Source organism: Labeo rohita, chromosome 24 (assembly GCF_022985175.1).
Source record: "Labeo rohita strain BAU-BD-2019 chromosome 24, IGBB_LRoh.1.0, whole genome shotgun sequence".
Taxonomy (NCBI): domain Eukaryota; kingdom Metazoa; phylum Chordata; class Actinopteri; order Cypriniformes; family Cyprinidae; genus Labeo; species Labeo rohita.
Window position 1 is genome coordinate 21125317 of NC_066892.1, and position 144179 is coordinate 21269495.

Consider the following 144179-nt stretch of genomic DNA (forward strand, 5'->3'; position numbering starts at 1 on the left):
TCCAGGAATGTCGTTGGGAACCACTGATGTATATGAATGAAACAGCTTCACAGTTTTTTCAGCCACACAGTGTCATTATTTCTTTTACAAACATTCAAATAATCACAAAGTACTGGGATAAAAGTTTATAGTTTGGATATAAACTCAAAATAGAGTAGCTAAAATCACCTTTTGAAAGTAATTTGACACTTCAAATAAAGATTTACTGATTACATTGTTAGGCCAGTAAGTGGCGAAAAGGGGCTGTTAAAATATCTTGAATCATTCAAGAGATTTATTCACAAATGCTGATTCATCTAGTAATGAAACAAGTAAATTTTGAGTGAGTCACTGAATCGTTCTGTAACGAGGACGCTGAGGCGGCGTTAGAATCCATATGCGGAAGTTTATTGCAAAGCACAGAAAACATACACGTGTAACCAGGCAGTGGGTCGGTAACCAGAAAGCAGTCCGATCTTTCGACAGTCCAGGGGTAATCCGATAAACGTAGTGAGAAACCAGGCAATAATGTCAAACCGTAATATCAGTCCACACAGGCAAACAATCCAATAGGGGAAATCCAAGAAAACGGTAGTCAGAAAACAAAGCAGAATCATACACGTGTAAACAAATCAGGATAATCAGAAAACGCTCGGTAAGGCAGGTAAACTGGCAATACTTCGCGAAGGTGTGAGCACATGGTGAGTCCTTAAGTACTGCCAAACAGGAAGTGGCAGTAGAAGCAGCAGAGGGAGCGTGCAGTCAGTATTCGGGTGATGGCTCCCTCTGCTGGCTTGGCATTACAGTACCCCTCCCTCTAGGAGCGACTCCTGGAGCTCGGCGAGGTCGTCCCCGTGGTCGTGGTGCTGGACGATCGGGTCTGGCTCGGTGGAACTCCTCCGTGAGGGACGGATCCAGAATGTCATTGGCGGCTACCCATGACCTCTCCTCAGGTCCATAGCCCTCCCAGTCCACCAAATATTGGAGCTGACCCCCTCTGCGCCGAGAGTCCAGCAACTCCCTCACCTGATAGGCGGGTAAGCCGTCCACTTCCAGGGGTGGCGGCGGTTCTGGGGCCATCTGGCCGGGGTCAGCCTCCAGGTGGACCGGTTTGAGAAGAGACACATGGAAAGAGGGAGAGATACGGTAGTTAGGAGGAAGCTCAAGCTGGTAGGTTACTTCATTAATTCTTTTCAGAATCTTAAATGGACCTACGTACCTTGGGCTGAGCTTCCTGCTGGGCAGCCGCAGCTTGATGTCCCTTGTAGAGAGCCAGACCCGCTGTCCAGGTTGGTAGGGAGGGTGTGGAAGGCGGCGTCTGTTGGCCTGGATCTCCTGATTCCTTACAGCCCGCTGGAGACGCACATGAGCACTGTCCCACACCCTCTCACTACGCTTAATCCAATCATCAACAGCCGGTACCGAAGAAGGTTCACCAGACCACGGGAACATAGGGGGCTGAAACCCCAGGACACACTGAAAGGGGGTGAGGCCTGTAGAAGAATGGGTGAGTGAGTTCTGGGCATATTCGGCCCAGGGAAGGAACTCTGACCATCTGTGCTGTTCTCTGCTGCAGTATGTACGCAGGTATCGTCCGATCTCCTGATTTAATCTTTCAACCTGCCCATTACTCTGTGGATGGTAACCTGAGGTGAGGCTGACGTTGATGTCGAGCTGTTTGCAGAAAGCCTTCCAGACCTGTGAAGTGAACTGTGTTCCTCTGTCACTTACAATATCCTCAGGTAGACCATACACACGGAAGACATGGTTGAAAAGGGCTAGGGCTGTTTCCATGGATGTGGGTAAACCTTTTAATGGAATGAGACGGCAGGATTTGGAGAAACGATCTATGATTACCAGAATGGTTGTGAATTCTTGGGAAGGTGGCAGATCCGTGACAAAATCTATGGAAAGGTGGGACCAGGGTCGTTGTGGAATGGGTAATGGTTGCAGTAGTCCAGAAGGTAGTTCCTTGGGGGTCTTAGACTGTGCACAGATCTGACATGACTTGACGAATGTAGTAGTGTCAGCGGTCATTGAAGGCCACCAGAATGAGTTTCTCACCAGATGTAGAGTGCGTGATATCCCTGGATGTCCTGCGCTGAGGGATGTGTGGACCCATCGGAGAACTTGTTGACGCATATCTTGAGGTACATAGTGCTTATTGGGTGGACATTGTGGCGGTGGAGGGTCCTGCTCGTACCCTCGCTGAATCTCTTCCATGATATCCCATGAGATGGGAGCCAGAATGACAGTGGGTGGAAGAATGGGTTCTGGTGTGAGAAGATCCATGTGAGGATCATGTTGTCGGGAGAGAGCGTCTGCCTTACTATTCTTGCTTCCAGGTCGATAAGTGACTGTGAAGTTAAATCGAGTGAAGAAGAGGGCCCAACGAGCCTGGCGAGGATTCAGCCTCTTAGCACCCTTGATATACTCAAGATTCTTGTGGTCGGTGATAACCTGGAACGGGTGTTTGGCGCCCTCAAGCCAGTGCCGCCACTCCTCAATAGCGGCCTTCATGGATAGCAACTCCTTGTTACCCACATCATAGTTCCGCTCCGCGCTGGTGAGTTTTCTAGAGTAGAAGGCGCAGGGATGAAGTTTGCCTGGCTGGCCGTGACGTTGGGACAGGATGGCTCCGATACCGCAGTCCGAAGCATCCACCTCCACGACAAACGGCAATTCGGGATCAGGGTGTTTCAAGATAGGGGCGGAAATGAAGCTTGCTTTGAGCGTGGAGAATGCCCGATCTGCGCCTTCGGTCCAGCAGAGCTTCTTGGGTTTGTTCTTTAGCAGGGATGTGAGTGGAGCAGCAATGGTACTATAGTTACGGATGAATCGGCGGTAAAAGTTAGCGAAGCCCAGGAATCTTTGGAGCTCCTTGATGGTGGATGGTTGAGGCCATTCCGTAACTGCCTGGATTTTGCTGGAATCCATCTTGACCCCCTGGTGGCTGACCTGGTATCCTAGGAAGTATGTCTGGTGGACGTGAAACTCACACTTCTCAGCCTTGACGTACAATTGGTTGTCCAGTAGGCGAGATAGTACAGCACGCACATGGTATACGTGTTCTGCTTCTGTCTTGGAATAAATCAGAATGTCGTCAATATAGGCGATTACAAACTTGTTCATGAAGTCCTTGAAAATCTCGTTTATGAAGGATTGGAAGACAGCTGGGGCGTTGGCCAACCCATACGGCATTACCTGGTACTCATAGTGCCCCCTAGTGGTGAGAAATGCAGTCTTCCACTCATCACCCTCCTTGATCCTGATGAGATTGTATGCGCTTCGCAAGTCAAGTTTGGTGTAAATGGTGGCCTCCCGCAATTGTTCTAAAGCTGGGGGAACTAGAGGCAAAGGGTAACGGAATTTTACCGTGACGTTGTTAAGTCCTCTGTAGTCAATGCAAGGCCGTAGTCCACCATCCTTCTTGTTTACGAAGAAGAAGCCAGCTGCTGCAGGGGATGTAGATACCCGGATGAAACCTGAATCAAGTGCCTCCTCGATGTAGTCCTCCATAGCCTGGTCCTCCATTCGTGATAATGGGTAAACTTTACTTCTGGGTGGCATGGCATTGGGTAGTAAATCAACAGCACAGTCCCAGGGACGATGTGGAGGAAGTTGTGTAGCTTTAACCTTACTGAAAACTTCTGACAAATCTTGATAGTGACTGGGAATGGTAATCTTTACCTTGGTGTCAGGGCTCTCAATGCTTGTGGTGAGACATGGCTGTGGTTGAACGAGGAGACAGTTCTTCTTGCAGAATGGGGACTAGTGAGTCAATTCCCCTTGGAACCAGGAGATGTCAGGATCATGGATAGAGAGCCAGGGGAATCCAAGGATGACCTCGTACTTGGGTGAATCGACCACATACAAGGTAACACTTTCCTGGTGAAGCAGACCAATCCGTAGAGTTATGGTTTTGGTTTGATGGTGGATGCCGTGGTCGATGAGGGTGTCGTTAATGGCCTTGATCTGAATGGGTGGTATGCATGGTTGAGTGGGGATGTTATATTTCTTGACGATATCCTTGTTAATGAGATTCAGTGCAGCCCCAGAGTCAATCATCGCTGTGAGATCGAGAGAGAGAGTATCAGTTCTTATGGTAACCGGTAATGTCAGAGATTTGTACTGTAGTATGGAAAGGTTTTGGATATTTACCCCTGAGGAAGTCTTGGATTTGAGTGGGCATCCGCTGATACGGTGGCCTGGTCCACCGCAGTAGAAGCACAAACGGTTAACACGACGTCTAACCCGTTCCTCTTCTGTCAATCTTGAGGCGTTGAGTTGCATGGGTTCGGACGGTGTTTTTTCCGTTGTGGAATCAGAGCCTGTGGGAACGTGACGGTTGCCCTTGTTTGTGCGTTGCTTGGGTGACTGTTTCATGAGATTGTCGATCTTGATTGCGAGGTTGATGAGTTCCGAAAATGATGCATTCTCTCGCCGGCAGGCAAGCTCGGTTTGAAGATCGATGTTCAAGCTGTTGTAGAATATAGCTTTAAGAGAAACATCATTCCATCCACTCTGGGCTGCCAGAGTACGAAACTCAATCGCATAATCTGCTGCTGTACGGTTACCTTGTTTTGCATGAATGATTTGTGTCGAAATATCCCTGCCCCCAGCGGGATATTCGAACACTTCACGAATTTGTAACAGGAAATTTTCAACAGATTTTTTGAGTTGGGGATCGGCGTCCCACACCGCCGAAGCCCAATCGAGAGCTTTTCCAGTGAGCAGAGTCATGAGAAACGCACATCTCTTCTCCTCGGACTCAAATCGGTCTTGTTGGTAATCAAAATACAGCTTTACCTGACGAACAAATCCTTTACATTGCTCAGCCGTACCATCAAACTTGTTAGGAAGGGCAAAGCTTACCGTTGACGGCATGGGAGGAGGAAGAGATCGAACGTAGTGCGTCAGGTGTTCGTTGACCACTTGAAGTTTCGTGAGCTGTTCCTGATAACTCTTTAACAGTTCGCTTTGGTAAGCGAACGCCGCTTGCAAGTTGGAAACCTCCGCTGGATTCAAGGGCGGCGAAGTATTCTGTAACGAGGACGCTGAGGCGGCGTTAGAATCCATATGCGGAAGTTTATTGCAAAGCACAGAAAACATACACGTGTAACCAGGCAGTGGGTCGGTAACCAGAAAGCAGTCCGATCTTTCGACAGTCCAGGGGTAATCCGATAAACGTAGTGAGAAACCAGGCAATAATGTCAAACCGTAATATCAGTCCACACAGGCAAACAATCCAATAGGGGAAATCCAAGAAAACGGTAGTCAGAAAACAAAGCAGAATCATACACGTGTAAACAAATCAGGATAATCAGAAAACGCTCGGTAAGGCAGGTAAACTGGCAATACTTCGCGAAGGTGTGAGCACATGGTGAGTCCTTAAGTACTGCCAAACAGGAAGTGGCAGTAGAAGCAGCAGAGGGAGCGTGCAGTCAGTATTCGGGTGATGGCTCCCTCTGCTGGCTTGGCATTACACGTTCATTTATAAATTAAATGTGATTTTGTTTAGTTGTCTAATTTTTTTCTTCTGAATCTTGAGAGAACCAGAGTCTCCATTAAAAAAACAAACAAACTCTTGCAGAATCATGAAGCTCTTAAACGAATCCAGTTTTTATGTGTCCTGCCGATTTTTGTTTATGGTATTCAGCTGCAACTAAATGTTTTGCAATAATGAGACACAGAATAAATAGTTTGATATTTGTTTGATATTATTTTTTAATCACACTGGAACTGAAACTGGGAATTGAAAATAATTGGAATTGAGAATCAGAATCAGAATTGATAAAATTCAAACGATACCCAACCCTAAATAGAATTCATTTGCAGAGTGTTTAGAGTTGTAAAAATTACAGATTATTGAACCATAGTTATTGTGGCTAAGCTCTTCTGATTTACATGTCAGAGAAGAGTAGTTTATCACATGCTTGGGGTGGGGGGATCGTTGTCATTTGTTGCTGTGGCAGTTTCCAGACTCCCCAAACACATTTCTTGCAGAACATCCTCGTTTCTCAACCCTGGTTCTGGGTGCCCCCCAGCACTGCACATTTTGTGTCTCCCTAATCAAACACACCTGATTTCACTCATGAGCTCATTAGAGGAAACTCCAGGACCTGAAATGGGTGTGTCAGATAAAGCTGGGCTCACACTACAGGATTTTTAAAATCCTAACCGATTATGAAATCTGGTTGCAGCGCACACATTAAAAGAATCTTTGAAGATTATCTTCCCTGAAATCTTAAACATGCACACACTACAAAATTTGAAAATCGTGGTGCATCACACACTACAAGATATTATTAAGATTATCATGCTGGTGGGATCACCTCACATGATCTTACGCAAAAAATCATCATTTCAGCAATGTTTACATATGTTAGCTAGTGTGCTAGCAGCTTTCTGCACTCACCCGGTTCAAAACTGAGACGATTTCACCCCAGAGCTCCTCTTACTCCTTACTGTTGTGGTGTGTTTTCGACACTATAGAGACAATGTTACTACAAAAACTCAAAAAGCAGTTTCCTCCATCTCCACTACCCAACGGACCCATACAGCAGCTGTTTTGCGGTCGGGCATTGGCTGTTGTGAAAGTAGTGATGTAATCATATAGCCGTCATTATCCCGATTTAAAATCCTAAATATCAAACATGTTTGATATTAATTGGGGTGGCCCCCGATTTGTGTGCGAGCAGATTGAGAGGTGCAAGATTCTATCTGTGAACGCCTCACATTACCAGATAATCTGCGCCGAGACCGATCAAAGTGCCTAAAAAGTGCTAAAAATCCTGTAGTGTGAGCCCGGCTTAAGAGAGATATACAAAAAGTGCAGTGTTGGGGGGCGCCCAGGACCAGGGTTGAGAAACACTGCCTTAGAACAACTTAGCTTAGCGGCTTAGCTCTTGGCTTGCCACATTGTTCTTAGCACAGGGAAACCTAGCACAAGGTCAACCACACCACTTAGCACACAAAACTTGGCACGACATAGACCACCCTACTTAGTACAATTCTTTGTCTTGAAGAGAACCTTTTAATCTTTCCCTGAGTAGGAGGGATCTGCAAGTTGGCACCTTTCAGATCACGCATTTTGATTGGCCAATGCTGTTAGAGGTGGCCATGATATGGCTTCTCTGATATGAGGTCTATTTGCATAGCTAAAAGTCTATGTTAAAGGAGAAGTCCACTTCCAAATCAAAGATTCACATATAATGTACTCACCCCCTTGTCATCCAAGATGTTCATGTCTTTCTTTCTTCAGTCGTAAAGAAAATATGTTTTTTGAGGAAAACATTTCTGCATTTTTCTCCATATAATGGACTGATATGGTACCCCGATTCTGAACTTCCAAAAGACAGTTTAAATGCGGCTTCAAATGATCCCAAATGTGGTTGTAAATGATCCCAGCCGAGGAAGAAGGGTCTTATCTAGTGAAATGATTAAAAAATTACAATTTAAATACTTTTTAATCTCAAACACTTCTTGCCTTTCTATCCCTGAACTCTGTGTATTCTGACTTAAGGCTATTAGGGTATGTTGAAAAACTCCAATCGTATTTTCTCCCTCAACTTAAAAAATAATTTAAAAATCATCCTACATTGCTGCAGAAATTCTGACCCAGTCTTTGCAGTGAACATGCAAAGAAGATCACACACCCTTAACAAAAAAGCAATATAGGACAATTTCGAAGTTGAGGGAGAAGATGAGATTTTCGACATACCATAACTGTCATGAACCGGAACAAAAACAGTCCAGGCAGAGTAAGACAAGATGAGCGTTTGGCATTAAAAAGTATATAAATTGTATTATTTTTATTAAAACAACTGATCGTTATGCTAGATAAGACCCTTCTTTCTCGGTTGGGATCATTTACAACTGCATTTGGGATCGTTTGAACTCAACTCTAGTCTCACTCGAGCCCAGAGAATTTTACTCCTCTGTCTGTACTAGCAGGTTATTTTGAGTATGGGCTAACTCTGTTTGCAGAGTAGCCATGTCTGTGTCCTGGTTCTCCAATAGCACAGTCATGCTTAAATGCTCCTTCTTGAGCTGTTTAAGTTCTTTTGCTATACATAGACTTTAATTTTTCATAATTTTTAACTCTCTTCCTTGGCTGCGAATAGCATATATCTTTAGTTTTTGCTGACTATCTTACAGTGTCTGCCCTTAACTGCTCATTGTCCTTACACAGATCAGCCAGTTCATTTTTGAGTTCATGAAACCTCATATCCACAACTTTCTCTAATCTTGGGGCAGGGAAATTTTGATGTCCTGGTTTGGTTGGACAGGCAAATTTAGTACTAGGCTGGAAAGAAGCTTGATAAGTGGAGTGCCCTTTAAGGCCTGGCTCACTGCTTCCACTGTCGCATCAGCCATCTTTATTTATTGTATATATTTGTCTTGTGTATATAATAAACAACACCCAAATTAGCTAAACTCAAATTTACCACGCAAGTGTAAGCAGCTCTAAGCCACAAAGACAATGGATGTCACACACTGGCAGGGGATGAGAATTTAAGCACTTGGCTTGATCATCAGAGGATGTTGCCCTTACCTGACTGGTTTCACACAGAAACTCTAAAGAATTGTTATAAACTTACAAGGTGAACCAAACCTTTGCTTACTTTTGGTAGCATTAAAGTTATAATTAATAATTACATGTCCTAAACTACACTTCTCTGACATGTAAAACAGAAGATCTTAGTCACAATAACTATGGTTCAATATTTGGTAATTTTCACAATTTTAAACACTTTGCAAACAAATCCTATTCATAAACAGTATCATTGAGCCGGGCAGGGAAAATATTAGTCAGGCCTAGAGGGAACCACTCTTGCTATGCAATTGGTTACTGACTCAGTGCAAGACTTAGTTTCCTGCTAAAATGACTCCTCTTGCCATCTTTCAGTGCACTGACTTGTGTTGATAAAACAGAAGGCCCATTTGAGTCTAAGTTGTAGTTCTAGGAATTCAGTTCTAGGAACTAGCCAGCAGGATGGTTTTTAGAGAACCAATATCATCCTTGGGCCATTTTTCTGGTTGCATTCGCACAGGCAGCAGGAAAAACTGCAAACCTGACAAAATCACAGACATAAATTGTGTAACCATAGCAACAAAAGGGTTTACATTACCTGACAAAACTGTAATACTACTTTCATTCACTTTATCTGAAACTTAAATATACATATTAGATAATAAAAAGATGTAAGCAATTTGGATTATGACAAACCTCACACCCCATTACCTTTTGTGTTGCAGTACATCTGTGACATTTTATCTGCTTGGGGACCACTTACATTTGACTTTCGGTTGTCACAATGCACTAAACAGGCCTATAAAATGTTTAAAAACAGAAATGTCTTCTTTGCAGATAAAACATCAGGAAATCTGTGCTGAAAGGCAGGAATTATATTTAATATTAAAACCACGAATAAAGAACGCAGTCAAGTTTAATTTCTCTCCCACTAATCCTAATTTAAAACAAAGACTGGAAAACACTTTCTTAGGATAATGTCCAAAGCAGTCTGAGTGAGTGAAAAGCACTGGGGTTTGCATGCCAGTCCACTTTAAGTATTACTCTGTCAGCGTGTCTGAGTTTGTGTTATTCTGCGGTACATATATCTGAACAACAAGAATGTTACAATGTATAGAATGTTAAATTCACTGAGTTTGACAGAACATCACTTCAGTTACAACCAAACATTTGCGTCAATGAATGTTTTTCAAATTTCTCATGGGAGAAATCTTCGTGGGAAATGTGGATAAGAAGTTCACCAAATGATCATTTCATCAAGGCTTATGCATATATTCTCTAAAGACACTCAAAAGGATAAATCATGATTTATTGGTGCAAATTTTAAGTGGACAAATCAAATGGGATGCATTCATCATCATACAAGTAATGATGAAACTATTTTTACCAGCTACTGAATTTAACCAAATCAGGGCTCATTTCCCAGGCCAATTTAAAAGTAATGCCTTTGATGCTTTTAATGCACTGGTAGTCATGTTTTTTTTTATTTAAAATTACTTGTCACTCTTGCAAATCAATCAATCAATCAATCAATCAATCAATCCTAATTAAGGAATGGGGGGGGGCTTCTTTGCAGCTTCTTTGTTCAAAAGCAGAAGCTTAAAAAAATCATGAATTTAAATGGAACTGAGCTACTTCCTTTCATTCTCTGCAGTCAGCAGATCTATCAGGCTAATGGCTATGCAAAAACAAAACAGATTTTTCTCAATGTTTAACAAAAAAACACCCTAGCAAGTAAATCTTAAACTCCGGAAGCTGACAAACCAGTGTTCCTGGCAGTCTCCTCTGCTCTGGAACCAGAAGTTAGTCATGCCATGTCCTCTATGTCCTCTGAAGTTTAACTCAGTGTGTATGTGTAAGAATGCATATGTCCATGTGTGTTGTTTAATTAACAGCTTTGAATTTCTTCCTATCAAACTGTGTGGAATATTAGGATTCTCTTCTTATTTCTCTTGCTGTATAAGAACATGATAACTTCAGAGCATCCTCACTATGTTCCTCAGAGGCTGGAATGTGATTATGTGACCACAGAAAAAAGATTTTTCTTAACCTCACAAATTCCTGTGTCATCTCTTTTAGGAAAAGTTTGGAGCAAGAGTTAGAAAGTTTCTCTGCATTTTGGTCTAGAAACATTGTAACCATTAATTGACAAAGTATCCGTTTTCTAAATAGAATGTACAGTTGTGCATATGTGTTTTTTTTTTTTTGTGGTTGCAAGCTTTTGGGTTTCTGTTCTTCTAACTGTATAAGTATGTCCGAGGTTTCTCTGCTATGTAGACAAATGAGGATATGTGTGTGTGTGTATGTGTGTGTCTGTGGTTGGCATGGTCTTTTCTTTCTCATCTGGTCTCCATTAGGACTGGGAGTATAAAACTACTGCACTGAGAGAGAGCGCTCCACAAAGCCAACAGTCTCTTAACTACTAACCCCACATGCTAACACACTCTTGCAGCTATGGCCATGGTGCTGTGGGTCTATCTGCTCTGTCTGCAGGGATGTCTGCTCACACAAGCTCTGGACTGCACAGGCAGAAGTGTGGACTGTGCCGACACACAGGTTACAGAGGTTAAGGTAAGTGCTATAGCTTTTGGTTTCAGATCTTTCATGATTGAAAAATGTTATAGTCCATTTGAAATTGTGACTTACTTTAAGTGTTTTAACCTTAGCTACAACCTTTTAGTGGTACTTGTACAGTTGTTTAGGCTTTGTGCACTTTTTGTGTAATTACACTTTTATAAAAAAATGTATTACTTAGTAACAGAACAATTATACGCTAAATCAAAATACAATTGTGCATAAGATTTTTTGAGAAATCACTGAACTCACTATAAGAAACAACACTGAATTTGTAGTTTGTGGTTTTACAAAGGACTATAGTAAAAGTCCTGGAATGCTAGACCACAAGTTTCCATTCCAGCTTGGTTTTGCGTCACAATGGCAAAGCAAAAGAATAGGGCAATTATACTGGCCATAAGGCATTATGTATGTGTATTTTTAGACATTAAAGGGGCAGTAAAGACACTGACCAGATGTGTTTGAGGAGTCAGAACCGCAGAGACAGATGTGACTCCACTCTTTGCTACTGTGGAGTCTGAAGAGCTCTGACTCAATGGTCTGTCAACTTAAAATACCCTGAAAGGAATAAACGTCTCCAACTTTCCATGGAATTTCAATGTGCCAGGGAGCTATTTGAATTTCCAGTTACTAAGTTTTCCATATTCTCTGTCTCATGTCCAGAGTTAACATAAAGAGGTGAATACACATACCTGTGTCTGAACTATTAAACAAATTAACATGTTTATTTTTTAGATTGTAATTTAGCTTTGGTGTGGTAGTTTCTGACCTAGTTCTGGCATAGTTCAGTGGGAAATGGAAAACAACACTTTTTTTGGCTTTCAGAAATGATCATTTCTGCTGAAATATCTGCTGAACTCTGCTAGATGTGGTTGGTTAATAAAGGAGACAAACACCATAAACACTGCACGTCTTTGATGTCTAATTTGTTTTAAATGAATATGGTATTTAAGAAATTAGGTGGAAAGGGAGGGATCAAATAGAGGAAAGAGTATGTGTGCTGAAAGAATAATTTTATTAATCTTGTTATTACTACTTTTAGTTGCTTTAAAAAGTATTCTGAAATTACAAACAAAGAAATCAAATAATAAAACTAAATGGTTGTCTCTGTCAAGAAGACATCATAATTACAAAGCATATATAATGGTATAAGTGGTCTGAAAGGCAATATGTTTTTTTACTTGGGAATTATCACAGCTTTAATCTATATTAATTTGTTAATATACAGACTCCAGATTACTCAGAAGGTAATGAAATAAAACAACTGTCTGGCTCTAAATGTCATTGTGGCTTATTTTCTGAACAAATAATCTCCAAGGTCTATTTTTTTATTTTACTTAATTTACTTTTTTTATTTTCAAAACCAACTGTGGAGGCAAAAGGCTGTTAAAATAATACTTAATAATACCCAATAATAATCCTCTTTCATGTCCTTCATAGGTTAAAGATGAGCCCTTATCTTCTCTGGTGAGTCAATTTTGATCAATTCAAATTGCTGAATTAAAATGTGAATTTCCTTTAAAAACAGTACAAAAAAGTGTGCAGATTACACCTGTGTCTGATCTGCAAATCTGCCAACATCTATTTCTCTAACTGATCTTAGGTGAGGTCTCGAAGACAAGCTCAACTCACTCCACAGCCTGGATCTTATTCAGTCAAAGGATCTCCTAATACACTCATCCAAGTGAGTATGTAACACCGTATCAGTTTCCTAAGCTTGACAAAAAATGAGAAAAAAAAGAATATAAAAGCTCACATCCTGTTCTGTGCTTTAGACTGACAGGTCAAGGCGACATCTGAACGCCAGTAAAAAAAAGCCCCACAGATCTCGCATCGGCTCTTACTCACTTCTTTCCCATAACCATGCAACCAACCCACTACAGGTGCGTGTCCTTGACAATCACAGTTATCATCAACACAAATAAAGTGATAATATACATAAGTTTCCAAAGGGGGGCTTTTGCAGTTATTTCCATTAAAGAACTATAGAACAGTTCATTTAAAAAAAAGGGTGTGGGGGTGGGGGGGGGTATTATTATCTACTACCACTGTACCGTAGTGCTGGTACAGTACAGTATGTTTTCAAAAGGGCTGAAAAAATAACTTTACAGATCTCCATGACAGGTCGTAAGTGTTGACAGACACTCTGAGGGTGCATCCCATCCCATCCCACCATTAAAGGTGAGTTCTCTTAAACGTAAATATTTCTAACAATTTTGTGTGAAATGGTGGAACTATAGCTCTATGTGTATTTTAGCCTGTCAAGAAGAGATCCAGAAGAAGTGCACCCAAGAGAAAGAAGAACTCAAGGAATAGCACATGCTCATGAGAGGTTCTTTGAGGCATGCACTTCCTGTTAACATTCTAGCTCATTTACATCTGAGGCGATGTACTTAAAGAGCACTGTGAGATCACACAGATTCTGTGCAGATAATGTGATCACAATTAATGACCAGAGTTGGACAGTCCCACATTTAAATATCTCAAAAGAAATAAATATGATTTCAATATAAACATATATAATATAATCATATATTCAGCATAGTAAGCTTTGAAACCCTGCTTAATACTCATTTAGAAGAAAGTTTATAGTTTCATCTTTTGCTAATATGATTCTGAACAATGTTGTACTAAGTTATATAAGTCTCTAACAGATATATCTAAAAATCTTTTGTAGATTTCTGATTAAATAAACTTTAATTTGAATGGTCTGAACTACTTACCATATACATAAAAAAGATTTAATAAAGACAAAGAAAAAAACATGAAATGGCATTTAATCATTAAACATTTCATAATATTTAATATCTACAAAAGTCTGTTCACTGGAAACAAATCTGTGGTATACAGATATGTGGTGTATTAAGATGTTGGTCAAACAATGGTTTCCTATCTAAGTTGGTAAATTTTGGCCAAATGCACTGCAAAGTGGAGCAGACTTGTCTGGCTATGTAACACCAGCCAGTATGCATGCTGACTGCCAGAGCACTGGCTCAGAGATTGGTGATGCCTAATTAGAGAGGAAACACTCAGACTTCCTCTTTAGCTACAGGAGGCCCATTGTTGTCTGTGTGTGCATGTGTCTAAGTAACCAAAATACCAGCCCACCTGTGCATAGAGTCGTTCCAGTTTCGAAGGAGGGACTGACAAAATGCACTGGCCCAATGCCTGAGTAATCCAACCGACATCACACACACACACACACACACGCACAGACACAAATACTTTTATAAACACACCAGATTTTAGGAAGTCTACACAAGATGTGATGATGCTGGATGGAAATTCTGGGTGGTAGCCATGACATTGAGACATGGAGAGCTGCAACATTTCAACACACCCATTTTTCAGTCTGCTTAAGTCTAATGAATAGTGAAATCTTCCATGTGTGAGAGAGGAAGAGAGAAGTTAGTTAACAAAAACAGTAATATCACTATGAACTGTGCTTTATAATGTATTGTATTCTCATTTAAAAACAAGTATTTTTGATTACAGATTACAATTAAAAAGAAAACATTATACATTAATTTACATAGATTAACATTTGATCTACATTACATTTGATCCCTAATGCAGACTGGTGTTAAAGTACAGTAAGTCAATTATGGATATGCCTTACATTTTTAATACATTTTCTTTCTATTGTTTACATACTTAATGGTCTTAAATCACAAAAGGCATTTCTCATTATATAGCTGGAATTCTTTGAGTATGATTCATTGCTTATTTCTGTTTCTTTGATTAGGTCATCTGAGATCATCTGATCTTTTTCTAAGACAGAGAGCCATTAGACATGTTCAGGAAATAATTGGGAAGCTATGTGTCTGGCTGATTTGAGGTGAATCAGAGTTTAGCTTGGGTTCGTCTCCGTTGGTCTCTGAGCTCTAGGAGAGCAATGGAGGACAAATGAACCTCATCAGGTCCGTCAGCTATGCGTAGTGTCCGTGCATAAGCATACCTAAATAAACATATAACCATACAAGAATGTTTTTAATATGTCATCCCACCACTAAAAGTCTTAAGTAGATGTCAAACATCAAACAGATGCAAAATGTTTGTTTATGGCATAAAATAGTAATAATAATAGTAATAACAATGTTATTTACAATTATATATTTTAATATTATATTATACTAATAGTATTTAATATTATAAACATAACATTACTAATTGTTATATAGTTAGATTATTTACAATTATTATACATCACATCAATAAGAAGTAGATGATGAAATGAACAACATTTATTATTATTTTTATTATTAATAATAATTATATTACTACACTAACACAAGTTATTAATACTACTCTTAATTATTATTATTAATGTTACTATATATATATATATATATATATATATATATATATTTATACACACACACTGTAACACACTAAATAACATCTCCATATATTTCAAATCCTTGTCGGAGTACACAATTACAGATATCACGGTATTATTTGACTAATATATTCATACACCATGGAATTTAAATGGTACGGTATATATACCTTGTTTTTTTTATTCGACAAGCATTGTTTTTTTTTTCTTTTTTTTTTGTATTTTATGGTATCATGGTACTTGTCACCATAAAGAGATCATTTAAAAACTCAAACGAATTCAACTCAAATATTGTACACAATGTACACAAGCTAGAAAAAAATAGAATAATAATAGTTTTCTCACATTTCTGCTAGTGGGAAGTCATCAGATACTCCTGCACCCCCATAAACCTGAATGGCACAGTCCACCACCTTACTCGCCATCCTGCCTGCTGCCACCTTTATCATAGCAATCTAATAAAGAAAAAAAATATTTAGACAAGGTCAAGATGTTCAGTAAATATTGGTGGCAGATCTATGTGTGTGTGTGTGTGTCTGTGCCTGTGTGTATGTGTGTGTTTGTTTTGGTTACATTCTTCATTTGAGAGAGGTCTAATGAAAAAGCGCCACACTGGGATCTTACAGGCATCAGCATCCCCACAGGCACATGCAGTAAAAGCTAATAACATTCCATTTCACTAATGTAATCTTCGGATGTTTCATACAATTATAGATTTGTGTGGATCTGGTATGCATCCAACAAGACATTTAATTTTAAATACACAGACATGAGAAGATAAATATGAGATCTGCAATCAAGTTTTACCATCTGCTGGAGGACCGGGCCTTATTATAAACGAATCTCCTGTACATGTGCACAGTGTGTGTACTATATGATTCAGAAACAGGCCGAAAATGGTCTGTATGTATACACTTTTAAAACCTCCTCAGCAGGAGATGTGCTTAAGGTGTGTGGCTTTTCTCCAAACCCACAATATGAATCAAACACGAGGTGTTGGTTCAGCAATGAAGAAACAGCAGGGAGGCTAACGTTAACAGAATTGCTGCAAGAATCTGATTCCTCCATTTTTTAGTGGAAGCCTGATGCTGTGTTACCATGACTACAGACAGCAGGATATGGAGCCTTGCTATTTCGGCTGACCCTAGGGAACTGCATTGTGGGTAAAAGGCCCCTACCATGACTGAAATGGAACACGAGGTGATAAGCATGTGTAACTTGAGAGAGGTCAGGGCTGGAAGAAGAATTTGGAAAAAGGCATGTGTGTGTTCATTAATGAGTGATTATTACCATCACTTTTTCATTATTACAGTAAATAAAGATGTTTACAGACCCAAATGGATTTTTTTGGCAAACTCAGGGTTGACATATTTTTAATGAAACAGGAATGGAAATGTTTTATTTTTACATTTACACTGGTGTTTTTAAACTTTTTATGTCAAAGTGCATAGCCCCTAAAGGGACATGCTTATGAGAATAAATGAAAAATGAGTTTTAAGTGCTTTTGAGTTTCATACACGTAGGGGAGCACGAGGCACAATCTAACAGTTTTTGACTTTCTCAGGTGGCGTAAATCCACATGCGGTTCAGAGGATAATTTTTTAAAGGGGTCATTGGATGCCCATTTTCCAGTTGATATTATTCTTTAGGGTCTTAATGAAAAGTCTCTAATATACTTTGATTAAAAATTTTTAATGGTTTTGTAAAACAACACCCTTTTTACCTTGTCAAAATGAGCTCTGCAAAAATCATCTCATTCTAAGGGGTTGTTCCTTTAAATGCAAATGAGCTCTGCTCACCCCGCCCCCTCTTCTCTCTGTGGAATGACAATCTTGTTTACATTAGCCACGTTTAGCTGCTAAACTTCCTAACTACCACGTTATAAGAAAAGGCAATCGCAAAAATTCATAAAAAAAACGCTTACACACACTTCTGCTGTAAGTGAAGCTGGATCACGAATGATTCGCGCGAACAGACAAATTTACAGTCAGGTCCATAAATATTGGGACATTGACACAATTCTAACATTTTTGGCTCTATACACCACCACAATGGATTTGAAATTAAACGAACAAGATGTGCTTTAACTGCAGACTGTCAGCTTTAATTTGAGGGTATTTACATCCAAATCAGGTGAACAGTATAGGAATTACAACAGTTTGCATATGTGCCTCCCACTTGTTAAGGGACCAAAAGTAATGGGACAATTGGCTTCTCAGCTGTTCCATGGCCAGGTGTGTGTTATTCCCTCATTATCCCAATTACAATGAGCAGATAAAAGGTCCAGAGTTCATTTCAAGTGTGCTATTTGCATTTGGAATCTGTTGCTGTCAACTCTCAAGATGAGATCCAAAGAGCTGTCACTATCAGTGAAGCAAGCCATCATTAGGCTGAAAAAACAAAACAAACCCATCAGAGAGATAGCAAAAACATTAGGTGTGGCCAAAACAACTGTTTGGAACATTCTCAAAAAGAAGGAACGCACCGGTGAGCTCAGCAACACCAAAAGACCCGGAAGACCACGGAAAACAACTGTGGTGGATGACCGAAGAATTCTTTCCCTGGTGAAGAAAACACCCTTCACAATAGTTGGCCAGATCAAGAACACTCTCCAGGAGGTAGGTGTATGTGTGTCAAAGTCAACAATCAAAAGAAGACTTCACCAGAGTGAATACAGAGGGTTCACCACAAGATGTAAACCACTGGTGAGCCTCAAAAACAGGAAGGCCAGATTAGAGTTTGCCAAACGACATCTAAAAAAGCCTTCACAGTTCTGGAACAACATCCTATGGCAGATGAGACCAAGATCAACTTGTACCAGAGTGATGGGAAGAGAAGAGTATGGAGAAGGAAAGGAACTGCTCATGATCCTAAGCATACCACCTCATCAGTGAAGCATAGTGGTGGTAGTGTCATGGCGTGGGCATGTACGGCTGCCAATGGAACTGGTTCTCTTGTATTTATTGATGATGTGACTGCTGACAAAAGCAGCAGGATGAATTCTGAAGTGTTTCGGGCAATATTATCTGCTCATATTCAGCCAAATGCTTCAGAACTCATTGGATGGCGCTTCACAGTGCAGATGGACAATGACCTAAAGCATACTGCAAAAGCAACCAAAGAGTTTTTTAAGGGAAAGAAGTGGAATGTTATGCAATGGCCAAGTCAATCACCTGACCTGAATCCGATTGAGCATGCATTTCACTTGCTGAAGACAAAACTGAAGGGAAAACGCCCCAAGAACAAGCAAGAACTGAAGACATTTGCAGTAGAGGCCTGGCAGAGCATCACCAGGGATGAAACCCAGCGTCTGGTGATGTCTATGCGTTCCAGACTTCAGGCTGTAATTGACTGCAAAGGATTTGCAACCAAGTATTAAAAAAGTGAAAGTTTGATTTATGATTATTTTTCTGTCCCATTACTTTTGGTCCCTTAACAAGTGGGAGGCACATATGCAAACTGTTGTAATTCCTACACCGTTCACCTGATTTGGATGTAAATACCCTCAAATTAAAGCTGACAGTCTGCAGTTAAAGCACATCTTGTTCGTTTCATTTCAAATCCATTGTGGTGGTGTATAGAGCCAAAAATGTTAGAATTGTGTTGATGTCCCAATATTTATGGACCTGACTGTATGTAGATCGGGAGGCGCATTCCCTTCACAAACAAATGTAATCCACTGCATCTTCAGTGGTTCAGATGTCGGGAGTAAATGACAACCACTACGTTCATTATTACATCCAGCAACACAACACCTCAATCACTCAATCGGAGATATTCTTGTCTAACTTACATCCCTGCTTCGGTATCGAAACAAGGAAAGTTACTGGACTGTTACAGCTGATCTGTGGGAGCGACCTCTGTCTGTGTGATGGAACACCGACAGGCATCTGAGAACGGCTCGATTTGAAAAAAGGGGATATTATTTTTACAGATTAATTAAAAACCAGTGCATGGATTTTTATCATTATAGGGTAGATTTGTACATACACCGCCAACACACATTAATGTTCAAACAACATGAAAAAGTGAAGTTTGCATCCGATGGCCCCTTTAACCACAATATTACACTTGCCTATTACAAATATGTTGCTTTGTTTCATAATTACAGTGTATACGTGTTTTGTTATTTACCTTAGCTTAAAATGTTATCTGATCTAATTAAAAAAATATACAAGACAAACTACAATATTTTGTTAATAAAATAAAATTATTAACTTTTTCAAACAAAATTATGGCATTTTTTAAGAATTATAAGTAATTTAAGGTAATACTTTCTATGAACCCCGTATTTATAATACGCTATAAGGGTATTCTTAAGGCATTATAATGAATGCATAATACATTATAAAAAACCTTACAGTATGTTGTATATCTCGTGAGTATTCATAAGAACAGTTTTAATGTATTATAATTTTTTACTTATTTATGGTTATAGCTTTTAAGATTACCTCCTCATAGTTATAACGTATCCCTGCTCCGGCATCAAAACATGGAGGTTGGGCTGTTACAGCTGATCTTAGGTAAGACGCTAATGTCAATCCACTATCGTGGGAGCAGCCTCTGTGGGTCTAATGCAACAACGACAGGTATCTGAGAATGGCTCGATTTGAAAAAGGGAATATTATTTTTACAGATTAATTAAAAACCACTGCATGGATTTTTATCATTATAGGGTAGATTTGTACATACACTGCCAACACACATTAATGTTCAAACAGCATGTAAAAGTGAACTTAGCATCCGACGACCCCTTTAAACCATACAAAGACCACTTATAAGTAATAACAATAAAAAAAAATATATATATATATAATAATAATATTTCTCAAAGAGCCATAAGATCAGGTATCAGATCAGATGAATGTGTAATATTATACATTTGTATTATCAGTTTGATTATTTTGATGGTACTGCATATCAGCTAGCAGTAATTATAATTAGTAGTATGCTAAATATATGCTAACACTGTATTTTGATGGTTTCCCAAAAGACAAACTGATTATAAGTAACTTTGCAAGTACATGAACCTGCTACCTAGCCTAACCTTAACCTAAGTCTACTAATACAAGGCAGTGGTTCCTGGAGGCCCCCCCCAGCACTTGCACATTTTGCATCTCCATTTCAGGTCTTGAAGTCTCTACTAATGAGCCGATTATCTGAATCAGGTGTGTTTGATTAAAGAGACATGTAAAACATGCAGTGTTGGGGGGGCTTCAGGAACGTGGTTAGGGACCACTGCTCTAAGGAGTGTTAGTTGACATGAAGTTGGAAAATTGCCTATTGTCAATAGACTAGAGGGACCATCAGAATAAAACTTATATAATATAATATATGTAATATAATGTAAAAAAAAATGTAATATGATATAGTCCATTATAAATTAGTAGATTGTATATGCTGTCCATTGTGTGTTATAATAATCAAAATCTTAAAAGTCATAACCTCAAATACTCAAGTATTTTAATGTATTATAATTGTTGTTATGATTATTCATGAGATGATATAACATATTATAAGGTTTTTTATAATGCATTATGCATTCATTATAATGCCTTAGAAACACCATTATAATGTATTATAAATAGGGGCTTCACAGAAAGTGTTACCTAATTTAATTTTGGAGTTTGACAATGAACGCATTGCAACCATGCATGGGACGGCCCTGATTGCAACACACAGCTACATAGTATAGTTCAAAACATGTGCGTAAATGAAGAAACACATTCAGACATTCAGAAAAACACTTCCCTCCCTCCACACACAACTAGACGCATAAACGAACCAAAATGCTTTACATTTCTTTAAATAGTAATTTCTGAATATTAAACATCAATTGTCAGTTATTATTCATCTGTTTCTTGTGGTTTCTCTTTAAAATTCATAAAAGTAAATAGTGTAAATTGCATTGCTAATGTCATATAATAGTACATTTTAATTACAGCGGTGCACATTGTAACTTAGTGTTACAACGTTCCCCATCTGCACAACTTAATTTAAATTGGGTAGTGTCTGCTAGTTAGACAAGCGTTAAAAACTGATAAATAACAGATTGGAGATTAAAATAATAATAGACTTGTCTAATTAAAAAATATATATATATTAAAAACTGAGATGAAAAATTTACTTCAGCCAGAAATTTACTTTTACTATGGTAAAATAAATATTCACTGATATCTTCAAAAGAATTTTTAATTTTGGCGTACTTTTTCCTCTATATAGTGTTGATATGGCATCTAGTAAATATCGTTAATTTGCTTATGCTAGCATGTGTGATAATACGCAACCCACGTGTGTTACCGCTAAACCCATGTAAGTTTGTGCCTGGCGCTCCCCTAACCCTTTGCAAGTAAATGCAAAACTGGTGACAGAAATAAAATAAGGTTGGGAAAACATGTTAGACTGCACCCCATAAACACAATCAAGCCTAAAAAACAGTCAACCACTACTTTAAAATAGTTACATCACAACTGTGGAAATTATTTTTTAATTGCTTGGTACATATTTTATGTATTTTATATTTTTATAATAAAAAATTATTATATTAAAAGCAATTTAGTTAAAGTAAAATAAATTAAAATAATAAAATATTTTTACTATTGCAATTTTTAATATATCACTTGTAATATCTTATGGACATACGTGAAATTGAAAAGCTCTAAAATACTATCTCAGTCTGTTCTCAGATGCCTTTGCATCTCCTTCAGACCCCTGGACCCGAGTTTTTAAGATTTCATTAACATAAGTCTTTCCAAATTAAAACGTTTTCAGTGATATTGCCAGGTTTTCTATAAGTGTATGAACCTATGCTTTAATGTTATCACACTCCAATTGGGCTCATCTATCCATGTGTCAAAATTCAGAGAGTTCCTACTGCTATCTGGGGTTGGAATATATCACTCCCACAGACACATCTGTTGATGCAAAGTGACAGAAAGAGGAGGAATGAGTTCTGAGATGATCTACAGAAGTGTCTGTTTTGGGTGTTTGTGAGGTCAGTTTGTCAGAGGTGATTTCTGAACATCTTCCATCATCTATTGGATTGTCAGTTCATGCATTAGGTAGGAATGACTGAGATCTTTAACAGACAGAAGAGGGTGAGATAGACAGAACTTTGAAGTGTCAAGAAAGATTATTACTTCCAGTTCAAAAAATGTTAATCATATAATTTAATAAAATAATTAAAATTCAATTAAAATAATATCTTACCTGTTTCCTTGCAGCCTTGTTGCCCTGTGTGTCCAACATGTGAGCAGCATGTAGTGTTAACAAACGTGTCTGTGAAATGGCGATTCGACACTCAGCTATCCAGTGAGCTACCGCCTCCTACAGACATAAACAAAATTTTTACACGTGAACAACGACAAGCTGACTATATTATATCCTTTAAATTAAACCGAAACTACAGGATTGATGCATGAGGTAGAAATACACTGGTTGCAATGAAATGCTCTTCCACTGGGTGTCAGTATTGTGCTGCCAGATATCAGTGTGGGTTTCAGAAGATTATTGGCCTGATTCAGATTTTTCTAATGATAACATTGGGTTATCATTAAAACAAAAATCTAATCTTCCTTATAATATAAAAGAGGTTTATTGTGTGTTGCATTGGATATAAAAAAGATCCAAGGTAGCACACAACAAACAGCAGGTAAATCGCATACATTTACATACGTGTTGGTAAAGTCTCTTTCCAAAGGCTTGTCTATGGGCTGCACGTTGACATAACAACTCCAGAGCCCACTCTCCAAGCCCCACAGCCCTCATGCAGTGATGAAGTCTACCTGGCCCCAGCCGTCCCTGAGCAATCTCAAAGCCCCGTCCTTCACCTACAACCAACCAGTCAGAGAGCAAACAATTAATATAACTAATGAATCAGTGAATCAAATGTCACCAAACACTAAACAGACTGCAATAATATAATTATATAACAAGCATAAATCTCTGTATGGCAAATTTTTGTTATTTTATAACCAAAAACAAACAAACAAAGAAGCCAACCAACCTTGTGTAAATACCCACAAGGTAAGTTGGTTAGTAAATAAATAAATAAATAAATAAATGTAAGTGCCTGGGGCACTGAAATTATTAAAGTTTACACATACACATACACATACACATACACATACACATACACATACACATATACATGCAGTAGGTGAGGACATGCACAAACACACACACACACACACACACGTCTGGTTTATTATCCTTGTGGGGACTCTCCATAGGTGCAATGGTTTTTATACTCTCCACAGTGTATTTTCTATCCTCTTACCCTAACCCTACCCCTAAACCTAACCCTTACAGAAAACTTTCTGCATTTTTACTTTCTCAAAAAAACTCATTCTGTATGATTTATAAGCTTTTGTACCCATGGGGACCTCAAGCCAGTCCCCACAATGTCAAAAATTTCAGGTTTTACTATCCTTGTGGGGACATTTGGTCCCCACAATGTAGCAAAAACAAGTACACACACACACACACGCACACACGCACACACACACACACACACAGACTCTGATAAATGAATCTCACCAAGAAGAATGTTGGAAGCAGGAACCCTCACATTGTCAAAGTGGATCTCAAAATGGCCACCATGGATTGCATCTACAGAGATAAACAACATCTAACTCTGTAGTAAAAGCAAGGGAGCCCTCAAGGGCCCACAATACACACAATCTTCAATCTGTTCTACAGCATACTGAAAATGATACGGTGGTTGAAAGACAAAAGTGGAAACACAGACAAAATCAAACAGAGGATGATGAGAGAGTGAGTGTTCTGATATGGGTGTGGAGCGATAGTGAGACAGGAGCTTTAAAGCACAAACATAAAAGGGATCCGCAAAAAGTGAACCTGAGGTGAGGATCTGATAAGCTACATGTGGCTAGGTAGATTGTGTTACGCAGAACTCACCATCCTGACCAAAAACAGTGAGTGGTCTTATCTTCTTCACTCCTGGTGTGTTCAGAGGGACCAGGATCATGCTGTGCAGCCCATGCCTGAAAATATTTTCACATGTATATGATGATTCTGAACGAAGAAGCATTAAAGGAGAACACTTCCAGAACAAAAATTTACAAATAATTTACTCACCCCCTTGTCATCCAAGATGTTCATGTCTTTCTGTCTTCAGTCGTAAAGAAATTATGTTTTTTGAGGAAAGCATTTCAGGATTTTTCTTCATATAATAGTTTTGAACTTCCAAAATGTAGTTTAAATGCAGCTTCAAAGGGCTCTAAACGATCTCAGCCGAGGAAGAAGGGTTTTGTCTAGTGAAACGATCTGTCATTTTTTTCGGAAAATAACAATTTGTATACTTTTTAAGCACAAAAGCTTGTGTAGCACAGGCTCTGGGATGCGCGTTCACGACGCCTATTGAATCACATTGAAAGGACACACGGAACGTAGGCGGAACCACAGACCCAGTGTTTACAAAGTAAACACGCAAAGACTAAGAAAGTGCAAGTAAGTCAAACGCTTTTGTTTTACAAACAAAAAGGTACAACGATGTCAGACGATTCTAAAGTTGCAGGAGAAAATAAGATGGAGTTTTTCGCCATACTCTACCTTTTTTAGCCAGAGTACACAGATGATTAACTTAGACGTGATTTGTAGTAGTGATTGGAAGTTTGGATCATTTTACTGACTCAGACCTTTGAGTCTCGTTCAGCAAAATGAATGAATCTTTTTTGAGTCATTTCGCTCATTTTGTTCATTTTAGCAAAATATAATTAAAAAGTTAAGGGTTACTTCCCTAACACATCTACTGCTTACACAAATGTTGATTACATTACAAACAAGACAAAACTATAATGCTATAAGAAACAGAAAAAATTAATTCATTGTTTACCTGGGTCTTTAGTCTATGATTAGCTCACCTCACCTCGTATCTGACAAGTTTTCGGGTTTGAATCCTTCGTTCATCACATGACAGCCCCATAAGCTCAACCAATGCAGTGTGAGCCAGAAAAGAATTGATTAGTTCATTTCTCGAGTCTTCAGGTTCGAGTCGTTCGTTCATCACGTGACAGCCCCATAAGATGAACGAACAACTCGAAAAACCCGAAGACTCGAAATAGGTGAACTAATTCCAGTACAGAACCTAATAGGATGTTGCGCATGCGCGACTGAACGAATCACTCCACGAGACGAATCATTCTTCCCGAGTCACGTTTATTCAAAGATTTGGTTGCAAATTCAAAATGAATGAATCGTTCAAGAACGACCCATTACTAATTCGTAGCATCGTGGACGCGCATCCCAGAGCCTGTGCTACACAAGCTTTTGTGCTTAAAAAGTATATAAATGTTTATTTTTCGAAAAATATGACCGACCGTTTTGCTAGATAAGACCCTTCTTCCTCGGCTAGGATCATTAAGAGTCCTTTGAAGCTGCATTTAAACTACATTTTGGAAGTTCAAAATCAGGGCACCAATCGAGTCCATTCTATGACAAAAAATCCTGAAAAGCTTTCCTCAAAAAACCATAATTTCTTTACGAATGAAGACAGAAAGACATGAACATCTTGGATGACAAAGGGGGTGAGTAAATTATTTGTAAATTGTTGTTCTGGAAGTGGAAGTGGGGCAACTTTTTTTGTGTGTTGGTATTTATTGTGTCAGCACACACACACACACCTCTCTCTCTCTCTCTCTCTCTCTCTCTCTATAGATATATATATATATATACAAATAATGTGGAAAGATGAGAGAAAAATTATATACAGTACATGTATGCATGGGTGATTTTGGTTGCATGGTTTTGAGGCAGGGGGTCAGCTTCCATCTTCTGTCAGCTCACTTTCTGATTGGATATTGTTTTTTTTTTTTAACGTGATAATCTCTAGATCGTACGTGCGTTAGTCCTCAGGGTTCCCCCGACACATCAGGATTTTTGATTGTAAATATTTAACGGGGTGCCTCTGACATTCTTCTGAGCAGATTCTATCACTCTTAACACACCTCACACCACTGGAAAATCTGATAAGATAATCTTTAGAACCACCAAGATAATAAGGATATTACCTAGAATTGTCGGAATGGGAGAAATCGGCCAAAAATCAGCCCAATTTTCTTGTGATGTGTACCCAGCATTAGGTGTCTCCCAACCTGCAGCTCTGCATATGTCTTATAGAGAGGTGCTGTGCACCAATGCCCACGATAAGGCAACACTTCTCCTGGCAACACGTGGAATGAGCCCTCACTCCCAGGGGACATGGCTCACCTTGGGTCTAGTACGCCAAGGTGATGCCGTCCACCAACCAATCAGTCAACCTCTGCTGGGAGACAGCTATCCCCTTCTGCTGTCCTCCAAAGCAGACAGCTGCTCGGAGCTTCTCAGGCTCCACATAAGTGCGCAAAGCATGGATGGGCAGTGCTTTCAAGTTCACCACCTGATCTCGAAAAGAAGTATTAGGAACCTTGGGCACATAACCAGGCCAGGGTCTCAAGGTAATGTGTGAATCAGCCGGACCAAACTCTAGGCACAATTGGTTGCCCGAGAATGCATCCAGGTCTATCACCCTATTGGTGGAAGTGAGCACGATCAGGAGCAAAGTCTTGAGAGACAGATATTTCAGCTCAACTGAATGATCTGATGATTATGGAACCTGATGATTAGGTGATGCTTCCCCAGGGACTATCCGTCCACTGCATCATGGTGGGCCGCGATGGCAGTGACGTACATCTATGAAGTGAAGGGGGCAGCCACCGCTCCAACTTTTCTTGCATGAAGGAAAGTACCACACCGATTGAGCATCTCTGAGGTTCCTCTTGGCAAGAGGAACAGCCTTCAACAAATAGACCTCCCTCCAGAGCGTAGATGAAAGGCCAGAGAAGTCTACCACAGCCCGTCCAGCAGCCAGATGTGCAGGTTCCAAGATCAGGTCGCAGGTGCCAGATCGTGCCTATCCCCTGAGAAAGAAAGTTCTTCCTCAGGGGAATCCTCCAGGGAGGGGCTGTTGCGAGAAGCATGAGGTCGATAAACCAGGTTTGGGTTGGCCGATACGGCGCAACCAACAGAACCTGTTCCTCGTCCAGTTGACAACAACGTACCTCGACACCTGTTCTAATGTCACTCCTGCCTGTAGAAACGCTGTGCTGTGCTCAAGTTTTTACAGGAAGGTGGCAACGCTAACTCGAAGTGTTCCTGAAGCGAGCAACCCAGAGAAGATAGGCCAACTGACCTACCTGGGTCCATTCTTGAAGGGGGGATGAGAGGTGGATCTCGCCCCATTCTGACCATCTGTCCTCCGGCAGACAGCCACCATATGGTCAGTAAAGAGCAATTTTCTCGTTCGCTTGGTTATCTTACAGTGCTGTAGAACTCCATGAGATGTCCAGACGCTGAGACTGCAGACCAGGATGTGTTGAGCACTCATCTGGTGCCTCCACATGTTGGTAAGGCACTCTGTGATCCTTGGGGCATAGTTGGTCGCTGAACCCAGTTCCTGCAAAAACTCTGGGTCAGGACCACCCTCATGCAGATCTCGTAATCACCTTGGCCTGGTACACCTGCAGGATGGCCATGGCATACAGGGTGGACACAGCTTGTCCAGAAGCTGTGTAAGCCCTTGCCTGAAGAGAACTTACAGGCTCTGGATGGGAGCCTGGGGCGATCCCGTCAAGCGGCGGCATTTTGCGGGCAAAGTGCACCACAATTGCCCTCTTCGCTTGGGGAACCTCCATATGCCCCCTCTCTAGACCCCCAGCAAGGGTGGTGAAGGAGGAGTTGGTATATTGCATTCTGGCCACAAACAGAGCCTTCTGCAATTTCGTCAACTTCTCGTGCACTTCCGGGAAAACACTTTTCAAAAGTTTCTTTATTTTAATGTCTAAAGTAGACTTTGAATAACAGATTGACAATGTGGCCCTACTGAATACCAATGTATTTGTATGACAAAGCAGACTGTGCATTCAAATCGCTCAGTTTAATGACTGTTCTATAGTCATTCGTTATTAATGTAACTGGAAGCCAATGTAAACCCCCTGAGGACTGCTGTGATATGTTCAGATTTTCTAATTCTAGACCGAAGAACTGTTGCATATAAATAAATATTGATTTCATAAGACAGTTCTACAGTACACAAAAATGTGTTTATTTTTACTACAATAGGCATAGATTTGATGGACGTTTTCCTGGTATTTAATGCTTTTCATCTGATGTCTGAGTTCTGACTCTGACAGCTGAGAATGAAGTTTGCTTCTCAAGTCTTACCTCCATCACCCATCTATATCACCCAGTATAATACTGCAAATTCCCTTTGCATTAAATAACTGTAATAACCACTGCATCATGGGAATTTTCTGTGACATCAGACCCCACATACAGAGACTTACTGTATTTTTTAAAATAGCTGTATACTACTGTATTTGCTCTAACAGCCTCATTGGCGGCGTTCTATTGAGGTCGTTTTATTTTCCTCATTTATTATATTTGGATTGATACGATTTGCCCTGGATGTATTGCATCACTTGTAATGATTGGAAAATCAGAAAAATATACTGGCGCATCACTTTACTGTCCGCATCCACAATAGATAGTATATATAATGGGTTCTATATTGTTAACATTGGGTTAACTAATGTGAAATTTTGTTCAGGTGTTGTTAGTAGTTAATGTTGGCCCGCAGCCTACTGAGAAAATAAAATCATATTTTAGCCAGGTTAAACAAATTATATGGCTAACTGTTAGCTGCTTTTCTAGTTTAAAAAGTAGTTTGTTATCATTTTTTTAATGGAATTTAAGATTTGCTGCAATTTTTGTGTTTGTGTTTTAAAGGCAACTCAAATCAAGAAAGACATGAGCATGCCAACCACACTTAGACTGATAGTTAATGGTAAGAGAACAACTATTGTTTTGAGAAGTTTGTGTATTCTGTGTGGGGTGTTCCTTTTAAAAGTGTGCCATTTCTACTTCATGTTTTTCAGAGAAGACATTCCTGTCAGTAACAAAGTGGATGGTGAGCAAAGGTGGTGGCCACGTTTTGGAGCAGCATCTGAGTTTTACACATGGCTATGTATTCTTTGGCTGCATGTCTTTTTCCCCATTATGTTTCTGTTGCCTATAGATTTTTTGTTTCAGAGGATACAACATAATGCACTGCAAAAACAGGAGAAATGGTGAAGATGCACTGTTCCAGCAGTGAAGACTGTATTTTGAAGTGTTATACATGCATTGTTTTAAATAAAGAATTTGATATTTTGTAATTACTGTGTCAGTTTTAATTGAATGCCAGTAGTACCTAAGTAGAGTAAAAAAAAAATAAATTTAAATTAATTCAATATAAAAAATTATAAAATCTACTGAAATCTATATTAAAATGAATGAATTACAGTAGCATACTGATGAATTTGACTTTTTAATAGTATTTTACTGTAAAACAGTACAGTTTGCAACTGTAAATTAAATACAGTTTGCTACTATATATCTTAATTACAGTAACTTACTGGCAACAAATTTCTTTATTTTGGGATTATCAATCTTCTGAAAATATATCATATACTGTGCAAAAAAGGCTTCGCCAATCAGAACTGGATTATAAATATACTTAATTATTATGAAAAAATCTGAGATGGCTTGAAGAACACAGATAAACTATATATTCTCACAGGTGAGTATTTATTGTCTTCATGTTTAATCAGTTCAAGAGTTTCTATCTTATTTTTTAATTTCTATCTTGTTTCACTCTGACATGCCAAGCCATCAGAACCAAACTGAACTGAAAACCATGGTCAAAAAAACTGAGGTATGATTGAACTGTACTGTTGCACCCATAGTATCTACAAAATAATTAAATACATGTCAATTTGAAAAGATGGTTCATTTATTTTTTACCATAACATTGACTGTATAAGTCATTTAATTATATTTTTAAATTAATACATTGGTTCATTTTTGACAAATTGATAATTACTTTATTTAAGTGGAACTCCTAATCCTCCATAACGACAAACTTCTAACTCCATAGATTAGGGCATATAATTCAGCCTGCACCATTAGTGCCATGAACATGAATAAGACACCAGCTCTGTAAGGGTTTATGGCCTAGACCAGGGGTGCCCAACCCTGTTCCTGGAGATCGACTTTCCTGCAAAGTTTAGTTCCAACCCTAATCAAACACACCTGTCTGTAATTATGAAGTGCTCCTTGAGATCCTAATTAGCTGGTTCAGGTGTGCTTGGTCAGAATTGGAGCTGAACTCTGCAGGAAAGTCGATCTCCAGGACCAGGGTTGAGCACCCCTGGCTTAGACATACATATTGTTCAATGTTGCAACATAAAAATCCCCAAAATTAATATGTAAGAGTAGTAAAGTTCTAATGAGCTCTGCAGTAAAATGTGATGAAAGTCTATATGAGTACAGTGGCATGTCAAAGCACAGCTGTACTGTGTTGTTTAAAGTCAGCTTTGTGAAAGAATGCAGGCAATGTAGATCTCAGTGCTGACCACAGGATCTAATGCCAGAATGTGTGCATGTGTGTGTGTGTGTGTGTGAGAGAGAGAGAGATTGCAAAAGATCTGCCAATGCCTGTGTGACAGGATGCTAATTCAACATGGTTATGTTGATAGACGTTTTTGTTTGTTTGTTTGTTGTTGTTTTTTTTTTTTTTGGAGTGCATGTCAGAGATCCAGTACCTGTCACTACTTGAGTCCAGTGACTTGCTCCTGCACATGACTATGGCAATCTTACACTTTGCGTTACCAGCACCTGGAGGAAAAAAAAAAAATTTACCTTGATGGCATATTTTTTAAAGAAAGGCTACATGAGCATTTACCACTAAGTAATGTGTACAAACAGTCATTTTGGTTTTATTGTGTGCAAGATTTATTGTGTATGTACCTTGTATTCCATACATTGTGACGGCCAAATGCCCCCACAAGGATAGTAATACCGGTCGTTTATACCAGTCATAGTAATACCCAACCCCTCCCCCCTTGAGGAAAACAGTTTGTAAATTATATAGAATGTTTCTAATATCAAAAAATGCAAGTTGTGTGATATTTATTTATCTACTTATTTATTTTCTGAAGCAGTGCTGACACTTTTACAGGCTGTCGTAAGTGGTAATCAGGACATTGTTATGGACATACTGTCAAGTGTTTTGTTATGTCAGTGGTAAGGGCTGTTGTTTTATTTAAATGTATTGACATATCAGTGTCACAGGCTATTGCACAGCCTGTTTAACATACCAATAATATAATACATACAAACATTAAAAACATTAAAATGTGCTTGTGACAAAAATTGTAAAAGTTTTTCAGGGTCAATCTTACAAAATATGTCTTTAAAAGTCTGTCCTGATAAAAAACCCTTATCTTATTATATACTGTACATACATACATACATACATAAAATGGGCAGACAAAAATGTAGGTTTTCTAAACAATTTAGTGCTACAATATTGACATTTTGGTGGCTTCTTGCCTTTTAATAAAAGACCACGTGTTACTCCAATTTGGCCTATATGACACATTGTATACACAACTTAATAATGTCTGGATTTAAAAAGGATAGATACATATTTTTTGCACAAGACACATTTTAAACAATTTGTTATCTTTGCTATTTAGATACTATGTACTGGTTAATTAAAGGCATGAGGTCAGAATGTGTGATTTACTGATCCTTTCTGGCAGGATTTTGAGTCGGTAAACACTATGAATTTCAATATGTTCAAAATGTTAAGTGATGAGGGGTTTCCTCTAGAGGGAGCTCTTTCTCACACTAGCATGGACTTTGCACATGCATTGATGAGTGTAGCACAAGTTTTGGGCATGCACTACAGTTGTTAGCATGTGCATGCACTTGCACTTACACACTCACACACACACACACACACACAATGCTCAAAGCTCTTATAACGAAAATCATTCACAGAAAGCCATAATGTACATAATGAATCAAAGCTGAAATAATATACAGCAAGAGAAACATGCAGAGGCCTGGGGCCAATCTGTGATTCAAGGGACAGATGGGTGTGTCCCACAATCATTCTTTCCTTGTTTATTGTCCAGTATTCTCCAAAGGACATAAGAACATAATATTGGCCAGATCAAAGGAGTAAAGGCTCAGTTTAGTTTGAATGCATAAGTGCTGGATATGATACAATGCATTGTCTTGTTTTTAGATACAAATATATAAACATCCTTAAAAATCTAAATGTACATATTTTATTTATTTTGTTTTACTGGGATAAAACCTGCATCAGACAGCATAAATCCTAAATCCTAAAATGTAACACACAATCTAAGACCGAATCATCTGCATGACATAAATACCAAAACCAACTTACCCAAAAAAAAAAAAAAAACAGTCATACTTTATATTAGGTGGCCTTAACTACTATGTACTTACATAAAAAAGTATAATGTACTTAATGTGTTCATGTTGTATTGCAAAACACTTTTGCCGCTATTGAGGTGGGATACGGGTAAGATTAGGGACAGGTTTGGTAGTATGGGTAGGTTTAAGGATGGGTAAAGGTGGCTAACAGTGTAATTATAAATGTAATTACAGAAATTAATTACTGATGTAATTACAAGCAGGTATTTTTTAAAGTATAAGTACAATGCAAAAACATGTATGTGCACAATAAGTGCTTTGTATCAAATAATTAATTTAAATGTAAGTAAATGTAAGTTAAGGGCAGTTAATTTAAAGTGGGACAAAAAAAAACTTCTTCAAAACAAAACAAAACAAAACAAAAAAACAAAAAATGTTTGCTTACTAGACATTGTTGAATCAATTATGTGATGTCACTGCTCAGAGAATCAAAACGGCATGTCTAATGAGACTGATTTAGTTTAATGGTGATTAAAAAAATGAGTGGGTGAATTTTTATCATTGTAGGGTGGTTGTGTTCACACACTGCCAACACACATTTATTATTTTGCATAATAGGTGCCTTTTTAACAATCTTATTATACAGTCTAATTCAAAATAAAAACAACTGCTCATGCAACGTGTGTAGCATCTTTGAATGGGTTGTGATTAAAATGCAGCAGTTGTCTTTAAAGGGACAGTTCACCCAGCTCACTTCTTTCAGAGGAATACAATCACAGTTATATTAAAAAATGTCTTGGCTCATTCACAAGAGAGTGGTGTTCCAGGTGACGATGTAGGCATACCCAATAATTTCAAATGGCTATAGATACTTTTGTATAGAGGCAGTTTGTTTTTTATAGAGCAAATAAACAATAAATGTGTTTAATAAATATTATTTAAATAAATACATAAATAACCAAGCAACCAGTATCGTAATTAGCAAATTGTCTGTTTAAAAAAAAAAAAAAGTAAAAAAAAAAAGAAAGAAAGAAAGAAAAAAAGAAAGAAAGAAAGAATTTGAATCAGTCATGTAAAATCATGTTAAAATTAAAATACTAAATAAAAGGCCTCAAATTGGAAGTACAACCTGGGCTGTCTTTTTCTGTCAGTTCTTCAATAGGTAGAGCTTGTCTTTCATAAAGTGTTTGGATAATTTTAGTGTTACCCAGCACCAGAGTCAGACATAACCCAGTGGTTGAGTTAATTATTGTGGGGTGTTTGTGCCCACTTCAGGAAAGAGCAGTTCTTAGCACCATCGAATTGATGCATGTCTTTGGTAAAATAGCTAATTAGGGTGTGTTTACAAGACACCAGTCAGCTGCCCACAATTTCAAGATTATTTGCGATTTATAAATGTCACATCCGGAAGAGAGGCGTACGCATGTGTTTTTGGGTGCACATTTGTTTTCTCTGTATCACACTTGTACACTTTTGAGAAATAATCTTAGAACAATTTTCTGACAGTTGCAACTGCAACTTTTTATAAATGAGGCCCCGTGTGATCGTCATTACCAGGAGCAAAAAGTGTTTGACTCCATTTTCAACTCCACCCCTTACTGCTCTCGTATAATCTTGTTGACCGCTGTCTGTAGTTGAACACACCTAACGTCTGTAGTCGAACACACCTAACGTCTGAGAAAGCAGCTTTTATACTAGACAAAAAGAACGCATGACAAAACCAACCAATAAGAACAAGATACATGCAACCTAGGAACCAATTAGAACATAACACACAGACAGGGGTAGCACATGACATGATCACATGAGGGGCAAGGGACACATGGGATATAGAGTCCAGAAAACAAGGGCAAGAGTTCAGGGTGGCGTGCCCTCTAATGGAGCTCATGTGCACTCCAGCCGGCGATCGTGACAGAAATTATCATGCAAACCAGTGGCTGTGTGGAGAATTTTACTAAAGTTTAGAAGTTAATCTGTAAACATTAATTTATGTATAAACTAGTATAGTACAAATTAATCAACATTATGCTGGGTTAACTCAACCCATTATGCTAGGTTAAATAAACAACCCAATTTGTTGGGTAAAATTGAGTTCTGTTCTATATTTACCCAGCCCTTGGATTGTTTTCAGAGTGTTAATAAAATTAAATAAAAATAAAAAACGAAATAAAATAACTCACAAACAAATAAGTTGGGATGTAACCATGGGAAATTAAAACACAAGTACCCACAAACTCCCACAAGGCAACATTTGCTGACACTGTGACTCATGCTTTATGAGAGCACTTGGACCAAACGTTGAATCCACAATTCCACACAGAACTAAGACACACCTTAGATCCAGATAGATACACACACCCTTGAAACAAACACTTAAGGTTCACAATTTCTGGAAAGACTAGTGTTTTTCCTAAGGAACAGTTAGTCACAAGCCTGCATGCATGTTTGTGTGTGGGTGTGTATGTATATGTGCTGGCAACAGTCCTTACGTTAGTAATTCTTCTGATAAAAACACAGGTTGTGTTTCTCAGGGTGTGATATAACAGACTTGTCCTTTCATGTCTGCAGGTTGTCCCCAAACACGCCACCAAACACACGACCGCAAGCTGCATGGTGCATTCCATAACGGCCAGACTCTAATCAAACAAACAAATCACACAGGGCCTCTGGAATGCCATGCACTCTAAAATAACAAGATTAGTACAGATGAGCTACTGCAAGGAATTAGACCAATCAGACGAGACCCTCCATCAGACAGTTTATTTCACCCTTCACAGCTATTATCACCAATGAACATGCCATTCCTTAGAAAAATAATCATTGCAGCTACTTTTCTACGCAAACAAACCAAATGACTGCATTTAGGAAAGAGCTGTTAAAAGACTGTAAAGTTAAATATGCACAGTGATTTCTTGCATCAGTGCCTGTAACTAGTTTAGGAAATATGCCAGTTGGGAAAAATACCTCTAATTTATTCCTCCAGTTCTAAGGCCTTAACCCCATTAGGGCAGCACAAAGATTTAGTTTTTTTTCCTTTCCAAAACTGTATGCATTCTGGTGTGTATAAAAAAATTAAAAAAAAGCTTTTTTGGACATGGACATTTGACTTAATCTGTGTGCTGCGACTACATGAATAATCTTTGTTGCATTAATCAAAATTGTTTTTTTGAGTATACAGTAGGATGATCAGGAGAGTAAATACTGAAATCAAGTGTCATTTTATGTGTTTTTCTTTTCTTTCTTTTTTTTCGTAAAGGGAAAGATTCTTCTGTTTAATGTTCAGCTATGTTTAATATTTAACAGAGTTTCTTTCTTTTTTTCTTTTTTTTAACCACTGTGTTAAAGAGTAGATTAAGTTGTGTTAATGTCAGTGTAGTGACAAGTAAATTCCTACTTGTTTGTTGCAAACAAGTTATTTATTATGATGCCTTGATCTGGAAATGATCTGAGTTAAATGTTCTAGGAGGAGTTTGGTTTTCAAAGAAAATCAAACTGGCAGACAGGAAGTATTAAAGATTATGGCACAAATTTTTATCAAATTGTCATGCATGATTTAAGGAATCTATACTCAAAAAAAGGCTGGGTTAAAACAATCCAATTTGGGTTATTTTGGTAACCCAAAGCTGGGTCAAATATGGACAAACCCAGCGTTGGGTTATTTTAAATGACCACTTGGGTTAAATCTTTGATTCAACATGCTGGGTTGTTTTAATTAACTCAAATATTGATTGAAAATTATCACTTTTGCTGGCTTAAAATGGACCAAAAATAGGTAGTAGCAGTAGTAGTAGTAGAAGAAGAAGAAGAAGAAGAAGAAGAAGAAGAAGAAGAGAAAGAACACTAACAATTACAATAGGTGCCTACACACCTTCACAATGTCTGGCCTTTAACTAAAATGCATGTCTAAAATTATGAAAATTGACTTCTGAAAACTAATTTCAGTAACCACTTGCCATTTATATAACCCTTCTAAAGGAACCACAATATTAGACACTTACACAGTCACATGCAGAAAACAAGATTTTTTTTTTTTTTTTTTTTTTTGAGTTTGAGTTTGACTGCATAAAGTACTCATCATACAAGTAAACTCCTTCTATACAGTTTAAAACAACTTTGTGAGTCTAATGTTATGTTTTGTTGTTATGTTTTATTATGTTATCAATATAATGGAATTCTTCTGTTTGAAAATTATGAGGGAAACACAGAAAGGTAGTCTGTATAACCTGCAAGAGCAGGTCATTCTTTATTTTCTCTAACTCTCTTCTCCCTTTTTCTCTCTCTCCTCTAACAATCTCTTGCTCTGACGCACACACACACACACACACACACCCATGGCCGTCCTCTTGGCCCAGCTGCAATTATCAACAGAGCGTTTCACTTCTCTAGGTTGAAGGCAGCTCTTTCCAGGACGGAGTGTAACTCAGACGCTACAGAGGTAAGACACACCGTTGCATTCGCATGTCATAGTCACATCAAAGCTGCAGGTAACTCAAAGTCAAAAGTTTTGATCGCTTTGATCACAGCAAAAAAGAGGACAGGCATGAGAGTAACTTTAGAGAATCATCATTGAAAGTGGAATATGAACACAGAAAACAAATTTCCAGCAAAGTTACAAAATATGCTAAATTACGCTAATGGACATTTGTTATGCTTTTAAATGTCAGTATTTAGATTTCTCCAGTTGGATTTGTGTAAAAGTGTGATGCATTTCTTTTGCAGTTAGTTTCCTTCACTGTCATCTATTTATTCAAGGCAAAGTCCTGCTTACCGATCTTCAAAAGGGTTTATGACAGGGAAGGTAAAGTTCAAAATAAACAGTGACAGACAAATGTAGGTTTCAAGAAAACATTTTAAATATGACTATGAAAAATGTGCTTGCAAATAAAGCTCTTGTTTCAGTAAGCCAGTGAGAAAGCAGAATGGAATGAGGGGTTACCTGTACAGTGTTAAACTGACAGGATAAAAAGGGTGTAAAATTCCCTGAGCTCCATAATAGACTAAGGTAACACGACACAACACAATTCAAAAGCTGTTACGGATTCAAAAATAAGAACAATAGGTCACCTTTTTACATGCTTATTAAACCTAAAGCCTCAGACACACTTTCTGCATTAACCTGTAACTTTTGAAACAAACTATATACAAAACATTTTACTTTAAAAAAATAAAACATTTTACTTCAGAAAACAAAGTAGATAATAGAAAGAATAAAACAGAACAGAATAGAATAGAATAGAATAAAATACTCTGACATTGTCTGTTGCTAATGTTTGAACATGTTTGTTGCTAATGTGATGAACTACACTTGTGGATATTTGTGGTTCACCCAAAAATGTAATTTGTGTCATGATTTACTCACCCTCAAATTCTTCTAAACCTGTATGAATTTCTTTCTTCTGCTGAATACAAAGAAGATATTTTGAAGAATGTTGGTAACCAAGCAGTTGCTGGTCCCCTTTTACGTCCATAGATTTTTTTTTTTTTACCAAGTCTATATCTTCTTTTGTGTTCAGCAGAAGAACGAAATTCAAACAGGTTTGGGACAACTTGAGTGTGGGTAAATGAAGACTTCCATTTAAATTATATGCTGATTTTGGCAGAAAATATTTACTTAGCAATTACTATAAAGCAAAATTCAAATATAATAGAAATAGTGTATGTGTTTTGTCATAAAAATGCTTTAGTCCATAAGTATATTGGTATATTATTAAGTTTAAAATATTTAGTAAAATTTAAACTGTCAGCAAAACAAAACAGAACAACAACAACAACAATAATAATAATAATAATAATAATAATAATTATAATAATAACAACGTTCAGACATTTTGTACAGCCAAAAAAAAAGGCTATGGCTGAATATGTAGTTAATCATCAGAATTTCAAAAGCAGGAGCCAAACTGTTTCCACAAGAGGAAAAAGTTCCATCCCAAAACAGGGATTTTTTTTTTTTTTCCTGGAAGAGACATGCGGATCATATTTAAATCTAGAACTAGAATGTTTTTAACTAGAATGTTTTTAAATAGTTTCTGATTTATTTTTTTAACATTTGGAGCATAGAAAATGTTATACCAACTTTCTGATTCTCTTTAAGTAGCACAGAAAAATGACTTTACACAGGAAAGTAAATATGAATAGACAATAAACAAGTACAAAAAAAAGGCAATCTGCATTACATATAGATCTTTTAACAGCTGCCTTGCTTATCACCCAGACACACAAAATCAGCTCCACTCGGTGCCCCTATTAAACAAGCATGTGTTCAGCAGATAGAGCAGGTACACTCAGTGGTATGTCCAACTCCAGATGAGCAGCTGGCAAAAGTCAAGGATCTGTGGTTTAGAAATGCAAACAACGAGACAGACCAGCAGTGAGCATTTCTAGGACGTTCACCTAAAAGAGTTCAGGGTTAAATAAACTCTCCCTCAATCCAGACAAACTATAGCAAAGTTACTAAATTTACAATACATCCAAAGCTCAAGTGCCACAAAGCTGCCCTTACACTTTTATTTACATGATTTCTACTGCACTGGAGCTATTGTATATAGTGAAAAAGACAACAACACTGCAAGTGGCTTGGATGTTGTTGGTCAGCCAAGCTGTACACACATGCAGGGAGTTTACAGTCAAAAGTAGATATTTCTGTGTTGAGTAGTGTATGATCTCACCCTCCGGAACACTAACTGAGAATGATGATATGGAAGAAATTAGCAGGATGGTTTTTGATGCAGAACAAAAGCCATTTTCCACGCATTGGTCATTTAAAACATGCGTATCAAAGGTACACGTGTGGATCAGCTGAACTAAGTAACGTTCAAAGATAAAGTTAGTCACACAAATGTGAGCAATTTTTGACTTGCACAAAAGAAAGACGACTTTTAGCTCTAACACAACAAAAAGAAATGCACATTGTGTGTAACTGATTCTTTAGGAGACATTTCATTATTCTTGTGTCACAATTTTGTCACATAGCAGACCAGCTAAATAAGCAGCATTTTCTAGAATCATCATCAACTACACACAAAATGCATACAAACTAAACTGAACCATCAAAGTTCACAATTAAAACTTCTGACCAATTTAAAGTTGCTACTGCCATGATTCAAACTTAAATGCCACCATCTCAGAATTTAAGGGGTTAGGAGAACATTTCCCAGCATTTTGGTGCTGTTCATGCACACTATAATCTCGTAACTGTCAAAAAGATTATTCTGATATGGACTGAAGCCAGCACATGTCCAACTGCAAAGCAATTACATTTAGAAGGCAGTTAATGATCAGAAAAACACAAGTAGTATGTGCAAAAACTGTATGTGCAAGTAGTATGCGTCAACTTTACCCCATCTACCCCTTAGAGTAGTAAAATGCACAAGCAGTTTTACCACTAAATGGAAACAGAATTAAAATGAAAAGCAATATTGTGGCTGATCCTAATTATGCCCTGAATAATGAACATACATTTTTACTATCAAACCAAAGATAAAGAATTCCACAATTTAATAAGGTTTAACTGATTCACTTATTTGTACATTTGTCAGTCTTAAAGGTTTTTTTTTTTTTTTTTTACTTTTTTTTTATTCAAGTTTTTACTTTTCACAAGTGAATACTATTTCAGTCTTCAAACTGCCATGTTTAATTAAATTTGTTGCTTGCTTTTTTGTAATTTGTGAAATTTACTAGCAATATCTGAGTCAAAACTATTTCAAAGTGAATCCTTTACTATTTAAAAAAAATCCTTTTTTTTCTGACCTTTTTTTGTTGTTGTTTCGTTTTATTTTCTGAGCATATAACAAAAACTGAATGAAAACCATTCAATGTTTGTTTCTTTTTTCTTTCTCTTTAGATCAAGATGAATTCCCTTTTGGATTACGACCATGACTATCATTATCATGACTATGACAATAGTTCCAACCACAGTGACTATGACGACAAAGATTTTGAAGACCTCCACACAGTCTGCGACAAACAAGAGGTCCGGTCCTTCGCTGGGGTCTTTTTGCCAGTCGTCTACACTCTAGCATTGATCCTGGGCCTGGCCGGAAACTCGCTAGTCGTCTTAGTTTACATGTCCCATAAACGCTTACGGACGCTGACAGATGTCTTCATCCTCAACCTGGCCTTCGCAGACCTCCTACTGCTTCTTACGCTGCCCTTCTGGGCTGCAGACGCAGTGAATGGCTGGGAGATAGGCACAACCGCCTGTAAGATCACTTCAGCTCTCTACACCACCAACTTTAGCTGTAGCATGCTGCTGCTGGCCTGTATTAGCATAGATCGCTATCGTGCGCTAGCCAGAGGCTCCACCACTGCTAATGCCCCAGCCAGGAACAGTGCCCGCAGGCAGAGGATAATCATGTGCCTCCTGGTTTGGGGACTTGCCATTGTCCTTGGATTGCCCGATATGGTGTTCTACACGGTGAAGACACAGCACTCGAGTGGGCGTAACACCTGCCGGGCAGTTTACCCGCACAGCATGGCGCGGGCAGCTAAGGCAACTCTGGAAATTCTGGAAGTGTCACTGAGCTTTCTTCTGCCTTTTATGGTGATGATGTTTTGCTATTGCAGGGTTGGAATTGTGTTAAGTCAAGCTGCAACAGCTGGCGTACGTGGTGGAAAGAGATGGCGGGCATTTCGGGTGTTGATAGTGGTAGTAGGTGTGTTTCTGTTCACCCAGCTCCCCTATAATGTGGTAAAATTAGTCAAAGCCCTGGATGTGATCTACATTTTAGTAACGGAATGTGAGGTGAGCAAAAACCTGGACCGGGCCAATCAAATCACTGAAAGCCTGGCTCTCACGCATTGCTGCCTGAATCCTGTGCTCTATGTCTTTATTGGCTCGTCCTTCAAAATGCACGTTCTGAAACTCGCCAAGCGCTGCGGGCAGACAGGAAGAGGGTACCGTCAAGGCGATGAACAGCCCACTGTCGAGATTTCCCTTAAGTCAGGCACACAAACTCACACTCACTCTTCGTCGGACAATGAAGACACGAGTACGTTCACCATATGACATGGCAATAACTTAAGACAATGAGGACTGCCAACTATATTCCAGAACATTATTTTAAAAATGAAAGTGTTTCAGTAACTTTGACAATAACAGTCATGTACAAAGTTCATTAAGTCTGAAGTATTATTCAGTTTTGATGCTCTCTGCTAACAAATGTGTCATTACTCAGTTTTAGCTAATAATATTCCACAGAATCTTCAAAATCAGTGCATAAAACTGCAACATTGAAAAATGCACAGATTCCATGTGGGCATATTTAGCAAATATATACTGATCACACAAAAGTGTATATTGAACTCAGGGATCTTGAGTAGAAAAGATACCCTGCATACCAGTTGTTACGTATTTGTATATTATATATCGCCAGTGTAAATATATTTTCAAAATAAAGTATACTTTATCCACTTGGAGTTGTATTGCAGTTTTGTTGTTATTTGGTGGTTTGGAATCACATGTGCTTTTGCACGCAAAAGTCAGCAGGAAAACAAAGAATACAAACATATACAACTCACATGTACAGATTATGCTTTACACACAGGATATAAACCACAGCATCTGATTCTTGTTTAAGTGTGTGGCTTTGAAGGAGACTTTGTGAATTAATGGGAAGGTTATTATATGACAGCAGAGATGATATATTGAAAGAAGATTGGAAAAAGAGGTTCATGAACAACAAAAGTGGTCAACCATATTTTTATTTAAATGGGGAGGGGGTAAAAAAAATAAAACAAAAGCACAGAAGAAGATGACAGAATAAAAAAACTCAAGTTTCTTGTCTTAATTTGCAGGATTTTAGACATTAACAACCATATGTTATGAATTATTAACAGCATTTATGAATTATTAATGTCTGGTGCTTTGAAATTACATTCCAGCCTTTAAGTTCCACCTCTTAAAAAAGAGACTTGAAAGTTTATGTTATTTTGCAAAAGTGCTGATTTGCATGAGGGCACTACAGTTTCAACTATGCCAAAGAAGAGTTTGTGAAAGTGACGCTGAGAAAAGGTGTACTAATAAGGGATGCTTCGTGCTTTTAGAAATCTAGTCATGCTTTCAGAAATCCAATGTTCCGTATTCCCTCTTGACGTTACATGCCAAAATGAAGGCAGGTGGTTGAAAAGGATGGAATCATGATGTTAGCCAAAAGGTAACAATTTTAGAGACAGAGAAGAGCAAATTAAAATGGAAATATACTCAGACTATGCTTTGAAATGGAAATATACTCAGACTACACTGCCAGAGGTCACTCTAAGCAGCTGAAGTAGAGAACAGTTTAACCGCATATGTAAATAACACATGGTGAGGAAAAATTCACTGGAAAAAGACAAGAGGAAAAAATAAAAAAGAATGAATGTCACGTAGGCAGGATTGATGACAATTTCTGTGAAAGACCTGAAGTCAACTCAAGTGAGTCAGTCCCAAATCAGGCGCCAATAACAGTAACTCTGGGTGTGTCACACAGACCACGTATTCAAACGTATTCAGCCTCATAGCTTTTTGATATTGTAGTATCCATTATAAACATTAGTCTGTGTGAGTGTCTGTTTGCAGCAGAGTATGTCTCATTCCACCAAAAAAATAAATAAATAAATAAAAAAGAAAAATTGTGTTGGTGTGTGTAGAAAGCAGAGCACTGCTTAACAGTGGACCTTCACAGTGTGCTCAGAACTGCTCAGCTGTTACTCACTATAATGACAGAATGTTTACTACAAATCACCAGATTTCTCCATTTGTGAGTGGGTGTTTAGACGCAAGCATGACCTGAATGTAACATCCTGTACAGGATGTAATGACACATGAAGACTTTACACAAAGTGCCATTGTTTTATCCCAAAAATCCTTCCAACCTTTAATTAAAAATGGAGATGCACCAATGTATCAGCCAACAATCAGCATCGGCCAATAAAAGCAATTTATTTCACTATCGGCCATCGGCCTGTCTACATCAAACAATTGTAGCGCGCCTAGCATCCAATAATCACAAAGAGCTCTGTGCTTTCTTACATCTGATAAGTTCAAATCCTGTATATTCTATCACGAAAACAATGAATGCCGTTTTGATGCTTATAAATGTGAGGAAATGCAGTTCATTAGTTAGCTATAAAACAACACTAAAGAAGAGGGTTTTTTTTTTACTTAATGTATTTATGAAGAAGTTTATGTTTAAGTTTATGGGACATTCTACCAGAAACGTACATTATTTTATTATTATTAACAAAAGTGGCTTACATTTAACCCATCCATTTTCACCAGTATTATTTGTGATTTGAATATTGTGAACGGTTGTTCCTCGTTTGCCGTGCCAAAAGCCAGGCTTCGGATGCTTTTACCTTCGCTTTTGAATTAACGACCGGTCACTTTTTACAAGAAAAGATAATTGTCTGTTGTGCTTATATCTATTCACTGTTTAAAACTAAAACAAATGCTTAAAAGACAAACTAACTTGTTATAATGTTAATTAACAAAACGAATAAGACAAATAAGATGCATGGCACGTTTAGCAAACACTGAGAAATCAAATTAATACCATTTGAAGAAAGCCTCCATAGCGTAACGTGACATAAACAGCTAAGACAAAACCAATATGTTTACCTTCTCTGGTTTAAGAAGCGTTTTTTTTATTTTACTTTCGTTTGAAAACCAAATCCTCTGTTTCGTCGGTTATCATTTGTATTCACGCCATTTTTGCCGCTCGCGCTGATGCGGCGAGCATCAACCAGGCTCTGCTCCCAAATCGCTCGCACTGAAAGCACCACTCTCACTCTCTTCATCTGATCAGAAAAATCTGAGTCCTGCTGCACTGTCTGCAGTGCGCGCTTTATGCGTGGAGCAAAGCAGACGCACAAATGCGATCACCTCAAATTTTAACTCGCACATTCTCAAAAACTGTCACAGTCTAGAGCCCTGAAAATTATAGGGTTCCCTGTGCAGTTAACAGCATGGGTTAGGACAGCTTTTTTTTTTTCCTTAAGAAAATCAAACTATCGGCATCTGCACCGGTATCGGCCGATATCATTCTGAATAATCGGAAGAGAAATTCAGTATCGGTGCATCTCTAATTAGAAATGTTATAAATCCTGTCATCCAAAGTTTCTTACAAAACAGTTTACAGGCTGTTGGGATGCAAACATTGGAGCACTTAATTATTAAGCAAAATATAATAATAATAATAATAATAATAATAACATTTTTGGATTCACTATATGCAACGCCACGCCAGCAGAGGGAGCCCTCACCCACTGACTCTCTGTTACCGCTCCCTCTGCTGCTTCTTGGGTTACTTCCTGTTTGGTGGCCATTTAAGGAGGCCTATACCAAACAGGCCTTGCGAAGTATTGTTTTGCCTGTGCGGACTCTACCAAGCGTTTTTCCCTGTTTTCATTGCCTTATTCTTGTTATCTCCACGGTTTTGTTTCTTTGCCATAGTTTTGTCTCGCTTCATTGCCATAGTTTTTGTCTAGTTTCACAGCCTTGTTCATTTGTTACTTTGGATTGCTCACTGGTGTTTTGACCTATTGCCTGTTTTACTGAATTACGCTTTTGCCTTGCCTATGTATTACTGTTTGTTTGGAGATCGACCCTGCCTGTCTTGACTATGTTGTGTTCAATAAAGCTTGCATCTGGATCTATCACGCTTCTCAAGAGTCCCGTTACACTATAATAATAATAATAATGTAAAAGTATACAAAATATAATAAATCTGAGAAATATTATTTTACAGTAAGGGTAATTTAGTTATACATAATATATCAAATAAAACTGATCACAAATGTATTTTATATTATTTAAATAATAACTCTAAAAGTATACATAATACATTTCAGATATATCATTTGTGATACGATCTAGGAAAACCCAACACATGGTGAAATTTGACCTTTTTTAGGTTTTGATACCATATGAAAGCTTTCCAAAACTAGAACTATTTATGGCTATCTTAAATTGGCTGATTTTCAGGAGTGGAATTTTGAGAAAAACGGGTTTAAAGTGAGACGACTTTCACTTTCACTTTACAGGTATAACGAGAGCTGTCTGTCAAGTTAGGAGCACTATACTGCATCACTACACAAACAGACTAAGGTTGTTTATCATGCGCATAGTCTCCAAACTTTTGATCATCCATTTTATGTTTAGATAGCATGAATAATGCAGCCTACCTTGTAGTAAAAGCGAGCACAGCGCAACTGTTCGCGCCCTGTGCATAAAACAGACTGTCATCGGACTCCTCCTCTTTAGTAACTTCATCATCCAATCCTTCATCTCTGGATGTGAAATAGTCACATTTTTATAATAATATCATTAGTTGTTCTCAGAAATGTATTCTATTTTTTATAAAACATTAACAACAACAATTAAATTAATAGAGAAGAGGGACTGATGAAGGACATCATAATGCAGAACAGAATGAGAAACAGTGTATTTATAGTATTTATTTATGCAAAATATCAGTTTGCTGATAAAATGAGATGGTGATTAATAAAATTGTGTGTTAAGTAATTGCGTGTGTGTATGTGTTTAACTACAACTCTCAAAATAACTGCACTGTGTTCATTCATTAAGTCACACCAGAGGCTTCAGCATGCACATGAACACATCAACCCACACAGTTATTTGCCCTGTTCTTTCCAGTGACGGTAATGGTGGTCTGGAAGTCATTGCGCAAAAAAGCACAAAGGGGTAAAGGAGCTGTGAAAAGTTCAAGGCCACCAGATATGAACAAACTCTATCATAGGCCTGAGAGCCACCAAAGGAAATTGGTTATCCCGAGAGAGAAAAGTGAAAAGAAAGAAAAGAGGAAAAAATGTGGGGGGGGGGACATTGAAAGGACAACTAGTTCAGCTTTTGCATTTTTGTGGCTTTGTGGATGTAGCTGAAGCACAAGAAAAGGATATGAGAATGGTTGAAAGAGAAACAAGAAGGCCAGGGGTAATCAACACAGCTGTCTATTTCTGTTTTTGTTAATGTAAAATGTACACAGGGTTCATTCAGAGAACAATGAAAAGTACTATGAGAAACTATGAGGAAGACAAAAAAAAGTTTGCATAATCAGTGATAACAGAAGACTGTACTGACCAAGTACATGTCTGGATAAATGGAATTAGGCTTGGAAACAACTTTTTGTGGTTCCCACATGCCACAAAGATCTGGAAAAAAATTAAGCTTGGTGATACTACAACAGCCCAGAAAAAAGTATCCAGATGGATTTGAATGGTTAATACCTCTCACCTCTACAAGCAAGCAAATTAAAGCGGTCATGAATTTATAAATCAAATTTTCTCAGATCTTTTGACATGTAAGAAATCACTGTTTTGGATTTTGTCTTTGTATGAAGACAATAGTGCAACAAAAAACAATAAGGCTGTAGACAGCCTGACGTTAGATAAGGAGAAAAGACTGAAAGTAGCACTGCCTTCCAAAGGATCCTGTGCTAGCAAAGTAACCAGTGCCAATTCAGGAGGACTGGGGGGGATCCAGGACCCCCCATAAGAAGTAAAAAAAAATAAATAAATAAAAAATAGACTTAGGGGGTCCCCCAGATATTTTAAATTGACTAAAGATAACAATGACAAAACTGACTGAATGCACACAATAAGGATACAATCAATTCATTAATTATTTACATTCATACATGTGACTGAAGTATTGTATATTTTTAAGCTATCTGTCATATCTCTTTAAAATGTAAACAGCCCTATTTAACAAAAAAAAAAATGCTAAGCACATGGCATTATTGCTTGGCGCCGCTCCGGCAAAGCTAACTAAGCTCACAGTAAGGCTGGCATTGTGACATTCTCAGTTGTAAATAAAATGTCAACTAGATGGTCTACAGTGACCAACAACTACTCTTCCAGCAAAAAGCCAACATGACGATATGAAAAACCAAAAGTTCTTATCAATAAAACAATGCTTGCTTTTAGTGGAAAAACAAACCTGAAATATTCAACAAGGTTGGCCTACAGTAAACTATACTTTCCGAAGGCTCTTAGGTAAAACGTGAAGTGTTAGGGCAATGACTGTCATTACCCCAAAACTGCCTATGATTAACAGTTTGAAATTCATTCCACATGTCTCAACAATAAAGATATGTTTAGCAATCCCCAAAACTGATGGTGGTTTATGATAGTAAGTGAAAAACACCATCTGTGCCTCTCCTCTCAAAAAAAAAAAAAAAAAAAAAAAAAAGGAGATATGGAGCTTTTACACATGACAGGCTCATCTTGTAACCAAATGATTTGCATTTGTCACACTTATAATTTACCCTTTGTACTGATGATGAATCTTTACATCTGTGCGGGTTAAATTAGGACAGAGATAGCACTGGAAAGTTTGTCCCACTGCTCGGGGACACAAAGATCACATACTGTACGCTGATGAGATTTTTTTAAAAACTCCTCAGAGACACACAAAACAACTTTGGTGACAAGTCAGATCAGACAAAAACATCTCACTACTTGTCACCATTAATATCTGAAGATATTTTTCCCTTATAACTTTGAACCGACCACCCATAAACTTCATCATCTACATCGTCTGTTATATGTGTTTCCAAATCATATTTCTGAGAAACAAGATTCACAAGGCAACAAAATAATATGGTTTCAAGTGAAAACTGGGGCTTCAAGTGTGCAAACTTCTACATGCAATAGTAGTGCTGATGCAAAGACACTAATAAAAAAAAAATAAAAAAAAATCTTTTTTTCTTTTGAGTTTCAAACATTTGCAAGTCATTTTACTTCTGAAATGTGATGCATGTCTGTTTTCATTCAGTTTTCATAGAAATATAAATGAAAAAACAATGACTTCAGCGATGAGGAAGATTCAAAGAAAAAAACTATTTTAATTGCATTGTAAAATGTTATATTTTTCCATTTCTAGATATAAATAAAATAATTTATAATATATAATATCATTTTATATAGATATAATTTATTATTGGTCATACATTTTTTCCACACCTTAATAATTATAATAATAATAAAAATTTAAAATGTATAAATTAATATAGCAACCATAGTTTCACAAAACATAAGTTTACAAAAACATGCTTTAATTAAATGCTACATAGTGGAATTATGCATATTGAGGAAGTTAAACAGGTCAATTTCGGTTCATGTCGACATCAAACACTCATTAGCATAAAAATAAAATGCTGTATAGAACTGAGATTTGCTGGAGCAGTCTAAAGTCAGTTTAGACTTTATGAAGTTAATTTGGTGTGATGATACAGAGAACAACAGGCCTTTGGTCCTTTGTCGTGCTTTGAGAATGAGAATGTCGTGCTTTGAGAAGGCCCCGAAACCACAAAGACCCACAGCTAGAACCATCTGGAATGTTCTACAAGGGACAATGTCTGAGAAACAAATACCAAAGCAACTCTAAACATCCCATACAGATTGAAAAACAACCTTGGGCATCGTAAACAGAATGAAATGCAAGTTTAAACCCTGATCATTGATGTTATCTCACTGCAATAAAAAGAGACTTGCATCACATAAAGATTGTTTTTTAATCTTTGTGTCGTGCAAGTGCTGTTCCACACGTCAACAAAATGCAATTACGCATGCCTGCGGTCAGCTTTCCTAAAAATATAAATGAAAATGAAAGCAAGAAAGGGTGCGTTTATAGCTCAGAGGGCAGACTGTTCATTTCAGCTTATTCAGTTTTGAAAAAATGAATCAAAGATGATTCATGATGATTCAGTTTTCAAGTGGACAATGAGGCAAAAAAATAAAAAATAAAAATAAAAACTTTTACCAAATTATGTTAGCCTGTCATTTGCAGTGGGAAAATCCTTCAAAATGTGACTTTTTCTTAAACTTGTCAAAAGCAGGAAGAGATGATGGGGTGGCTTATCCTCGCAACTCAGTTCAAGGTCTCTGAAGCTGAAGGCGGGAACTTCGGCTAACTGGTCTGTTTCTGCTTTGCCACCCGTTGTGATCGCTTTCAGTTCCTAACTCTGTTTATCGTTCACAGATTCTGCATAGCTGGTTTGTGTAAACATCTTAAATGGTTTTAAATGTCACGCCAGTCATCGAGAAGATTTGGATGAATGTGGTTGTTTTATGGGATGAATCATTCTGGTGATATATTTCTTTATGTCTTTGTGGTAAGATATTGGTTAAAACACTAAGGCTAAGAAATCTAATCTCCTGCTGTTCAGTGTCCCTTTTAACGTGTTTATTCTCCACAGGAGAGAAACCCTAAAAATCACAATTTATTTTCTTGACAACTGACAAACAAAATATTTCCTTGACTTTCATATGCTTACCGCTGCTCCACCACTTTTTGCCATTAATGACAAAATGGTCTTTGTCCCTGTGAAGAGTGCACTCCATGTTTGTGGCATCACTTGAAGCAACATCCGGTTCTAGAATAAAGAAAAACAGACAGAGTACTAGAAATCATTTTAGGAAAAAAAAAAAAGCAGTGAAGGAATTTTATTATTTTTGTCCACCAAATTAATGTTATGTGGTTCAACAATGCAGGAAAAAACAAACAGGAAATTAGCTATTTAATTAAGGAAACGATTCCTGAAAACCAGCCAAAAGATTCCTGAAAACAAAAAGTGTAAATTGTCCACTTACAAAGAGGATTTTGGGTCAAATTAAGCAGACAGGATCTGTGCCTGCAGGGGAGGGATGTCCAAGTTATAGAATCTAGCAAAGATAGACAGCAAAGACCAGGCACAAATCTCACCAACAGAAATCCCACTGGACCACGCCCAAGAGAAGCATACAAAGAACTGTTCTGAATACCTGAAAAGATCAGAGCATTCAACATAAACTTGGCGAGCCCGCGCTGGGCAGAGTAGATTGTGACCCTGCTCGCCATCTGCAACAGGGAGTGGGCAGAGTAGATTGTGACCCTGCTCGCCATCTGCAACAGGGAGTGCTAGATGGGTGATATATTGAGCTCTAGGGACCCCAGGGTCCTAAGGACTATAGACAAAACCTAAGTCAGAACAGTGTGAGCCCGCCATATCTCTTGGGAAAAAGGAAGTAGTGGCTGTAAACACCTGACTCGCTGTTTGCTAGAGAAACCGTTTCCACAGCTCCTTTTGCAAGCAATGTTTGTACTTCGGACTGGAGAATATCAAACCGTTTGTGAGGGGTGGTGAATCTCATGTGTAAACACACTGGTGGATCTAAGTGCTGCGGGGAGAGTGAAACATGCTGGACCTGTGCCGGCGTGAGATCACTTAAACCCAGATGAATGATGATGTACCTAGGTGTGAGGTGGCTACCAATGGTCAAAATATTATAGACAAAATAATAATGATTAATATAATGTCAAGTATAATGTTTGCAATACAAAAGAACCATTCCATTTCCATAATCAGTCCTTTATGGGATGTGTTATATATATTGGAGTCATCTCAATAACACAGACGCGTTACTTTATTTTATTATTGTTCATTTATTTTATTAAACCGGGTAAATTACACCTTTGATATTTTATGTGATGTCATGATTTAATTTCGATATAAACAAAGGCGTATTACTGTATTTTCTTTTGGCATTTCATTTATTGCATACCTTTTAAAATCGCGTATTGAAAAAACAACAGCAGCAGCAGTATGGTGTAACTACATTTATTTGAAACACGTGTTATTTGGTACTCGTCACCTTATCTCCACTCTTTTTTTTTTTTATTCATTTCATGGAAAAACCTGTCTCGGATGTTTTACATCGCTTTGCATAACTCCAGGTCATCGACACCAAGCTCTGTCGCAATTTTTTTCTAGGAATTAAATACCTTCTCCAAATCTTTAAAGTCTCTCCACGAGCGATTGTACAGGCAAGGATACGTTTGTACGAGCTCAGCCATTCGACACTCCAGTGTATTCATGTTGCTAGTGACTTGGTGATGTTGTTCTCCTGTCTGACCTCTGTTGAATGAGAAACAAACCGAAAAAAAAAAAAACTGCACGTCAAAAAAGGTAGAGTTCCCGAACACACCCATTGATTGCTTAATCACCATGGTAGCTCAAAGGCCTTTAGGAGCCAAAACAAACTTCCCCAGAAAGTTCACTTTGGTGAGCTGTTTCGAACTGCCGAAACAACCTCAAAACGAACTTCGTTTCAGCCTGATTTTGTTAGAAATTACGTCATATCAGTTTGTTCTTCGATTTCGTTTGAAGTATATAAGGGCCTTTAGTGAGAGTGGTCTGTCCCAGTGAGCACAGGCTCAGCATTGGCGTGACACCGGCGAGCGGTACACTCACAACTGAAGCTGTCAGTAATATGAAATCATTGGTGACAGCATTCTCCTCTGATCCATCTTAAAGATCCAACCACTCAGTGCAGACAAGGGATGGAGAGTGAAGCACATGAGACCTGTGCCATTGGTTTGTGCAGCTACACAAACATGAACAAATCAGGCTTCAGTAGAGTAGAGTAAACAGGAGTCTACCTCATAAGCATCCACGCAACAGGAGAGACCATTAGAAAGGGAACAAAAGTTACAACTGTAGTCTGGTTCATGAACATGAGGAAGTCTTTTTAATTAGCAGGTCAAAAAGAAAGAAAATCACACTTTTTTTATTGGAAGTTTATAAGACAATACGTTTTTTAAGATTCACAAAAGAGTTGTTTGTGGTACTTCTTTGCTACCATGTGTACTAAATGGTCAAGGTCAAGATGAATTTAAATAATTTAAAAGTAGACAAAAATTTTTTTAAATCAATTCTAAAAATCAATAAATTCTTTATTATAATTCACCCCCTCAACAACTGATTTTTGTCCCTGAATAACCAAGATCCTCACCATCTTGGAAAACCTAGAGGGACTTCTAGAACTGGAAAAATCATGTAATTTAATAAAATTCTAATATAAAGAAGTTCTATTTAAAAAGAAGAAGAAAAAAAATTATATTTATAAAGAAGCATTTTGTCTAGTTAAGCCAAGCTCTAAAACATTTTACCATGTAGAATTAAGAGTTAAAAATATCCTCAAAATGTCTAAATAATACCCTTATCCATGTAAACTCATTTTTTAAAAAGAACATTCAGCAGAAACTTATTTAAATATTAATTATTTGTAGTAATTGTAATCATTAATCTATGGACACTCTCAGTTTTTGTAAATTAAAAAGGGGATTACACACTATTACACACATGCTCACACATGTCAACTTGACATCACATCTATAGTCATCTTTTGGCTTGCTCAATTAGCAAGAGAATCAAAATCATTTTGTTTTTCCTCATCGACCAGCTATTTCTTTCCTTGTTCACTCATTGAACACAGATTTCATTATCAACCTAAATATAAATCCTCCTTTTAAGTCAAGTGAGTACTAACAAATATGTCACATTAGAGATGCTTGAGTTTGTCCAAGTTTTAAAACTGTCTGGAGATGACTATGTTCTGTTCCAATATGTCATGCTCTGTCCAGCTGTTTTATGAATGTAAAACAAAAAAAAAAAAAAAACCACCAAAGAAACATGTCCAGTCGGTTCTACAAACCTGAAACTAACCTAATTATACAAGGTTTTCTTAAGACTAAGTAGTCAGTTAGTACATTTTACACATTACCTGTCATACAGAAGCAGGACCGTATGTCTCCTCTTAGTAAGGGTTCCAGCCAGATTCTTTTCTGTTCCTCAGTGCCAAACAGGTGCAGAACTTCCATATTGCCAGTATCTGTTAGAGAGTTAAAATCACCATGAAATCAAAATGGACAATTCTTATTTCTGGAACGTTGCAGTGTTTTTATTTATAAATGGTTCATCTGTGCACATCATTTAATTTTAATTCATATACCCTCTTAACCATTAACGTCCTATGTGCTATGGCGAGAGGGTGGGTCAATAATCCCTTCTCTCCAACAAACTGCCACTCACATGAAATTGCAGCCATTACCAAATCAAAATGATTAAACTATGCCTTTAACACTGTATACCACAATGTTCTTCTGTCCCACTTAGAACAGGTGGTGGGCATTAGTGATTCAGCCCTAAATTGGTTCAAGTCCTAACTTGCTAACAGGGGTTTCTCAATTAATATAGGCAAATTTCACTCTGCTTCTGTGCCTTTGACCTGTTGGGTCCCCCAAGACTACACTCTAGCTCCCATGTTATTTTCTCTCTATATGCTTCCACAATGGTATAAGTTACCATTACTACGCAAATGACAAATATATCTTCCTCTGAAATGTAATCATGTTAATTACAAATTCAGTCATATTAAAAATATTAGGCTGCTTTTAGCCTCACGCTGATGTTGGTTCATTTTCCAGCAACGAAACTATATAAAAAACGTTAGTTAATTAAATTAATTAGCACGATAATATCATGTATCAGCAGTCTCACAGTCCGATAATAGGACAATATTAAAATTGAGCATATTGCCCAACACCATTATACCTCTCTGATCTGTTGATAGACCACCAACCAGCAAAAGCTCTTAGGTGTGCCAATTTAAGGCTCTTAGTGATTCCTAGATCCAGACTAAAGTCTAGGAGTCACCGAGCATTTGTCATAGCCTCTCCAAGACTGTGGAATAGTCCATCTACTTAAATCTGAACTGCTCCCATACTATCCATTTTTAAATCTAGGTTAAAATTTTTATTAGATCTGGCTTATTAACCATGATTTATAATTGTTCTGCTTCATTTTTTGCTGTTTTATTTGTGAACATGTCTTTGTTTCAATTCTGTAAATGACTATTTATTTCGTACAGCACATTGGTCAAGAATAGATGTTTTTAGTTGTGCTTTATAAATTAATTGAAACTGTATTGAAACTATCAAATCCTGATGGACAAATTCAAGTCCTGCCCTACTTTTTTTATTTATTTTTTTATTTAAGAAGATGTTTCACTTGGCCATGTTACATAAGGGATAAGAAAAATTTTACATATCAGTACTACTGTACCATTTAAACCAGTGGTGCCCAAACTCGATCCTGGAGGGCTGGTGTCCCGCATAGTGCAGGACTGGACACCGGCCTTCCAGGACCCCTGGGCACCCCTGATTTAAACCATTCACACTATATATACACAGTACAATGCTGACACGTGTAAAACCTGACAAATCCTGTCGCATATACGGATGTAATGTTCTTTTTTAAACCCCTAATCTAAAAGCTCCTTAAATACAGTAACATTTCTGGCACGTGAAGAAACACACCCACCTGGGGCCTGGCAGTTAAAGACTTCGGGGGCGTAGAAGCAGTGTCCGGTCTCCTCTGCGATATGAGCATAATCCAGCTGAGAAAGGCCACTCTCAGCAGGAAGAAACAAATTCCACAGGCCTGCAGCTCGAGCCTTTGCCTGCTCACAACGACTTTATTAATACATACAAAGAACATCTTCCTAACTCCAGTTCAATCAAATACAATATTAGTTCGTACAATTTTCTTACATTTTGTTCACCAAGGCTGATTCATTGAAAAATACAGTAAAAACTGTTATAATGTGAAATATTATCACGATTTAAAACAACAGTTTGAATTTATATTCATAATTTTTCTGGAATTACTTTTTTCAGGATTCTTTGATAAACATTAAATTTAAAAGAAAGGCATTTATTTGAAATAGAAATAACAATCCTTGATGAAAAACTACCAATTAATTTATTTAATTATTTTAAATCTTACTAATATGACATAATATTATAGTACTATGTAATATGCATGACTGTATGTATCATCACCTTCAACTCCTCTATCACACCAGGTGTGTGCCATCTCTCAGGTGTGTCTTTGTGCTTGGCGTAGTACTCCTTTACTTCCTAAAATCAGAGATAGTTATTTTAAATCATTATTTAGCAATTTTTTATAGTTTTATAGTTTTATTTACCTTTTATGTTTAATTATTTATAATTTATTTTATTTTTCTTTCTGTACTGGTATTAACGTGAGAAGTTTCCAGAGATGACGGCAGTGCTGACCTTTTGGGCAGGAAGCACATGCTTTCTCATGAACTCTTTCACATACTGAAGGATAGCCTGACCTTTGGGTGACACCATGAACAGCTCATCAGAGATTGGCATAGCTAATGTGGAGCTGCAGATAAAAAAATAAAAAAAAAACACATCCTTTATAAAAAAAATATTATCAACATTTATAATTACATATAATCACAATTTTAAACCACATACCCCGACCTTAAAAACAATAATTATACACACTGCTTACATGGAAACACCTTTAATTACATATTTTGATTCTACGGAAATAACCAAAGATAAGCCAAAAAAATACAACCAAAACATGAATGCTCATTAAACACAACTTGTTAATGAACTGAAATAATGAAATATATCCTTAAAATGTCTTTTTGGTCCTTTTGGAATCTGAAAATAATTATTCACAGATGATCTATCATGCAGGTAATTATACTAATGTGCATGTCGAGCTGAGATTGTGATCTCATACCTAAGGGCAATCTGTAAACCGAGCTCAGCTAAGGGCTCCACACTTTCTTCAAACTCAGCTGCATTAACAGAACTGGCATTGCCCAACAAATGCCTTGCATAGATCCCCTAAAATAAGAAAAGAAAAATAATTAATATAGCTGCAAGCAGTGATCACGGGCCCAAGGGAAACACGGTGGGCAATATGCAGTTAGAGCGGGTAAATATAAAAGTCAAAGTCATTTAAATAAGCCACATTTACTGCATCCAGCTGTTGCCACTATGACAGGGAACCAGAACAGTCACATTCATGAGACCATGTAAATTCAGATGAATGTCATGTCATAGAAGGTCATATGTCAATATGAAATAAGTGTCAAATTATTATTTGCAGCACAAAGTGTATAAGTCTACATTTATAGATCTTCAGGTCTTTTATGTTGCAATTAACATAATTATTAACCTACTTATATAAAAAGTGCCCTACAAATGAACTGGTTCTATGACTTTTTGTTCCAAAAAAAAAAAAAACAGAATAAGGTTTAAGAGATTTCTTAAGCTGCAATTCAGGATAATAACACAGATATAAATTAATAGACCTTTTAACCATCTAGAGAGTAAAACAAACTTTCTCTTTCTCTGTCTCTCTGTCTCTCTCACACACACACACAGACACACACATACACAAAATATATAAAACTTAGGTAAAGCTTTACAAAACATTTTTCATTTGTCAACATAAAAAATATTTATATAGCATTTATTAATCTTAGTTTATATTACATTCAATATTAACTAATACATTATTAATTAAAATGTAAAATTGTATGTTAACATCAGTTCATATCTAATTTTTTTTTTCTGTTAGCCAAAGAGCATTGTGAATTAATGAAACTAAACCTGTTTCCGTAGAAAGACTTGTTTCTGTATGTAAAAAGCTTTGCAGTGTTTGGACAATGCGCTTTAAAGATATAAAATTGCTTAAAATTGTTTAATAAATTGCCATGGCAACACCGTTCAAGCTATCCAAAATCTGTTTGCAATTTAAGTTCCTCAGTATTTTGGCATCATGTAGACAAAGTTTGGTGTGAACTGTATGATTGGCCTAGAATCCACAGCCTGATTTTTCATAAAATCCACATTCAAACCAAAATAGCTGACTTCCCGTTGGTCATAGTTGGTGCTATAGAGGGCCTGCTCCACGCCCATTTCTGAGCTTTTTCCAGTGTCTAACTATCATTAATGCTGATGTGTGTGTTGAGTTTTATGAAATTCTAAGCACGTTATATGGCTCAAAAACACAGGAAAATAATGTTAAAGGGTGACAGGGAGCTGTCACGATCACCAGCTGGAGTGGCCATGAAGTTCATTAGAGGGCACTCCACCCCAGACTTTGGCCATTGTTTCCTGTACTCCATTTCCCATGTGTCCCTTGCTCCTGATGTGATGATGTCATGTGCTACCCTTGTCTGTGTGTTATGTTCTGATTGGTTCCTAGGTTGCATGTGTCTTGTTCTCATTGGTTGGTTTTGTAATGTGTTCCTTGTCTTCTATAAAAGCTGTTTGTACCACCATGAGGCTCTATCACTCATCATAGCCTCATCTATGTGATCGGACTCCTTTAATCGAATAAACTGCTGAATCAAAATCAAAGTATGCAAAAGTTATTAGACACTTCCCGTTTCTCATTTCTCACCATAAATCTGTCGCCTCGCCAACATGCCTTTTTCACAAAACCTGAATAGCTGACTTCCTGTTGGGTGGAGCTAATGGCATGCAGTGCAATAACACTTTGGTAACACTTTACAATAAGGTTTCAGTTGTTAACATTAACTAACAATAGTACCTAACATGAACAATATTTATTTAGCTTTTATTAATCTTAGTTAATATTAAGTTTAAAACTTACTAATACATTATTCAAATTTAAAGTTAGGTAACACCTTAGTATAGGGACCAATTTACACTGACTAACTACTTATTAGCATGCATATTACTAGCATATTGGCTGTTTATTAGTACTTATAAAGCACATATTCTGCATGACCATATTCTACCTCCCTAATCCTACCCAATAAAAAGTCGTAGTTAACGGTTTGTTAATAGCGAACACTGGTCCTTAAAAAAAAAACAAAAAAACTAAATCTATTACCAGTAAAGTACGTATTAACTTATTTTATGCATTTGTTTATTATTCAAACTAATTAAATTGAGCAGAAAAGGATCATGCTTAAAATATCTTTCATCCTATCAGTGAGAGAGGGTAGGATACAGTAGGTGGTAGGTGGCCAACCAGAATGAGCTTGTTAAAAATCACTGAAACTGAAAAGAAGGGACAGATTAATAAAATGTCCTCAAGTTTAGTCTCAATTTCTTTTATTATAATGAACAAAGTGAATGTAAAAAAGAGCTTCATTAATTGATAACTTCAGTGATTTTAAATTGAGCCTTCTTTTCGCGCTTTCATACATTTTGAGTAAAACGCCAAAAAAAAAAAATATATATATATAGTAAAAAAAATATATTTTTATAGTATAAATATTTTTTAAATAAGAATAGGGCAATAAAAGTCATTAGCATTAGCATGACGCAATCGGTCACAAGACGCACAAGAGCCAACGACATTTCACAAGGTGACACTCTGCCCCGGCTCTGCCCTTTGAAAGGAGTAGGGCATTGAGATGCTCACTTCCGTTCCATTTTTTAGGGAGCGAACGTTCCAGTGCACTGGAAGAAATTCGCAAATGAGACAACCCTTAAAAGGGCTGACTTCCTGATCAGTGCCCTGACTACTGAACTTGTAACTGAGCTGATTGAGATGCACCCACAATCAAATTTTTTTAAATCTGCACACAGATTGCACTGCAGCACACAGGATGAGCTTTACATCGGATAGTGATGGCGACTGTGTCTATTCCTCTCAGAAATCAATCGTTTCACCTCGGAAGACTTGCAATACTAATATTTTTTGAATAAATTATGACTGTAGTTGTATTTGCCCGTTATATTCTGTGTTTTATTGACAAATGGTTAGGTTTAGGGGCAGGGGTAATGCAAGTGATCGTGCTGGTGCCTCCATGTATTAAGCACGCTTTAGCTTCCACTCTCTGTACAAATGCTTGCATATACACCTAACGGCACTCATTTATGTAGGTTAAATGTTTATACCAAAATTGTAATATGTTCGATGTGTTATATTTCTATAGATTATATTTTAAGCAAGTCGTGATGATTTGAGAAGGCTATATTGATTAACTGTGATCAACTCAGCTGTCTGTCACTATTCACTTGGTCGTCACTTACAATGAAATGAATTTAAAAAAACAATTTAACAAACAAAAAAAATGTTCCAAACGTTTTTCTAAATTGATTAATAATGACAAAAACAATAAGAAATATAACTGAACCATTTTTATGGCGAATTCTGGTATGGGCCGGGCTAAGGCCTGAGCGTCTCAGGCTAAGGCCTAGATTTGAGGCATGTGCACGGCTCTACCTGATTTCTGAGTCTGAAAACAAATGTTGTGAATCAGTGCTTGTTTTCTAATTAAATGACAAAATTCTTAAAGGGGTCATTGGATGCCCATTTTCCACAAGTTGATATAATTCTTTAGGGTCTTAATGAAAAGTCTATAATATACTTTGGTTAAAAATTCTCAATGGTTGTGTGAAACAACACCCTTTTTACCTTGTCAAAATGAGCTCTGAAAAAATCATTCCATTCTGAGGGATTGTTTCTTTAAATGCAAATAAGCTTTGCTCGCCCCACCCCTCTCTTCTCTCTGTAGAGTGATGTGCTGCTCTGAGATATTGTTTACTTTAGCCACATTTAGTGTGTTTAGCCGCTAAACTTGCTAACTAGCACGTTATTAGGAAAGGTGATTGCAGAGATTCATAAAAAAAAAAAAACACCTTATACTCACTTCTGCTATAGGTGAAGCTGTGAACATAGACGCATTTATGTAGATCGGGAGACGCATTCCCTTCACAAACAAACGTAATCCACTGCATCTTCAGTGGCTCAGATGTCGGGAGTAAATAACGACCACTATGTTAACTATTACATCCAGCAACCACATTTCTAAAGTTTTTTTTGTTTTAATTTTGATGATTAGAGCTTACAGCTCATGAAAGCCAAAAATCCAGTATCTCAAATATTAGAATATTTCCTAAGATCAATCAAAAACGGATCTGCAAAACGTTCAAGTTCTTTAAAAGTTCAAAAGTTCAAGTTCTTTAAAGTATGTTCATTTATGCACTCAATATTTGGTCAGCAGCACAAATTACAGCAAATTTCTTGCTCCTAGCACAAATTACAGCATCTGTGAAGTGTGGCATGGACCCGATCAGCACTGTGGCACTGCAAAGGCACTATTGAGCCTTCAGCTCATCTGTATATTGTTGGATCGACTGTTTCTCATCTTTCTTTTGAAAATATTCCGTAGATTCTCAATGGGGTTCAGGTCAGGCATGTTGGCTGGCCAATCAAGCACAGTAATATCATGGTCATCAAACCACTTGGAAGTAGTTTTGGCACTGTGGACACTTTTATCTGAAAAGAGGACTTTGGACCAATGAGCAACAGTCCAGTTCATTTTCTCCTTAGTCCAGGTAAGATGCTTCTGATGTTGTTTCGGTTTCAGAAGTGGCTTGGTAGACCTTTTCCTGAAGACGTCCGAGTGTGGTGTCTCTTGATGCACTGACTCTGGCTTTAGTCCACTCCTAGTGAAGCTCTCTGAAGTGTTTGAGTTGGCTTTGCTTGACAGTTTTCTCAAGCTTGCAGTCATCCCAATTGCTTGTGCATGTTTTCCTACTCATTTTATTTCTTCCAGTCAACTTTGCATTTAATATGTTTTGATACAGCACTCTGTAAACAGCCACCCCTTTCAGTAATGACCTTCTGTGACTTATGAAACAATGATTATTTTCTGGACCACTGCAGAGTCAGCAGCCTTCCCTATTATGATTTCAAAGAATAATAGATACCCAGAAATTTTACTGTAGGGATGGTCATTTAATGTAAGTCAAATGTAAATATTTCAATATTTTGATTAATCAAAATTAAAACAAAAAACTTTTGAAATGTTTTACTTTACATGTAATTAATCTAGAATATATGAAAGTTTCAGTTTTTGAAGTAAGTTACAAAGAAACAATTAACTTTTTCAGAATTGTCTGAAAGGATGCACCTGTATATATATTATGGATGGGTGATATGGGCTTAAAAATTTATCACAATAATTTCTGGTATTTATTGTGATAACAATATCAATGAAGATAATTCAGGGAAATCCTGTTTCTTTAGAGAAAAGTATTATCTTTCCTATTTTTACCCAAAATAGGGTGTTGTGGGCATTACTGAGTACACACGTAATGTAATGACTGTTTAATCCACTGGAATGTGAATAAAATGCTTTGTACTTTCTGTACTGGAAGCTCCTAACATTAAGACGAATTCCTTGTATGTGAAACACACTTGACAATAAAGCTCTTTCTCATTCGGAAGCCGGAGGGCGCCCTTGCGTAGAAACTCCACATATGCTTCATAGTAGAAGTAATAGTACTGACGACGCTTCAGGAATCCCTAATCCATTTATAACTGTAGCTGAATAAAACGCAGATAGAGGAATTTTAACTTAGGAAACATACTAAACATATGATTGCTACAATATGTGGTTTGTCTGTGTTCTTCAAGCAATCTTGGGTATTTTTATAAGGATAAAGTATATACAATGCTAATCGATATAGCCTTCATAATACTATAAAATAGTATGATTTCTGCCTCATTCTGTGATATGAAGCCACATCTGATCACAAAAGGTTATTTCAAACACTTGACTATGTTATGAAGTTAATTTGGAGAAAAAGCATGTCAATAAATGATATCTAGGTTTGTAAACAGGCTCAAACACACACAAAACGCTCCGGTTACTCACGTAACCTCGGTTCCCTGAAATGAGGGAACGAGACATTGCTATGGGAAATATCCTTTCTCCAAATACTACTGAAGCCTTATTGAATCACGCCAGTGAAACTGGCCAATGGCCTTCAAGCGCGCGAAATATGAGGGGGGCCCACTCTATATAAGGCAGTGCTTGAATGAATCTTGACTGAAGCAATTTACGTTTAAAGATCCTGAACTGAGTGACACGGCAATAAGAGCAATGTCTCGTTCCCTGATTTCAGGGAACCGAGGTTACGTGAGTAACCGGAGCGTTCCCCTTCAATTCGGTCACTTCTACATTGCTATGGGGAACACATAAAATCCCGCCGTGTCACAGTGACGGATCCCGGCTCAACTACGTATGTTAAGCTTCACCGACAGAACCGTATGAGGCTGCAACGACGTTAGTATTCCTGATAAACACAGCTCGGTCTACAGGACCTAGTCGAAACCATGCAAGCCAGGGGGCGTGGCAAGTAGAAAATGCCGCACTACGTGAGGGGTGGAGTAACTCCGGAGAAAAAATTGTGACAGGCGGCGGCTCGGGCGCTTTCACATATATATTGTTTAAGTTTGTAAATTACAAGAATTCTGTGTTAAATGCAACGGCCGTACCGGTGCCCAATAAGTAAGTATTAAAGTGATCATGTCGCGAAAACACGATGAACTATATATAATGATTGATAGCTGATAAGGGGCAGCACTGTATTGGTGTCACGACAACAGGGGTGTATACGACCTAGTCGAAACCACTCAAGTAAGCGGCTCGGATTTCATCACTGCTAAGTGAATGGGTGCGCAGCTTGCGCTGTTCTCACTGACAACACATGAGAGGCAAGCGACGACACATCTAGGTTATAAAACCTCGCGAAAGTGCTGGGTGATGACCAACCTACCGCCGTGCAAATATCCTGGATGGATATGCCATTTGCCCAGGCCCATGAGGACGCGAGTCCACGGGTTGAGTGAGCGCAAACTCCTATAGGACATTCAACGCCCTTAGAGCTATAAGCCAAAGCAACTGCGTCAACGATCCAGTGTGACAGTCTTTGTTTGGACACAGGCAGGCCTTTTGTTCGCCCTCCAAAGCAAACAAATAGTTGGTCCAAGAGTCTGAACTCTCTGGAGCGCTCGATGTAAGTGCGCACCGCGCGTACAGGGCATAAGAGTGTATCAGGCGTCCCCGGCTCGGCCGATGTTTCGGGGCGGAAAGCGGATAGTGTTATGACCTGCGCTTTAAATGGAGTTGAAAGCACTTTAGGCACATAGCCCTTCCTGGGCTTTAAAGTGAGTTTACAATCACCTGGCCCAAACTCAATACACGAGTCGTCGATTGATAACGCCTGCAGGTCACCAACTCGCTTAACAGAGGCTAGCGCGAGCAGGAGCGCTGTCTTGAGAGAGAGCGCCCGCAAGCTCACTGATTGTATGGGCTCGAACGGGGGGCCCGTGAGAGCGTCAAGCACAAGCGCCAAATCCCAAGTGGGCAGAGTGGAGGGGCGCGGAGGGTTCAGTCTTCTTGCTCCCTTCAAGAATCGTATGACCAGGTCATTTTTGCCTATTGTGCGATTGTCGACGAGCGCATGAAAAGCTGCTATCGCGGCCACATACACTTTCAATCTCCACTCTCCATGAATCACCCCGCCCCTCGACAGTAAGTCTGCGCTGTGGTTCAAGCGTCCGGGGACATGTACTGCTCGGATGGAAAGGAGGCCCACAAAAGGAGGTCTTTCGCTAGCCGCATCAGTGGCCGCGAGCTCACACCGCCTTGGTGATTTATAAACGCCACCACTGTCGTACTGTCCGTCCTGATGAGAACGTGACGGTGGAGGATGTCCGGGAGAAAGCACTCGAGCGCTAGGTGTACAGCACGGAGCTCCAGACAGTTTATGTGCCAAAACTTCTCCGTTTCTGTCCACGTCCCGAAGGCTGGCCTGCCGTCGCATACGGCTCCCCAGCCCGTGCTTGATGCATCCGTCGTGACAGTTTTCCTCCTGATCACTTGGCCAATAGGAACACCCTGGCGATACAGAGTCATATCGCGCCAAGGGGTCAGTGCATCCAAGCATTCGTGCGTCACTTTGACGCGCAGAGAGCCTGCGCGCCATGCACTCTGTGGCAGCCATCTGGCCGAGAGTCCTCTGAAAGGATTTCAGCGGAGGGGAGTGCCCTAACTTGAAGACTGAGAGAGAGCTGACCAGTTTTTGTGCGTTTTCACTGCACAGTTTTGACCAAATCAGTTTCAGATTGAGCTCCTCATTTAGCGATATACTAGTTTTACGTTCGCCTTTAGCATGTCACTCTGTACTGTCACACACAGAAATATGTCAACAACTAGACTTTAACGTTATTATCGCGGGAAGAGTAATTCTTATCGTGGGGAAAACTTTATATATTGGTATATAACGGTATATTGCAAACAATAAGACATTGCCCATCCCTAACGGTATATTGCAAACAATAAGATATTGCCCATCCCTAATATATATATATATATATATATATATATATATGGCACAATGCACACCTCCTTAAATTTAACCATTCCAAGTTAATATCCTACTTTTTGTAGGATTTCTAGGCATTTTTCTAGATATTTTAAGCATATTAATCTTGATTTCTCACAACTTTTATGTATGTATTTATTTATTTGTATTTCTTTTTGTGAGTCAGAGTAAATTGCGACGCAAATAGATTTTAATGAACATTCAACCTTGGTCAGGATTTTTTGTTCAAAAACTTTTATTAGCCTGTAGATTCAAATGAAAGCTCTTTAATACTACAATAATATTACAACATAAAGCAATTGTATAATTTTTACAGTTTTCATAATGACTGTTTAATAGGCTAACCATAACATGCCGTTAGAGCCTTTGTGTAAATATATTTCCTTTTTTTTTTTAGCCTATGACTATCGCACGTTTTGAAATTAACCCTCACTGTACATTTTCTAACGATTTTTAAGGATGTTGAAATATTATGTTATAATGTTATTGGTTTTTTTTTTTTTTTTTTTTTTTTTTTTTTTTTATTTATTTATTTATTTATTTTCTTTTTTGTTATTTGATCTCTGTTTACAAACCAAAATATCATAGATCCAGTAAGTTTACAAACAGTCCCTTTGCGCTATCTGGCAGCCTAGTTTCGTGAACAAGTCAGTGCCGGAGAATTAAAGCGAAAGTGATGAAAACGAGTAAGTAAATGAAGGCAGCACAAACAGAAGACTGCTCTAATATTATGTGATCTTACCCAAGCCTTCCAATTTATGAATATTATCATAACCCTAACCCTAACCCTAACCCTAAGTCTGACCCTAACAATATAAGCTGCTTAAATTGAATAATTGAAGTTTCAGTTATAACATTCAGTCATAATAGTCACATCTATGTAATCGGCCTCGTACAATAAACAACCCACTGAAGTTTGATCAAAAATCAGACAATGTATGTGGAAGTTATTAGACACTTCCTGTTTCTCATTTCTCGCAATAAATTCATCGCCTCACCACAGTCAAACCAACATGCTTTGTTTACATTTCATATATCTGCATTTATCTTGTATATCTTTGTTTCGGTTTCTACATATGAATGATGAATATATGCTGTTAAAAGCTGCTGATATAGACAGCGAAATCTTTTCACGCAGGTGCAGAACGCACATGCTAGTTTGCAGTCGGCTGTAGTCTGTCCGGTGTGTTCAACAGCTTTTTCACAGCTTTTTGCTTAGACGCTGTCAAAGACGCTGTAGACGCCTAGCCCCTATGGGCTTGGGCCCTAATTAGTGCTGAGTAAGTTTAGACCCTGTGTGCATTCCTGACAAAGAGCTCCGTCACTTTCCCTGTGTGTATAGCTGTGAGTTTCAAAAGACAAAATTAACACAAGGTTTACCAATCATTTGCTATCTTGAACTACACAACTGGCATCTGGGAATAAAATTATCAACCTTCACTGAATGTTTATTAAAATCCGCTTTGATTCTGACTAGGCAATTATGCAGCTGAATATATTTGTACTGTTGCCCCACTCCCAACCAATCAATTTCCTGCATACATTAGCCAATCGTTCGAAGGTTTGGGGTTGGTAAGATTTATTTAGTGTTTCTGAAAGAAACCTTTTAATAAAATTACCATTTAAAGTAACTGTATATTATTTGAACATATCTTAAAATGTAATTTATTCCTGAGATGGCAAATATGTAAAAAAAAAAAAATCTTCCTGACCCCAAACTTCTGAATATATATATATATATATATATATATATATATAAATATATATATCCATGCTTAGTTTCAAATAATAAATACTGTAACACACAATGATATTTAACATTAATTATTTAAAGTGCCCCTATTATGCGTTTTCAAATATGATCTTTCATGCAGTGTGTCATGTAGCTGTATGTGAACATAAACTATCTGCAAAGTTGTGAAGCTGACAGTACACAATACATAAAGTTATTGTCTATCAAAAAAAAAAGAGTCGACTCACATTTGCCTAAACGAGTCGTCAGGATTTCAAATCTTTTCTGTTACGGCCACACGTCACGAAGTAACAGATTTGCATAATGTCCGCACACGTTCTACATCGCGAACAACTTGCCCGCCCATAAAGTTCCATGTGGTTTACGTCACATGGAAATTTACACGTACATTATACGGAAGACGCTGTATCATACACTGTGAGTAAAACTGTTTAATATTCACTTCGAAAAGATGATGAATCTACAAAGATTGTATTTTCTAGCGATCGTTCAAAATACGTAGTTGTGTACGTTATGTTGTGTAACAACCCTGCACATGTCATGCTAACCGGCTAAATCACGCTTCTGTAGTTCTGTAGTTCAGCTGTGGACCCACTGTAGTCTATAAATGTGTGATTGATCCAGCTTGACTGTCTGTCTGTCTCATTCGTTGGAGTAATGATAAAGGATGGCGTACGAAGCGGCTTTCACACCGAATGCGGAAAGCGCTGTGCTATGAAACCCATTCGTTTTAATTTCTTCCGCCCTGTAAGGACGGCTTGTTTCTGCCTCGACTAAAGCGCACACGGAGCAAAGTTCAAATGAGTTGTTCAAATAAACTTTTGCCGCTGTGCTCTGAAGGGCTGAACTGAACCCAGTGACCAGCGCAGCGCTTTCCGCATTCGGTGTGAAAGCCACTTAATGCATTATACATTGCTGAAGTTTACAACATAGAGGTGTGCCCGGTTCGGTTATAAAAGCAAATTGCGAGCACTTTCCACGGTAGCCCATGCTAACTTGTCGATCAGCCACTTCAGCCGTTTCATCATCAGACTCTGGCTGGAATTGTTATGGTAAAATCGATGCCATCTTTTCTATGTATTGACAAGTATCCAGGACCGTCAGTCAGTTATGGCAATGGGCGTTTCGTTCTCCGACACGCTGTACGCGGTAGACCAATCATAAAGGACTGCGCCATCTGACCAATCACAGCAGTGAGGGCTCACGGAAAGGAAGGGTTTAGAGAGACTGATTCTTCAAACTGCTTCGCACGAGTCGTTTATGAATCATTTAGAAATGGGGTAAAATTAAATCTATTTTTGGAGAAAACTGAAGTGCTTTTTGATCTTGCATACATGTAAACCTGTTTTGGGAGTGAATTGCAGGTGAATTGACCTCCTTCATATCAGTGAATGTCTTTATCTAATTGGCACAGTTTAACAGTTTTAACAACAATAGCTTGGCATAGCCTGGATTAACCTTTAAACCTCAATACCTGTGCAATTGCAGCCATTTTGAAAATAGCCATGGCAATATAGAAGTTTTGCTGGGGAAGAGAGTTTGGGATGCCTCGACAATGGCAGTAAATGGAGATCAGGTCATCTGGAGAGGGAATCCCTGTTCAAAAGCAATAGAGAATATAGAGTAATATAGAGAGATAATTACAGGAAGGACATATAGAGGAAATGACAAATTAAGATAAGATCAATACTGGCAAAAACGACACCATATTCTTAACTCTACAGAAGTATAAGTACATTTTAAAGATAGAAAAAAAACAAACAAGAAAAAAAAAAACAGATGCTCCACCTTTCACTCCTGTGACTCCACCCATTGTGCTGATGACTTTGTAGTGACTGGGCCAATAGTGTGGCATGAGAAAGTAGGCTAAGTCTGCTATTGGCTGTCCGGTAGTGGACAGTTCCCAGTCCAGTACAGCCAATACACGAGCCTGCAATGAGAAAATAAAGCTTTCAGAAGACCAAGATTTTTGTCTCACATACAAAAAAGTATGAATACTTTTATGGGAAGGACTGAGGAAACAGAAGGACAGAAACACATTGATATATTAATTACCCATCACTTCCACACAATTATATGGGAAAGTAGAGTTTTAATAGGCTTATTAAAGGAAAAGTCAACTTCCAGAACAAAAATTGACAGATAATGTACTCACCCCTTGTTATCCAAGATGTTCATGTCTTTCTTTCTTCAGCCATAAAGAAATTATGTTTTTTAAGTGAAACATTTCAGGATTTTTCTTCATATAATGGACAGATATGGTGGCCCGATTTTGAACTTCCAAAATGCAGTTTAAATGCAGCTTCAAACGATCCCAAATGCGGTTGTAAATGAGTCCAGCCAAGGAAGAAAGGTCTTATCTAGCGTAACGATCAGTTATTTTCATAAAAATAATACAACTTATATACTTTTTCGTGTCAAATGCTCATCTTGTCTTACTTGTTTTTTCCGGTTCATGACAGTTAGGGTATGTCGAAAAACTCCCATCTCATGTTTTTTATCCCATGTCTCCCTCAACTATATCAGTTTTACCTTTTTTGTTGAGGGTGTTTGATCTTCTTTGTATGTTCATGTTGCAAAGACTGGGTCAGTACTTCTGCAGCAATGTAGGATGATGCTGAAATAATTTTTTAAGTTGAGGGAGTAAATATGACCTAAATGATCGTTTCGCTAGATAAGACCCTACTTCCTTGGCTGGGATCATTTACAACTGCATTTGGGATCGTTTAAAGCCGCATTTAAACTACATTTTGAAAGTTCAAAATCGGGGCACCATAGCAGTCCATTATATGGAGAAAAATCCTGAAATGTTTAACTCAAAAAACATAATTCCTTTACGGCTGAAGAAAAAAAGACATGAACATCTTGGATGACAAAGGGGTGAGTACATTACATGTAAATTTTTGTTCTGGAAGTGGACTTCTCATTTAACAGCATTCTGTTCAAAGATGTGACATTAATTAAAGACGTGCTCTGCCAGTCGTTTCTGATTCACTTGATCTTTACAATTCTCTTTGCAATAAATCATTTACTTGTAATCATTTACTGGGAAACTGGTAATGTCTTAAGGCTCTGATTAAATCCACAAATGTACTGTAACACCAATGTAATAGTTCTCACTTTGCAGGGGATAGTTCCCTTAAAAATTAAAATTAAGTCATCATTTACCCGCCCTTGAGTTGTTCTAAGGCCATATGCCCTTCTTCATGGGCAGTCGTGGTCTAATGGTTAGAGAGTCAGACCTGTAACCCGAAGGTTGCGGGTCCGGCAGGGATTGTTGTGGGGGAGTGAATGATCAGTGCTCTCCTCCACCTTTAATACCACTTTAAAGGTGAGACACTTGAGCAAGGCCCTTCCCTTCCCTTCTTTTTCAGACCGCAAAATAAGGAATGTAAAGAAATGTCTCACTCGCGCTTGTTCATATAATGGCAGTGAATAGCGACCAGCTTTTATAAGACACAAAAGTATGACATAATGGTCCCATGTGACATGTGTCATATATTTTAAGTGTTGTGGGGATGTTGTGCCGCTAATGTGTTATTTCACGAAAATCCTGACCATGGACATTGGTTTCTATGCACAGCTGCATGTACATGAGACTTCATTAGCGCAGCAGTTCATTCCGGCTCAGCCAGAAAACCACACAAGCTGCAAGAAATCAAGATTAATTTAAGCTGAAAGCAGCGTTGAAAGGGCCCTCGCACCCGAACTCACCACCACCCGGTGGCTTTAGGAAAGCTGCGAATGGTGTGCAATATGCATTTAAAGTGGTAAATATAGAAGGAATGTGTCATTTATATGTGCCAAATTTCCTGCTGCCAGATGGTGGCACCATGGCTATATTTTATATATAACATACAATATTGTGTCACAAGGATAGTGCACAAACCGTCTTATACTATGCACAAGTATACTTTGGGCTTAAGGCCGCCTTATATACATCTTACGAAATCAGGCTTGTGCTGTGTGTAAGCTATTGTGCACAGCTGGCCCACTGTAAAATAAAAAATGCACTGTATGATCAAACATTTAATTTAGGTGAGATAATTATATATTTTTTAAAAATGTCTAAAAAAAAATATCCCCCACCCCCCTGCTCTCAACCTCTTAAACCCTGCAAGAGTCACTTAAGAGGGAAATAATCCCCATTTTAAAAAATGAAATTCAGGCCAAGAATTAATGTCTGCATAAATCCTGATTGGAGTATCACTTTCAATAATTCTACATGTTAAAAAGAAGGCTTCAAAAGGATCGGATGAAAAACCTAGGAAGAGTATTGCAAATTCCACAGCATGCAGTTTTCACAAAACCTTGAATAGCTGACTTCCTGTTGAACAGAACGCTGACTGTCAGCACAAAAGTTGTTCGGCCTGATGAGAACTGTAAAGTAGTTCTCTAGTGTTCTCTAGTGCGCCCCTAGTGGCTTGGGCCCTAATAATAATAAACAGAGCAATTCTAACAGGGTCCTCGCACCATGGTGCTTGGGCCCTAATAAAAACGTAACCTGAAATACAAAGCCTAGAAACCCCCCCAAAAAAGTATCAGAGTATGGAGGACTAGAAATGACTTAAGTAAAATAAATAAATAAATAAATAAATGTAGAAATACATAAATAAATAAATCAATAAATGAATGTAGAAATAAATGCTGAAATAAATAAATAAATGCAGATATGCATAAATAAATGAATTAATAATTCTGTCAAACGTGTCATTTTTAATTGTGATATTTTTGCACCATTTGTGTTATACTACATTTATTTCAACATTTATTTATGTATTTCTACATTTATTTATTTATTTTTACATTTATTTATGCATTTCTACATTTATTTATTTCTGTATTTCTGTGTCTGTACAGGTAGGCAGTCCTAACCTTTTTTTTTTATTTAATATTGAAAGAAGAAACATGAGAATATGGCTCCTTTTTCTTTCTTTTTTCCACCAGAAAAATGAAAAACAAGAATTCAGCTTGATTTCTAGTTTTTCGTTCCGGGGTGGACAAGTGAATAAACAGCTTGAATATTCAATTTCTACATGTGGGCAGGAATGAAACACCCCTTCCTGCTGATTGGTCAGCTGAAGATCAAACCGTGCAGTCATCAGTTCTTTCTGAGTTTCACACAGAATAATAGTCATTCGCTCTGCTGCAGCAGTTGTAGTTTTTCTGCAACAACATTTCTTCTTTTCTCATCAAACAACCACACTAACGAATGGCTCGACACAACCCAAACCAGGGCAGAGCCTAGACAAGACTCTTTCCTGTGTGCTGTTCTCAAAGTGCCAGGGGAAGACCCATGAAGAGGTAATAATGGGACAAAAAAAAACAGAGAAAAATGCATTTTTAATCAAAGTAGTGCATTTTCAAAGCAAAATACATTCAGATGTAATTTTCTTTCACCTGTACATAATTGTATGAATAATTTAAAATGCATTCAACAAACAGGACACACACACACACACACACGCATATATATATATATATATATACATATACATATATATATATATATATATATATATATATATATATATATATATATATAAATGCATATATAGATCACGCACACACATACATACATATGTGCATGACATAACTGTAAGTTTCAGTGTCTGTAAAGGCATCTCTATCACTGACTAATTTGTCCTGATCAGATTCAAAATGGTTAAAACAGGGGTCACCAAACTTGTTCCTGGAGGGCCGGTTGTCATGCAGAGCTTACCTCCAAATTTCCTCAACACACCTGCCTTGAAGTTTCAAGTATACCTAGTAAGACCTTGATTAGCTGGTTTAGGTGTGTTTGATTAGGGTTGGAGCTAAACTCTGCAGAGACACTGGCCCTCCTGGACCAGGTCTGGTGACCCCCTGGATTAAAACATGAGTGATCCGAGTCCGAGTCTATCAACACCTCCAGTGCCTGTTTATATGTATACCTCTTTATTTTTATATGTGATATGATCTACATGTTCTCGGATCCTTCCGTTTATGCTGATCGTCTTGTATTCTCACCTGGAAGATCCGGAAGTCCCGTAACTCATTCGGGGAATGCGCCAGGGTTTTCTCCACCGTAATACACCTAGCCATAAAAAATCGTTGTCTCTTAATTGACGAGATATCTCGTTAATGGCGGAGAAACAGTTAATAATATACTTGAACTTTACTTAAGTATACTTAACGACATAAACTTGAAGTATACTTTTTGGTAAGAGGAAACTTTCGGCTAAATAAGAGATGCACAAGCCCAACGTTTATGCAGTTTCAGCTTCGATTCAAATAAATTTGTAGGGTTGGGGTTAGGGCTGCACGATAAATCGCATGTGATTGTGAGGCGCGCTTAGTCAATGAAGTCGGTTCTTTGATTAGTAGTAAATCTCTATCACATGCGTTCAGCTGGAGCGGCAATTAATACACAGAGCCGTAAATCACTGACAAGCTATGCAAAATCGCGCTCATAATCAAATGCGATTCATCTGCGATTATGTGCGCGATTTTGCGTAGCTTGTCAGTGATTTACGGCTCTGTGTATTAATTGCCGCTCCAGCTGAACGCATGTGATACACAATCGCATGCGATTTATCGTGCAGCCCTAGTTGGGGTTTAAATAAATGTTGTTTGTAATCACACTTATTATTTTTATATTGCACTTTATATTACACTTATTATATTTTTATAGGCTAGTATGTTTCTATTTTTCAAGGCTAATTATATTTTTTCATTCTTGTTTGTTTTCTGAATACAAATCATTTACAGATTTGTCATGGCATGACGGGAAGTAAGGCCTTGTACACACTGTCAGTTTTTGGCATTGACAACCACATTTACTTACAGGCGTGAGTCTCGAAAAGTCCCGTTCACACAGCAGCTTTTCGAATACTGTCTGTATGAATATGCAACAGGAGTCAAGCCCGTATTCCTTATGAGTAACCATAGCAACAGAGACTAAAGCAATATCAAAGATGGCGACGTCCATAAAACTGAAAGTATTACCACTTTCTGACATGACAAGAGTCCAATCGAGCCATAAGTTCATCCATCAAATCATCATTAATGACAGCAGCTTTTAAATTTGAGTGGAGAGTGGAGAACACAAAAATGACGGGAGGGAGCGGCTCCAGTGGAGACTGAACATAAAACTTTCAGATGAGAAACAGTTCATTTCTCCGCACTGTAAGTTACCAGAACCACAAATTAAAACAGACAGTGCACAGTAGATGCGCGTTTGTGCGGCAGAGCGGCTCCCTCGCACTGTATGACGTGATAGACAACTAGTTATCCAATCCTGTTTCGTTTACACAGTGCAAGTGTTCCAAGAATGCGATTGTGAGTCCTGAGAATTTATGGGTGTGATTTTGGTTATAGAATACGGTTGTCACACCCGTAAATAACCGTTCTGTGTGTGACTGTAACCGTATAGGGGATAGAGGCGTGACGTCACGGCTTTAGCGCCACGGTGGTTGATGGGGGAAAAAAATAAATAAATAAATCGGCATGTTGTGAGGCCATTTTTTGTGATGCGCCAAGGAAGTTTTAGTCATGGGAAGAACTTGTTGCGTTGTTGGATGTAATATCCGTTCACAGGATCAACGGGGATTTTGATAGCTTAACCCACGAAGAGAGTCAGACCAACCAAAAACAGCAATTGCTGGATCAGGGGAGAGGTCACAAGAATAAGCTTTAGAGTAGAATCTGAAAATTTCGCTCCAAAACTTATAAAGTTTCGAGCATGACCAGAAGAGATGTCCCAATGAGCCCTCGGCAGATTCACATTTGTTACAGGGGAGATGGAGGAGTAGAATTAGTTAAGCTTAAGCCTAGAGTAGTGAAGCCGATCTACTACTTTACATTGAATTAGTTGGTGTCTTGCATTAATAGAACATGTATTTATGACCTTGATAGACTTTTTCCGGTCCTCATTGGTTATCTTAATGCCTAAATCCTTTTCCCAGGAATCTTTCAAATACAAGGTAGATATGTCGAACTGACTAGCAAAAGCATCTATAAAATGGGAAATCAAATGAGAGGCATTAGGGGAGGCAGAGAGTAATTTATATATATCATTTTCATCTGCTAATAGTTTAAAGTGGGAAATAGATGTACAAACATAATTTCTCAGCTGTAGATATCTAAAAAAATGTGATGGTGAAAGATCAAATTTCTGTTTCAGCTGAGGGAATGTAACAAATTTACCATCCATGTAGAAGTCTCTTATAGTGACCATTCCTTTACTGGACCAGATTGAAAATGTGGAGTCAATGAATGATGGCTTAAAGGCATGGTTATAAGCGATAGGGGTGGACAATGTGGTAGGTGCCAACTTATATGCTTTCCGGACCTGACACCATATTTTGAGAGAGCTGCTAAGAATAAAGTTTGTGTTAGCCACTTTTATAGGTGGTATAGGCCCCGCAAAAAGCAGAGAAGAAAGAGAGTAGTTTGTAACACTCTGTTCGATGATGAGCCAAGATGGAATGCCACCTGCAGACCCCACAGGATGAAATTTTTTCCAATATGATAAGGCTCTGCAGTTCGTAGCCCAATAATAATGCTGAGTTTGGCAGACCTAATCCACCTTGCGATCTTGGTTTACATACATGCAGTTTAGAAATATGGTGTGCTTTAAAGCCCCACACAAATGGTAATATGATCGAATCCAAGAAAAGATATAGAAAAGATACAGACATCTGAGCAATGTCACCATCTTGATTGCATTTACGCGCCCTACCATAGACAGTGGAAAGGTCCTCCAGCTTTCTATATTAAGTTTTAAACTCTCTAACATAGCTAAATAATTTAATTTATATATGTGACCCTGGATCACAAAACCAGTCACAAGGGTCATTTTTTTCAAAATTGAGATTTATACATCATATGAAAGCTGGATAAATAAGCTTTTCATTAATGTATAGTTTGTTAGGATAGGAAAATATTTGTAAATATTCATTAAGTGTCTCACATTAAAGAAGGAAAAGCGCCCTGTGATGAAGCCCGTTTGATCAGGATGTATAATTTTTGTTTTACATTTATTTAATCTGTTCGCAAGAATCTTTGTAAAAATTTAAATTCAGAAGGGCTATGAGACGATATGATGCCAGATGTGTTTTATCTTCCCCTTTTTTAAGGATTAGAGAAATATTTGCATTGTACATTGCCTGTGGAAATTCTTGATTGACAATAGAATGATTAAATAATCTCAGCATTAGAGGAGCAAGTTTCTGAGAATATTTCTTATAAAATTCAATTCTGAAGCCATCAGGTTCGGCAGCCTTACCACTAAGGAAAGATGTGATGGCTTCGAATATATCATCTAACGTTATCTCTGAATTAAGGGTGTCTCGATCTGCTTCATCTAATTTGGGGAGATGTAGTGAATGAAGAAAGTGGGAAAGGGCTGTAGGGGCGGTGGAAGTCATACAAAGCCTCATAAAATTCTTTGAAACGTTTATTGATGTCACTGGGATTTGTCGTTAGCATTCCATCGTCTTTTCTAATTTGGTGAATAGCTCTATTAGCTTGAATACTTCTCAGCTGACGCGTGAGCAGCCTATCTGGTTTGTCTCCAAGCTCAAATCGCTTTTGTTTTATCTTTGAAAGCATATTACTAACTTGGTCAGAAAGAATCAAATTATATTACAGTTTTAACACTGCAATCTCTTTGAGCACTTCAGGATCCACGGAGTCTGCATGTAAATGTTCAAGCTGATTAAGATAGGCTTCGATTACTGAAAGGCGTTTTTTCTTTTGTTTTTTTTTTTTTTTTTCACATGAAATTATGTATTAGGGCTGCACGATATATAGTATGTGTTATCCTTGCGCATTTTGTCATTAAAGCCGGTTTCAGAGCAGCGTCAATATACAGAGTCGTAGTTCACCAACCGACAAGCTGCACCAAACCACACAGACGATATCATCGATATTATACATCGCTATTATCAAATCATGCTGCGATAAACGGGGGCGGATCTAGAAAATAATTTTTAGGGTGGCAAAGGGGTGCTGTGGGATCTATGAGGGGTTGCAACACCAAAGCAAGCCCCCTAGTTTTAGGGATTTATAGTCTGAAATACACAGCTGTTTTCACAAATATTGCATTACCATCAGGTAATCATCTATACTGTTTAGAATTAAAAATAAATAACATTTCAATATCCATCATGACACCAAGTCAGTACACAACATAAAAAACCTCAACAGGTTATAGATGTTTCTGAGCTTGTATCACTAAAGAAGACATGCAGTTCTTTAAAATTACATACTTAGATGGTATCACATTTTAGTGCAAGTTTAAGAGCAACAAAACCGTTTGAATTTACTAACATTAGAAAGAAATACAATAATATCAAAGCACTGAAACTGGATCCGTTTTGAAAACAATTTTTCATTTTCTGTCATTAACAGAAGTGGCAATGTCTGTAATCACCCACAACACACTTTCTACCATCTACTCTAGCAACACCCCAATAACTGCATAGCAAGAGCCTTGCAACCACCCAGAATATCCTAGCAAACATCTAGAACATCGGACCAAACTATTTATATTTTTAATCAAGACTTTAAAACAAGCCAGCATAAATTTGTCTTTCAAACTTTTCTAGTTATCTGAGGTGTTCTTAAATGCTTACACACAATTCAAATACATAGACGACTTTCCTGCCACACTCATGAGATCAATAACACTATAACAAAAAAACAAATACAGATGTATAAATCAGCAATTAACTTTTGGGAAAAAATGATTTTCATTTTACCACTGTAAAGTAATCTTGCAGTAGACAAAAAGTACTAGAAAAGTTCAAATACCAAAGAATTGTGTATGAACTTGGTATGCCACAATACCACAATACAGTCCAGGAACCAAAAATAAATAAAAAATAAATAAATAAATAAATAAATAAATAATAATAACTTAGTATCCTCTGCACATTTGGCCAAATTTCATTACAGAATACAGTACTATAGTGGTTTCATGGTCTCCTGACACAATACTATATCTCTAGGTGGTCATTTCTCAGTTCTGCAAAAATGCAGTACACATAGGTCTACTGTAAAAAAAAAAAAAAAAAAAAAAAAAAAAAAACGGTTACAAATCAAAATTTGACAGTCACACGTTTGAAGCTGTATATGTGCTACAGTTTACTGTACATATAGAGTAGTGAAATTTCCATAATCTGATGTACTGGTACTGTATATTGTAAATGTACTGTATGTGTAAGTATAAATTCCCGTGTCGATTCGTTCAGCTCTCTCCTCTCTTAGTTGTTAGGATGCAGAGATTCTGATTGGTGTCTAATGTTTAACATAGTTTAACATTGTTAAACTTTTTGAGAAATGCGTCTTTGTTTTGAGAACTTAATGAATGGTTCGGGAAAATGTGCCTACTAAAATCAGTTATCTTGTTAACAATCGAGAAAACTGCAATACGACTAGATTCTTACCTCTGCTATCAGTTTCCGTAATCGCCATCTCCTTATGGATTTCATGTTCTTGATCCGCCAGATTTGGCATAAAGGCCTATATCTATGATGAAAGTGGAGCGAGCGGTCGGAGAATCGGATCACCAAACAATTACGCAATGAATCTCAGACATATCCCGCCGGGATTAGATTTTTCAAAGGACGAGTTAGCCGAGAAGCAGTAATTATTATCTGATATACAAACAAATGTAAAAACAATTCGTTAATGAACTGGGCCGCGCTTTGTGTTTTTGACTCAAACCGGTGTTAAAACACCGGTGTTTTAACAAATAATGCTACCTGTCAGATTGTGCTACCAGCACTGTGTTTTTCATACTGTAATGTTATGTTTAGGGTTGGGGTAGGTGTACACGTTAATAAAGCCTCACACAATATTAATATCATGCTGGAAGCAAAATCTGATAGGTAGCATTTTTCGCTGTCGAATTATGCTACCATCTGTTTTAATGGGAGGTAGCAAAATCTGACAGGGTAGCAAAAATTGTCAGAACACCGGTTCATAAGAATCATTTACTAATAAAGCCAAATACACTGGGCGTGCAACCATCGTCAACAGTTTATTGAAAGACGTGCCATTATTTTGCCTTAAAATGTCGTTGATGCTGCTGAAAAGTAGCATATGAAACACTGCTTATATTTATATTTTATTCTGTGATAATTCTGGGGTGGCAGGTGGGGTGGCAGAGCTTTTTCTTAGTGTGGCAGTTGCCACCCCGTGCCACCCCGGTAGATCCGCCCCTGGCGATAAAGTTTCTTGCGTACCTTCTCGGTGAACTACGGCGTAAATGCTGCTAAATCTGAAAGCACGTGTAAATACCAAATTTAGTAACATGTTTTTACTTAAAACTCACTTCATAACTTCAGTCGAGTGATTGAAATAAATCCTTCTGTGAGATGATGTGGCTTAAAATATTTTATAGCATTCTATGCAGTAATAAAAGCAGTGTCGAATAGCACTGTATTATAATGACAATTATAATAAGAAGTCAAATAAACCACATATTGTCGTAGTTGTGTGTTTATTAGTCACGTTAAATCAATGAAAGCAGTTAAATCTTCTGTTTATTCAGCTGCAGCTATCGTTATTTCCTGGATTCTTCTTCGGGGCATATTTGGAGTTTCCGCGCGAGAGCGCCCTCTGGCCTTCGGATGGTGATTTACTACCGATCACAGAACCGTGCTCCACTGACAAGATGCGCACATGAATATCGCAGCTTTTCTTAATATTGATTGCAATATTGTCGCGATTTATCGTGCAGCCCTATGTATCCCCTTCATACTGCCTTTAGTGACTCCCACAGCGTTGAATCGGATACTTTGCCTGTATCAATAAACATAAGATAGTCATCTAACCATTCTATTACACGTTGAGAAAAATGAGAATCAAGGAGTAGGACTGAATCACCAGCTATAATTAGGCTTAATTTAAAAAAGGTCACTGCAGAATGGTCTGGGATTATTCTGTTATGATGTTTAATTGCAGTTACACATGAGGCAACCTTAAAATCGACCAGGAAAAATCTACTCTGGAGTACGAGCTACGAATTTGAGAGAAAAACGTATAGTTCCTATCAGTCGGATGCTTTAACCTCCAAATATCAACCAAATCATATGATTAATTCATCAGGGTGGTAGTGGAGTTGGGTAGGTGACCCGCAGAACGGGCAGGAGTCCTGTCCAAAGTGGGATCTAAAACCAGGATAAAGTCACCAGTCACCGCCAATTATTAGATGTGTGTTTGACAAATTGGGGAGGAGGTTAAAAACTTTATGGAAAAAGGATGGGTCGTCATAATTTGGTCCATAAATATTCAATAGCGTAATATGTACAGAAAAAAATAAAACCAGAGACAATTTGGGTCACAAATGGAAGATATATGCTTAAGATATATGCTTAAAAGGTATAGTTCTGCGAAACAAAATGGCCACACCTCTAGCCCTGCACGAAAACGTAGATTGGAATACCCCAGCAGGCACACAACGTCATAAGACGCTGATATTTGGTTAAATTTCGGTTGCGACATCGGCTGACCAAAATTCAATGTAAATTCAACGTTTAATGTCAACGTTAAATTGATGTCCAATTCCAATGTCAGCTGACGTTGATATTTTGTTGTTTTTAGGTTGTGTAACCAAAATCCAACATTAAGTCAGCGTCAAATTGACGTCAAATACTGACGTCAACACAATTTTCATTCTCAACCAAAATGCAACGTCTGTCCGACACCATGTCCAACATCAACCTGACGTTATATATACGTCCAGTGCCTGCTGGGACTTGTGAAACTCAGTTACACCTTAGAAGCCTCTGTTCATGCTTAATATGTGTCTCTTGCAAAAATATGATATCAGCAGAGACTGACTTCAATAAAAGAAAAGATTTTGAACCTTTTAACCTTGCCTCGTACATTCCAACTGGCTAAGGTAACATTACAGTTTAAAGGTTGCATATTATGTACCAGTATAGGTGAGCTTCAGTATTGTTATGATAACTGTCTGGAACTGAAGGTATTACAATAAACAGGACAAAACATGTAACACTTAACACATCCTCATGAAAAGAAAAAAACCTCAGTGCCCTCCCCCTCCCTCTCGTCTGCTTCCCCAAACGAAGCGGAGTGCAAAAAACAAACCCCATATGAACTGTGGAGCTACAAGGCTTCCTAAGGAGCAATACGGACATGTTTTAGCTGAAACAAACTTAACTGTCCTGGGGGAAAAAATAAATAAATAAATAAATAAATGGCTCCTCATCTCCCTCGGCACATATAATTACCAAATCTATTAATTTAGAACATTGGCACGAAGTCAACAATAGCTATGGAACATTGGTACAGCAAAATGGCCCAACCATAATCCCGCAAAAGGATACTTTCAATATAAAGTCAAAAGTCTAGGTTTTCTTAGCGGTCATCGGCCAGTATAGCGGCACATGAAAAGACCGTACTCACTCACAGGCTCCGTATGCTTAGAGCAACTGTGAATAATGTCCAGATCAAGTGTATATGCATAAGAAGTCAAGATGCGGCAATAATTGTATTGGCCAATGCTTCGGTGTCCTCCACTGAATTGAAGATTCTCTTTTCGATGCATGAGTGACAATCAGACGGGTGGGGAACAGCAGTCCATATCTGACACCAGCCTCCATCAGTTTCTTCTTAACTCCATCAAAGTTTCGGCACTGTGACAAGACCTCTGCTGTCAAATCAGGCTATATAGAGATCAAGAGTCAAGATGGCGCCGCTGTGGGTGGCTTGCCGTCTGTCTCTCAGTGCAATGCTGCGTTTGTCCGTTTTAATCTGTTTTATGTTATGTTTAATGCAACGTGCTTCATCAGTCTTAACCTATGATCGACGGTCTCTTTTAAATCTGGAAGAAATCTCAAATAAGCTACTGAATCAAGCGGTGATCAATTTGCAGTATGCCCCTCCTCCCCTGTTGAAGTCGATACCTGACTATCTACGCTGTTGGCCGTGCTCCCTACCGGCGAGAAGGCGCAGGAGACGACGCGGAAGACGGGGTGGCCTAGCGGTTAAGCTAAAGCTCGTCCAGCGACTCCATCAGGAGTCTCAGTTTCAACTGGGGATCCATGCGGAAGGCTTGGACGGGAATCGCTTTATCCGTTGGCGCTCGCTGGAACCAGTGTACGGATGGATTATTCCTGTGTTTCCCATCACGCGGCGCCTCTCCCTATAGTTCGCTCACCTTGGCTTTGTCGTGGAGGAGTGTGTACGGACCATCTTCGCTCGCTACCTCGGGCCAAACAATCTGCAGATTCCTCTGAACACCTGCTTCGGCTTAGGATGGCTTTGATCAACGCCAGATCAGTAGGCAATAAAACTTTTATCATTAATGATTTTTTCTCTGCTAGTAAATTGGACTTTCTCTTTCTGACTGAGACTTGGCTTACTACTGGGGATCTCAGTTCCTTTTCTGAACTGCTTCCCTCAAACTGCTTGTTTTTTAATTCTCCACGCTTAACGGGGTGAGGTGGAGGTTTGGCCTTCATATATCAAGACATTTTTTCCTGTCGTCCCGTTGTGTCAAAAAATTATAATAGTTTTGAATTGCAGCTGTTTGTAGTGAAACTGTGTGAGCCTCTTTTGGTTGCCCTGATCTACCGACCCCCAAAATATAATAAGGACTTTTTAATGGACTTTGCAGACTTTTTGGGTGATGTTACACCGAAATATGAGCAACTCCTAATTTTAGGAGATTTTAATGTTCATGTCTGTTGTGCTGCTGATTCTCTTGCAAAGGAATTTTTTAACCTCTTAAATGCTTTTGATCTAACTTTTCAGGTTAATGTACCTACTCATCAGCATGGTCATACACTAGATTTAGTGTTAACTTATGGCTTTTCTCTTTGTGATCTAGAGGTGTGTGAGAATGGTTTCTCTGATCATAAGTCTGTGATGTTTACGTTGTTATCGATGTCTAATGTATCTAAGCCGATCTGTTCTGCTCGCCGGTCTCGGCTTATTACTCCAAGTACCAGGGAAGCTTTTTCCTCATCTTTTAGTGAAGTGTCTTTACAAATGGATGTTTTGAACTGTGATTTAAGTGCTGAAGAGGTCCTTCTCCGGTTTAATTCCACCTGTGCACATGTTTTAGATTTAGTAGCACCTCTAAAAACACTTTATTATAAATCGAGATCTGAACCATGGTTAGATGATTCTACTCACTGTCTTAGGCAAATCTGTAGAAGATTTGAGCGAAAATGGAAAAAAGATAAACTCCAGGTTTCTTTGCAAATGTTCAGAGACTCATTATTCCATCAGAAAGCTGTAAAAACAGCAAAATCAAGGTATTTCACTGAAATTATAAATAAGAACTGTCACAAACCAAAAATACTTTTTAATATTCTTAATGCTGTTATTAGGCCCTCTCCTAGTGTCACGAATCTGGTCGGTGCTCTGCGGACCGCTCACCACCAGATGTCACTCTCACCTTTCCATTGCACTCTGACTGTTACTTTGCACTTCGGACTGCATCTCCCATCCTCCACCGCACTGATTGCGTCAGCCCCTGTGACCAATCAGGCTTCCTATAAAGCCCCGGACTTTCCCAGTGCAAGTCACGGATTGTTGTATTGTTGTATTCCCATTGTTAGCGTTTCCTAGTTTCTTGTTCCTAGTTCCTAGTTCCCAGTGTTTTGTTTCTCCCGCCTGGTTATCTCGTTTTTGACTGTCTAGCCGCCTGCCTTTTTGGACTATCTTTCGTTATTGGATTATTCTCTACGATTGCCTGTGATATTCCTGTCTGCTCCTTCTTGACCCTGCCTGTACGACCATGTCTTTGTCTCGCCCCTTTAATAAAAGCTCGCGTATGGATCCGCTCGCCTCTCGCCTCTCATTCCCGGTAACACCTAGCTCTTTTACAGAAGTGTCTTCACTATCATGTGATGATTTTCCCAAGTTTTTTGTAAACAAGATAAATGCTTTACGAATGGGGATAAATCCTGTTTTGTCTGACCCTACGTTTCCCATTAGTTGTACTGCTGTTTTAAGTAATTTTACTCCTATTACTGAAAAGTATCTTATAGATTTAGTGGAACATCTTAAACCAACAGGCTCTTCAATAGATGTGGTTCCCCCATATTTTCTTAAACAAGTTTTGGATGTGGTGGGTCCACACCTTCTGTGTCTGATAAATCGTTGTTTAGAAACTGGAACTATACCTGATCTGCTAAAACATGCAACAGTTCGTCCTCTGCTTAAAAAACAGGGCATGGATCCCACTATTTTAGCAAATTATAGGCCCATTTCTAACTTGTCGTTTCTTCCAAAAATTATGGAGAAAATAGTTTTTGAACAATTGCAAATTTTTTTAGCTGACAACATGATCTTTGAAGTTTTTCAGTCTGGTTTCAGAAAATATCACTCAACTGAGACTGCTTTGTTGAAGGTTTTTAATGATATACTTTAAACGTGTGATTCAGGCAACTACGCTGTTCTTGTGCTTTTAGATCTTACTGCCGCATTTGATACTATTGATCACGCTGTCCTTATTGATCGATTGGAATACTGTGTAGGTATTACAGGTAGTGCACTGGAGTGGTTTAAATCCTATCTTAATAATAGAACCTTCTCAGTGAAGATAAGAGAGTTCTCATCTAGAAATGCTGTGTTAACCTGTGGGGTTCCTCAAGGATCCATTTTGGCTCCTATCCTTTTTTCTTTATATATGCTTCCTCCTGGTTCCATTTTTAGAAAATATGGACTGTCTTTCCACTCCTACGCTGATGATACACAAGTCTATCTGCCTATAAATTCGGATGGATTGGATACTGTCCTTGCCTGTTTAACAGATGTAAAGGCTTGGTTATCACTGAACTTTCTGAATTTTAATGAGGACAAAACTGAAATTATTGTTTTTAAACCCTCAGATTCTTTAACTGTTCCAAATCCAAACCTTGGTGGGTTATCCTCTTGTGTTAAACAATATGTAAAAAATTTGGGTGTGGTGTTTGATGAACATCTGAGGTTTGATAGACAGATAAATTCTGTGGTTAAAACATCCTTTTTTCAGCTGCGACTCCTGTCTAAAGCAAAGTCTTTCCTGTCATTTAAAAACTTTGAGAAAGTAATTCATGCTTTCATTACTACGAGATTAGATTACTGTAACTCACTTTATGTTGGGATTAGTCAAACAGCTTTATCCCGATTACAATTGGTTCAGAATGCGGCAGCTAGACTTTTGGCCGGGGTTCAAAAACAGGATCATATTACTCCAGTTTTCGGTCCTTACACTGGCTCCCTGTGCGTTACAGAGTAAATTTTAAAATTTTACTCATTGTTTATAAGTTACTTCATGGTATGGCTCGACCATATATTTCAGATTTACTGATTGAGCACAGTGTTACCAGATCCCTTTTGCTCATTCCTAAGACAAAGCGGAAATGCAGGGGCGATCGCGCTTTTGCTTCTATTGCCCCAAGACTTTGGAATGATCTTCCCATTTTTATTAGAATGGCCTCTTCTGTGGCTACTTTTAAGTCTAAACTAAAAACCTATCTGTTTGATAAGGCCTTTAGTCTTGGTTGAAGCATGTTATATCTTTGTCCTTTGTTTTTGTTGTATATTGAATGTGGTTTTCTTGAGGTTTTATACCCTTTTTATGTACTTTATTATCATTGTGCTTCTGTTGTTTTTTTAGTTTTTATTGTAAAGCACATTGGTCAACTCTGGTTGTAAGAAATAGTGCTATATAAATAAAGTTGCCATTGCCATTGCCATTGCCATCCGCATACCCTCAGGGGTGACTGTTGTCGGGACCGCTTCAGGAATTAGTTCTTTAACTGAGTAATGGTGGATTCTTGCTATTAGCATCCGGGAGCGCCCTCCTTTAGCAGGCAGGGGTCCAATACGATGTGCACGATCCACTTTTACTCAGGACGGCCAGTATCAGCTTTTCCACAAATTCCGTTGGGCGACCATTTTCAACTTTCTCTTGTAGCCCCGCAATTTTAATACTTTGCCGGCGGAAGCAGCCCTCCAGATCATCAAGTTTAGCGTGTAGGACTTTATTGGCGGCAACAATATCTTGGCAGAAAGCCTCTAGCTCAGAAATGCAGCCATCATGTTTGACTCTCGCGCCCTTCAGATTTGCTGCCAAAATAGGTGATAAGACCATGGTCTCGTTGTCAATGGTGGCACTGGCCGCTTGTTCAGTCAGTGTTTGCTTTTCCACTGACCGCTCGTCTGTTTTTGGCCGTCATTGGCCGACTGGTCACCTTTCTTTGTTTTATGTTTCGTCATCTTGACTTCAGATGTCAAAGGGTGTTATTTTGTTTTTATAATGATTAAATGAAACAAATTTTTTCGAGGTTGATGGAGGAGCCATACCCAACCTCCACCCCCTCCCCCCCTTTTATGTGTGGCTAGTAAGTTTTGGGGGCAAAATTTAGCTGAAATAAGGCCATAAAACCCATACTGAATAGTCCTGAACAAGACTTTTAAATAATCAGTGTTGTAAGCTAGAATATTTACTTCAAAATTATGCAAAAATCATCCTGCTTACTCATTCACAATATATTGATTTAAATTGTAAGACATGATTTGTGTTCGAAAAGCAGTATGCGACAATGGCCATGAATATGTCCTGAGAGACAAAAGGCCGTCCCCTAATGGCCCATCTGTGTGACTGTTACTTTTTAGGCAACTTAAAAAGAATGTGAGGAGATTGAAAAAAATGTTTTTTTTTTCTAATAATTTTTTTTATTTACAACACATACATAATGAAGATCAAAGACACATTATGATACATTATACACTGATCTAACCACAGAGATGTGAACAGACTTTGTGTCCTTCCTAAAAACAGATTCTGTTTAACAAGTGAAACCAGTACACCATAGGCTACCTGATATTTAAGTGTTTGCTTCTTCTTTCCATGGATTCATGGAAACACCATCATCAGTAGTCAGGGAGCTTGTTTTACCATAGAATAACAGTGTAGTTGAACATCTGATGTTGGTACAGCACTCTCAGAGGAAAACAGTTTGAAGAGACTCAAGTAAAAGTCAGCAGGATTCACCTGTGGTGCAGGTCACTAAAAGCACAACACAAAAAACCTCTGTGAGCATGTTAATATAAGAAGCATCTGTATTATGTATATGTGTATATGTGTGTGTATGTGTATACCCTCCATAAGTATTGGAACAGTAAAGACAAAATAGCTTTGTTTGCTGTGAAGTCAAGACATTTGCAAATATGATTAAAAGTTCAATATGAGACAAAACTACAGAATGTCACATTTTATTATTAGCTGCTTCAACACATACCAAATAAAAAGGAGAGCACTTTTAGAATTCATCTCACTATTTGATGTGAGCATAAGTTTTAGAACAGTTGAACTTAAGGCAGATATATAATAGACTAAAAGCTATTATTTTGTTGCAGATCCCTTGCGTGCAATCAGAGCAGTGAGTCTGCGAGCCATAGCCATCCCCAGACTCTTGGTCTCAAGCTTTAATGCAGCCAGTTCCAGCTGTTGCTTGTTTTGGGGAGTTTCTGCCTTTAGTCTCCCCTTCAGCTGGAGAAATTAATGTTCAATTGGATTTAAATCTGGAGATTGATTTGGGTATTCTAAGACTAATTTTTTTCCCTGATAAACACCTTGACTGAATTGGCAGGGTGTTTTGGGTCACTGTCCTGATGCAATGTGAAGCGCTTTCTGATGAGTTTGGTGGCATTTTCTTGAATACTGGTAGCCAAGACAGTTTTGTACCCTTCCAAATTCATTCTGCTGCTGTCATCATACATCAATTCATCATGAAAATTGAGAGAGCCTGTTGCAGAGACAGCCATGCATGCCCATGCCATGACACCTCCTCCACCATGCTTTACAGGTGAGGTTGTATACTTCATAACGTATGCGATCATTTGTAGTTCCCCTTTTTCTCCACACTCTTGATTTGCCATCACTTTGATAAAGGTTAATCGTTGTCTCATCTGTTCATAAAACTCTGTTCCAAAACTGTACTGGCTTTTTTTTGCAAACTCTAATCTTGCTTTTCTGTTTTTGGTGCTGGTCAGAGATTTGCATCTTGCTGTGTAGCTTCAGTAATTCTATGTAAAAGTCTCCTGTGGACAGTAGATTGTCATCACCCCAGCTTTCTGGAGGTTGTTGGTGATTTTACAGACATGTATATTAAGGTTTATTTTTATAGCTTTTATGATGTGCCTGTCATCAACTCCTGTTGATCAGTTCATTGTTGTCTGCTGATGACTCCGGTGGTCTCCAAACTCTTGATTTCTCCATGCCCTTTGTTTTTTTCCATAGCTCTAATTGACTTCTTATTTTCTTTTAGCATCCAAATTGCTTGCTTTTCTCTCAGAGTCAGCTCCCTCATCTTTATCCCGGTTTGTGTGTGTTGTCATCGAATGCAAGACTCAGAATGCAGAAGTCATGGATATTGTCATGGAACTGATACGACACATTCCCTGCTTTTAATATCTGAACAAATAATGCAACAGGACACAGCACTCAGAAAGACCTGTGAGGCAACTGTTTCAATACTTATGCTCACATCAGATAGTGGTATGAACTCTTAAAAGTGCTGATCTTCTTAGCTGGTAAAACATTTATGTGTTAAAAGACCCAATAATAAAATGTGACATTCTGTAGTTTTATCTCATATTCATCTTTTAATCATATTTACAGATTTCTTGACTCCATAGCAAACAAAGCAATTTTGTCTTTACTGTTCCAGTACTTACAGAGGGCACTGTATGTGTGTGTGTGTGTGTGTGTGTATATACAATGCAATGATGTTTTCATGCTCTAGCCTATATGATATAAAATGTGTGTGTGTGTGTATATATATATATATATACACACACACACACATTTTATATCATATAGGATAGAGCATGGAAACATCATTGCATTGTAAGAAATTTAGATACAGGGAATTGTCTATCATATTCAAAAATCACTAAATTTCAAACATTTTAGTTAGGAATTATATGTTGGGAAAAACCCAACTAGTAAATGTGTTCAAGTTTGTGTCACAATAACACATTAACTAACCCAAAAAAGCAACATTACTTACTCATCAGCATGATCTCCTCTGCTGGATCAAGTTGCACGTCACATCTTGTTCTTTTTTCTGAGCTAAATTCTGGGTTATTCCTCTCAGTGCGTCTTCATCCACAAATGAACAGTTACCGAGATGAACTTGATGAATTGTCAAGCTTCGTTTATGGAGATGATGTGGGCATTTACAAGTCCACACATCTCACGTGGACGATTTTAATATCAAAAGAGAAAGTAGCTCATGGGCGTGATCACATTAAAAATAATTAGCTCAGATGGGAAAGAAATGTCTGTTTGTCAAGTATTCACTGAGTTTAATTCAAACAGAGCACACCCTGTTTGTTTTCTTTATTTTACAAAAGCACAGAGTTTTGTTATTGTGAGTGTACACAAATAAAAGTAGACACTTAATGGTTTTGAATTATGTACAACTCTTATTTGTGTGACCAAAATCGACTTTTAGTGCTTTTAGTGTCTTTTGCACTGACCTTAAAAAAGACTGAGCTGATCATGCTGGCACGACCATTGACCCCAGGGAGTTAAAGGAGAAGTCCACTTCCAGAACAAAAATTTACAAATAATTTACTCACCCCTTGTCATCCAAGATGTTCAATGTCTTTCTTACTTCATTCGATAAGAAATCATGTTTCTTGAGGAAAACATTCCCAAATTTTTCCCCATGTAGTGGACTTCAATGGTGCCCCCAAGTTTGAACTTCTAAAATGCAATTTAAAAGCAGCTTTAAATGGCTCTAAACGATCACAGCCAAAGAAGAAGGGTCTTACCTAGCGAAACGATTTTTTTTCTTACCTAGCGAAACCATTTTTTAAACAAATTGACAACTTATTTACTTTTTTTAAGCTCAACCGTCTTGTCTCATGTTTGCGATGTGCATGCATAGTCTGTGTAATCCGGGTCAATATAGTTAGGGTATGTGGGAAAACTTCCATCTCATTTTCTTCAACGTCAAAGTCATCCTACATTGCTGTTTTAGCGTTTTTTTTTTTTTTTTTTTTGTAAAGGCCGTTTAATCTTCTCTGCATGTTCATTTTGTAAACACTGGGTTGGTACTTCTGCAGTGATGTAGGACGATTTTGAAGTTAGGAAAGAAAACAAGATGGGAGTTTTTCAACCGTATTGAAAAAAAAAAAAACAGAGTTAACGCAGACTTAGACAAGACAAGTGTTTGAGGTTAAAAAGTAGGGATGTGACGAGATCTCGTGGCACGAGATCTCGCGAGATCCGATGTGTCTCGCGAGACCAGTCGGATCTCGCGAGATCTCGTGACAGTATCCTCCCACAACATTTTGCCATGTTTACATTGCACTATTAATCCTTAAAATATTGAGGTGTCGATTCAAACACCCACGCGATTTTATTCCTAAATGACAACGAGTTATCTATGTCTATTAGGACTGTTTCACATCGCCAGTGTCAGTGGAGCGTGAGAAGCAGGTTTTGTCGCTGCCCATATTAATGAATCAGAAGGTCGGAGTAAATGTGAACGCAGAAAGAGCAACACAAACAGTCTTTTCAACCACATTATAATCATTATTTCTGTGTTACAGATATTTAAATAATAGAAGTACTGGGATAAAAGTTTATAGTTTGGGTATAAACACTTATTGTCTACAGTAGCGATCAAAATTAAAGTATTTTAACACGTGTATCTATTGTAACGCTTCTCCTCTTCCGCCAGGAGGTGGCGACAACTGCCCGTTTAAAAAAAAAGTATGTCATTGAATCATTCATTCAGGAGATTTCAATAGTCAAAGAAGTCTTAATGAAGTGAGACACTCTCCTTTATTGAATGTTTTTTGTTTTGTTTTGTTTTGTTTAAATGAATATATGTTTTTAAAAGACTTAAGCAATGAAAAGTTTGTCAGAACCACTAGTAAATAGTTATTTTGTTTAGTTTTCTAATCTTTTTTTCTCCAGAATCGTGAGAGAATCGTAATCTCCCATTTATAAAAAACAACTAGGATTCTCAATTTATCCAGAATCATGAAGCTCTTGTTTAAATGTTGTTTATTACTGCATATTATTCATTAAAATTGAAGTTTAATTTCATAAAGTTCAAAATGCACCTTAATTTTTTTGCATTTTTGTTTTTCAGTTGAATAAAAGACTATTTTCCCAATATATTTCATCATTGAGGATTTCTTAAGAAAAGTTTAAAAATCTTGTCTCGTCTCGTTCTCGTGAACCCAATCTCGTGTCTCGTCTCGTCTCGTGGGATTAGTGTCTCGTCACACCCCTATTAAAAAGTAATTAAATTGTCAATTTGTTTTAAAAATGACAGATCGTTTTGCTAGATACCTCGACTGGGATCGTTTAGAGCCATTTGAAGTAGGGCTGTGATGGTGGCAGATTTTTTCCACTGCCATGGACAAACTACCGTCGGTCATGCGGTGTTCAGATATATATATATATATATAATTTTGAAACATAAAAAAATGAGGCTCAAAAATTATTAATAAACGTGCATGTTTATTTCAGCCTACAAAACACTAAAGTAAATATCAAAGAAATTATATAGTTAAAAAAGAAAGTAGCCAAAATAAGAATGGTAAATATTAAAAACATTTGTTGCATAAATTCGTAACAACCTCGCCCAACCCTTGTCCGACGGCTCATCAAAATTACCGGCCCGAGTCCGACTGGAGCCCGAGTCTTCTCTCTCTTTCCCATTATACTGTTGCATCCATTAAAATACCTCAGTTTTGTTTTTAATAGGAATGTGATTATATTTCTTTTTGTTTCTTTATAAAGTTAATTTAGAAATACGTTTGGGACATTTTTTGTTTGTTAAATTAAGGTAAAGTAACTTTTTAAAGTAACGACCAAGCGGCCAGAGGCAGGCAGTTGATCACAGCCTATGTTCGATCAATTTTGCCTTCTCAAATCATCACGACTTGCCTAAAATAAAATCTTCAAGCATATCACAATGATATTGTATCACATATCACAAATAACTTAGATAAATGCACGCTATTATGCGCATACACTCGTTTGTTGGAGAGTGGAAGCAAAATGCGCTTTGCAGGACATGGAGGCGCCAGCGCAATCACTTGCAAAAAAGTTAAAATACGCCATAATCTTTGCTCATAAAGGTAAGCGTAATATATCATCCGGAACTATAAAGGGTCTCATATTATTTGTGTGCACTCACAATATCAACAAAATGTTGTGCTTTTGTAAAAATAAAGAATACAAACAAGATGCGCTTTCTGATGTCTCGGTGTTGAACAGGAGCGCTGCACAAAAATTAAACGAAACTCAGTGACTACTTGCCTTACAGTCAGGATAAATATATCTATAGAAAGCTTTAAATTGTTACTTTACTACTTTAAAACTAAAAAAAAATCAAATCGAAAACAAAAACTTTTTCATTATAAAATCCGTAGAGATGCATTTCTCTATAAAGGTGTGTCCAATGAGCAGATGGCGAGTCAGAATCGTCATCTTTGCGACACAGGCTCAGATAACACTAGTTTATTAGTAATTCATTCAAGTATCTCCTTATTTCCCCCCGACACATTCATGGTAAATACTTTTCCCGGAGCTTTGCAAGCTTTAGCCTATTGTGTGCGTTTGAACGCGGATCTCTTCCAGCAGCTGCGAAGGCACTTGCACTCGCTGCTGCTGCAGGCGTGGACACTAAACACGGCCACGGCAGAATAATTGTTGCAGAAACACTGTATTTTATGCTTGTTATAGACTGTGTGATGTCACACGCAGTACTGCCGGTGGCAATCGATGACCGCGGTGGCATGGTTGTCATTGCAACCGTGACAGCCCTAATTTGAAGCTGTACCTCAACTGCATTTTGGAAGTTCAAACTGTGGGGGCATTACTGAAGTCCACTATATGGAGAAAAATTCGGGAATGTTTTCCTCAAGAAACAATTTTTTATCGACTGAAGTAAAAAAGACATTAACATCTTGGATGACAAGGGGGTGAGTAAATTATCTGTAAATTTTTGTTTTGGAAGTGGACTTCTCCTTTAAATAACGCACAAATAAATTTAACGAAGACCTCGCCAAAGTGGACATGAGGCTATATTTCCTCAATACTTTATCATGTTCAGACCAAACTTGGAATTTATGACCATGTCCTGAGGTTACCTGCACAGTTTCAGCACAGTGCCACCTAGAGATCAGGAGATATGAAAAATGCCTAAATGATCTAGGCTCTGTTTCTCTGTCTTTCTTTGAAATACTGGCACCAAACTATGTGTGTGTCATCCTCACCCGTAGGTAACCACATCACATCAATTTGGGAGCAGTGCCACCTATTGGTTAAAAGTGATAAATAATTAAATATTATTTCTAGTGATTTTATTTATTATTTTTTGTCTTTTTGGGTAAAAATCATCTTAAAATGTCTATACTTGCTTAAAGGCCTTAAAAAGCCTGAACCTTGATAACTAGGCACGAACTGGCCATCGGGAGAATGGGGAGAATTGACAGCTGATTTGGCCTGCTGCCTTGATTTTTTTCTTAATTATTATTATTATTATATAATTGCCTGTTGAACATACTAAAGCGATTATTTCCGAATTGGCAATTCAATAATAAATCTCTAATAAATCATGAATGGGTTAGTTGTGACTGACAATGCTAAACTTCAGTTTGCACGCTCCATGCCTTCACCAAACAGTTTCAATCAGAGTAATCAATGCGAGAGATTTGAGAATGGAGTGGAAGTGCCTAGGTGAAGCAGAGAAGCAAAACTGTTCAGGATCTCAAGTGCAGGTCAGTTTCATCTGTAAATAGACTAATTAAGTTGGCTTGGGAAAGCCAACTTACTGAAATCCTATTTAAACTTATTCTTCTTCTTCTTCTTCTTCTTCTTATTTTTCTGAGCGCAAATTTTTTGGACACTAACTCCTCCTAGACCGTTCAAGCTACATACTCCAAACTCGGGTCAGATCTTCATACTGTTCTGACTTAGTGTGCTATATCTTTTCAGACTGGTTTGAGTTACGGTTTTCTTAAAAATGAATATTAAAAATCATAAAAAGTCCCATAGACTTTCATTGACCAAAAGTCCATGTCTGTTTGAACTATGTTTAATGTAAACTGCTAGAAGCCATTGATACTCAATTAAGCTTTAAGCTATCTATGTTCTTTCTAACTAATAACTAATCTATCTATCTATCTAACTATCTATCTATCTATCTTCAAACCTTATCTATCTATCTATCTATCTATCTATCTATCTATCTATCTATCTATCTATCTAACATTATCTATCTATCTTCAAACCTTATCTATCTATCTATCTATCTATCTATCTTCAAACCTTATCTATCTATCTATCTATCTATCTATCTATCTATCTATCTATCTATCTATCTATCTTCATCTATCTATCTATCTATCTATCTATCTATCTATCTTCAAACCTTATCTATCTATCTATCTATCTATCTATCTATCTATCTATCTATCTATCTATCTATCTATCTATCTATCTATCTATCTATCTATCTATCTATCTATCTATCTATCTATCTATCTTATATCTATCTATCTATCTATCTATCTATCTATCTATCTATCTATCTATCTATCTATCTATCTATCTATCTATCTATCTATCTATCTATCTATCTATCTATCTATCTATCTATCTATCTATCTATCTATCTATCTATCTATCTATCTATCTATCTATCTATCTATCTATCTATCTATCTTATCTATCTATCTATCTATCTATCTTCAAACCTTATCTATCTATCTATCTATCTATCTATCTATCTTCAAACCTTTATCTATCTATCTATCTATCTATCTATCTATCTATCTATCTATCTATCTATCTCTATCTATCTATCTATCTATCTATCTATCTATCTATCTTCAAACCTTATCTATCTATCTATCTATCTATCTATCTATCTTCTATCTATCTATATCTATCTATCTATCTATCTATCTATCTATCTTCTATCTATCTATCTATCTATCTATCTATCTATCTATCTATCTATCTATCTATCTATCTATCTATCTATCTATCTATCTATCTATCTATCTATCTTATCTATCTATATCTATCTATCTATCAAATCTTTATCTATCTATCTATCTATCTATCTTCAAACCTATCTATCTATCTATCTATCTATCTATCTATCTTCAAATCTTTATCTATCTATCTATCTATCTATCTATCTATCTATCTATCTATCTATCTATCTATCTATCTATCTATCTATCTATCTATCTATCTATCTATCTATCTATCTATCTATCTATCTTCAATCTATCTATCTATCTATCTATCTATCTATCTATCTATCAATCTATCTATCTATCTATCTATCTATCTATATCTATCTATCTATCTATCTATCTATCAAATCTATCTATCTATCTATCTATCTATCTATCTATCTATCTATCTATCTATCTATCTATCTATATCTATCTATCTATCTATCTATCTATCTATCTATCTATCTATCTATCTATCAATCTATCTATCTATCTATCTATCTATCTATCTTCTATCTATCTATCTATCTATCTATCTATCTATCTATCTATCTATCTATCTATCTATCTATCTATCTATCTTCAAAATCTATCTATCTATCTATCTATCTATCTATCTTCTAAATCTATCTATCTATCTATCTATCTATCTATCTATCTATCTAAATCTATCTATCTATCTATCTATCTTCTATCTATCTATCTATCTATCTATCTATCTATCTATCTATCTATCTATCTATCTATCTATCTATCTTCAAACCTTTATCTATCTATCTATCTATCTATCTATCTATCTTCAAACCTCTATCTATCTATCTATCTATCTATCTATCTATCTACCTTCAAACCTTATCTATCTATCTATCCAATAATGTATCCTAAAATCATGCTAGCAACTTGCTAGTCATGCTTAAATCCTGCTAGCGACTTTGCTAGTCATGCTAAAATCATGCTAGTGACTTGCTAGTCATGCTAAAATCATGCTAGCGACTTGCTAGTCATGCATAAATCCTGCTAGCGACTTTGCTAGTCATGCTAAAATCATGCTAGTGACTTGCTAGTCATGCTAAAATCATCTATGACTTGCTAGTCATGTTAAAATTTAGTGACTTGCTAGTCATGTTAAAATCATGCTAGCGACTTGCTAGTCATGCTAAAATCATGCTAGCGACTTGCTATTCATGCTAAATTCATGCTAGTGACTTGCTAAAATCATGCTAGCGACTTGCTAGTCATGCTAAAATCATGTTGGCGACTTGCTAATCATGCTAAAATCATGCTAGCGACTTGCTAGTCATTCTTAAATCCTGTTAGCGACTTTGCTAGTCATGCTAAAATCATGCTAGCGACTTGCTAGTCATGCTAAAATCATACTAGTGACTTCCTAGTCATGCTAAAATCATACTAATGACTTGCTAGTCATCATGCTAGCGACTTCTTAAAATCATGTTAAAATCATGCTAGCGACTTGCTAATCATGCCAAAATCATGCTAGGGACTTGCTAGTAATGTTAAAATCATGCTAGCGACTTGCTAGTCATGTTAAAATCATGCTAATGATTTGCTAGTCATGCTAAAATCATGCTAGTGACTTGTTAAAATCATGCTAGCGACTTGCTAGTCATGCTAAAATCATGTAGCGACTTGCTAATCATGCTAAAATCATGTTGGCGACTTGCTAATCATGCTAAAATCATGCTAACGACTTGCCAGTAGTCATGCTAAAATCATGCTAGCGACTTGCTAGTCATGCTAAAATCATGCTAGGGACTTGCTAGTAAAATGCTAAAATCATGCTAGGGACTTGCTATTCATGTTAAAATCATGTTGGCGACTTGCTAATCATGCTAAAATCATGCTAGCGACTTGCTAGTCATGCTTAAATCCTGTTAGCGACTTTGCTAGTCATGTTAAAATCATGCTAGTGACTTGCTAGTCATGCTAAAATCATGCTAGCGACTTGCTAATCATGTTAAAATCATGCTAGAGACTTTGCTAATAATGCTAAAGTCGTGCTAATGATTTGCTAGTCATCCTAAAATCATGCTAGTGACTTGCTAGTCATGCTAAAATCATGCTAGCGACTTGCTTGTCATGTTAAAATCATGCTAATGATTTGCTAGTCATCCTAAAATCATGCTAGCGACTTGCTAGTCATGTTAAAATCATGCTAGCGACTTGCTAGTCATGCTAAAATCATGCTAGCGACTTGTTAATCATGTTAAAATAATGCTAAAATCATGCTAGCGACTTGCTAATCATGTTAAAATAATGCTAGCAACTTGCTAGTCATGCTAAAATCATGCTAACGACTTGCTAAAATCATGCTTGCGATTTGCTAGTCATGCTAAAATCATGCTAGCAACTTGCTAATCATGCTAAAATCATGCTAGGGACTTGCTAGTAATGCTAAAATCATGCTAGCGACTTGCTATTCATGCTAAAATCATGCTAGCGACTTGCTAGTCATGCTAAAATCATGCTAGTGACTTGTTAAAATCATGCTAGCGACTTGCTAGTCATGCTAGAATCATGTTGTCGACTTGCTAATCATGCTAAAACCATGCTAGCGACTTGCTTTCTATCATGCTAGCAACATGCTTTCTTTCTAATCTAATCTTTCTAACTAATCTTTCTTTCCTTTCTAACAAATCTTTCTTTTTTCTTTCGTTCTAACTAATCTTTCTTTCTTTTTTCTTTCTTTCTTTCTAACCAGTCTTTCTTCTTTCTTTCTAGCTAATCTTTCTTTTTTCTTTTTCTTTCTTTCTAACTAATCTTTCTTTTCTTTCTTGCTTACTTTTCTTTCTATCTAACTAATCTTTCTTTTTTCTTTTTTACTTTTCTTTCTTTCTTACTAATCTTTTTTCTTTTTTACTTTTCTTTCTTTCTTACTTTTCTTTCTTACTAATCTTTTTTCTTTCTTTCTAACTAATCTTTCTTTTTTATCTTTCTTCTTTCTTTCTAACTAATGTTTCTTTCTTTCTAACTAATCTTTCTTTCTTTCTTTTTCTTTCTAACTAATTTTTCTTTTTTTCTTTATTTATATCTATCTAGCCTATCTATCTTCAAACTTTATCAATCAAACTAAAACTATTTCAAACTGAAAACCTTTAAACTTTCTTTAAACTAAAAGCTTTTAAAACTACTTAAAACTTACTGGCTAGGCTTTCTCAAGCCAACTTAAAGTTTGCTAACAAACTTTTTATCTAGTTGTAGTTTTGTCTTTGTTTACTTTTTCATAAAAGGTTTAGATGGAGCTAGAGCAGACAACAACACTTCCCTTATGAAAAGTAAGGATTACTATTACTATTATTGTTACCATAGTAACCACAAATTAACCATGGTTTTGCTACACTAACCATAATTTAACAATGTAATATGTAGTAAAACCAAATACAAATGGGAATCTTATTGCCAAAAAAAATATGATTACTGTACTTTTACTATAATAATATTATGATACATTTTTGTAAAGAAAAAATATGACCCATGTTCAGTATTAGGATTTTTCTATAAAGATATTGTAAATATGTACCTATCATCGTACTAACTTTGACCTTTAGGCAATTTAGAAAGTATGGGCTAGTTTTGTAAAATTTGGAGTGGGGGTTCAATCTTCAGCTGGCTGGCAGGAGCGGCCACTGACGGGTGATTTGTTGTGGGTATATGGGATGGCCTGGATGAGTGTGAGATTTCCCGGCCTGAATTTTCTCCTAGTCCGACCTCTGGTAATTGCTTGGAGCTACATTTATTATTATCATTATTTATTTATTTTATTATTTATTTTATTTTATTTATTTATTTATTAGTTATTATTATTATTATTTTATTTATTAGTTTTTTATTTATTAGTTTTTTAAGAAAAACAAAAACATTAAGAATTCTTACTGGCTCCAAACTTTTGAACGGTAGTAACATATACATCATGTATCAATACCTCTGTAGGGTGGAATATCAGGTTGTCAATTCGGAAATCGCCATGAACAAGGGACACTTCATTGTCGTTGGTTGGCAGGTTGTGGATCAGCCAATCAGAAAGTTTATCCATGGCTGCTATCTCTTTGTGGGCAGAAGCTTTGTACTGCTTTGTCCATGTGGAGACCTGGAAATGAAAAAAAAAAAAAAGAATTTCAAGATGGGTGAAAAGGTAGCTTGAAAGAATAGTAAGTAAAAATACTGATTTCAAATCAATATCTCATGATTGATGATTTCATTATCTCACCTGTCTCTTACAATAACCCGTTCCCTTCCCATATCCTAAGAGCCCAATTGTACCAACATCGAAGGAGTGAAGTTTGGCTAGCGTCTCCACAGCAGCCACATACAGAGCCGTCCGCTCTGCCGCACTGACCCCAGGGAGCCTCAAGTCCCTGAATATACGTCCCTGATGTGCAGACGTACATATACTGATTAACATCATCCTTCAAAGAATTCCTCCATTCATAAACAACTGAAAACTACATGGACTGATAAGTGGGGGGGAAAAAAAAAACAACCATGACTGCCCCCTTCTGGCCAAGTGTGTAATTTTTACTGCTTAAAGTGCCCCTATTATGCGTTTTCAAATATGATCTTTCATGCAGTGTGTCATGTAGCTGTATGTGAACATAAACTATCTGCAAAGTTGTGAAGCTGACAGTACACAATACATAAAGTTATTGTCTATCAAAAAAAAGAGTCGACTCACATTTGCCTAAACGAGTCGTCAGGATTTCAAATCTTTTCTGTTACGGCCACACGTCACGAAGTAACAGATTTGCATAATGTCCGCCCACGTTCTACATCGTGAACAACTTGCCCGCCCATAAAGTTCCATGTGGTTTACGTCACATGGAAATTTACACGTACATTATACGGAAGACGCTGTATCATACACTGTGAGTAAAACTGTTTAATATTCACTTCGAAAAGATGATGAATCTACAAAGATTGTATTTTCTAGCGATAGTTCAGCTGTGGACCCACTGTAGTCTATAAATGTGTGATTGATCCAGCTTGACTGTCTGTCTGTCTCATTCGTTGGAGTAATGATAAAGGATGGCGTACGAAGCGGCTTTCACACCGAATGCGGAAAGCGCTGTGCTATGAAACCCATTAGTTTTAATTTCTTCCGCCCTGTAAGGACGGCTTGTTTCTGCTTTGACTAAAGCGCACACAGAGCAAAGTTCAAATGAGTTGTTCAAATAAACTTTTGCCGCTGTGCTCTGAAGGGCTGAACTGAACCCAGCGACCAGCGCAGCGCTTTCCGCATTCGGTGTGAAAGCCGTTTAATGCATTATACATTGCTGAAGTTTACAACATAGAGGTGTGCCCGGTTCGGTTATAAAAGCAAATTGCGAGCACTTTCCACGGTAGCCCGTGCTAACTTGTCGATCAGCCACTTCAGCCGTTTCATCATCAGACTCTGGCTGGAATTGTTATGGTAAAATCGATGCCATCTCTTCTATGTATCGACAAGTATCCAGGACCGTCAGTCAGTTATGGCAATGGGCGTTTCGTTCTCCAACACGCTGTACGCGGTAGACCAATCATAAAGGACTGCGCCATCTGACCAATCACAGCAGTGAGGGCTCACGGAAAGGAAGGGTTTAGAGAGACTGATTCTTCGAACTGCTTCCCACGAGTCGGTTATGAATCATTTAAAAATGGGGTAAAATTAAATCTATTTTTGGAGAAAACTGAAGTGTTTTTTGATCTTGCATACATGTAAACCTATTTTGGGAGTCTATTAAAACAATATTAGAAACCTTTAAAATGGCATAATAGGGGAACTTTAAGATAAAGCTGTTACTGTGCATCTTATAGAGCAGTGGTTCTCAACCGGTGGGGCGCGGACACTCTTGCGGGGGGGCGCGAGTAGGCTACAGGATGGGAGCAAAAAAAAAAGAAAAAAAAAAAAAATGCAAATTCGTGATCTTTGTTTGGATTCATCGGATCTATTTTCGCTGCTAAAATAGACCAAAACAGTCATTATTTCATCAAAAATATAAGTGACTTAATATTATTAACTTGTTTGTTGAACTGTCATATGAAATCAGTGTCACATTTTCAATCGTGAGGTGAAATTAAGTGATGGTCAATTGTCAGCTCTCTTGGTCGTCAGGTCGTGTGATGTATGTTGCTGAACTGTATTCAAATGTTATAAATATAAAAACACCACATTTTGAAATTTAACTGCAGTATGTCAATTTAGTTTATTTGTGTGTGCTGCGCTCATAGACTTTAGAAAACGGCGCTCATTTGTTTGATCAGTGATGCGCGGGTTGATCCAAAATGAGCGGGTGCTTGCGGTCACCCGCGGTTACCCGCAGTTACGAGTCATCCAAAAATATTTTTAATGATATTCGGGTCGCGGCGGTCGGGTCGTTTGAAATAAAGATTCCAATTTAACCTTTGTAATTTATAGGAAATATTCAAGCAATAATGTATAAATTATCTCATGTATATCCTTGTTTAAAACTAGGGATTAAAAACGAATTCCAAGTAAAAACGGTATTTTTCTTTACATTTCCAGAGAGCGAAACGAACGAAATTAAACATTACTTAATAAATTCAAGGCATAATTTCCTTATTCATTTGATACAACTATTATAGCTATACAACTAATATATAAAAAATAATATTATTTTGTCATATTCGTGATTCCTGAATTTATATATGAAAACTTCGTTTTGAAGTGCATTCGTTAAGTTTGTATAAGAAAATTCTTTAGCCTATTGAGTTGATTTAATATTCTTGATAATTTTTAGAAGAAGTTAAAAGTTAAGAAAAAAGGAATTAGCTTGTAATCTATATATTTAGGGCTATAGGCTAATATTTTTCTTAACTTTTATTACACTGTAGATCGAAATAAAATAATTCTTGATCATATTTGACATCGGAGAATCACTGATATAATTTAGAGTACTTCGAAAACGAAACTATTTAAATCTGTATAAAGGAAAGACAAAATAAATCACAACAAGAACAATCTGTATTTTTCTTGTAATCAAGAACATTTCTTTTGACAAAATAGACTTCAAGCACTGATTATAACACAAACAAATCATCCTCCTGGCGACTTTTATTTTTATTTATTTATTTATTTTTTGTCAAAAGCGACAAATCCAGTGATTTTTACTGGTGTTTTTGGAGACTTTTGTGGTGTTTGGAGACTCGGAAGCACGAATCACCCTATAGTTAGGCCTACTGTGCTCAACGAGCAGCGGGTGCTGCCGTGAGCCCCTCTCCCGTCCAAAAGCACTCACAGGCGGTCAGTCTCTCAGTAGCCTCGCGCAGCAGTCAGAGCAGAGAGGAGACACACACCCCTCCGCGTCCAGGCTGCAAATGAATCGCGCATGCGCATGGGCGCCGATAATGCCAATTCCAAATTATAGCAATAGCCTAGTAATGATAATAGGCCTATAATAATAATAATAATAATAATAATAATAATAATAATAATAACAATAAAGCATGTAGCATCATATAATTATATAGCAATAGCCTAGTAATGAGGATAGGCCTACTACTACTCATAATAATATTAATGTCTGCAAGCTCACATTAGAAGTCTGGTGCTACTGCCAATTATAACAAGAGTCTTAGTAATGATAATAGGCCTACCAACCGCTACTGATGATAATAATAATAACAATAATAATAATAATGTGGGCCTAATAATAATAGCCTAGGGCTATCTATCTATCTATCTATCTATCTATGTATGCAAGGTGTTATGGTTAGTTTTGGGGGGGTTTTGCGGGGCGGGGGGCCCAACTGCAATGAACCAGCTTTGGGGGGGCCCAGCTTGCAAAAGGTTGAGAACCCCTGTTATAGAGAATTGCTTAAAATTAAAATTAATTACTTTAAAAATGCCTCAGTTTGGCTGTATTTGACTTAAATATGGTCCAATGTAGAATTTACATGAATTAAATAATAAATGAAGTGAATGAATGAATGAATGAATGAATGAACGAATATGAATGAGTACCTGTACATGTTCCATGATGTAAAACTCTGTGCCGATGACATGAGTATCTGTGCAGTACAGCACAGGATGAGGAACAGGAAAGCCAACAGAATACAGAGCCTTTTGAACAGCATATTCTCTATCTATCTGCAAACACATAATGTCTCAGGTTACTCAACATAACCATTAATTTTTCTACCCAATCACTGACCGCTGAAACTCACTTTCATATTTCATATTTAGCAGATTTACTCATGTAATTGTTTACACTCCCGTTTGTCATTCTTGAAACAGTATATGTGGACGTTTGGTCCTCTTAGACAAACAAAATTTTCTTCAAATTGTGAATGAATTATTTGGAGCAGTGGTTTCCAACCACGTTCCTGGAGGCCCCCCAACACTGCATGTTTTCCATGTCACCCTAATCAAAAACACACCTGATTCAGATCATCAGCTCATTACTCCAAGACCTGAAATAGGTGTGTCAGACTAAGGAGATAAGCAGGAACACGGTTGGGAACCACAAATGTAGAGAAAACGAGCACAGAGTGCTTCTCTTGTGGCACAGTACAGTTGACCGAAAGTGACTGAGCTGGCTTATCTAAAACCAGGAAGTAATTGTGCATATGGTCAATTACACATGCATACATACATACTGTGGCAGATTATAAATCTTTATGGTTCGTCTTCTTGATTTAAACAAAAATACAGTTAATGTTAGGTGAAATAGGCATCAAAATAAAAAAAATAACCAAAAATGTTTTGGTTCTGTCTCCCTCTACTGATTCACTTATACATTTGTGTTGTGTTGTCAAACTGACTGGCATAAAGTTGGCTTGACTTTGGACATTCCATATCTGCACATTTAGGGACCGTCTGTAAAGCTACAGTTTAATTTACAGTTTTAATATTAAAAATCTAAAAGGTGTGCTGTGCATCATACCTCACACCTGCATGAACACTTTACAGTTGGTTTTTTGACTGTAAGTGATTCCCCCTTAAATGCTATTGAGCTTTAAATAAAGGCATATTTTGCATTTGAGCCCATTCGATAGTGAAAACAATAGCATTTTTAACTTATGATTTACAATTTATTTTAATAAATATTAAAAATCTAAAAGGTGTGCATTATAGTTGACACCTACATGAATACTTTACAGTTGGTTTCATGGCTGTAAGTGATTCTCCTCAAATGCTACTGACCTTTAAAATATGGCATATTTTGCATTTGAGCCCATTCGGTAGTGAAAAAATAGTATTTTAACTTATGATTTACAGTTTTATTTTACAAACAATAAAAATCGAAAAGGTGTGCATCATACTTCACACCTACATAAACACTTTACAGATGGTTTTATGACTCTAAGTGATTCTCCTCAAATGCTATTGAGCTTTAAATTATGGCATATTTTGCGTTTGAGTCCACTCCATAGCGAAAAAATAGCAATATTTACAAATAATTTGACAGTTTATTTTAATTATTTTATTGTGTTTATTGTGTTTTATAAAGTTTATTGTGCATTATAGCTGACACCTACATGAGCACTTTACAGTTGGTTGTGTGACTGTATGTAATTCGTATCAAATGATATTGAAGTTAGAAAAGTGTATACCAATGTCATATGTAACTTTAGAGACGGTCCCTAAACGTGCGAATATCGAACGTCCAACGTCAAGCCAACTTTATGCCAGTGTCAAGTTGGACAGTCGGTGGTTCCAAAGTCCTTTTTGCACGTTCACAACAGCGTTGGATTGACCCGAATAAACAATATTAAACTCAACATTACAATTATTATACAAATAATCAGTTATCCTGCAGTTTCACGTTACTGTGATAGTACAATGTGCGCTGTAGAGAACAGTACCTTATGAGCTCCGGGCAGCAGCTCTCCTGTAGGCTTCTTTCTGAGCACATAACGCTTATCTGTAGTCTCAATGTAAAACGTTGGATTGGATTGTCCAGTTCTATTTAAATAATAATAATAATAATAATAATAATAATAATTAAAATACAACAACAAACAAACAAAACATGCGCATTGTTTGCATAAGGTGCACTTGAAAAAGGATGTGTTATTGAATTTCTTACCTGTACTGCTGCAGAGTTAATGTGCTGTTGCCTGAGAAGCTGTCAAGTTTCCCTGTCAGATATCTTTTCAGGTTTTTAATGTCAAATTGATGTTCTGGACGGACAGCGGTGGTTTGGCGATCCATTGCGTTACAAAGTGAAATCGAGAAATAAAGTTCACTTTGAAAGGATTGAAAGGATATTTCAAAATAAAAGTCATCAACGTCTAATGATGTACTGTAAACAGATCAAGCGCCAAAAACAAAAATAATGTGACATTTACTTTTACAGGTTTAAACGAATTCAGCAAGCATGTTTTATATAGGTGACTCGTTATGTACAGACAGTCTACTTAATTAATTAATTTATTTGTTTACTGTTACAACTGTCATATTGAATCACATACTGCAATAAAGATTTGATGATGAACATGATCAAGTGGATTTAATATAGGTCTATATAATATCAATCCAATAACAAGTATATGTATTAGTATATGCTAATTTCTGTTTTGGACCTTATTGGACCTAGTTCAAGTTAGGTAGCAATCCGTAGTGACCAGCATGCTAAGTAAGTATTTATTTATTTATTTGTTTGTTTGTTTGTTTGTTTATTTGATGAACGTTGAATGAACAGCATTTGTTTGAAAAACTATTTTGACATTTTCAATATCTTTACTGCAACTTTTACTCAGTTTAGTGAATCCTTTGTTAAATAAAAGTAATAATTTCTTTAAAATACAACAACTTTCTGACCCTAAACATTTTAACTATTTACTGCAGTATTTCCCAACCGCTGTGCCGTGGCACACTGTAATATAATACAACTTACAGTTTAAAAATACTATGAATGAACGGCAGGTGTCAGCACACTCTAAATAATTAATACTGGCTGTCGTTACGTGGTGCTCATCATTTTTTTTCTGTGGAGAAAAATTAAAACTACACTTTCTTCTATCGATGCGATTTGGAATCATATTTTGAGAGCTGCATGCATAACAACCTTTATATTTTTAATATCTTTATGTAAATGAAGTTGCTATTACAACCTAGTCTGATAATTCTTAAGAAGAAAACAAAGTAAATCAATAACACAAAACGAAACATTGTTTACCCATACAAAAGATTTAATGGCATGTTATTTTCATATTATTCACAACTTTGCAATTAATTTAAAATACACTGTACGAATTACTATCATTAGCAATGCATGACGGTCAAATATGCTTCACGTAATGCTGCATATAAAAGTATCTACAATTTACCAAAACAGACAATGTTACGTAGCTATTTTCAATGCTTACAAAAATAATCATTACCTCAAAATTCCAATGATCAAAAATAACCTATTTTCTGTGAAATATATCATACCTGATATGTAACGTGCACTGCACTTGGCCATGTCCATATACTTTAATCACTTTAAGCACAGTGTATACTTCTGCACTTTGTTTGTTCTAACAATACTTTAGTGATATCACTGGTATTTTGCTCACATGCATCCAGGTTTAGATGTGAGAGAGGAAGTAACATTTCATAGTTAGACATGATGGATATGACGTCAGAGCATATGTTAAAATATATCATGTGCATCCTGAAGAATAAAACAAATTTAACCAAGCATCAGATCACTTGCATGTTGCAAAAGAATATGTAAATATACTCTTAAATAATTACTTAACCCAATCTCCCACACTTACGATCATTTTATTCTTCATATCTATGATGTAAAAGTGAGAGCAGATTACTAAAGCTACACAATTTGTTAACTAAAAAAAAAGAGCAGAACTTTCTCACGGATAGCAGGGAAACATGACTCTATTACAAAGTAGGGATGTGTGTGTCTGTCTGTCTGTATTTGTATTTGTATTTGTGTGGACTAGGAGCTGTGTGCCAAGTGAGAGTCCAAGCCCTTTGTATTCAAGAGAAAAGAAGAAAGTTCAGCTACTGTCCACATTCATTCAGTAGAAAAGAGGTCATAAGATAATAAAATTATCTTTTAAGAGTGATTTAAATTCTCTGACAAGACTTCTATACATTTGCAACCTTAATTTTGCAAAACAATTTTGTTTTACAAGCAAAACAAATGAAACAAAACTTTCAGGCCACCATCAATCTGTACACCAGCAACAGCAGCTTATTTCATCCTTATTTTGGTTCCTAGTACGTTTTCATGGCTACAGCATGACTATAGGCTGAATAATGAGGCACATATGTGAATACAGAGTCTTTGTGGGCTCAGACCAACAAATTTGATGGATAAAGCCAAAGCAGGAAGCTAGCAGTGATCTCTGCATTCAGACTCTTCCAGTCGTCATTAGCATTAGTTGGCACATCCCATTGCTTGGCAGAAATTGTTGAAATTGGACATGTTGGATATCCGCACTGTTTAGGTGGGATTTATTGTCTCCTGTAAATTTCCACCCATGCAGAATTGTGTGCATCACTCCAAGATGTCAGTTTCGAAGGGAACCAAGTGGTAGTAGGACAGGTTAGTGACGTATGCTTCAGGATCGTCGTCACTCAGATCTTGATCTACAGGATCCAAAGATTCTCTCCCATCCTCATCATACCTGCATATTTAGAGATTATACAACCATTTAAATACATGAAGCGATAGAGGGGGAAAAAATCTTAAGAAACAATATAACTCCAAAACCTAGTAAGCTGCCTGCTGAAGACCAAAATAAAGATCTTGATGATAATGACTTGACATAATGTATTATTCAACAGTGTTTGAGATGGGGAGGGTCTTAAGTTTCATTTCAGAGCTTCCTTCTCACACCCAGGGAAGGAAGTACCACTTCCTGTGTGTGACAGACTACTATACACTAAAGGAGAACATTACTACAAGCATTCTGTCAATGGCTTATGTAAAAATCCATTGTATGAATGTAATCAGGGCTCTCTAACAAATAAGCTTTATCAATAAACATTTCCTTTATTGTTATGTACTCTGTGAGTTGGACTAGGATGACACGAGTCACTTACGAGTGCTGGGCTGAGTCAGTGGAGGAGGGTCTCTCTTTGTCCAGTGGAATGCTCTCATCAAACACAATCGTCTCTGTGTTTGCCAGGCAAAACCCATTAGACCTCATGATCTCTGTAGAAACGTCAAGTGAATGGTCAGAAATCAAACAAACAGAATCATCTTCACATAGATTCTGTATACATATAGATTTATTAATAATTGTTCAGATACTGTATAATATATATAGAGAGAGAGATAAAGAGAGTAAAAGAGAGAGAGTATTTACAGTGCTACATATAATATTTATTATATAGTATATTTTTTATTGGCTGGGTTCATTACATATGATGAATATAATAACGTGTAGTACATAGTAAAATCTTTTAGTGTGTACCCAGCATCAGGTGAAACAGCTCAGACTTACACTTTAGTCTGGGACTAGGCATAAGCCTTGTCTGTAAAACCGGGGGCTTGTGTGAAACTGTGATGGTTAAATGTTTCCTTAACTTTTTAACAGTATTACAATAATTACACTATTAATTGTATTGCTTAAATCATTTTTAACAATATTACACTACAATATAATATTGTAATGATCATAAATATTAACAAGCATTTTAACATTAAAATCCTATACCTGAAATCTTAACTGGACTTTGAAAGCATGGCTGAATTTTGTGGACACTGTCGTTCTTCAGGACCTGGTCAAGCTGTGAGCGTTCAAAGAATGTTAAGACAACCTCTGACCTAGAAAACTAAGAAAACATCCTTTTAGTATGTCATTTAAGATAACACTTCCAGTAAACCATTAAGGAAGATGTTCAGGTAATTAAATTGTGCTGTTAGCTGGCAATAAAGAGGTAATAAAGTAAAATAACAACACGTTTTTTGTTTGTTGCACTCAAATACATAAGCCCTTTTTCTGCTGGTGTCATCAGCAGTGGCGGCTCGTCGGGGGAGGCACAGCTTCCCCAAAATTATGAGGTGAAAATGGGAGGTCGATTGAATGTTAATAATTAATGTTATTAATGTTAATTCACGATTCATTTCAGTTCATGTCTCAGAATGTGTATTTTTTGTTTTGTAATAGCTTCACAGCTTTAATACCATAACATGTTACTGCAGTTGTAAAGTGCTACTTTTCTATCACGAATTTGCCGAATCTGCTGACACAACTGCTAATGGGGAGGGAGAGGCTGAGCTGAGCTCTTGTGCCTCCGTTGGCAAAAAAAAAAAAAAAAAAAAAATGTATAATAATCATAATTTAGCCAATCACTATCGAGTGTTCACTTTCAGCGCTGAGGAGTGCTGAGAAAAGAAACCTCACAGGGGAGGCTAGCCTCCCTTCTGGTATATATCAACCAATCATCATAGAGATGTAAATTACGTGATATTAGTTTGAAGCTCTCCCGCTGTGCTGAAAATGTACCTTGTACTTATAATGAGTAGGGATACTGAATATGTGATCGCCAACAGATTTACCAAGCTGTCATTCAAACAGTATATATACAAATTAAAAATAAAGGGAGAACATGCCTAAGATGGATATAGGCTATAGCAGTGAGAATAATTAAATGGCACAACAGGCAGCTCTATTTTAACACTGACTTTTAAGAAGGGATTGATATCTGTTTCAAGTGATAGGTCAGGTAGGTGAAATTATATTATCTTGCTGTATGTGTGTTGTTTTCTTTACATTTTCTGACTAAAAGCAACCAAAAAGTGGTTAAGCAAATAATAATAATAATAATTAATGATAATAATAATCGGCAGGGATCCCCAGATCAATACAATTAGTGTGCCACCTCTATTTTAAAACCCACAAGCTGCCACTGGTCATCAGTTAGATCTCTTACCTTCCAGGGCATGTTAATGGCATTCTTCAACAGTCGCTCCACTTCATTTAGCTTTGACTCAATATCTCTTGCTTCTTTAATCTTGACAAGCCCTGTGTGAGAGCACAAACATACCAACATATTCAGCCCTTTTAATCAAATCAGCATTCTGCCTCTCAGCTCAAGGTTTTAGGTGCAGTTCTAATATGATACACTTTGTTCTGATGTGTCTCGTAGACTAAGCGGCTAACAGACCAATAACTGTGTTTGCACTTCTTTTATGAGCTTACCAATCATTATGCAGTCTAGACAAGGGCAGCGATATCACTTTCAGGCAACACCTAAAACAACTTTATCTGACCCCATATAACATGTAAGGGACCACTACTTTAGTAAAAGGTTGGCTTAAATGTGAGCAGCTCTGATAAAGTTCCTGACCTTTGTATCAACAATACTCAGTACTGTCCATTAAAGGCGGTATTTACAAAAATGAAGACATCTGAAGTGACATGATTCACACAAGTGGAATAAAAGAGAGGATATGCCAAATTACATGAAAGTGTTTTAGTAAGGCCAGGCATTGTTTCATCCCATAGGAAAATGTGTTGCTCAGTGTTTGCTTTTTCTAAGCTCAGGAGAAAGATGAGATTCTCATATATCTCTCAGGTTAGTATTAGCAGCATTTCAGATGTTTCTTCTAAAATTCCTTAGTAGACACAAATGAAACATGAGACATATTGGAGAAAAAAACAGAGTCCAAACTAAAAATCCTAAAAAAAAAAAAAAAAAAAAAAAATTAAAAAAAATAATAATAAATAAAAATCCTATAAACACAAGTGAGACATGAGAAAGTTCTGAAAGAAAGAAAGGAAAGCAAAATGACAATGGGAGAGAAACATGTGAGAATCATGGGAGATCTCTTTATTGTCTTGCTGTAATTTTTTATTTAATTTTATTTAATTTATTGCAATGGGGTTTTTCACCTTTTATGGTTAGGACAGTAGGAGTAGAGATAGGAAACAACTGGACAGGTGAGAAGGCAACAGGAGCAGGAAAGTAACTTTAGCTGGGACTCGAATTCATGCTGTCTGAGGTGCAGTTGTGCCTTCACGTCGATGTGCTGCCCACAATGGCTCTGACAGAAGTTACTCTACAGTCAGGATTCTTTTTATGTCCATTTAAGATATCAGCTTTGTCTTAAGATGTCTTCAGTTTTATTTAAGGAGAAACGTTAAACCATTACTAATATTGAACACACTAAAACTATCATTTAAATAGCAGTAAACAATAAACAAGCAGTAAACAACAGTAAACAAAGGAACTAAACTCTGCAGGACATCGACACTCCAGGACCGATGCTGCCTATCCCTGGTCTACATAAAACAACTTCACATATGACAATGTATGTACTGTCTTTGATTGAAATGGAATGTATAAACGACATTGAAGCTAACCGAGGGGGAAAAAAAAGAAAAAAAAAAAGATATTTCTTTAACATTTCAAATATTTCTCCTAGACAGAAATGAGGTTACTTTAAGATCGAATGGAGACTTTTGCTTTAGTCTCCTCTAACACTTTCACAACGGTCTCCTTTAAAGCTTTAGAACAGTTGTTTTCAATCCTGGTCCATGCTCTGCACATTTTGTGTGTTTACCTTATTTAACACACCTGATTCAGATCATCAGCTCATTAGGAGAGAGATCCATGTACTGAACTGCTCAAATATTTCTACTGTATAATATGTATTAATAATCAGATTAGCCAATTAATAATCAGGACTGAGTCATGAGCCATTTATGTGGCTTTCAGCAAAGAAAGATGCAGCATTACATTTTCTGTAAATCAGTGTTGAATACGCATTCAACTGAGCACAGTGTCTGATGTTTTTGATATCTCTTCTACAGCTTGACAGGAGACCATTGTGAGAATGTTAAGAGTTTTTGTCTCAGGAGACAAAAAGCAGGAGACTCAAGCAAAAATCTCCATTCAATCTTAAAGTAATCTCATTTCTGTCTAGGAGAAATATTTGAGTTATATTTAAGATTAATGTGTATTAATTTCAGCATATTTTCTAAACAGCTGGATCAGGATTACAACTGTCACAAACTGGATAACAGACAACGGAATGAGTGATGGTATTCTGGTAGTATTTTCGTGATGCACGCAGGAGAGGAGTTGTAGGATTTGCCGCTGTAGGATTTTCCACTGGTACAAGTCCATGACAACAATCAATTGACAGCACTAGTTGGAGGGCAAATTTTAAATTATTGAAACAATCTTGAGTATTTCAAAAAAAGTCAGATTAAAAACAATGACGAATCTGTGCTGTTTTCGGTCAGTGTTCTAATCATTCAGACCAAACCCAGAGCTGTAATTATGATGACAGCGATGATAACAACAATGACCACAATCTCTAGTCACAAAGATTTTACACAACAGCCTCTTCTTATACAAACTGTGAAGGAGTCCACAAAATTCCACACTGATGCAATGACTATTCATAACTAATGTCTCATGCTGATGACATCACCCCTCAGGACAGTATACAGTAGTCAACATTTGAAGTGGATCAAAACCTTTCATCAAATTTGTCCTAAAACTAAAACAATACCTGTTCTTGTCTTAGGACAACTTTTATTAACTTTTTTGATCCACTTCAAATGTTGACTACTGTAGTTTTAGGTCATTAAATCATCTTTGAATCATTTTGACTCTAGCAGCCACAACTGAGTTATGTTGCATCTTTCAAAACGTTTATCGTTATTATACATCTGGGAGGAAAAAAAAAAATAATAATAAAAAAACAACAAATCAGAGGATTTGATTGCTGACAGATACAACCTATATGAACTGAATGGGGACTGAATGTAACTATTTTAAACAAAGATCTATAGACTAGTATTTTTGATAATAAAACTTCGGCACCACGAGTCAGAGAGACACAAGAACATTCACGTTGCAGCAATTAATCCATATTTAGGGACAAAAATTAGATGATTAAAGGGGCACTATGCAGTTACTGTTTGTAGACAATATTCAGATTTGCCAATTTTGACAAGATGAGCGAAGAAGTGTTTTGCAGAAGTTAGTAAGGCAATAGCAACATTAGCAAACTGTTGTTATGTTGAGACCCATGCTTTAGACAGACAACACACCCACTGACCAAAGGTTGCAGTTCAGAAACAAGCACAGCAATAAAAGAATCAAATTAGAAAATACAGACAAAAGACAATGTCTCTGTAGTCAAAAACACCACAACACACTTCTAGTGTATCATAAGTAATGGTTGAGAGGGATCATTTTTGTATGAGTATATTTTTTTTTGTGAAAATCTTATGGTGCTCCTTTAAGGGAGATACCGCTCTTTCCCACACAAGACACAAATTAAAATGTGACTTAATCCAACTGTGCTGTTTGTCCCAACTGTTATCCATGCTCTTCCGGTGTTCTTCCTGTCAGGATTTGCTGTGGAAGTGTCTGTTTCCTGTGGGCTAAAGATTTAAGCCTATGTGGGGTAAAAATTGTGGTCTTTTTGTGTTTAAAAACACACTCTCAAGCTGTCTACTTTCCAAAAAAAAGTTAACATTCTCCCCGTGGGGAAAGAGCACATATCCGAACTGAACCATTTTAAATTTGCCACCATTTAGTTTGAACAGTTTCCATATGGATAACAAAAGAGGAGCCAGTGTTAACAGACACCAAACAGATGGGAGAAACCACTTTGATGTCTGGTCTTTCGCTGAGTTCATTAATTTTCAACTCTAATCAGCATTCACATTTACCAAACTGCTCCTCAGACACAATATAACACATTCAGATGAACATTATTCACTAACAGGGGTGTTTCCTCTGAGGAATCAAGTGAGGCAGTAGCTCCTCAAAAAATTGGATGAGAAAGAAAATCATGCTACAAAAAAACAAAAAAAACAATGCAAATATTATAAAATATGACATAAAAAAGCGAAAAAATCACTTGTTTTTCTGAAGTAAAACGGTCCAACAGTGACACCAGCAGGTAAAGTTAAAGCAGAGTCTGTGTCTCCCTCGTCTCCCCTGAGCCCCCCGAGTTTTAACAGACACCCTAAAGCGTGCCGTGAGTCTGGTGGGGGGTTGGGGGTGAGGGTGTAATTGAGAATAAATGGGAGAAAGTCACAAGAGAATTTATGCGATAAATCCCGTCTCTTGTGTTTGTGTGTGTTATGTGTTTGTGAATCAGTGTGAAATGAACAATGTAATGGCGTTAATGAGAAGACTAATAAAAAAGTTCACAGCTAACACACTTTGTGTCTGTGACCAGTGTTTACCAAGCTCTGATGACCTAAACATAAGTTTATTATTAAAAAGAACAACTGAACATCAGTTCAAATAAAATATGTAATTGTTTAAATAAAATATATTGTTTAAATTGTTCCACCTTGGGTTATTGCTTTGAAATAAATGAAAAATAAAAGCTTAAAAACACTGATTTATACTTGGCTTTAATATTTATATACAAAATAGATTTTTAAAAATAATGTTTATTTAACCAAAAAAGAAATGTGACTGGAACATACATTTACATTTAATTTTAAAAAATAAAATAAAAAATGTGAGAACTTTGCCTCCTCATTTCAGAGCACCACTGAACACTATGGTATACAGCGATGTTGCAATAACAAGCATGATATGGCTAAACACACTGAACTCGAGAACTGATAAGAACAAACTGTTTCACAAGAAACCTGTCTATGTAAGACAGAATAAGAACAAAAAATATCTAGTCATGTCTGTTAATGTAACTGTAAACTATTAACATGTTATATGCATATACACAGTGAGTTATCCAGCCATGTTATCCAGACATGTTTACTTCAGCAGTCCAAACCAAGTTTATAAAGGTTTTTACTAAACAACTGATAACAAGTGCACAAGTAGTTTTTAAAAACACAAATGAATCAAAACTTTTAGGTACAAAACTGTACCATGAATCAGAGACATCTAATCTATATAAGCCATATAATGTCTGGACCACAAGGAATAAGGTACAAAAAAATAACAGTGAAAGAGGGATGAAAAGGGTCAGTATTCTGGAAGTGAGTAATTTCCTTCTTGTCTTGTTTCCGGGGTGCCAGTTATATTGTTTTCAGAAGTTGTAAATGATTATTTCCGTCTGAGGGATAAAGGTCAAGCAATGCAGCCACTATAGAAAAGAAGGGGGTGTGGGGGCTGCTAGGTAAAATAATGGGAGGGGGTAAATAAGTAATTTAAGTCTAATTTAACAATGCAGTCTCAGTATGTTGTATGACCTGTTCTGGCATGTGAAATCTAAAAAAGGCCGCTCTATATTCAGAAAGCTCTAGTCACTGACTCATCTGTTTTAAAAGGCAAGGAGCCACATGATAGGTCTGGTTTGTGTGTCACTGTATCTAGTCCAGTCTGAATTATTAATACTTGAACCTTGCTCCCAAACAAAGAAACAAATTTGCTTCCGGTGGGTAATTTAATGGAAAACATTTGGATTTTGAAATTAGAGTAGGCCTTCAGGTGTCAGGTAACCTTGCACTAAATGAACTGTGTTTTTTCTAGATTAAATATAATTTAATATGACTGAATAAACCTTACTACATTAGCTTACATCATCAAAATGTAACCTAAAAACAGCTTATTGAGATAATAACTGCAGGGAAGAGTAGTAGTGGTGTAATGAAGTAGAGACTTGCGCTTTGAAGGTCTGCAGAAATGTTGTCATATGGAAAAGCTATTTTCTCTTTAAAATATAGCAAGTAAATGCAAACAAATACATTAAATTACTCGTATAAACGAAAACGGTACTTACGTACAGTAACGATTTGTAGAACAGAACACCATAGCATAAAATAGAATAGAATACAATACAATAGAATAGAATAGAATAGAAAAAAGAGGATTCGAGTAGAAGTGAATAACAGTTCTGACACCTACCTTCTATAAGAGGGGACTTTAATAAATCCTGCCTGTCTTCGGGGAAACACTCCAGGAGTCTTTTTAAAAGTCTTCCCAAATCTGAGGAGCTTCTGTGCAGGTAGAGTATATTTCTGTCCGACCATTCAGTCCTTATTTCAAAAAACTCCTCTTCCTCTCCTCTAATGATGAGCCTGCGGATCCCGTTAACCCAACAATCCTTCACGAACATGTTCACCAGGGATGTGCCCTCAAAAATCGCAGATGCCATCTTCAGTGCTCTCACTCCAGCATTCTGTAATGGGTGGATTTATCTTTCTGCGCAACTTGAACAGCATTTACGTCAGTCAAACTCACTCATGGTCGAGTTTAAAGGGAAACCCATACATGTAAAAGATAATAAATATGAGTTGGCCTTGTTTAAAGGAAACTGACGGTTTCGATTCGTTTGCGTCTTCAAACGTGGCAGACGGATATGCAAGAATAGCACATCTCTAAACAACAACTCCACAAATATCAAGCAGCTAGTTAAATTTTTATCCTAAGCTTTTCTATACTCCATTCGTTTTTCTTCAAATGGTGCGCGAATGTCAAGACGTCGGACGTTTCATCCAAACTTCTATCCGTCAAAAAGTTTAGGCGTTCTCTCAGATGTCTGATGCAGTTCAATATAACGGACTGCGACAGTTTGTAGGCATCGGTAACTTGAGCCTATTTAATCCCATTAGATGTTGTTAATCACAGATAAAGTCCAGAGTCGATCAGCTGACCAACGTCAATAACAAACGCCAAAAACAGGCCGAGAATTTCGTTACTGGTATAAAAGACAGCGTTTCGGTTGACAGAAGTTGAGTCTTCACCCCTCCTTCCCTCTCATTCTCTTTCCACAACAGCGCTATGCAAGGAATTTACGTGTGTGTGTGTGTGTGTGTGTGTGTGAGAGAGAGAGAGAGAGAAAGAGAGAGACTGATCACTCACTCAAACCCAGTGAACGTCATTCTGTGAGCATGTGCTCTATATTTGGAAATTTTGTTTTTACTACTTTGTGAGGACAAAAAGACCGCACAAAGATAGTAAAATAAGACAAGTTTGACTTTGTGGGCTCCTTAAGTCGGACCCCACAAAGACATATTTTAAAGTGGAAATAAAGTAGTCTGTCAAGTTTACATTATTTAGTTAAATAACTTATACTTTAACTTATACTTTATACTTTTAACTTATACTTATATATATATATATATATATATATATATATATATATATATATATATATATATATATAAAACAATTAATGTAACCTTTTTAAAGAAAAGGGGATGTTTTGTTATTGCTTTTGGAGCAAGGGCGCCGCCATCTTGCAGTACCACAGCGTGTGACGTGTGTACACTGGACATCGAAGCCAACCAACCCTGTGACGTTGGTTGGCTTCGATGTCCAGTGTAGTAATATAAGCATGTCTTTACATTTTGAACGTACGGTTGTTTTGAAATGGAGGAAAATTAACTTGACAGGACTGTTGATATAATAAATATAATATAATAAATGCAATTGCCTATGCATTTGAGCCGATACGGCGATGGGTCCGTGCAGTAATACTGTTATGGCTTGAAAAAGTCCTCAGCCTGCTGGTTTGGGGAAAAGTGCGGATCGTAAACATATACGGGTTTACGTGGATACTCATCAAGACTGTCATTCCGACGTAATTTTATGTGCATTTGCCGATGAAGGCGCGAAAGAAAGCTCAATTTGGTACTCGCGTGCCCTCTGAGTTTAGCTGTAGCAGTGTGTGTGCGGCGCCGCTGGCGCGAACAGAAGGGATTTATCACAACGCGGGAGTACAGGATATTTACAAGAAAGGAAAATACAGAGTCGTGAAACTTTTTATTTCGTAACGAGTTATGAAGGAAATAATGACACAAGACGGGACTACACCATCTCATCTGCAGTAGATACGTAATCCGCATTCGCACTTTTTAGCTACTTCAACTGTCTGACAGAAGAATTAGGGGTTTTTTTGTTTGTTTGTTTGTTTGTTTTTTTGAGGTCAGTCCTACAATTTATAACAAATAAATAAGTTTATAAATGTATAACATAAAGTTATGGAGCTCTGGAAATACGCTAAAACTCTTTTAATATTATTATTGTTAGGTATAGTACTGGTGGCGGTTGAGAGTTACCATGGCAACCGGGAACACATCAGCAGCTGGAGAGGAGAGGACGCGTCTGACATTTCTCTGTTTCTCGTCAGTTATACCAAAAAAAGTTCAACAACTGCGTCAGATTGGTTAAGTAACATTGCTCACACTCTTTTAATTTTTTTGTTTAGTACTTTTGTTAATATTTATACCTCTGTGATCATGTTATCGTTCCTTAATTATCTGAAATATCTGCTAGCAAGTACTAGTGCTCCTAAAAAAAAAAAATTAGGAACACCTTCTGATCAATGACAGAAATTAATCTTCCCATTGCGATATTTTACTCCTTAAAGTGGTTCTCAACCTTTTTTGGGCCAGTGTCCCCCTACCCATTATCCAGGTCCCTCAGCGCCCCCCATCAAATAAATCGAAGTCTAATTGTCGTGACTGAAGTTGATTATTATTATTTTGTGTTTATAATGAGGACTGTTATTATATTTACAGTAATTCAAATGAATGGGGTCATTATGATTTTTAGGAAATTATTTGATTAACTTAATTACTTTAAGGATGCAGTGAATTTATCAAAAAAGACAGTGAAGTACTTTTTTACAGTAAATTATTTAAAAATAAGTGTAATAACATTCATTTTTAGAGTTTTTAAGCATGTTGGTGGTTTTCATTGCTACAGCTTCAGTGGTGTTGAGATGCGGATATCTTGTTGCGCCAAATTGCACCAAAAAAGACTAAATAAAAATTCCTGTTTAGAACATCCACAGGGACATTTTTACAGAAGAGATTTTAGCTTGTTCGTCCATTCCTGGAACTCTTCAACACCCTTTTTACTGATGTGATATGTTTAGGTGTATTTAATTAGCTTTCAGTGCAAAATAATATTTATCCCTTAGTTTTAGAAAATACCCTGTTTTTTTTTTTTTTTTTTTTTTTTAGAAAATACTGAATTCCTTTTTTCTGACATAGTGGACATTGTTATTTTGGTGGGTAAATACCACATTTACACATGCAGATGAAATAAATATAAACCCTACTTTACTATATTTCATAGATTTTGTGAGAATATTTAAAAGTTTGCTTACAAAAACTAAGTACAACCCTAATTCTAGAAAAGTTGGGATGTTTTGTAAAATGATAAAATCTGTGATTTGTCATTTCTATTTAACTTTTATTTAATTGACAAAAGTACAAAGAAAATATTTCCAAGATTTCACTGACCAACTTAAATGTATTTTGTAAATATAAGAACATTTATTTATTTATTTATTTTTATTTTTTGAAGTATGCAACACACTCCAAAAAAGCTGGGACAGAGGCAAAATAAAAGTAGCACAAAAATAAAAGAAACACAGCAAGCAGGTGAATTGGTAATAGGTGAGGGTATTATGTTTGAACTGGAGCTTCTCAGTATTTGCAAGCAAAGCTGAATCATGGCTCAAAATTTGTTTATATAAACAGTGAAAACATTGGATTTTTTTTCTTTGTATTTAAGTCAATTAAATAAAGGTTAAAGAGAACAAATGACATATTCTTGATGTTATGGCATTTCACAAAAAAAAACACATTTTAAAATATTTTCAAATAGAAAGCTTTTTTTTCAAATGGTAGGTTTTTACTGTATTTTTTAAACAAACAAATGCAGCCTTTTTTTTATTAATCCATTAACAACAAATACTAACCTTTTTAATGGTAGTGTAGGCTTTATTTTATTTATTATAGGCCTTTTTTAAAAGCATGTATTTTAACCCAAATATAACAGCCCACATTAGCCCATACATAATTTTATTTTAAAAATATGTCACTGGATGCCACAAGACATTCATCATATACTGTCCTCACGATGCGTTACTTTGCAAAGCTAGACAGCGAGCTAACACGAGGGATGAAACTGCAGTAATGCTTCAAGGCGTAACTTTTCTTGAGTTTAATTGAAATTTTCTTTTTCCTTTTTTGTATTGTAAAACTGACAATACAGAACAAAATAGACCTCAATATACACATAACAAGCTAAACAAAACAAACAACTTAAGGCAACAATGACACTTTCTTAATATGAAAATAATAACTTTCAGTCACTTACAGACAAATAGTGTCCCAGGAACAGCGTAAAGAGAAAACTTAAATGCACCATCTATATAGCCGTGTGCTCTGGCTACTCCTTGCTTTTAACTAAACAAAATGGCTGAACAGCCACTAGATGGCGGAGTTCCTTAAATAGTAACTTCAGAATAAAAGTCCTGATAAAGCCATAAAGCAGTCAGCACACTCCCCGCCTGGTATGAAGGTATTTTTGGTGCAAAACAACCGAGTGTCTGTAACGGCAGAATTTGTAGTTGTAGAGAACAGCCACACATGTGTAATATTGCATTTGAAGTCACAGACAAAAGTTGCAAACTTGTAGATTTTTTTTTCTCTCCCACAAACACAACACAACAGTTACACCTTCTCAAATCCTTCATTGCAGGTACACAAATCCAATTCTACGAATCACAAATCAAGAAATTCGTACGCTTGCATGTTTTGCTACTAGTGCTGCAGTGAATATGGTGCAAAACACATCCGCACACCTGCATTAAAAATGTGAAGTCACAGACGAATTTTGTACATCCGCAAATCAGTATGCAAATTTTTGTAATGAGATTTGCACACTTGTATAATGTTTTCTTACACATATATATTTTTTTCTTGGACGGTTTTTCTAGCACAAACACAAGTGCGTTACGACAACGGCGCGAATCTGCCGCTACGAGTCTCAAACTATGTTTTTCTGCTGCAATTGACAAGTTTCGCACACTCGACTTTTGCATCACACATCTGTTTGAAATATGGAGCAAAAGTGATTTGTGCATCTGTAGAGGCAACGGTGGGCACTCTTCAGAGATCAGAGAAGTTTGGCCAATCAGAAAAGCTAGTTTGGGTGCCTATCAGCAGGGAGGAATAAAGCGGACAGCGGCAACCAATAAAGGTACATTTCCTTTATTTTTCTAAAATCACCGTTATACTGTACATTTATTTATAGTTTAAATATTAAACAAGTTTAGCTCCAACCCTGATAAAACTCATTTACCTGTAGCCTTCTAGTAATCCTAATTAAAGTTTAAACTAGCTGGTTGAGGTGTGTTTGATTATGGTTAAAGCTAAACACTGCAGGACAGTGGCCCGCCAGTTCCAAGTTTGCCCATGCTTTAACTCTCAAAGAGGCTTTATAAAACATTGATTAATCCGTTAATAATATAAATTACTATGAGAGTGTCATATACAAGATGATTAAATATATCTGTTAATATATGTAAATAATTAACAGATGTACAGTATAACAGTGAGTGATTTCAGAAAAAGAAAGAAAATGTACTTTTATTGGTATTTGCTGCTGTCAGCTCCCGAATATGCTCGCAAACGTATTTATTATTGTTTTATTTTTCCCCCGGTTCATTTAGGTGCCAACTGACATGCACCTAAACTACTCTGTTAAGAGATTGCTTTAAGTTTTACTTGATGTATTTACAGTATTTTAATTTAAAGTATTATTACTGCATTGTCAGTATTAGGACTGTTCAGTTTATTTTCATTTTTTATAAAACAATCCAGCCGTGGTACAATACTGTATACCATATTTTTTTACAACCCCAACCCCATAAAAATCACAAAAACTCATTAGCATTTGTCTTTAAAATATTCTTTTTAATTGTTGAACATTTTCTTTTTAAAAATACAAATGACAAATCTTCATCTCTAGCATGCACTAAATCTGTAGCATAGCAAAACAGGCTTTACAGAAATAAAATACAGTAAAAATTAGTTTGTGTTGTTGTGTTAAATTTCAGTAATTTTGGCAAAGTTGACAAACTCTCTGATGAGAAACACCAAGAGGGGATTCAGGCTGATGCTTTTTCTTTGCACCCTCTTTCAGGAATTCCATCTGATCTGTGAATCTCAGTGGCATTTGGTGCCATCAGAGTTGATTCTTGGAATGAAACTGCAAGCACAAGAAAAAAAATATTGTTTACAATGTCGGTTTAAATAGTATTTACAGAATTTGCCCCAAATGCCAGACTTTGTGCTGCAACAGTCGCTTTGAGATTAAGTGGGATGCATATACCTCTATCTGAACGCACCTACAAGGAAGGTGCATAATTAGTTGATAATCCATCACAAATCATTTAAGCTCCATTCCTTATAATGCATTCTTGTAGATCAAACAGTAGAGCCAAGTCATGTCAAGTCACCATTATTTATATAGTTCTTTTTACAATGCTGATTGTGTCACCTTTACAATATTAAACAGGGAAATAGTGTGTCGTTTTCCTCTGGCCAGACGAAACCAGCAATTTAATTCTAGGCTGCAAGAAAGTCAGATTGTGCAGAGGACTCATCTGGTTCCCGTGGTCTTATGCCGATGGCTGTCTGTGTGACGAAGTCTTCATTGGGGATCTGTCTCTGGGGCTCATCTAGTTGAAGTGGTCTCCGCTGACATTCAGAGATGTAGAGGTCGTCTCTAGGTGCTGATCCATCATTTGTTCTGGATACAGACTGGATCTGGGTGGCTATGGTGACCTTGGAATAAGAAAGAAACAGACTAATATTAGTGCAGATGCCATTCTTCTTATGATGCAACAAGTACAACAGGTGTTATGGAAAGTGTTTTCGGTTCTGGCTGATCTAATTAATGCAGCCTAACAATCCTTTAACAGATTTAAAATATAGAAATGTGTTAATGTGTTATGTGTAGGCCAGGTTAAAGAGATGGGTCTTTAATCTAGATTTAAACTGACAGAGTGTGTCTGCATCCCAAACAGTGTTAGGTAGATTGTTCCAGAGTTTGGGCGCTAAATAAGAAAATCATCTGCCGTCCGCAGTTGATTTTGATATTCTAGGTATTATCAAATTGCCAGAGTTTTGAGAACACAGCAGACATGGAGGACTATGATACAATAAGAGCTCACCCAAGTACTGAAATGCTAAACCATTCAGGGCTTTATAAGTAACTAGCAAGATTTTAAAATCTATACAATTATTAATAGGCACCAGTGCAGTGTTGACAGAACCGGGGCTAATATGGTCATAATTCCTGGTTCTAGTAAGAACTCTAGCTGCTGCATTTTGGACCAGCTGGAGTTTGTTTATTAAGCGCGGAGAGCAACCACCCAGTAAAGCATTACAGTATCTGACTTTGAGGTCATGAACACATGAATTAATGTTTCTGCATTTGCCATTGAGAACTTAGTGTTATATTGCTGAAACAATGGGGTAGATTCCCAGGAAATGGATAACGTTCAAAAAACAACAACCTTTAACTATTTGGCTAACTTACCAGTTGATGTTATCATCGTTATGATGGCCATCACATGAAAACGCTCCAACTGGAATGTATTGCAGATGACATGATCCAGACAACAAACTAAAAAATAAAAAATACAAAAGAAGTACTTGTAAATACCGTTTGAGTCATTATTTCAATAAAATGTGTACCTAATGCAGCACATGTTGCTTTGGATTAAAGTATGTGGCAAATGAATGTCAATATAACATAAAATCAAATATATTTTGAGTTACCTAATTTAAAATAAACTGACAGCTAGCCATGTGATGATTCTGCCCCCAGAATCATAGAATTATTATACTTACCTAATTAATTCCCTGATTGATTCGGATAACTGACATTAGAAATTAACTTAACCAGCTGATGCAATCACCGTCACGATGGCTACAGATACACCCCCAATGTTGCAGGCGATAAGATCCACAAACTTGGTCATAACAAAACCGAAGAATTATAAGGAATAACAAAAAGCGAATACAGTGTAGCTTTTCTGATTGGCCAAACTTCTCTGATCTCTGAAGAGTGCCCGCCGTTGCCTCTACAGATGCACAAATCACTTTTGCTCCATATTTCAAACAGATATGTGGTGCAAAATTCAAGCGTGCGAAACTTGTCAATTGCCACAGAAAAACATCGTTTGAGACTCATAGCGGCAGATTCGTGCCATTGTCGTAACGCGCTTGTGTTTGTGCTAGAAAAAGCATCCAAGAAAAAAAAAATATATGTATAAGAAAACATTATACAAGTGTGCAAATCTCATTACAACAATTTGCATACTGATTTGTGGATGTACAAAATTTGTCTGTGACTTCACATTTTTAATGCAGGTGTGCGGATGTGTTTTGCACCATATTCACTGCCGCAATAGTAGCAAAACATGCGAGCGTACGAGTTTCTTGATTTGTGATTCGTAGAATAGGATTTGTGTACCTGCAATGAAGGATTCGAGAAGGTGTAGCTGTTGTGTTGTGTTTGTAGAAGAGAGAAAAAAAATGAACAAGTTTGCAACTTTTGTCTGTGACTTCAAATGCAATATTACACATGTGTGGCTGTTCTCTACAACTACAAATTCTGCCGTCACAGATGCTCAGTTGTTTTGCACCAAAAATACCTTCATAGCCTGGCACTATCCCTTAGTGCCATCACTGATCCTGAATATTGGGAACACAGTCTTAAGTAGTCTTCTCTTGTGACAGAAGAACTATGATTTCCGTTACTGGCCTCAAGAAGGTTTTAACTGTTCCTTGTTTCGCAACTTTCACATCCACCTTGCGTATCTTTGCATCTCGACTTGGAAAAGTGTTAACAAAAAAAGTCCCATTGGCCATTCATTTCTCTGTACCTGACTGTCTTTGAGCAGTACTACATCTCCAATTCCAGGTCTTTTCTCTGTCCACTTTCTGCGGCTTTGTAGGGTTGACAAATATTCTCCCCGCCATCGCTTCCAAAAGGTATCTACCAAGCATTGGACTTGCTTCCACTGTTTCTTATGGAGGTGCGACATAGGTGTTTCCAGAATGGGCTGCCAATGCATTCATCTTTTGGGTTAGAATCATTGTTGGGATAAGAACTGTTGGGTTTTCAGGGACTGCACATACTGGCAGTAACGGTCTTGCATTCATGATAGTCATTACCTCTGCCATCAAGGTACTCAAGACTTCATGAGTGAGTCTACCAGGCCCAGTCTTTAACAACATGGCATCTAAAATACCCCAATTGTTGTCCTCAACATTGTTCCATACGGCTGTCGTCAATTTTGAATGGACGACGCACACAACGACTCTGGTTGTCAGTTCTTTTATTCACCACAGCAACGATGATTGTGTCTGAGAAATACATCAATATGTATTAATATACCGGGTGACATTGCAGACACAGACATAACTGAAATAAAGCACATAAAATGAACATCTCACTCTTATTAAGGGTAAACTCACTGTGTGTTATCGATTCAACTATACAATGCTACACTAGCAGCAGCACGTGTCAGTCTCACCATACAAGATATGAAGCACAACAACAATTAATTTGAGTTTTTCTGAGATGTAAACTCCTCCAAAACCTTATACATCAGTTGAAATAAGCACACATAACCCTTTTACATCAGAAAAACTCATATTAAACACACTTTTATCGTATAAACACACTGAACTGGAGAGAGGAAAAACACGCTTACCCGCAACAGCGTTAACCATTTTCTGCTGAACTACGGTAGGCAAAAATGGACAAAATAACAATAACGTCTGCAATGTATTGACCACTAGAGGGCACCAAAACACCATTTGATTTAGCTCACCCTTCTAATTTCATGAAATTTAACATAATGAATATCGTTAGTATTAATGTTCTTTTTAACTCCGTTACACTTAACCCAATTAGTCTTTCCCATGAGCCCCCCATGTGTGATGAATGTGGGGGATTGAACAGCCACATACACCCCTTCTCTTGCAGGTAATTTTGTAGGGATGGATCATCAGTGTCTATTCTTAGTTCTTTACATGCGCCCACAAAATTTGTTCCCCTGTCAGAACGAAGAAGCTTGGCGGGACCTCGGATAGAGAAGAACCTCCGTAATGCATTGATGAAGCTAGACGTCGTCATGGATTCGATGAGCTGTATGTGCACCGCTCTGGTAGACATGCACGTAAAGATTACTGCCCACCGTTTGCTTTCAGCACTACCTCCTCTAGTGCGTCGTGTGAGGATAGTCCAAGGACCAAAACATCAAGTTCAACACTGGTAAATGGTGGTTCTTGAGCAAGTCTGTCTTCAGGTAAATCTGCCATTTTTGGACTCTAACTGTCCTCTCAGCTTACGACATGTCACACATTTATGAATGACTGTAGACACTGCACGTTTGCTACCAACAATCCAAAACCCTACGGCTCGTATGGCTCCCTCTGTAATATGCCGTCCTTGATGCTGTACTTGCTCGTGATAAAATCTCACAAGAAGGGTGGAAATGTGATGGGTTCTTGGAAGAATGAGAGGGTGTTTTTCCTTCATGCATACATCGGCATACAAGGATATGCGACCTCCAATCCTGAGTAAGCCATTTTCATCTACAACTGGATTGAGGCTCTTGAGAGGACTTTGTTTTGAGATTGGTTGTCCTTTCTCTATGCAGTTGTATTCTTCTTTGAATACTTCACGTTGAACAGAACCGATAACCAGGTTTTTGGCCTTGAGAAGTTCTGTAACACTGCATGGATCTCTGTACTGTTGCCATCCTTTGTGACCTGTGTTTACTTTTTGGAATGATACAGTTACATGATTCAGTCTGGCCAAAGTATGAATGAGACTCTTCCAACTAGGAAAATGCATGAAGCGATGACAACTTAGCTGTTTCTGTGAGGTTTTGGTTAACAAAGTCACAACATCAGGACGAATCTCATCATCTGCCTCAGGATTTATGAGAGCAAAGTCCTGTTTGTCAAGAATCTCTTCTGCTTGGACTTGTGATAAAAAAGGTGGTCCTGAAAGCCAGCTTGTGTGTTGCAACAGGTTTGCTGGAGCAAGTCGTGTAGCATGATCTGCCGGGTTTTTCTCAGTTGAGATGTAAAACCATTGGTCAGGGTGTGTGGATTTTCTGATCCGAGAGACCCTGTTCGCCACATACACATAGAATCTCCTGGTAGTGTTGTGAATGTACTCAAGTACTATTTTGCTGTCGGTGTAGAATTTGACAGTGTCCCATTCCTCATACAGTAGATGGCTACAGCAGGTGACGGGCTGTTACCAAAGATGTGGAATTTCATCCTGTAGTCTATCACATTTTTTCCCATGTTATTTTCCTCATACCACAGGAATCTGAGGTAATCTCGATGTTCTTCCTGAACAACAAAACAGTAGAACATTTGTTCCCCTTTAGGAACTCGAGCCGCGTCGAAACGCTAGGGGAACGCCTTCAGCGTGACCGTGCTCTGAATCACATGTGTAATCAGTCCAATGAAAGAGCGAGACGTCATCGGCGGGTGACGTCACCAACCAGGAAGCTATAAATACACGTGTGTTAGAAACCGGTGTCAGCTTCTGTCTTTCAGCAGCGCTCTGTGTCTGTGTGTTTGTGCTCGTTTTTGATCGCTAGTTTGCACCACTTTTATTTTGAGCACAATGTCTAAGAAGAGTCAGAAATCAAAGCATGTAGACAAACCATGTTTTAGAGCCATTTTCCTCCCTGCCCTCGCTACATCACGAGCGGGGATACACACGCTCTATGCGTGGTTTGTCTGGGAGCAGGGCATGCGGCATCGGCTCTCGAGAGGGCCGATTGCCCGCACTGCGATCTTCTTCTGGACGCCCCGCTTTCGCCTTCTGGCCTGTTCGGCGACTCCGTTAACTCGGTCGTCAACAGGTACCAGGAGGCTCGTAAACAAGCGGCAGCGTTCCAGCGGTTCCTCCCCCTCCGCCATCCAGCTCTCGAGGCTGCTGGGCGGGAGCAGCCTCGGCCGTCTACCAGCTCCTCATACCGCGACGCACAGAAGCAGAGCGTGGCCACTCGCACTCCGCCCCATCGAGAGCGAGTGGTCGTACGCTCTAAGTCGGGGACTTCTAAGGCGAGGCCCGACCTGAGGGTCGTGCTGCAGTCGAAGAAGTCTTCGACTAAACGGTCCTGACGGTTTAGGACCACTGAGGGCAGCCCCAGGGGGGGAAAGGCAGGGTACACCGCATTCTTTGGTGTCCGCCTCCCCCCTGTGCCCTCAGGAGACCGTTCTGCTAACCCTGCCGGTGCTTCAGGGCGCAGCGGCCTCCAGCGAGCATACATCTCGGTTTCTCCCGCCCAGCAACGTAGCGGGGCCGGGGAGCTCGCCACCCCCGAGGGGGTCTCAGGGGCCGCCAGTTCAGGTGCTTCCTGCCGGGGAACCGATCCAGGACACCGTTCTAGTGGCTCAACAAACACCAGAGACCAGTCTCAAGAGACTGGTTCCCTTAGTAGATCATTTGGCAGCGTGGAAACTACTGCCCAATGTGTCTGCTTGGGTCCTGCATACTGTAGAAAGAGGGTATCGAATACAGTTCGGGGCACCTCCGCCGCCATTCGTCGGGGTCTCCCCCACCTTGGTGGGCCCCGAGCAGGGTCTGGTAATGGAACAAGAAGTAGTTTCTCTTCTGAGGAAGGAGGCCATCGAGGTGGTCTCTCCTCACGACAGGGAGTCCGGGTTCTACAGCCGGTATTTCATTGTTCCGAAGAAGGATGGGGGCTTACGTCCCATTTTAGATCTTCGTGTTCTGAACCGCTCAGTCATGAAGCTGAAGTTCAGGATGCTTACTCTCAAGCAAGTAGTGTCACAAATCAGGTCCGAGGACTGGTTTGTGATGATAGATCTGAAAGACGCGTACTTCCATGTCTCCATCCTTCCTCAACACAGGAAGTTCCTGAGGTTTGCTTTCAGGGGCGAAGCATACCAATATCGGGTTCTTCCGTTCGGCCTAGCACTCTCCCCCCGCACTTTTACCACGTGTGTGGATGCAGCTCTGGCTCCGTTGCGACTCCAGGGCATCCGCATACTAAACTATATCGACGACTGGTTAATCCTAGCACAGTCGGAACAGTTAGCGGCTCAGCATCGAGATGTTGTGCTCGCTCACATGAAAGAGTTGGGGCTGAGACTGAACGTCAAGAAAAGTGTGTTGTCTCCATTACAGAGAACCACTTATCTAGGTGTGGTGTGGGATTCGACCACGATGCAGGCACGTTTGTCTCCTGCTCGGATAGAGTCGATCCTCGCTGCAGTCAGGAGAGTCAAAGTAGGCCGGTCACTCACTGTCAAGCAGTTTCAACAACTGTTGGGTCTGATGGCAGCTGCGTCCAACGTGATACTTTTTGGCCTGCTGTACATGAGACCCCTACAGTGGTGGCTCAAAACCAGGGGGTTCTCCCCGAGGGGAAACCCGCTTCGCATGATCAAGGTCACGCGGCGATGCCTACGTGCCTTGGACATGTGGAGGAATCCCTGGTTCCTGTCTCAGGGCCCGGTGCTGGGAGCTCCTTGTCGCCGCGTAACGCTAGCAACAGATGCTTCCCTCACCGGTTGGGGTGCGGTCATGAGTGGCCACACCGCCTGCGGTCTGTGGAGAGGTCACCAACTCACTTGGCACATAAATTGCCTGGAGATGCTGGCCGTGTTCCAAGCGCTGAAGCATTTTCTCCCGGACCTAAGAGACCGTCATGTGTTGGTCCGCACCGACAACACAGCGGTGGTCTCTTACATCAACCACCAGGGAGGTCTGCGTTCGCGCCCCTTGTACAAGCTGGCGCACCAGATCCTTGTGTGGTCCCGGGGCAAACTTCTCTCGCTGAGAGCGGTTTACTTGCCGGGGTATCTCAATGTGGGAGCAGACATCCTGTCGAGACAGGGGCCAAGGCCCAGGGAATGGATGCTTCACCCCGAGGTGGTGAAGCAGATCTGGAGAGTGTTTGGTCCAGCCCAAGTGGACCTTTTTGCCACGAGGGAGAACACGCAATGTCCCCTCTGGTACTCTCTAGCTCATCCAGCTCCCCTGGGGCTGGATGCCATGGTACAGACATGGCCGAGGCTTCGTCTGTACGCTTTTCCCCCGATCACTCTGCTCCCGGGAGTTCTAGAGAGAGTGCGCCGGGACGGGGTGTCCCTCCTTCTAGTAGCCCCGTACTGGCCGGGCCGAGTTTGGTTCTCGGACTTGATTTCTCTCCTCGACGGCTCTCCATGGGAGATTCCCGTCAGGAGGGATCTCCTCTCACAGGCGGGGGCACTGTGTTCCACCCTCGCCTGGAGCTGTGGAAACTTTGGGTGACCAGCAGAAGCTAAACTGTATGTGTCCAGTTCAAGTGCTGGACACGTACATCCACAGAGCCGCCATGTGGAGAAAATCTGATCAGCTTTTCGTTTGCTATGGTCCGGCTAAGCGAGGCTTTCCGGCCACCAAACAAACTTTAAGTCGTTGGATTGTGGATGCTATCTCTACTGCATATGAGTCCTCTGGTCTCCCTCCTCCTTTAGGGGTCAAGGCTCACTCAACCCGGAGTGTTTTGGCCTCCAAGGCCTTCCTCGAAGGTGTCTATATTCAGGACATCTGTAATGCTGCGGGATGGTCCACGCCCCTTTTGTCAGGTTTTATGACCTGGACTTGCGAGTCGCTCCTGGCTCTTCCGTCCTTTGTCCTAGCTCTTCCTAGGCAGGGACTTGGCTTCTGGTGGCGTGGGCATCTCGTTCCCCTAGCGTTTCGATGCGGCTCGAGTTCCTGAAGGGGAACGTCTCAGGTTACATATGTAACCCTGGTTCCCCGAGGGAACGAGACGCCGCGTCTCGAGGCCCTCATCCTGCATCCCTGCGAGCACTGCTTCCCTCCTGAAGCTGACGCCGGTTTCTAACGCACGTGTATTTATAGCTTCCTGGTTGGTGACGTCACCCACCGATGACGTCTCGCTCTTTCATTGGACTGATTACACATGTGATTCAGAGCACGGTCACGCTGAAGGCGTTCCCCTAGCGTTTCGACGCGGCGTCTCGTTCCCTCGGGGGACCAGGGTTACATACGTAACCTGAGACGTTGCACGTCCGCTGAGAATGCTATAAGCTCTCTTCTAAAGCGAAGAAGGACACCCAGAAGAGTGTTATTTAAGTCTGGACCACTCAGCAGCACATGATTCGGTGACACCCCTTCAAATGCACCACTTGAGTCAAACACGACTCATCTGATCTGGTTTTTGGATGTGATATACCCCAAAGGTTGGGAGATACCAGTGTTCCTTGCCCTTTTCCGAAGGAGGAGCCACTTCTGCATGGTCATTGTCCAGCATCTTTTGCATGAACTCGGTAAAGTGTTTTTTCATGTCTGGTTTATTTTCTAATGTTTTCTGGAGTGAGCAGAAACGCTTGATTGCTTGATCTCTGTTACTTGGTAAGCGACATCTTGGAGATCGAAATGGTAGAGGCCCCACCAAGCTGTTCCCCTCATCTCTGTATACTGATTGTTTCATGATGTCCAAAAACTGTCTGTCATCCATGGACAGTGTTGGTTTATCATCATCCCTGAATCTTTGAAACACTGAACAACCCAAACTGTCTGTATTCACAGAAAAACTGGTATCTTTCAGGCAGGATGAAGTGTGCGGATCCTGATGACATTTTGTAAGACTGAAATCTTCCTTCACTTGGATGTTATTTGGGCAAGGACTAAGTATGGATGCGCGACCAAGTCGAGTCGTTGGGCAAAGGGGCTATTGTGGGGCCCATTTATTTGCTCACGCATCTTGTGTACTCTCAGTATATCTCACCCTAAGAGCAGCAGGATAGACGCATTGGGGTCCACAGCTGGTATTTTGTCTGCTAACACCTGAAGATGAGGATGGTGCCGCACTACCTCAGGAGAGGGAATCTCTTTCCTGTCATCAGGTATCATGTCGCATTCTATTAGTGTTGGGAGCTGAATTTGTAGCTTTCCATTCTTAGGCTCAATTATGAAGTTGGTAACACTTCTACCTTCTACCACTTCTACCTTGCTCTGTTCATCAAGCACTGCATACATTGTTACTGCTTCCTTCCTCTTACCTGCTGGATACACTCTAACCAGACTGATTTTGAAGCATGAACGTGGACTGTATGTGTCTGCCTTACCACAGATTTCTGTACAGTTTGATGGAACTGAGAGGGATGTGTCCTCATTTGGTATCTCTCCATCCTCCTTATCGGAATCAGCTACCGTGTGTGGAAGCAGCAGGACCTGGATGTATAGCTGATAAATGCTTCTCACTTTTGCATTCTAGACACTTAATTGGCACTTTGTAATATTTGGCCACATGCTGAGTTGATCCGCAGCACCTGAAGCAAATTCTTTTGGCATGTTCTGATGACTCAGGTCCAAGCCATTTTGTTAACAAATCGAGTTTTTCTTGAGGGGGTCAAGTTAAGATCTTTAGTAGCACTCTTAAAAGATGCTTTCCATGATCAGTAATTCTCAGAATGGTCATCAAACTTTAACAGACTAGCGCTAACCATTTCTTTGCAAATCAGATGTCTTGTAAGGTCGGAACTGGTTGGCAGAGTATTTGAAAGGTCTTTCTCTGTCTTTGCTGGATGTTGTGGCCATCTTTGAAAGTATGTCTGATCTGTTTGTGGTGAACTGGCTATAAGCAGGTTGCCAGCTGTTTTGAATATCCACTTTCGGTATTTCAGAGTAGTCACTCACTTTTCTGAGGTGTTCCAGCAGTTCAACTTTGTCAGGGATGTCTTCGAGACATATTTGTGAGAGCTTTTGCACATAATCACTAGTCCATTCAGCTGGGCTGAGAGGTTGTTCAGGGACTTGGGGATCCTCTACTAACTCTCCACTTTCAATTGCTTCTTCATAAGCTGCAGCCTCTGCTAAAGCAACAGCAACTGCCTTTCTACTTTTGAGAAGATGTAGACTCGCTTCTAAATCAGCTTTTTTCTTTATAACATCAGCTTCTTATTCCGCAAAGGACAGCTCTGCACGGGCTGCTTTAGCCTTAGCTCTTGCTTTGATAGCTGAAATGCAGTAAATGCAGTACTCAAATGCAGTACAAGCAAAAGAGGAAGTTTATTCAAAACTTCAGAACATAAAGCAGCAAAAGGTGAAAAACAAAAAGGCCAGGAGAATAAAGTCAAGTCGCAATCCAGTGCCCGCATCCACTGAGACAGAGAGCTGTGAGGAACGATCGGAAAGAGCATGGTCTAGCGCTTCCAATCCGGCCTCACTGTCCGCATAGGAAATATTAATGCTTCGCCTGAGGATCCTGGACACAGCACAGAAGTGTTAGGAAAGCAAAGAACAACACCAAAAGACATACCCACGCCGAAAGAAGACAAAGACAGCAAATACATAGGCAGAGGAAATGAGTAACAGGTGTGGGTTGATTGAGTGCGCAGCTCCACGAGTAGCACTGATTGCTCCACCCTGTAAGGATGAGAACCGACAGGATAAAAACAAAACCCACGTGCACCTGACAGTGACAGCACACAGGTAAAAGGGAAAAAGAGAAGACACAGAATCATGACAGAATCCTCCCCCTCAGGAATGCCTTCTGACATCTCCAGAAGACTCACCATGACACCGGTGGAATTGGTCTATGAGAGCGTGGTCCAGAATGTCATGAGCCGGAATCCAGCATCTCTCCTCCGGACCATAACTCTCCCAGTCTTCCAGATATTGGTGACCCCTACCCGTCGTACCGTGTAGGCAGGTGACCCCTCGATGAGTCTAGGAGGCGGAGGGGCCGAGGTCTGGGGTTGGAGGGGGGAGCGAATGACGGCCTTGGCTCTGGATACGTGAAACACGGGGTGAATTCTTTTAAGCATAGAGGGGTAACTTGAGTCGAACCGTCACAAACAACAGACCCTCTAGGCATCCGGCGGGGATGGTGACGCCGCCTAGTGCCTCACAGACTCTGGATTCCACCTCCCAGGTGACCGCTGCAACCACCCGGCTGGGTGACACGATGGGTGCCAGAGAGATGGAGTCAGTCTCAGCGTCAAAAAGCTGTGAGAGTGCATCAGGTTTGCTGTTCTTACTCCCTGGGCGATAGGAGATGTTAAACTTAAAATGCCCGAAAAACAGAGCCCAGCAGGCCTGTCAAGAATTTAGTCTTTTGGCGGAATGGATATACTCAAGATTTTTATGGTCGGTCCAAACCAAAAAAGGAACCCCCGTGTCCTCCAGCCAGTGGCGCCACTCCTCCAATGCCAACTTGACGGCCAGTATCTCCTTATTCCCGATGTCGTAGTTCCGCTCCGAGGGGGTAAGACGACGAGAGAAAAAGGCGCAAGGGTGTATTTTGTCATCAGTGGGTGATCTCTGGGACAAAACTGCCCCCACTCCCACCTCCGATGCATCCACCTCCACTACGAATTGGCGAGACAGGTCCAGGTTCTTAAGGATGGGGGCTGACACAAAGCGGTTTTTTAATTTGTCAAAGGCTTCCTGAGCCTGTTCTGACCAACAGAAACGCCTTTGTGTGGAGGTGAGACTAGTCAAAGGCAGGGCGATTTGGGTAAAACCTTGAATGAACCGCCTGTAAAAGGTAGACAAATACAAACCGGTTAACCATGTCTTGGAGCACGTCATTAACGAGCGCCTGGAAGACCGCGGGGGAGTTTGAAAGTCCAAAGGGCATGACCAGATATTCAAAGTGACCTGTAGGGGTGTTAAAGGCGGTCTTCCATTCGTCCCCCTCCCCAATCCGAACTAGGTGATAAGCGTTGCGTAGGTCTGACTTCGTAAAGATGGTTGCCCCCTGCAAGAGTTCGAAGGCTGAAGACATCAGCGGCAAGGGGTGCTTCCTGTGAGGGCAGCTCTTGACAACATGCCCCGCCTCTGCACAATAGAGGCACAAACCGTTGGCGTTCATGGGCAGTGAGGTGAGCACGGCCGATCTGCATCGGTTCCTCTTCAGAGAACCCAAGTCGTGGTGGTGTGGCCAGGTGAGGGACCGGAGCTCTCGTGCATGGTGTCAGTGTGGAGATGTTGAGACCTAAGGATCAGGCGGAAATCAACCCACGTGGTGAGTTCAACCAGCCCATCGAGTGTAGTGGGCAGCTCTAGGGAGTATATCTCATCCTTGATGCGTTCCGATAGTCCGTGGAGGAAATGGTCCCATAACGCCTTGTCGTTCCAGCCGTTAGATGAGGCGAGTGTGCAAAACTCGATAGCATAATCCGACACCGACCTGGTGCCTTGACACAGCAGAGAGAGCGCCCGTGCTGCTTCATTACCAAAAGCTGACCAATCAAAGACCTTCCAAATCTTCTTGGAGAAGTTGGTGAAGGAACTGCAGCATTCGCTCTCATTGTCTCACATAGCTGTTCCCCATTCTCTAGCAACCCCAGTCAGATGCATAATTACAAATGCAACCTTGGAACTCTCAGTGGGGAAACAGGAAGGCTGTTAAGAGAAGGTCAGGGAACATTGAGACAAGAAGGAACGGCAAGAGGTGGGCTCACCCACGTAAGGAGCCAGAGGATTAAGGCGGGGCTCGGATCGGCGTGATGTGGGCGTCTCCTCCTCGGCCGACATGGCCAGTGCAGCAGCCACGGGAACCGGCGGCGGGCTGATCTGAATCTGGTCGAGGCGTTGGGAGGTCGCGACGAACTGTTGTGTAATGTTGGTCACGGCCTGATGCGATGCATTTATCTCCTCTTACTGGCGTCCTAGGAGGATGCCTTGTTGAACGATCACTCGGCAGACCTCCGTATCCTCAGCTGAGTCCATAATTGGTGATGTTCTGTTAAAAGATACGATGGAGGACTCAAATGCAGTACAAGCAAAAGAAGAAGTTTATTCAAAACTTCAGAACATAAAGAGCAAAAGGTGAAAAACAAAAAGGCCAGGAGAATAAAGTCAAGTGGCAATCCAGCGCCCGCATCCACTGAGACAGAGAGCTGCGAGGAACGATCGGAAAGAGCACGGTCTAGCGCTTCCAATCCGGCCTCACTGTCCGCATAGGAAATATTAATGCTTCGCCTGAGGATCCTGGACACAGCACTGAAGTGTTAGGAAAGCAAAAAACAACACCAAAAGACATACCCACGCTGAAAGAAGACAAAGACAGCAAATAAATAGACAGAAAAAATGAGTAACAGGTGTGGGTTGATTGAGCGCACAGCTCCGCGAGTAGCGCTGATTGCTCCACCCTGTAAGGGTGAGAACCGACAGGATGAAAACAAAACCCATGTGCACCTGACAGTGACAGCACACAGGTAAACGGGAAAAAGAGAAGACAGAATTATGAGACCTTTTTCCCTTTTTGTATTGTAAAACAGAAAACACAGAACAAAATAGACCTCAATATACACATAACAAGCTAAACAAAACAAACTACTGGCAGGTAAAATATACATTTCTTAAGGCAACAATGACACTTTTTTAATATGAAAACAATAACTTTCAGTCACTTACAGACAAAAAGTGTCCCAGGAACAGCGTAAAGACAAAACTTAAATGCACCATCTATCTAGTCGTGTGCTCTGGCTACTCCTTGCTTTTAACTAAACAAAATGCCTGAACAGCCACTAGATGGCGGTGTTCCTTAAACAATAACTTCAGAATAAAAGTCCTGATAAAGCCATAAAGAAGGCAGCACACATCACATATTTTATTTGACTGAACTTGAAATATCATTATCATTAGGAGCAAAAAAGCCACGTGAATATAAATTAGGCTATATTTGTGGCCTTTGAATAAACTCATTAGAAATTTGGCATTCAAACCAACCACAGCCAATCAACAAACAAAAAGCTTTCATATAAATTTTTCTACACAAGAAAAAAAAACATCTCTTGCTTTATCGTGTCTAAATGCTTGCTGTTGTTTTGGAAGGAAGTTCAGCAGCTGCGCTACAGAAAGTCAAGCAAAGTCGTTGCTAAGGAAATGATGCACCGTCTAGTCTAGAAGTGGGAGTATTGGTGTAAACCAAGTGGCAACCTCCCGATCTCTCTCTTGAAACCAACATGGAATTTGTGCTCTGCATTTAATCCATCCAAGTGTACACACACAGTAGTGAACACACACCCGGAACAGTGGGCAGCCATATTGCTATCACTGCGGCGCTCGGGGAGCAGCTGTGGGTTCAGTGCCTTGCTCAAGGGACTCACCTCAGTCCCTTTTCGATTATCCGGGAGTGATGTGCAGTGATGTGCTGCCAATATGCCGGTGGTCGGCCTCGCCCACTTTAGGCTTCAAAAATGGTCTTCAGAAAACTACAAGTAATGTCACGGACACTACGTCCATTTTTTTTTACTGTCTATGGTGTAAACTAGCAGCTAACACTAGCACTACTACACTGGGCACGAACAGCGCGACAAGTTGTTAAAGCAGCACATAGATCCCGTCGTTCAGTAACAACTGAGCGCGAGCGTTGCAGTAAACGGATGGCGCGTTCTATTTCCGATGCACTCCACACACTTGTGCTACTGGCATGTTGACAAAAAATTTTCTGTTGCAATTTTCAGCTCTTACATCTTTGGTGTAAACTCACCTTAACCAAACGCCCCCCAAGAACAGCTCAGCACCCCCCTTTCAAAAATATTGCTTCCAGCGCCCCAGATGCTCTCTGAACACCCCCGTTGTTTTTATTGACTCCCTCAAGTTTTTTTTTTTTTAACTTTTGTAATGCCATTTTTCTAACTTTATTAGCCAAATATGTCATCTTTTGTGCCAAAAAAAAATTTTTTTTTTTACAATTTTATCAAAAATTTAATTAAACAAATTCAATTAAAATGCGATACAATCAGGAAGAATAAGTTACATAAGTCAAATGAAATCGGTAACAACAATTCATCTTTGCACAGAACGGAAGGACGCAAATGTGGCATTAAGGAATATTTACAGATTTTTGACAAGACTCAGAGGTGGCATTAATGCATTTCATAATAGCAAGGTTCTGAGATTAATGTTTTAAGTGTAAAGTTTTGAATATAGAAATTTAAATGATTTAATTGACTCAATTTATACTTTAAAAATTAAACTGAATCCACCAGTAGGTGGCAGCAAGTGACTGTCTTTGTCACTGAATCATTCATTCAATCGATTTGTTCAAATGACTGATTCATTTAGGAAAGAAGCAAGTGACTCACTTTATGAATGGGTAATTGAATCATTGACTCACTAAATTTTTTTCAAGAGCGCAGATTCATTCATAAATGAAACAGTGTCAAAGACTATAGATACGCAGCATCTCAGCTGTAGAGCACAATCAGACAACAGTTTTCCTAAAATGTAAGTCACTTAATATTCACTTTTGTATAAAATCAAAAACGTCTAAATCTGTTGTACAAATTCAATTTCACAATTGCAAACTTACTTCCAAGGAAACTGCCATTCTCACAATCATGTGTTATTATTGCCAAACACAAAAGACGACATTGCGCAGCTAACCTTGGACGCAAACATGCCTCTGTGTTTTTAGTCTATATTGCGCTACGTTAACGTGCAGAACTGGAAGTAGTCTTTTGAAATGGATAAAATATAGAAAATCACTTTAATTTTCAAAAACACCTAACCAGTTAAAAGTGAAAAGCTGTCCCCCCTCTCGAAATACATCCCACCATTTCCAGCTATGTATATGTAAATCCATTTGCAGTTGTTGGTGGAGACTGCACTAAATTTTTCAAATGGCAAAATATTGCCATTTTATAATGATGATAGGTCTGATAGGTAGCATTTTTCGCTGAATGGCAACATTGGTTTTCAGCATGAATACTACGACAAAACACCTAAAACAAGAAAGAGCTGTACAAATATCAATATTATCGATTGTTATGTTTATTTAATAAAGAATCATTCACGTGGATACCATACCACATTAAGATATTAAGATCTGTCAGAGCAGAGCTTGTCTTGTCTTGTGTCTCAAGTCCTGCGATGGCACGCATTCAGCTGATGATATATAATAACATGCAGACATTATAAACAATGTACATTTCATTTAAGTTTGTTTATGCTGCAGCCTGCAGATACTATTTATTTCAGAATTGTGAGGCTGATGATGTACAAGTAGCTGCTGAAACACCCATGACCCTGCTGCTCCTAATTCAACCTCTGCCACAAATTATGAGGTGATGTGAAACAAGAAAGAGCTGTACAAATAGATTTGACAAGAAATCTGAGGTATATTTTTACAGACTGCCGAAATCCCTGCAATTCTCAAAAATAAATGGCGGCAAAGCATGGATTTGCAGTTATTTCATGTTAATATGTTTAATTTTGCAGGAAAATTATACCTTATATATTGTATAATCAATCCTATTGACAACTTCAATAAATATTTAACATCTTAAATTCTCCATAATTGGATGTTTTTGAATAAACAATGACAAAAACAGACAAAATAATGATAAACGTGGCAGCTGTTAGAATTGATGAAGAAGGAGGAGGAGGAGGACAAAGAAAGGAGGAAAATGTTTTAAAGAGCATGCAAGAGTTACATAGAATTGTTACATAGAACTTACATAATTTTATATAGCATTTATCTAACAAAAACATCCAGTTATGCAGAATGTGTTTAAGATGTGTTTTGTGTGTTCTGTGGCAGCATTCACACTGAAACCAATGCTGCCATTCAGTCTTTTTGCCACTCAGTGGACGGAGCCACACTCACTCCAGCTGACGGTGACGTCACGTGCATGCCCTCTCCCCCGGACTCCAACAAGACCCACCCACCCATGTCAATGTCTTAACTTAACAACTCTCCAGATCTGAAGAAAGTGCAGGCCACTCCATTTGAGGTACCCCAGCCTCCAGCAGCCGTTCCCTGATGATGCAACCTCGATGAGCTGGGGGATTGTCGTCCATGATGATGAAATCAGGCCTGTGTTGCTCATGCAGAGGCACAATGACTGGATTAATGATGTTATTCAGGTAGTATTGGCTTGCCACAATACCATTTAGAATGGCAGTTCTGTATGGAAGCAGATTAGACTCATTAATAATTAACGCAAAAGACACGATGCACACATGCGTGTCCCAGTTCACATGCATGAAACCCAATTCACGTGCACAAAAATATTATATATATTCACAAAAACCAATTCACGTGCACAAAATAAGAATATAAATTCATAAAATACGTTTCACAAATTGCAAAACACAATTCACAGATTTACAACTGAGTACAACAATATTGAATGTTTAAAAATCACAAGTGTATCACGGACTGTGAGTGTGTATATAGCCTTTTTTTGCGTGTATATTTTTTAGTCTTGCGTGTGTGTTTTTGAGACTTTCCTGGCAGCGAACTCCTCCCACGCGGGTCACTCGTACTGTTTAGCCAATCAGATTTGAGCCTGTCGATCCATAACCCGCTGTGGGCGTTCCTACCTCATGTTACATCATCAGCGTGAGTCTATAGTTCCAGTTACGATTCAGCTGTTGATCGTCTCATTTAAGGTAACTAGCCTAGTAAAGGTGTATTGTTTTATCTTGCATGCTTAAAAATTAAAGGTAAAATCGGTCGTTTAGACACACTCGTTAACGTGACCAGTGTAAGCCAGCGGCTGCTATGAAAACAGATAGTGTTGCCAAAGATACAGCTGTCTTGTGTTAGCCACAATATCCTGTATATTGGCCAAAATGAAGAAAGAATTCTGTTCATTGCCATGTTTTTGTTTAGCAACGTTGGGTGGCCACTGCCCAGTCTAGCTCCCACTTAGCACTGACCCTGCCTTTATTATCATAGCTTTATGTAATAATGAATAGACCGCACGAGAACTCAGTGTATGAATATGGGTGTGTTTGTACTAACCATTTGTGCAACTGGATGTAGTGTTTAATTAAAACACACTAATCATTTTCCTTGGACATGCATGTGTGCATCTTGTCTTTTACGTGAATTATTAATGAGTCTAATCTGCTTCCATAGTTCTGTATTGACTTAAGACACCTGCTCAGATTGTAACACCACCACTTCCAAAGGCTCATCTGGTGACAGTAGTGGCTGATGCATAGCTTTTTCCTTGTGTATCCAACAGCATTGGTGGCCATCATTTCTTCTCAATGTGAATCGACTTTCATCAGAGAACAGCACTGGTTCCTCGTCCAGCACAAATGCTCCTTGGCCCATGCAAGTCTCCCTGGCCACTGGAAAAATGTTATGCTGCCTGTAACATCATTCAGCATGACTGGTTTGCTGGTGGCTCAGTGATGGTCTGGGGAGGCATATCCATGAAAGGACGCACAGACCTCTACAGGCTAGGCAATGGTACCCTGACTGCTATTAAGTAACAGCAGAGGTGGGACCAAGTAATTGTTTTGCAAGTCACAAGTAAGTCTCGAGTCTTTGCATTCAAGTCTCGATTCAAGTCCCGAGTCAAGACGAGCTTCAACTGCTAAACATTGTTTTCTAACACAATCTCATCCCTTCTGAGTTTATGTTTCCAACTCCTGCTGCAGAGCCAACAATGGGCACCCCTAAAAAGGGTAATTTATGAATGCTGACAAAACTGCCAAGCAAAGGCATAGATTTGCATAAAACACTTACTGGGGTTCCTCTTTGCATTTGTAACAATAATGCTAGCTAACAATGTTACCCTACTTAAAGGCCACAAATATACAGTATAGCCTTTATAGCATAACATTGATTGAAATCACATTAAAGTGCTGGATGTACAAAGCTTTAACAAATGTTATCATTAACTATTACTAGAATGGGTCTTAACATGCTAAATGCTTAATGTAGTGATACAAGTCTCTCAATTATACACACAAATGGCAAGAACAACAAGCATAAGTATACAAACACACTCCATTTTTGCTGTTTTATTGATGTGCTGCAGATTTTTGTACTTATGCAATTAATTACTTATTATAACAAAATAAATATAAATAATTGGAGGTTAAATAATAATCTAAATAGTTGAAGGCAACGATTCCTTGTGCCTGTGTGTTTTGTTAGGCCACTCAAACACACAAATGTAGATGCATAATAATACTTTATGTATTGTACTTTATGTGTCAGTGAAATATACAGGTGCATCTCAATAAATTAGAATGTTGTGGAAAAGTTAATTTATTTCAGTAATTCAACTCAAATTGTGAAACTCGTGTATTAAATAAATTCAGTCCACACAGACTGAAGTAGTTTAAGTCTTTGGTTCTTTTAATTGTGGTGGTTTTGGTTCACATTTAACAAAAACCCACCAATTCTCAACAAATTAGAATATGGTGACATGCCAATCAGCTAATCAACTCAAAACACCTGCTAAGGTTTCCTGAGCCTTCAAAATGGTCTCTCAGTTTGGTTCACCATGGGGAAGACTGCTGATCTGACAGTTGTCCAGAAGACAATCATTGACACCCTTCACAAGGAGAATAAGCCACAAACATTCATTGCCAAAGAAGCTGGCTGTTCACAGTGTGCTGTATCCAAGTATGTTAACAGAAAGTTGAGTGGAAGGAAAACGTGTGGAAGAAAGATGCACAACCAACCGAGAGAACTGCAGCCTTGAGAGGCTTGTCAAGCAAAATCAATTCAAGAATTTGGGTGAACTTCACAAGGAATGGACTGAGGCTGGGGTCGTATTGTATGGTCCACTGTGTTTTTTTGAAAGCCAAAGTCACTGCACCCGTTTACCAAGAAATTTTAGAGCACTTCATGCTTCCCTCTGCTGACCAGCTTTTTAAAGATGCTGATTTCATTTTCCAGCAGGATTTGGCACCTGCCCACACTGTCAAAAGCACCAAAAGTTGGTTAAATGACCATGGTGTTGGTGTGCTTGACTGGCCAGCAAACTCACCAGACCTGAACCTCATAGAGAAAATAGAAATGGAAATCAAGAGGAAAATGAGAAACAAGAGACCAAACAATGCAGATGACATGAAGGCCACTGTCAAAGAAACCTGTGCTTTCATACCACCTCAGCAGTGCCACAGACTGATTATCTCATGCCTCGCCGAACTGAGGCAGTAATTAAAGCAAAAGGAGCCCCTACCAAGTATTGAGTACATATACAGTAAATGAACATACTTTCCAGAAGGCCAACAATTCACTAAAAATGTTTTTTTTTTTATTGGTCTTATGAAGTACTCTAATTTGTTGGGATTGGTGGGTTTTTGTTAAATGTGAGCCAAAATCATCACAGTTAAATAAACCAAAGACTTAAACTACTTTAGTCTGTGTGCATTGAATTTATTTAATACGAGTTTCACAATTTGAGTTGAATTACTGAAATAAATGAACTTTTCCATGACATTCTAATTTATTGAGATGCATCTGTATGTCCCACATTATAATATAAATGAATATCCAACGAGCCGCTTCAGAATGAACAGAGAGTGATGGGAGTCAGATGTACACAGTGGAAGCGTGTGCAATTGAAGGAAATATATACACTGATGATTTCCTGAAGGAGAGGTGCTCATGCTCCTAAAACCTTTCACACAGGAATGAGTAACTGTGGACAAAGACCCCGTAGGGACAACAGAAGGGTGTGACATATGAAAAGGAAAAGACAAAGGAAAAGGAAAGAACTCTTCCTGTTTCTGCTTTAAAAAAGAAGAGAGTATACACCCCATTCTCCCTACAACACAACCAGGTAATAATGCAATACTACATCAGAAGGGTGAATAGTGCTTTGACACCGTAATACTGACCAAAACATATAAAGAAGTCACTGCATTACACTGCACTAAAATTATAATGTATTATTTTAGTATTCAGTTTGATCATCTATGAATGCCATGTTTTTGTCATATTTGTCTAGAATGTAATGTCATTTGCTTTATTTTTACAATGCAGTATTATAGTGAACAACAGTCGAGATGGCATTCCAAGGATCAGTTTATGGCAGAGCCCCTCCCTAACTGCCAAGTGTGGAGGGAGATGTGCCACACTGTGATTGGATCTTCATGGAGGAACAAATGTTCAAAAACATCAGATAAGATGCCAAGACAACTGCCAGACACCTCTAGCAGGACAGGAGGGGAGACCTTCTGCACCCATGCACCCTAAAGTTTTGGAATGACTTCCATAAAAATTCCTTCAGAACTCTGGATGCAACAGCAGTGGCCGAAACAAAGAAAGACCACAAACTGTAAAGGCAAAGAAAGGTAAACTGTAACTGTATAAAAGGTTTAAGATTAGGATGTTCTGGGTTAATTCAGACTCCGTTGAACCAAAGGTACATGTACTTTGCCACTGCTATGCTGCAATAAACATCTTCATAGAGATCTTCTACGTCCTCATCAATTTTCTTACACTGGCCAGCCACTCAACGAGGGATTTCCAAAAAAAGCGGGGAAAGGTAAGAAAAGCGGTTTCTTTTTTCTATGCTGTTTTTGTCAGGCAACCCCCCTTGTTTAAAGAAATGTAGAAAAGAAAATGTTAAGGACAGAAGAGAATTTGGTTTAGTTAGTATTAGCAGGAGGAGTTCTTAAACCTATTCTGTACAAATTCTGTTTGATATTCTAACAAAACTGAATCAGCCAGATGCAGTGTGGTTGCAGAGTTGTATTTGAATTGTTGTGTTTAAAGTAACTGAAGCAAAGTGCTTAAGTCCAAGTTTCTAAAGTAACTGAAACTTGTTGTTAGTCTGTTATAATTCTGTGTGGTAGCAGAGTTGTATTAGACCCATTGTTACTAAAGTAACTCAAACTTGTTGTTAGTCTCTTATAATTCTGTGTGGTAGCAGAGTTGTATTAGACCTATTGTTACTAAAGTAACTGAAACAGATTTGTAAGTTTCTAATGTAATTGAAACTAGGGATGTGCGGGTCTAGTCAACTAAACGGTACAGCTCCTACTAGTCGACACTGAAAAAACAAACATAATTTTGTCATTTAAATTGCCATAATCTTAACGTTACATTTAAAACTTTTTAATAAGTTAAAATTAAACGTTTGAAAAATAATACATTATTTTTAAAAGTGTATCTGGTTGAAAAAATGTTTTTACCTCAGACCTCACATGCCCTTATAGAGACCTCATGACTACGCAAAAGACTAAGGTGTGGGATTGTTTTGAATTATAAGGAATCAGAAAAGTTTTGTGTAAACGGTGTAATATCAAACTGGCTTACAATAACCCTACTGGAGCGATACGTAACAGGCACGTCTTTAGCTTAGATATTAGCTTAGAGCCTAGCCAAAGCCAGCAAACTGCAAAACTACAACCTACCTCTGCTGCGATCCCGTCCGCGCCGTCTATTCCTCTAAACGAAGACCCACTTCG

General features: G+C 38.3%; 4 protein-coding genes and 2 long non-coding RNA genes across 9 annotated transcripts; 2 read left to right on the forward strand and 4 right to left on the reverse strand.

Moving 5' to 3' along the window:
* Positions 1 to 10889: 10889 nt before the first annotated feature.
* Positions 10890 to 13967, forward strand: si:dkey-12l12.1 (uncharacterized). Its single transcript, XM_051098084.1, has 6 exons — positions 10890 to 11086; positions 12530 to 12556; positions 12693 to 12773; positions 12865 to 12972; positions 13214 to 13270; positions 13347 to 13967. The coding sequence occupies exons 1-6, from the start codon at positions 10970 to 10972 to the stop codon at positions 13416 to 13418; spliced, it is 462 nt and encodes a 153-aa protein (XP_050954041.1). The 5' UTR covers positions 10890 to 10969; the 3' UTR covers positions 13419 to 13967.
* A 552-nt stretch (positions 13968 to 14519) lies between these two features.
* On the reverse strand, positions 14520 to 104498 carry acad11 (acyl-CoA dehydrogenase family, member 11). The gene is made up of 20 exons (XM_051098068.1): positions 104350 to 104498; positions 104126 to 104225; positions 102282 to 102407; positions 98532 to 98693; positions 98247 to 98411; positions 68075 to 68216; positions 67761 to 67882; positions 56105 to 56211; positions 55618 to 55732; positions 55381 to 55458; positions 54860 to 54998; positions 53262 to 53369; positions 49994 to 50092; positions 31070 to 31142; positions 24348 to 24433; positions 23967 to 24038; positions 23103 to 23257; positions 22638 to 22754; positions 15774 to 15883; positions 14520 to 15047 (listed from the first exon to the last, which is right to left on the reverse strand). Exons 1-20 carry the CDS (start codon positions 104472 to 104474, stop codon positions 14933 to 14935), a joined length of 2316 nt encoding a protein of 771 aa, XP_050954025.1. The 5' UTR covers positions 104475 to 104498; the 3' UTR covers positions 14520 to 14932.
* On the forward strand, positions 37030 to 42134 carry ackr4b (atypical chemokine receptor 4b). The gene is made up of 2 exons (XM_051098074.1): positions 37030 to 37152; positions 40561 to 42134. Exon 2 carries the CDS (start codon positions 40567 to 40569, stop codon positions 41722 to 41724), a length of 1158 nt encoding a protein of 385 aa, XP_050954031.1. The 5' UTR covers positions 37030 to 37152; positions 40561 to 40566; the 3' UTR covers positions 41725 to 42134.
* LOC127155690 (uncharacterized) lies at positions 85997 to 95369 on the reverse strand. Its single transcript, XR_007825634.1, has 3 exons — positions 95150 to 95369; positions 88315 to 93526; positions 85997 to 86309 (listed from the first exon to the last, which is right to left on the reverse strand). It is a non-coding gene; the product is annotated as an uncharacterized LOC127155690 (long non-coding RNA).
* Positions 104499 to 106015: 1517 nt separating the features above from the next.
* On the reverse strand, positions 106016 to 119378 carry pxdc1b (PX domain containing 1b). Of its 3 annotated transcripts, none has more exons than XM_051098081.1 (6): positions 119283 to 119378; positions 115074 to 115347; positions 109155 to 109246; positions 107936 to 108008; positions 107319 to 107430; positions 106016 to 106900 (listed from the first exon to the last, which is right to left on the reverse strand). In XM_051098081.1, the coding sequence occupies exons 1-6, from the start codon at positions 119331 to 119333 to the stop codon at positions 106771 to 106773; spliced, it is 732 nt and encodes a 243-aa protein (XP_050954038.1). In that variant the 5' UTR covers positions 119334 to 119378; the 3' UTR covers positions 106016 to 106770. The 3 variants fall into 3 exon arrangements, with proteins under 3 accessions (XP_050954038.1, XP_050954037.1, XP_050954039.1); XM_051098080.1 differs by having other exon boundaries at positions 107936 to 108053; positions 119283 to 119376; XM_051098082.1 differs by having other exon boundaries at positions 107936 to 108053; positions 115074 to 115947; positions 119283 to 119327.
* Positions 119379 to 120883: 1505 nt separating this feature from the next.
* On the reverse strand, positions 120884 to 123749 carry LOC127155689 (uncharacterized). Of its 2 annotated transcripts, XR_007825633.1 has the most exons (4): positions 123634 to 123749; positions 122514 to 122600; positions 121470 to 121756; positions 120884 to 121178 (listed from the first exon to the last, which is right to left on the reverse strand). It is a non-coding gene; the product is annotated as an uncharacterized LOC127155689 (long non-coding RNA). The 2 variants fall into 2 exon arrangements; XR_007825632.1 differs by lacking the exon at positions 120884 to 121178 and having other exon boundaries at positions 121317 to 121756.
* Between the last annotated feature and the right edge of the window lie 20430 nt (positions 123750 to 144179).

Bases quoted from the DNA above. Each gene is read 5' to 3' on its own strand.
- si:dkey-12l12.1 (XM_051098084.1), top strand. From the start codon at position 10,970: ATGGCCATGGTGCTGTGGGTCTATCTGCTCTGTCTGCAGGGATGTCTG. The intron at 11,087-12,529 runs GTAAGTGCTATA...TGTCCTTCATAG, and splicing joins CACAGGTTACAGAGGTTAAG to GTTAAAGATGAGCCCTTATC. The intron at 13,271-13,346 runs GTGAGTTCTCTT...TGTGTATTTTAG, and splicing joins ATCCCATCCCACCATTAAAG to CCTGTCAAGAAGAGATCCAG.
- ackr4b (XM_051098074.1), top strand. From the start codon at position 40,567: ATGAATTCCCTTTTGGATTACGACCATGACTATCATTATCATGACTAT.
- acad11 (XM_051098068.1), bottom strand. From the start codon at position 104,474: ATGGATCGCCAAACCACCGCTGTCCGTCCAGAACATCAATTTGACATT. The intron at 67,883-68,074 runs GTGGAGCATCTG...GCTTTTGAACAG, and splicing joins TGGAGTCACAGGAGTGAAAG to GGATTCCCTCTCCAGATGAC. The intron at 53,370-54,859 runs GTGGGTGTGTTT...ACTCTCTAACAG, and splicing joins CTTTAACTGCCAGGCCCCAG to ATACTGGCAATATGGAAGTT.
- pxdc1b (XM_051098080.1), bottom strand. From the start codon at position 119,333: ATGGTGCATTTAAGTTTTCTCTTTACGCTGTTCCTGGGACACTATTTG. The intron at 109,247-115,073 runs GTAGGTGTCAGA...GCTCTCACACAG, and splicing joins AAAGTCCCCTCTTATAGAAG to GGCTTGTCAAGATTAAAGAA. The intron at 107,431-107,935 runs GTATAGGATTTT...ACGTTTCTACAG, and splicing joins AAGTCCAGTTAAGATTTCAG to AGATCATGAGGTCTAATGGG.